General features: G+C 43.8%; 2 protein-coding genes across 2 annotated transcripts in view; both read left to right on the top strand.

Annotated features, from left to right (window-relative positions):
- The window catches only part of LOC145348897 (T-cell leukemia homeobox protein 1-like), a 69,105-nt gene extending 58,044 nt beyond the window's left edge, over nucleotides 1-11,061 (top strand). The window contains exon 3 of the mRNA XM_080196953.1: nucleotides 10,677-11,061. Within this exon, the coding sequence (XP_080053079.1) occupies nucleotides 10,677-10,896 (220 nt within the window). The 3' untranslated portion in view covers nucleotides 10,897-11,061. The remainder of the gene's footprint in view (nucleotides 1-10,676) is intronic.
- Nucleotides 11,062-33,992: 22,931 nt separating this feature from the next.
- LOC145345594 (nucleophosmin-like) lies at nucleotides 33,993-130,140 on the top strand. The gene is made up of 10 exons (XM_080193459.1): nucleotides 33,993-34,071; nucleotides 36,694-36,776; nucleotides 45,430-45,549; nucleotides 57,989-58,082; nucleotides 61,603-61,724; nucleotides 67,563-67,720; nucleotides 69,626-69,719; nucleotides 120,789-120,899; nucleotides 121,358-121,432; nucleotides 123,026-130,140. Exons 1-10 carry the CDS (start codon nucleotides 34,014-34,016, stop codon nucleotides 123,074-123,076), a joined length of 966 nt encoding a protein of 321 aa, XP_080049585.1. The 5' UTR covers nucleotides 33,993-34,013; the 3' UTR covers nucleotides 123,077-130,140.
- Nucleotides 130,141-144,179: the final 14,039 nt, after the last annotated feature.

The raw sequence follows: 144,179 nt of genomic DNA, 5'->3' as shown, positions 1-144,179 counted from the left end.
TGAATTGAAGTTGGTGACTGCATTGTCAGTTAAAGTATGGAGCATATTTTCAGTCACTTTAGCCTCCCTGCATTAGTTGTTTTATACCGTAGCTTTGCAGGACGGTATTTGTGTGATGTTTGCTATTCAGCACTGCCTTCATCAGTCTAATTGCCTGTCATCAACATAAGAATCTGATGCTACCCCCGAGGAAGTAACAATTACCAAGATTTGTTTGGTAAATTGCAGGTCGCTTTGCCGCAAGTCAGCTGAGCAGCCAATGTGTTCAAACACGCTACACTTGAGCGAAGTATGAATAGGATAATTTCAGAAGAATGTAAGAACAAATGAAAGACAGCGATCATTTGCAAATTGCTCCCTCACTCAGTCTATTTAGATACACGTTTGTCAGTTTAATCTATAAGTGAATACTGTTTCATCTTTTACTTTTGACTTTTGGCTTCTTGGAGCAGTGGGTAGTAAGGGCGTGGAATGCCCTGCCTGCAGCAGTTGTGGACTCACCAACTTTAAGGACATTCAAATGGTCAGTGGATAGGCATATGGATAATATTGGAATAGTTTAGGTTAGAGGGTCATTAGATTGGTTCCACTGGTCGGTGCAACATCGAGCGCCGAAGGGCCTGTACTGCGCTGTAATGTTCTATATTCTATGGAAGGCACAATGGGTCGAGGCATTGAAAATTATCAGGCATTTTGACGAGGAGAAAAGGTTTCCAGTAGGGTCGTTAACCAAAGCATCCACTTATAATGTCTGGCAAACAAACCAGAGAGGAGATGGGGAGAATTTATTTTAGCACAGATGAGGTGAGTCCAGAACTAGGGGTCGTAGTTTGAGGATGAGGGTTAAACTTTTTGGAACTGAAGTGAGGAGAAATTTCTTCACCCAGAGGGTGGTGAATGTGTGGGATTCACTACCCCAGAGAGTAGTTGAGACCAAAACGTCATGTGATTTCAAGAAGAAATTAGCTATAGCTCTTGGGGCTAAAGGGATCAAGGGATATGGGAGGGAAGGGGGGATCAGGATATTGAATTTGGCGATCAGCCATGATCATAATGAACGGTGGAGCAAGCTCGAAGGGCCGAGTGGCCTACTCTTGCTTCCAGTTTCTATGTTTCCACTTGACCTCAGCTACTTCCTGTGGTAGTGAATCCCACACATTCACCACCCTCTGGGTGAAGAAATTTCTCCTCACCTCAGTGCTAAAAGGTTTAACTCTTATCCTCGAACTACGACCCCCTAGTTCTGGCCTCCTCCCTCATCCGGAACATTCTTTCTTAATCTACCCTGTCTAACCCTGTTAGAATTTTATCAGTTTCTATGAGATCGATCCCCTCTCACTCTTCTAATCTCCAGTGAATGTAATCCTACCCTATTTAGTAGGGGCCATTTTCCTACATCACCGCTCTCATTTGCGAGTGCAGCGTGGTGGGAGAACCTCGCATCTGACTCTTCTATCCTGCCACGCACGCATCTCCCAATGCCGGATTTCCAGCGCCATCTGATTCGTGCCGGAAGCTGGCGGCAACGCCAGGTAAGTACTTTACATCTTATTGAAATGTTATTGTAATGTAACTGGCGGGTCTGGGGCTGAATTCTCAGGCCCGCCAGCATCTTTCACCCCATCAGGGGTATTTCACTCCAGCGGGGTTCACTTTTGAGGAGTTAACGGCTAGCTGGAGTGAAGGGAGAGGGCAATCGGGCCCCCCCCCCCCCCGCCCCGCCCTGCTGGTGGAGGGAGGAGGCATCTTGGCACCGCCCGCTGGGCATCGGGAAGTGCCAAGTGTCTGGGGTCTATCGGGGGTGGAGCCTGGTGGGGGCAGGGCTTAGGGCCAATCAGTGGCAGTGGGGTGGGTGGTGGGGGGGGGGGGGGAGGGGTGCGGTGGTCCCGCTGTCACTCTGCATGGGTGTTGTGGGACATCTTGCTCTGCATTGGAGGGAGGTCAGCAATTGGAGCTGGGGGGGGTGGGGTCGGGACTGCCGGGGGAGGGGTGAAACTGTTTTTGTTGGGGGTGGGGTGCTGGAGTTCGGGGCTGTCTGGGTTGAGGGGAGGGGGTTGAGGCTGGCCCGGGAATAATTGGGGAGGCCTGTGATCAGGCCATGGGGTGATTGGGGGGGTGGCAGCACTGCAGGGGCCCTGGGCTGGCTAGCGATTCAACTAGCCAGCAAACAGAGAGGCTGGCAGTTCAGGGGCACTGCGCGTGCCCAGAGGCCCGCTGGTTTCAGCCCTCTGGGCGGGAATCGGCCTCTCCCCCTGAGATCTAATGATAATAACGCAGGTGACCTCTGCATTGCACAGAGCGAGGGAGGATTCGAGTGCAAACTCCCACTGAAAAAAACAGCATGAATTATTCCTGCTTTCCCACGAAATGGACACTTAGAACTTCTTTGGGAGAATTCTGCCCAGTGTCTCCTCATATCTGCCATCCCAGGAATCAGCCTGGTGAACGGTTGCCGCACTCTGCCTATAGCAAGGACATCCTTCCTCAGATGAGGACATCAAAACTGCATACAGTACTCCAGGTGTGGCCTCACTAATGCCCTTTACAATTGCAGCAAAACACCCCTATTCCTCAATACTTAAATCCTCTCGATATGAAGACCAACATACCATTTGCCCTCTTTACTGCCTGCTATTCCTGCACGCTTATTTTCAGCGACTGGTGTATGAGGGCTCCAAGGTCTGGTTGGGTATCCACCTCTCTCAATTTACACTCATTCAAGTGATAATCTGTCTTCTTATTATTGCTGCCAAAGTGGATAATCTCACTTTTATCCACATTACACTGCATCTGTCATGCATATGCCCACACACTCTGCCTGTCCAAATCACATTGAAGCATCCCTGCATCCTCTTTATAGCTCACCCTCCCGCCCAACCTTGTATCATCTGCAAATTTGGAGACAATACATTCAGTTCTCTCTTCCAAATCATGAATATGTAATGTAATATGTAATTCTCTCAGGTGGTAGTGAGTCCTTTGAAACTCCCTTTCTCAAAAGGCAGCAGAAACAGAGGGCAAGATTTAATCTGCCCCCAAACCCGCAGCATCCCTCACCCACCCCATGATGCACGTTCCATTGATAGAGGTGCTCACCATTGGCTGCTGGCGGAATCTTCTTGTTCCGCTGAGGATTATGGCATTTTGCAGGACTCATCCTGCTTATGGGTAGATGTGAGATTATCCAGTTCGGTAGCAAAAATGGGAAGGCAGATTGCTATTTGAATGGCCACAAATTCGGAGAGGGGAATGTGCAGTGAGACCTGCCCTCGTACACCAGTCACTGAAAGTGAACAAGCAGGTGTAGTAGGCAGTAAAGAAGGCAAATTGTATGTTGTCCTTCATAGAGAGAAGATTCGAGTGCAGAAGCAGGGATGTCTTGCTGCAGTTCTATTGGGTCTTGGTGAGGCCACAACTGAAATATTGTGTTCAGTTTTGGCCTCCTTATCTAAGGAAGGCTGTCCTTGCTCTAGGGGGTGTGCAGAGAAGATTTACTGGACTCATTACTGGGACTGAATTATGATGAGAGATTGAATTGATTTGGATTATATTTGCTTCTGTTTAGAAGATTGAGGAGAGAATCTCATTGAAACTTGCCAAATACTAACAAGATGAGACAGGGTAGATGCAAGAGGATTGGCGGCACGGTGGCACAGTGGTTAGCACTGCTGCCTCACAGGGCCAGCGACCTGGGTAACTTGAACTGGCACATGCCTCTCAGCTGGTTGATATTGTGCGTCTGTGATTGACGGTGAACTTGATCGGCCGAACATCGATTCACCCTTTCATGATTTGAAAAAATGGCTGAAGGCACTGGATACTGCAAAGGTCCTGACAATAATCCAGCAATAGTCCTGAAGACTTGTACTCCAGGACTTGCTGTGCCCCTAGCCAAGCTGTTCCAGTATAGCTATAACACTGGCATCTACCCAGCAATGTGGAAAGTTGCCCTAGTATGAACGGTTCGCAAGAAACAGGACAAATTCAACCCAGCTAGTTACTGCCCCATCAGTCGACTCTTGATCATCAGCAAAGTAATGGAAGGGTCATCAACATTGCTATTAAGCGGCACTTAGCAAAAACTTGACCAGTGGCGCCCAGTGTGGGTTCCACCAGGATCACACAGTTCCTGACCTCATTACAGCCTTGGTTCAAACATGGACGAAAGAGCTGAATTCTAGAGATTAGGTGAGAGTGGCAGCCTTTGACATCGAGGTCATGTTCGACTAGAGTGTGGCATCAGAGAGCCCTGGGAAAACTGGAGACCATGGGAACTGAGGAGACTGGTTGAAGTCATACCTGGCACAAAGGAAGATAGTTGTGGTGGTTGGAGGCCAATCATCTCAGCTCCATGATATCACTGCAGGAGTCCCTCAGGATAGTGTCTTAGGCCCAGCCATCTTCAGCTGCTCCATCAATGACCTTCCTTCCATCATAAGGTCAGAAGTGGGGATGTTCGCTGATGATTACACAATGTTCAGCACCATTCGCCACTCCTCAGATACTGAAGGAGTCCATGTTCAAATGCAGCAAAACCTGGACAATATCCAAGCTTCAACTAAAAGTGGAAAGTAACATTCACACCACACAAGTGCCAGGCAGTGACCACTTCCAACAGAATCTAACCATTGCCCCTTGACATTCAATACCATTACCATTATTGAATCTCCCCACTATCAGCATCCTGGTGGTTACCATTGACCAGAAACTAGCCAGATCAATACTCTGGCTTCAAGAGCAGGTGAGAGGCTGGAAATCCTGTAACAAGTAACTCACCTTCTGACCCCGCAAAGCCTGTCACCATTGACAAGGCACAAGTCAGGAGTGTGATGGGATACTCTCCCTTTGACTGGATGGGTGCAGCTCCAACAACACTCAAGAAGCTTAACACCATCCAGGACAGTGCAGCCCACTTGATTGGCACCACATCCACTCTCTGCACCACTGTAGCCATTGTGTGCTATGTGCAAATTGGCTGCTACACTCATTAAAATCCAATAGTGCCCATACAGTCACAGTCATAGAGGTTTACAGCATGGAAACAGACCCTTCGGCCCAACTTGTCCATGCTGCCCCTTTTTTTAACCACTAAGCTAGTCCCAGTTGCCCGTGTTTGGCCCATATCCATAGAACCATAGAACATTACAGCCCAGAAACAGGCCTTTTGGCCCCTCTTGGCTGTGCTGAATCATTTTTCTGCCTAGTCCAACTGACCTGCACCTGGACCAATAGAATCCCTCTATTAAATCTTACCCGTGTAACTGTCTAAGTGCTTTTTAAAAGACAAAATTGTACTCGCCTCTACTACTACCTCTTGCAGCTTGTTCCAGACACTCACCACCCTCTGTGTGAAAAAATTGCCCCTCTGGACCCTGTTGTATTTTCCCCCCTCACCTTAAACCTATGCCTTCTAGTCTTAGACTCTCCTTTCTTTGGGAAAAGATGTTGACTATCTACCTTATCTGTGCCCCTCATTATTTTGTAGATCTCTATAAAATCACCCCTAAAACTCCTGCGCTCCAGGGAAAAAAGTCCCAGTCTATCCAGCCTCTCCTTATAACTCAAACCATCAAGTCCTGGTGGCATCCTTGTAAATTTTTTCACACCCTTTCTAATTTAATATCCTTTCTATAATAGGGTGACCAGAACTGTACACAGTATTCCAAGTTTAATGTCTTGTACAACTTAGACAAGATGTCCCAACTCCTGCAATACAGGAAGTCCTTAGGCATCTACCAAATTCATAACTATTCCATTGAGAGGGACATAGGTAGCAGATACCTGGGAACAGATACCTTCAATGTTGTTGAGTCAAAATACTGGAACTGTCTTCCTACACCACATGGACTGTAGTGGTTCTTCTCAAGGGCAGTTAGGAATGGGCAATAAATGCTGGCCGAGCCAGCAACGCCCACGTCCTTTGAATGAATTTTCAAAAAAACATAATTTTTAAACGTCTCACTCAGTTTAACCAAAGCACATTGGCTTCTAGTCCTGCAAAGCAGTCCTGTCTGGACTCCCTCCGTCCTGCATCTTCCATCTCTGCTAACCCTTAGCTCTCAACTCAACCCTTCCTCTTCCAGTTCTGGTTTCCTCTACAGACACTAATGGGTGAAATTTCCCATTCCGTCCGCCATGGGAATTGAATTTTTCACTATAGGAGTATGCAAGCATGTTTGGTCATGTTACTGGGTTAGCAATCCTGAACATGGACTAATGCTGTACGTAATATAAGTTCAAATCCCACCTTAGCCTATATGAATCTAAACTCACAACTGGGCGTTCTTTTAAATGCCCATCAGATTCACAAATGTCCTTTAGGGATGGAAAGTTTCTGTCGTCACCTGGCCTACACCTAGGTGTAACTCCGGATCCAGGGCAATGGGTTTGATTCTTAACTAGCAAGCCCAAGAAAGCAGCTCACCTCGACCCACTCAAGGGCAGTTACAGATAAAAGGGCCATGACTTTACCAGCAGCACATAGACTGGGAATTTCTGGCCCTGCCAGTGGGGGAACCATGGCTTTTGGGATGGGAAGGTTTGGAGAGCGGCCAAAAGACTGACTCTTGCTGCCACCCACTTCGATACACTCTGTTAACAGGGTTGGAAAATTTCCCTATAGAGTAAAATACACAGGTACTCAGGAACAGGAGGAAAGACCTGCACAGTGGTTAACATTGCTGCCTCACAGCGCCAGGGACCCAGGTTCAATTCCTGGCTTGGGTCACTGTCTGTGCGGAGTTTGCACATTCTCCCCATGTCTGCATGGGTTTCCTCCAGGTGCTCCCGTTTCCTTTTATATGTCCAAAGACGTACAGGTTAAGTGGATTGGCCACGCTAAATTCTCCCTCACTGTACCCAAACCAACGCTGAGTGCGGTGACTAAGATGTTTGCATGGTAACTTCATTGCAGTGTTAATGTAAGCCTACTTGTGACTAATAAATAAACTTTACTTCCACTTAGCGCAGTCTCAGGATGTCTCAAGGATGTTACAGCTACTTTTATACCATGGCCAATATCATAACAAAGGAAGTGCGGTAGCCAATTTACATACAGCAAGCTCTCAAAAATTAAACATGTGGAGACATGGCAGCACAGAGGTTAGAACCGCTGCCTCACAACGCCAGGGATCCGGGTTCAATTCCAGACTTGGGTCACGGTCTGCGCGGAGTCTGCACGCTCTTCCCGTGTCTGCGTGGGTTTCCTCCGGTTGCTCCAGTTTCCTCCCATACTCCAAAGATGTGCGGCTGGGGTTGATTTGCCATGGCAAATTGTCAGGGGGATGAGCAGGGTAAGTATGTGGGATTATGGGCATAGGGACTGGGTGAGATGGTTGTCAGTGCACCCAGATGGCCTCTTCCTGCGCCGTAGGGATTCTAAACAGAAACACAGAACGCTATAATGCAGAAGAGGCCTTTGGGCCATCAAGTCTGCACCGACACGTGAAAGGCCCTGACCTGCCTGCCTAATCCCACTTGCCAGCACTTGGCCCATAGCCTTGAATGTCATGGCACGATGAGTACTCATCCAGGCACTTTGTAAAGGATGTGAAGCAACCCGCCTCCCAGGCGATGCATTCCAGACTGTTACCACTCCCTGAGTAAAAATGTTTTTCCTCAAATTCCCCCCCCTAAACTTCCCACCCCTCGCTTTTAACTTGAGTCCCCTCGTAACTGAGCCTAAGTAGGCTGTTGCGGAATGGATGTGAGTTGAACAGGATGTTAGTTCTCTCACTGACACTGACCTCATTGTACAAATGGACTATAGAACCAAAGAGGCAGGCACAGCCTTGGTTTAAACAGCATCTGAAAGGCAGCATCTTTACTATTACTGTAAAGGCCCTGAGGTTCATGAGAATGATTCCGGGAATGAAAAGCTTGATGCATGAGAAGCGTTTGAGGACTCTGGGTTTGTACGCGATGGAGTTTAGAAGGATGAGGGGAATCTCACTGAAACTTACAAAGTACTTAAAGGCCTGGATAGAGTGGACATGGGAATAATGTTTCCATTATTAGGAGAGCCTAGGATCTGAAGGCACAGCCCCAGAATAAAGGGACGAACCTTAAGAACCAAGATGCTATACTGGGGCTGTCTGCCTGGATTGCAGATCTAGACTGGGTCTTGAATCCACAGCCTTCATGTTGAGAGGGCGGAGAGTTTCAACTGAACTGTGACAGCCCTCCAAAGCCTGCTACGCCATTGAATTCAGTCACGACTGATCTGTTTATTAATGCCGTCTACCCAGCTTAGTTCTGTCCTCTTACCATCTTCACCAAACAGAAATTTTATCTCTTACGAATGAGAAAGTTTCTGCCTCAGCCACAGTGATGATGCATGCATCCCCACAATACACACACTCACAACTGAAACATGTGAAACATATAAAAGGATAAACTCGTTTGAACGTAATGCCACTATTACTGTAAAGGCCCTGAGGTCCATGAGAATGATTCCGGGAATGAAAAGCTTGATGTATGAGGAGCGTTTGAGGACTCTGGGTTTGTACTCGATGGAGTTTAGAAGGATGAGGGGAATCTCACTGAAACTTACACAATACTGATAGAAGGATGAGGAGGATCTCATTGAAACTTACATAGATTGGACATGGGAATAATGTTTCCATTATTAGGAGAGCCTAGGATCTGAAGGCACAGCCCCAGAATAAAGGGACGAACTTTAAGAACCAAGATGAGGAGGGATTTCTTCAGCCAGAGGATGGTGAATCTGTGGAATTCATTGCCACAGAGGACTGTGGAGACCAGGTCATTGAGTGCATTTAAAACAGATAGATATGTTCTTGATTGGTAAGGAGATCAGAGGTTACAGCAGAAAGGCGGGAGAATAAGGTCGAAAAACTGATCGGCCAAGATCGAGTGGCGGAGCAGACCTGATGGGCCGAATGGTCTAATTCTGCTCTTAAGTTTTGTTTTATTCATTTGTGGGACATGGACATCGCTGGCTGGCCAGCATTTATTGCCCATCCCTAGTTGCTGTTGAGAAGGTGAGCTGCCTCTTGAATCGCTGCAGTCCATGTTCTGTGGGTTGACCCACAATGACATTAGGGAGGGGATCCTTTCCCTTCCTTGACCTTTCTGTCTCCATATCTGGCAATAGACTATCTACCAACATCCATTCCAAACCCACTGACTCCCACAGTTATCTGGACTACAGCTCTTCAAACCCCACATCCTATAAAGACTCCATCCCTTATACTGGAGTTCTATATTGGAACTGTAAACAAATGCGTATGTCTTGCATTTTCCATCTCTTTCTCTCAGCTCCTTCGCCTCCAATGCATTTGTTCCGATGATGCTTTGTTCCAAAGTGGTGTTTCGAATGTGCTCCTTCTTTCTCAACTGTGGATTCCCATCTACAGTTGCCGACAGGGCCCTCAACATTGTGCAGTCCATCTCCCGCGCCACCACCCTCACTCCCTCCCCCCGCTCCCAGAACAAGGATAGAGACCCCTTGTTCCCACATTTCATCCCTCCAGCCTTTGCACGCAAAGCATAATCCTCTGTCATTTTCGCCAACTCCAGCACAATGCCACCATCAAACACATCTTCCCTTCACTCTCTCTGTCTGCATTCCACAGAGACCACTCCCTCCAGGATAACCTAGTCCACTCCTCCATTATACCCAACACGTCTCCCGTCACTCATGGCATTTTCCTGTGCAATTGCAGAAGGTGCAACGCCCGTCCCTTTATCTCTTCTATGCTCACCTCTGCAAGGTCCAAAACATATATTATAGTTTAAGCAGCGTTTCACTTGTACCTCTTTCACTCTGGGCTATTGCATTCACTGCTCCCAATGTGGTCTCCTCTATGTGGGAGAGACCAAGTGTAGACTGGGTGATTGCTTTGCTGAGCACCTTCGGTCTGTGCACAATCAGGACGCTGACCTTCCCATTTCTTGCCACTTTAACATACGATCCTGCTCCCATGACCACACGTCTATCCTTGTCCTGCCGCAATGTTCCAGTGAAGCTCAACGCAGACCGGAGGAACAGCATCTCATCTTCCAGCTAGTCACGTTACAGCCCTCCAGTCTCAACATCGAATCCAACAACTTCAGATGATTTGCTCTACCCCATCTCAATCCTTTTGTTTTCATACTATTTAATTTAATTTTTTTACTGTTCTCTACCTTTTATTTCTTTATCGTCTTTCTTCATTTTTCTTCCCACTCTTTGCCCCGACTTCATCTCCCTTCCCTTACCGTTTCTCCCCCTTTAATTCCCCTTTCTTAATTTTATCTCTGTCCCATCCATTTCCACCCCCGCCGCCAACACCGTCATCTGTCAGAGCTGACCTTTCATTTTACTTTCTCTGCCGTTTGGCCGTTCACGCCTTTTTTTTCCCCTCCGTGGACTGCCACGAGCAGCCTTTCCCCTTTGTTTCTGTGGCTACGACCCATCTTCCGTTTCCTCTCCCTGCAGTATAAATATCTCCCGCTTTCCGGGCCCTTTTAGCTTTGACGTCTGGACTCGAAACGTCAGCTCTTTTTTCTCCCCTTCCAGATGCTGCCAGACCCGCTGAGGTTTCCCAGCGTTTCGGTTTCAGATCCGCCGCAATCCGCCTCCGTTGGCTTTCTGTCGGTCGCGGCGGGAAGGGAACGAGCGAGTACTGCCCCGCTAATCCGCAGTTTTGTCTTGTGATTGTCTTTCAAACCAGGCGGCAGACGGCTGAGGAACGGGAAGCCGAGCGGCAGCAGGCGAACCGGCTGATGATCCAGCTCCAGCAGGAGGCCTTCCAGAAGTCACTGACGCAGCCCCTTCAGCAGGACCCCTTGTGCCTGCACAATGCCTCACTTTACGCCTTGCAGAACCTTCAGCCGTGGGCCGACGACAGCAGCAAAATCACCTCGGTGACCTCAGTGGCCTCGGTGGTCTGAGCAACCGTTAAATGAACAATTGTTTTCGGGTTTTTTTTTCTTCCCCCCTTTTAATTTTCCCGCACCGGCGTAGACGCTGAAAGCCCCCGGTACCAAATAGCGCTGCGTGTTACTGTATATTACTGGCTGGAATCTTTACTTTTTAAAAGAAGTGTAAAATATAAGGTCGTCTCTCCACAAGGAGTTAAAAAAAAAAATCTTGCTAGTGGGTTATTGCAATGCAAAAAAAAAAATTCAAAAAGCTCAATAAATCAAGCTTTTATTTGCGCTGTTTTAAAAATGAGTTTGCCTCAATCGAGTGGAAAAAGCGGGTTGCTTTTAAATAATAGAGAAACTGAAAATGCCCCGAGGCACTAGGCTGGGGAGGGAACAAGTGCCGAGTCTTAACCAGGTGGTTCCATTGTGCAAATTCAGTCAATGATAACAGGGAAATAGGTCTACGAACAAACTTCACTCAAATCGTTAATACATGCTAAGCTCTCCAGTCCAGAATTCTTCTTTATTCATTCGTGGGACATGGGCATTGCTGGCTAGCCAACTCTCATTGCCCATCCATTTGGGCAGCGCGGTGGCACACTGGTTAGCACTGCTGCCTCACAGCACAGCACGTTCGATTCCAGCCTCTGGTCATTGCCTGTGCGGAGTTTGCACGTTCTCCCCATGTCTGCGTGGGTTTCCTCTGTGTGCTCCAGTTTCCTCCCACAATCCAAAGATTAGGTGGATTAGACGTGGTAAATTGACCCTAGTATCAGGAGGAATAGCAGGGTAAACACATGGGGTTTTGGAGATTGGGCCTGGGTGGGATTGCGGTTGGTGCAGACTCAATGAGCCAAATGACCTCTTTCTGCTCTGTAGGGATTTTATGATCCCATAATGCCTATTTTCCCTTGAGAAGGTGGTGGTGAGCTGCCTTCTTGAAGCACTGATAAACTGAGAGGCCATTTCAGAGGGCAGTTGAGAGTCAACCACATTGCTGTGGCTCTGGAGTCACATGTAAGCCAGACCAGGTAAGGACGGTGGTGGATTTTGGGTTTTTCTAACAATTGACAATGGTTTCATGGTCATCAGTAGATTCCTAATTCCAGATATCTTTTATTGAATTGAAATTTCACCATCTGCCATGATGGGATTCAAACCTGAGCCCCCAGAACATTAACTGAGTTTCTGGATTAATAGTCTAACAATAATACCACTAAGCTATTGTCTCCCCTAAATGCTTGTGACTATGTCATTTCTTGATTTGGGAAGTTTTGGGATTATAGAACAATGTTAGAATGCCTAGCCATAAAGTTGTGAACTGGAAAATAGCATGTATATGTATATTTTTATAGAAATGGTGGTGAAATGACATGCACTGTGATACTAGATGCAGCTACTACTAAGCATTTCATAAGTTTTCATTGGAACCAAATTTGGACCCAAAGTATACATCCCAGGACCTCAGCGTCAGTTCTGCTTTCATTATCATTTTGTGTTCATCCTCCAAAACCTACTGGTGTTGGTGGCAATCTTCTTTCATGTGATGTGGGCATCGCTGGCAAGAAATACTCCTGTTTCCCCCTCCCCCTGCTTTGAGCACTTAGTTTTGTTTTGGGAGAATCCTGGTCTTTATGTTTGAGACTTGAGTCAGAATGTGCCCTGGAGCAGAAATCAATCAGTGGATATCATATAAATTTTTTAAAAAGTTGTAACAAAGAACAAGGGAAGCGAAGAGTAAAACTACTTGGAAGGGAGAGATTGTTCTTCTCCTTGTAGTATTGAATAAGGGAGGCCTAACCAAGTTAATATATGTTTTAAGAAGTGTTAAGAGGGATGAACTGTTTCCACTGGGAAAATGGGTCAGTAATGAGAGACCACTGACTTAAATTAATTGACAAGAGGAGGTGACATGAGATGAGGAAATCCTTTCACACTGATCTAAAATGCATTAAAGTTTATTTATTTGCCATAAGCAGGCTTCCACAGGCTTACAAAGATATTTTGCATTGAAACTCTCTTCAAACATTTAATGAGAGTCAAGATCCAAGAAATAAAGTAATTGCTTCCATCTGAGCAGCTTTGCATTGTTGCAGTGCTTGTTGTGAAGCCATGATGTATTTATTATTAGTGTCTTACAGTAGGCTTACATTAATATTTCAATGAAGCTACTGTGAAAATCCCCTAGTCGCCACACTGCGGCACCTGTTCAGATACATAAGAACATAAGAACCTAAGAAATAGGAGCAGGAGTAGGCCATCTAGCCCTTCAAGCCTGCCCCGCCATTCAATAAGATCATGGCTGATCTGTCGTGGCTCAGTTCCACATTCCCGCCCTCTCCCCATAACCCTTAATCCCCTCTCTTATCAAAAACCCATCAACCCGCGTCTTAAAAATATTTAGCGAGGTAGCCTCCACCACTTCAACGGGCAGAGAATTCCAGAGATTCACCACCCTTTGAGTGAAGAAGTTCCTCCTCAACTCCGTTCTAAACCGCCCCCCCTTTATCTTGAGGCTGTGCCCCCTAGTCCTACTATCCTTTCTGAGCGGGAAGAGTCTCTCCACCTCTATCCTATCCATCCCATTCATCATCTTATACGTCTCAATGAGATCTCCCCTCATTCTTCTAAACTCTAATGAGTACAAGCCTAATTTATTCAGCCTCTCCTCATAGCTCAACCCCCTCAACTCCGGCATCAGCCTAGTAAACCTCCTCTGCACTCCCTCCAAGGCCAAGATATCCTTGCGTAAGTACGGCGCCCAAAACTGCACACAGTACTCCAGCTGCGGCCTCACCAGTGCCCTATACAGCCGCAGCAAGACCTCCCTACTTTTATATTCAATCCCCCTCGCTATGAAGGCCAGCATCCCATTCGCCTTCCTGACCACCTGCTGCACCTGCAAGCTGGGTTTTTGCGACTCATGCACAAGGACCCCAAGGTCCCTCTGCACCGTCGCCTGCTGCAGATTTTCGCCACGTAAGTAATAACCCTTCCTACCATTATTCCTACCAAAGTGGACCACCTCGCACTTGCCAACATTAAATTCCATTTGCCATTTCCTGGCCCATTCGCCCAGCCTATCTAGATCCTTCTGCAGACTCTCCCCACCCTCCGCACAATTTGCCGTTCCACCAATCTTGGTGTCATCAGCAAATTTCGACACCCTACACTCGGTTCCCTCCTCCAGATCATCTATATAAATGGTAAAAAGCTGAGGCCCCAGCACCGACCCCTGGGGCACTCCACTAGTCACCATCTGCCAATCCGAATAGCACCCATTGACCCCCACTCTCTGCCTCCTATTTGACAACCAATCCTCTATCCACGCTAACACCCTACCTCCAACTCCATGTCCCCTGACCTTCTGCAATAACCTCTTGTGAGGTACCTTGTCAAACGCCTTCTGAAAATCAAGGAAGGCCACATCCACCGGCTCTCCTCTATCCACCGCCCTCGACACATCCTCATAGAACTCCAGTAAATTTGTCAGACACGACTTCCCTTTAACGAAACACTGAGAGAGAATTTAGCATGGCCAATCCACCTAAGCTGCACATCTTTGGTGTGTGGGAGGAAACCGGAGCACCCAGAGGAAACTCATACAAACACAGGGAGAACATGCAAACAGCGACCCAAACTGGGAATCGAACCCAGATCCCTAGCGCTGTGAGGCAGCAGCGCGAACCACTGTGCCATCATGCCGCCTAAACTGAAAGGGTGTAAAAGCAGATTAAATAAGAACAATTAAAAGAGGATTAGACATTTGTATACGGGGGAGAAGGTGGTGTCATTGTAATGTTACTGAACTAGCAAGTCAGGTTCGTGTCCAATGGACATGTTTCCTAATCCCCTCATGGTCCATGTAATTCATTAAAGTGATAGAAAATTTGGAATTGAAAGTTTTCTGGGTAATGGTGACCATGAAACTGTCCTCGATTGTAACAAGAGCCCATCTCGTTCACTCATGTACTTTAGGGAAGGAAATCTGACGTCCTTACCCGGAGTAGCCCATGAATGACTCTGCAACCAATGTGATTGATTCTCTTCTGTTCTCAAAAGAGCAATTTGGGACGGGCAAAATAAAATTCTGGCCTTGTCAGCCGGGGCCACATTCCATAAATGAGAAAAGAAGCTAAATTTGCTGGATTATGGAGAAATGCTGAGATATGGGTCTAAATTAGACAGTACAGCATAAGCACAGAGGGATGAATGGCCTCCTTCCCTGCTGTACGATTCAGTGAAAAAGAGAATCGTTAAACAGAATTTATATATTTTGCATTGAAACTCACTTTAAACATTTATTTAGAGTTGAAATCCAAGAAATAAAATAATTGCTCCCATCGGAGCAGCTTTGCTCATTGCAGTGTTTATTATGGAGCCATGATGTATTTATTATTATTTGTTTTTAGTGTCAGAAGTAGGCTTACATGAAGTTACTGTGAAAATCCCCTAGTCGCCACATTCTGGCACCTGTTCGGGTGCACTGAGGAAGAATTTAGCGTGGTCAGTGCACCTAACCATCACGTCATTCAGACTGTGGGAGGAAACCAGAGCACGCAGAGGAAAGAGTGTGCAAACTTCACACTGTCACAGAATCATAGCATCTCTACAGTGCAGAAAGAGGCCATTTGGCCCATTGAGCCTGCACCAACCCAGGCCCTATCCCTGTAACCCTATGTGACATACCTTGCTGCTTCCTGACACTAAGGGGCAATTTCCATATCCAATCAACCTAACCTGCACATCTTTGGACTGTGGGAGGAAACCGGATCACACGGAGGAAACCCATGCAGACACAGGGAGAATGTGCAAACTCCACACAGACAGGGACCTGAGGCCAGAATTGAACTCAGGTCCCTGGTGCTGTGAGGTAGCAGTACTAACCACTGTGCCACTATGTCCCCCCCCCACCACCAACCGGACAGAGTATCTTACTCAGGCCCTCTCGCCTGTACTATCCCCATAACCACACACATTTACCATGGCTAATCCATCTAACCAACTCATCTTGGGATACCAAGAGACAAGCATGGTCAATCACCTAACCTGCACACCTTTGGACTGTGGGAGGAAACCGGAGCACCCAGAGGAAACCCACGCCGACACGGGGAGAATGTGCAAACTCCACACAGACAGTGATCCAAGGTCAGAATTGAACTTGAGTCCCTGGGGCTGTGAGGCAGCAGTGCTAACCACTCTGCCACCATAATGAACCATAATATTGAGGATGGTGACCAAAGATATTCCTCAGTACACCTGCTCACAGAGAGCACTGGAAGATCTAAATTAAAGGTCCTTCCCAAAATGCAGCTGGGAGCATCAGAACTGCATTCCAGTCGCTGAACGCTCATTGGAATTTGGGTCCAATGAGAAAATGTTATATTACACTTCTGTATGATGCCAGGGAGTGAAAAAGATTTTGTGCTGAAAATCCATATAATGCTATACTATATGAAGAAGAATGGGCACACTGTGCAGTTACAGGTATGGTGACGTAGAATCCCTACATTGCAAAAGAAGGCTGTTGGGCCCATACTGACAACAATTCCTTCCAGGCCCTATCCCTTAACCCCATGCATTTACTCTGCTAATTCCCCTGACACTAAGGGACAATTTAGCGTAGTCAATCAGCCTAACCTGCACATGTTTGGACCGTGGAAGGAAACCGGAACACCCGGACGAAACCCACACAGACACGGGGGAAATATGCACAATCCACAGTCACCCAAGGCTGAGAATTGAACCCAAGACCCTGGCACTATGAGTCAGCAGTGTTAACCACTGTGCTCTCAGGCTGATCCTACTGATAATGATGAGAGCTGGATTACAAATCAGAAAATGTGAATTAATTCCAGCCAACTGGGTAAACATTAAATTGACAAAATTAGCATCAGTAATGATGACCATGATTAAATTGTTATAAACTCACAACTGATTCATTAGCCATGTTAAATTCTCCCTCAGTGCGCCCAAACAGGTGCTGAAGTGCGGCATCTAGAGGATTTTCATAATAACTTCATTGCAGTGTTAATGTAAGCCGACTTGTGACACTAATAAATAAATAAATTTCAACTTAAATTTTAAAAGCTACCTTTTTTAATATGCAAGGCCCTGTTCTTTCTAGAAAAATCAGGTACTCACATTGCGCCTATTTCAGCTAAGCAAAATAAGTAATAGGCATTCATTCCTTCAGGAAGGAAACCAGTGAGATTACTCTGTTCGGCCTGTATGTGACTCCAGACCCACATCAAGGTGGTTGCCTCTTAACTGCCCTGGGAAATGGCCTACCCCGCCACTAAGGAAGTGGACGACCAGACTCTCAAGGGCAATTGAGGATGGGTAACAAATGTTGGCTTTACTAGTGACCTGAGAATGAATAGGTATTTGAAAATTAACTGGAGGAAAGTGAGGCCACTGGCGTCATGCAGAAGGGAAGTCAATTAGAGTGGTATGCGAGAAAAGTGATGGGGGGTCTTTTGCTCCTTGGAAATGCATATAAGAGGCCGAGTGAAGAGGTTTAGTCCACTGTGGCTCTATGAAATGGAAGTGGATGAGAGAGGGTTCGGTGCATTAGAGCTCCATTAGGTGCATTAGCAATGAGGGACAGTGGGAAGTGGTTTGCTCTGTGCAAAACCTATTCTTGGACAGGGATTTGGAGCTCTTCAAATTAAAGTTTATTTATTAGTCACAAGTTAGGCTTACATCAACATTACAATGAAATTACTGTGAAAATCTCCTAGACGTCACACTCCAAAGCCTGTTTGGGTCAATGCACCTAACCAGCACATCTTTCAGAATGTGGGCGGAAACAGGATCACCCGGAGGAAACCCACACAGACATGGGAAGAACAAGCAGGCTCCACGCAGACAGTGAACCCAAGCCAGGAATGGAACACGGTTCTCTGGCGCTGTAAGGCAGCAGTGCTAACTACTGTGCCACCGTGAAATGAGAGGTGGCACAGTACTTCACTCACATCCAGAATATCTCTGAAATAGTCCTGCAGCTACTTGTCAATGAAACAAATATTTAAGAATGCGTCTAGCACATCAATACAGGAGCTCTGAGGGATCCAGTGGGGGGTTAAAAAAGGATGAGTGCTATTATGATACAGGTCTGTTGAGGACATCAAAGAACAGTATGCAGCTGGGAGGAAATGCAGGCTGGAGGGTTACAGCTGGAAAGAGGCAGGTTATTGAGAAGATGCTGGCGAACCGTGAACTATTTGCAACTGAACAAACAAAGCAGGTAGCTGGACTGTGAGAAAATGTTATTGAAATTCCTTAAACATCCGATCATCACAGGGGCATCTGAGGTAAGCAGGAAAACATGGATAAGGGAATGTTGAGAAGACAATTAAAGAGGCAGTCTCATTTTACAAATGCATTGGCAAAGCAAAAAGTAAGTGCATTGTGAATGTGCTTCAAAGTGAGTTTGGGGGTCACAGTCTGAGGATACAGGGTAGACTGTTTGGGACAGTGATGAGGAGAAATTTCTTCACCCAGAGAGTGGTCAGCCTGTGGAATTCCCAACCACACAAAGTAGCTCAGGCCAAAACAACGTGGTGGGAATTTTCCGACGGTTCACACACCAACGGGATTTTCTCATCCTGCCACAGCGTACGGAGATTGGGCTTGAGCGAGACCATGGTGTGAATAGCTGGTAAGATTGTGCCTTGTATGTTTTCAAGGAGCAGTTAGGTATAGCACTTGAGGCGAAGGGGATCAAAGGATATGGGGGGGAAGACAGGAACAGGCTATTGAGCCAGGATCATGATGATTTTTTATTTGATTTGATTTATTATGTTCACATGTATTAAAGTACAGTGAAAAGTATTGTTTCTTGCACACAATACAGACAAAATATATCATTCTGAGGAATGTAGAGGAACAGAGAAACCTTGGGGTTCATATCCACAGATCTCTGAAAGTTGCCACTCAAATGGATAGAGCCATGAAGCAGGCCTAAAGTGCGTTTGCGTTTAATAACAGGGGATTTGAGTTTAAGAGCCGTGGGGTTACGCTGCAACTGTACAGGGCCTTGGTGAGACTGCATTTGGAATACTGTTTGCAGCTCTGGTCACCTCACTATAAGAAGGATGTGGAAGCATTGGAGAGAGTGCAGAGGAGATTTACCAGGATGCTGCCTGGTTTGGAGGGTAGGTCTTATGAGGAAAGGCTGAGGAAGCTGGGGCTTTTCTGTTTAGAGCAGAGGAGCATGAAAGGTGACTCAGTAGAGGTTTATTAAGATGATGAGGGGGATAGTTAGAGTAGACATTCAGAGGCTATTTCCTCGGGTGGATGTAGCTGTTACTAGGGGGCATAACTATAAGGTTCATGGTGGGAGGTATAGGAGGGATGTCTGAGGTAGGTTCTTTACTCAGAGAGTGGTTGGGGTGTGGAATGCACTGCCTGCTGTGTTAGTGGAATCAGACACTTTAGAAACTTTGAAGTGGTTATTGGATAGGCACATGGAGCACACCAGAATGATAGGGAGTGGGATAGCTTGATCTTAGTTTCAGACAATAACGGCCACAATAACAAGGCTGAAGGACCTGTACTGTGCTGTACTGTTCTACATTCTATGTTCTATCATTCATAGAGAAGGAAACAAAAGAGTGCAGAGTATAGTGCTACAGTCATAGCTAGGGTGTAGAGAAATATCAACTTAATGAAAGGTAAGTCCATTCAAAAGTCTGACAGCAGCAGGGAAGAAGCTGTTCTTGAGTCGGTTGGTACGTGACCTCAGACTTTTGTATCTTTTTTCTAAAGGAAGAAGGTGGAAGAGAGAATGTCCGTGTGCGTGGGGTCCTTAATTATTTTGGTTGCTTTGCTGAGGCAGCGGGAAGTGTAGATAGAGTCAATGGATGGGAGGCTGGTTTGAGTGATGGGTTACATTCATGACATTTTGTAATTCGTTGAGGTCTTGGGCAGAGAAGGAGCCATACCAAGCTGTGATACAACCAGAAAGAATGCTCTCAATGGTGCATCTGTAAAAGTTGGTGAGAGTTGTAGCTGACAATCTTAGCCTTCTGAGAAGTAGAAGCGTTGGTGGGCTTTCTTAACTATAGTGTCAGCTTCGGGGGAACCAGGACAGGTTATTGATGATCTGGATGCCTAAAAACTTAAAGCTCTTGACCCTTTCTACTTCATCCCCATTGATGTAGACAGAGGCATGTTCTCCTTTACACTTCCTGAAGTCGATGACAATCTCCTTCATTTTATTGACATTGAGGGAGGGGCTATTGTTGCTGCACCAGTTCACCAGGTTCTCTATCTCATTTGTGTACAATGTCTCGTCATTGTTTGAGATCCGACCCATTACGCTGGTGCCCAATCTCAAATCAGAAATATCAAACATGAATGCAGAGCAGGCCCTTCGAATGGCCACCTCCTTATACATTTATAAGTTCATAAGACAGAGGAGCAGAATTGGGCCATCGAGTCTGCTCCACCATTTGATCATGGTTGATATGCTCCTCATCCCCATTTTCCTGCCCTCTCCCCATAGTTCTCCAACTCATTACCAATTAAAAATCTGTCTAACTCCTCCTTAAATTTACTCACTGTCCTAGCATCCATCGCTCTTTGGGGTGGCGAATTCCACAGATTCACAACCCTTTGGCAGAAGTAGTTTCTCCTCAACTCTGTTTTAAATTTGCTACCCCTTCGCCTCAGACTATGACCTCTCGTCCTAGAATGCCTCACAAGAAGAAGCATCCACTCCACGTCTACTTTATCCAGACCTTTTATCGTCTTGTATACCTCTCCTAAATACCTGTTCCTATTTTCTCTGTTTCGAAACTAATGTATATTGTCAGGTTGCTGCTATTACAAGATCTGAACTTGCCCACATCCCAATGCCCACACAACATCCAACGCAGCCACTGAATAATGATCAGAAGCAAATGCTACCATCAAAGCTGAGGATGGCACACCCATTGATGCGGACATCTCTCAAATGAATTTGAAAAGCTTTGCAGCCTCTGGTTGGTTTTCTTCAATTTCTCTTTACTCGCCTTCTCAAAACCTTGCATAATTTTTTATTCTTCAATTAAATATCTTTTTATCTTCTCCGCTCTAAGAAGAACAATCCCAGCCTCTCATACGGACTCAAAACTCTGGAATCCACATATCTTCATAGAATAGAATCCCTACTGTGCAGAAGGAGGCCGTTCGGCCCATCAAGTCTGTACTGACCACAATTCCACCCGGGCTCCATTCCCATAGCCCCATACATGTACCCTGCTCATCCCCTGACACTTAAGGTCAATTTAGCACGGCCAATCAACCTAACCCAGATTGTGGGAGGAAATTGGAGCACCCGAGGAAACCCACGCAGACTCGGGGAGAACATGCAAACTCCGCACAGACAGTGACCCGAGGCTGGAATTGAACCCAGGTCCCTGACACTGTGAGGCAGCAGTGCTAACCACTGTGCCACCGTGCTGCTTTTATCATTACCACAGATTCCACATGACTGCAGTCCCTCGTGCCTGGTGCCATTCTAGTGAATGTTCATTTCACCCTGTGTTAAGGGGATTAGGTTGATTGGCCACACTACATTGCCCCTTAGTGTCAAAGGATTAGCCGGATAAGTGTATTACAGGGTGATGGGGATAGTGCCTGGGTGGGTTGTTGTCAGTGCAGGCTTGATGGGCCAAATGGCCTCTTTCTGCACTTTAGGGATTCTATGATTCTATGACATTCAGATCCTTGTCCAAGGGCCAAAATTAGTCACAATACTCAGTCTGACGACTACCTCTGGTTATCACACCACCTCATGAGATACTGAGTACCCAGTGTTTTTCAGGTCTTTCTGCTGTTGCATAAGATGAAGGTGCACGGTGTTACAGGTAACGTATTAGCATGGATTAACTAACAGAAAGAGTGGGGATAAATGGGTGTTTTTCTGGTTGGCAATCAGTGACTGGTGGTGTGCTTCAGGGAGCAGTATTGGGAATGCGATTGTTTACAATTTACACAGATGATTTGGAGTTGGGGACCAAGTGTAGTGTGTCAAAATTCACGGATGACACTAAGATGGGTGGCAGAGCAAAGTGTGCAGAGGATGCTGAAAGTCTGCAAAGGAATATAGATAGTCTAAGTGAGTGGGCGAGGGTCTGGCAGATGGAGTGCAATGTTGGTAAATTGAGGTCATCCATTTTGGTAGGAATAACATCAAAATGGACTATTATTTAAATGGTAAAAAATTGCATCTTGCTGCTGTGCAGAGGGATCTGGGTGTCCTTGTGCAGGAATCTCAAGGAGTTGGTTTGCAGGTGCAGCAGGTAATTAAGAAAGCAAATGGAATTTTGTCCTTCATTGCTAGAGGGATGGAGTTTAAAATCAGCGAGGTCATCTTGCAACTGTATAAGGTGCTGGTGAGGCCACACCTGGAGTATTGTGGACAGTTTTGGTCTCCTTACTTGAGAAAGGATATACTGGCACTGGAGGGGGGCAGAGGAGATTCACTGGGTTGATTCCGGAGTTGAGATGATTGGCTTATGAGGAGAGACTGAGTAGACTGGGGCTATATTCACTGGAATTAGAACATAGAACATAGAACATTACAGCGCAGTACAGGCCCTTCGGCCCTCGATGTTGCACCGACCACTGGAACCAATCTAATGACCCTCTAACCTAAACTGTTCCAGTGTTATCCATTTGCCTATCCACTGACCATTTGAACACCCTTAAAGTTGGTGAGTCCACAACTGCTGCAGGCAGGGCATTCCGTGCCCTTACTACCCTCTGAGTAAAGAACCTACCTCTGACATCCGTCCTATAATTACCATCCCTCAATCTAAAGCTATGTCCCCTCGTGTTAGCCATCACCATCCGAGGAAAAAGGCTCTCACTGTCCACCCTATCTAAGCCCCTGATCATCTTGTATGCCTCAATTAGGTCGCCTCGTAACCTTCTTCTCTCCAATGAAAATAACCTCAAGTCCCTCAGCCTTTCCTCGTAAGACCTTCCCACCATACCAGGCAACATCCTGGTAAACCTCCTCTGCACCCTTTCCAATGCCTCCACATCTTTCTTATAATGCAGCGACCAGAACTGTACGCAAGACTCCAAGTGCGGCCGCACCAGAGTTTTGTACAATTGCAACATGACCTCACGGCTCCGAAATTCAATCCCTCTACCAATAAAAGCTAACACACCGTACGCCTTCTTAACAACCTTATCAACCTGGGTGCCAACTTTCAGGAATTCAAAAGAACGAGGGGAGAACTTATAGAAACATATAAGATTATGAAGGGATAAATAAGATAGGAGCAGGAAAGTTGTTTCCACTGGCAGGTGAAACTAGGACTAGGGGGCATGGCCTTAAAATAAGGAGAAGCAGATTTAGGACTCAGTTGAGGAGGAACTTCTTCTTACAAAGCGTTGTGAATCTGTGAAATTCTCTGCTCAGTAATGTTGTTGAGACTACCTCATTGAATGCTTTTAAGGCAAGGATAGATAAATTTTTGAACAGTAAAGGAATTAAGGGCTATAGTGAGCGGGTGGGTAACTGGACCTGAGTCCACGAGAAGATCAGCTATGATCTTATTGAATGGCAGAGCAGGCTTGAGGGGCCAGATGGCCTACTCCCGTTCTTAGTTCTTATGTTCTAGAGGAATCAACACTGTAAAAAGTGCCAGGTATTGGCATAGGTTCCCAATCCATTTACCAATCCACCAAACTGAAGTAATTTATCTATTCTAGAACAAAGATCTTGCACTTAACTTAAAGCAAGTTCAACTGGGCCATAGAAATGACCAAAAAAAAACCTTGAGGAAGAACAATCATTGTTAACTCATGGAAGAGACTGCCACCTTGTGTGAGATTGGAGCATTCACAGGTATGAGAAGATCTGAAATAGAACATTGAAATAGAACATAGAACATTACAGCGCAATACAGGACCTTCAGTCCACGATGTTGCGCCGACTTGTGAAACCAATCTAAAGCCCATCTAACCTACACTATCCCAATATCATCCATATGTTTATCCAATGACTATTTAAATGCCCTTAATATTGGCAAATGCACATCGACATTTAGAATCATTGAATCCCTACAGTGCAGAAGGAGGCCATTCATGTCTCCAGTGGGAGCTGGAGACATTGTGGATCATCCGCGAGTCAGAGAGTATTGTGGATAGCACGCATAGAGAGATGGTCACACTGCAAGCTCAGACTCTGCAGGCAAGAAGGGAATGGGTGATAAGGAAAGAATATAGAAAAAGAGATAATCAGCCATGGATATCTAAGGAAATAAAGGAGGGTATCAAATTGAAAGAAAATGCATACAATGTGGCGAAGATTAGTGGGAACCTAAACGATTGGGAAATGTTTAAAGGTCAGCAGAAAGCCAGAAAAAAAGCTATAAAGAAAAGTAAGCTGGATTATGAGAGTAGACTAGCTCAGAATTTAAAAACAGCAAAAGTTTCTACAAATATGTAAAACAAAAAAGAGTGGCTAAAGTAAACATTAGTCCTTTAGAGGATGAGAAGGGGGATGTAATAACTGGAAATGAGAAAATGGCTAAGGCATTGAACAGGTATTTTGTGTGGGTCTTCACAGTGGAAAACACAAATAACATGCCAAAGATTGATGACAGGAAATCTGTGGCAGGTGAGAACCTAGAAATTCTCATTATCACGAAAGAGGTAGCATTGAGCAAGCTAATGGGGGCTAAAGGTAGACAAACCTCCTGGTCCTGATGGAATGCATCCCAGAGCACTAAAAGAGATGGCGAGGGAAACAACAAATGCACCGGTGATAATTTACCAAAATTCGCTGGACTTTGGAGCGGTTCCCGCAGATTGGAAAACAGTAAATGTGACACCACTGTTTAAAAAAACAGGTAGACAAAAGGTGGATAACTATAGGCTGGTTAGCTTAACTTCTGTAGTAGGGAAAATGCTTGAATCTATCGTCAAGGAAAAAAATAGCAAAACATCTGGGTATAAATTGTCCCATTGGTAAGACGCAGCAAGGGTTCATGAAGGGCAGGTCACGTTTGACTAATTTGGCAGAATTCTTTGAGAATGTTACATGGGCAGTGGACAATGGTGAACCAGTGGATGTGATGTATCTGGATTTGCAGAAGGCATTTGACAAGGTGCCGCACCAAAGACTGCTATATAAGGTAAAGGTGTACGGTGTTATGGGTAATGTGTTAGCATGGATAGAGAATTGGTTAACTAACAGAAAGCAAAGAGTAAAATAAGGGGAAGCAGATTTAGGACTGAGTTGAGGAGGAACTTCTTCACACAAAGGGTTGTGAATCTGTGGAATTCCCTGCCCAGTGAAGCAGTTGAAGCTACCTCATTGAATGTTCTTAAGGCAAAGATAGATAAATTTTTGAATTGTAAAGGAAATAAGGGTTCTGGTGAGCAGATGGGTAAGTGGAGCTGAGTCCATGAAAAGATCAGCCATGATCTTATTGAATGGTGGAACAGGTTCAAGGGGCCAGATGGCCTACTCCTAGTTCTTATGTTCTTACATCATTGAGACTACACCAAGCTTTCAGAAGGGCATCTTACCCAGGCCCAACCCCCAAGCGCTGTAACCCCACACATTTATCATGGCTCATCCACCTAACCTACACATCTTTGGATACTAAGGTGCAATTTAGCATCGCCAATCCATCTAACCAGCACATATTTGACCATGGGAGGAAACCAGAGCACCTGGAAGAAATCATGCAGACGCGGGGAGAATGTGCAAATTCCACACAGACAGTCACCCAAAACTAGAATTAAGCTATAATTCTCAGATAACCGGCTATGACTAGTGGGGTACCACGAGTAGCAGTTCCTTGACCCCCACCTATTCCCAATGGATACTCCCTTCCTTACAGCACTGTGGGTGCATCTACATCACTGCAGCAGTTCAAGAAGGCAGGTCAGCAACACCTTCTCAATGCTGAATAAATAAGATGGGGAAAAATGTAACATTTCCAAGTTTGCTGAGGTGAAAAACTAGGTGAGGTGAGACTTTGTGAAGAGGATTAATGCTGTGTGAATAGGCAAGAACATGGAATAAAATGTGGAGAAATGCAAATTTATTTACTTTGGTAGAAAAAAACAGAATTGTGGATTATTTTTCAAATGATAAGAAATGTTGATGTCCAAAGGGAGCTGGCTGTTGTTCGAGAGTCACTGAAAGCTTTTATGTAGGTGGACCAAGCAATTAGGGAAGAAAAGGGGCGGCACAGTGGTTAGCACTGCTGCCTCACAGTGCCAGGGACCCGCATTCCATTCCCAGTGTGGGTCACTGTCTGTGCGGAGTTTGCCTGTTCTCCCCGTGTCTGCGTGGGTTTCATCAGGGTGCTCCTGTTTCCTCCCACATTCTGAAAAATATGCCGATTACGTGCGTTGACCCGAACAGGCGCTGACTTTGGTGACTAGGGGAATTTTGCAGCAACTTCATTGCAGCGTTCATGTATGCATTACTTGTGACTAATTGACTGACTTTACTTTAAAAATCGTATTAATTAATGCACAAGGATTTGAGTACGGACTTTAGGGTGTCCTCCTGCAATTGTATAGGGCCTTGGTGACACCTCGAGTATTCGTACTCCTTCCCCAAGGAAGGATATGACTGCCATGGAGGGAGTGCATTGAAGGTTCAGCGGATTGATTTCTAGATGGTCTTGTCTTACGTGGAGAGATTGAGAAGACTGAACATCCAGAATGAGAGGTGATCTCTTTGAAACATAAAAAATTCTCACTGGACTCAACAAGGTAGATGCAAATAGGATTTCTTCCCTGGCTGGGGAGCCCAGAACCAGGGGAAACAGTCCCAGAATAAAAGGACTGAGGCGAGAAGGAATCTCTTCAATCAGAGGGTGGTGAACTTTTGGGAATTCTGTACTGCAGAGGGCTGTGGAAGCTCAATCATTGAGCACATTCAAGACCACAGTTGTTACATTTCTAGACTCATCAAGGAATATGGGGATAGCACATGAAATGGTGTTGAGGTAGGAGATCAGCCATGATCCAATTCAATGACGGAGCAGGCATGAGATGAGGGATGGTCCAACCTTGCTCCTCCTTCCTACATTTCTAAGATCTATTACCTAAAAGTTGCTGTTGTGGGGTCATGAATTGATGCTGATGACTAATACAAGAACAACATGTCATGGCTGGAAAGGATTAGTTGACTTATATGCCAAGAATATGAAATAGTATGATTTCTGGGACCAAAAAAATGGGGTTGTCATATATAGTAAGAAGTCTCACAACACCGGATTAAAGTCCAACAGGTTTATTTGGTAGCAAAAGCCACTAGTTTTCAGAGCGCTGCTCCTTTGTCAGGTGAGTGAGTCTCATATGCCAGATTGATGTATATGCTGCGATGTACAGTACCTGAAAGGGTGACTGCAGCAAATTCCATCATAAGATTCAAAGAGGAATTGGATACCACAGAATTGCACAGCAAGGAAAGAGGACTTGTTGTTTCTGATCCTGTTGTCTCAAACAGTCACCCAGTTATCCTGACTACCCTGCTCTTTCCCCATTACCTTGCAAGCACTCAGCCAGCTCCATTTGAAAGTTATTATCGAATCTGTTTCTACCATCCTTTCAGGCAGTGCATTCTGGATTGTAACAACTCTGCATTAAAAAAATTTCTGCCCTCTGGTAATTTTCCGAACTACCTTAAATATGTCATCAGGCCAATGGCCAATACTTGTGTATTTGCGTAAAAGTTGATCTCACGTAAAAGTTGATTCCATGTCTTTTGGCCTAGAAATTGTAATTTTTCTTATTCCTTGTGTAAAGGCTGACCCGGGATTTTCAAGGATTGAACCACTTTGTGGTTATTAGTTACTTACCTGTAATTAGGAGCGGCACAGTGGTTCAGTGCTTATTTGGTTTGATTTGATTTATTATTATCACACGTATCAGCTTGCAGTAAGAAGTATTGTTTCTTGCGTGCTATACAGACAAAGCATACCGTTCATAGAGAAGGAAAAAGAGAGGGCAGAATGTAGTGTTACAAGGGTGTAGAGAAAGATCAACTGAATGCAGAGTAGGTCCAGGGTAGCTACATTCATCACTGCTGCCTCACAGCGCCAGGGACCTGGTTTTAATCCCGGCCTTGGATGACTGCCTATGAGGAGTTTGCAGGTGCTGCCTGGATCTGCCGGGTGCTCCGGTTTCTTCCCACAGTCCAAAGATGTGTAGGTTAGATCGATTGGCCATGCTAAATTGCTCCTTAATGTCAGGGGGATTAGCATGTCTCTATCCTGCCAATCCCCCTAACCTACACATCTTCGAACAGTAAGGGGCAATTTAGCGTGGCCAATCCACCTAACCTGCACACCTTTGCACTGTGGGAGAAATCCCACACAGACACAGGGAGAATGTGCAGACTCCACACAGACTGTCCCTTGAAGCTGGAATTGAATCCAAGTCCCTGGCGCTGTGAGGCAGCAGTGCTAACCGCTGTGCCATGGTGCACTTGTGGAATAATGATGCCTAAATATACCAGTACTATCAATGATGATGAAGATGAGGTCATGATATACAATCAGGCTATTGGGATGAATAATTCAGTGATTCAGATTGTGTTCAGAGTGACATTAAAGAATTTCAATGTTAAATGTTGCAGTTAATTTATGATACATATTTGTATTGCATTGCATTCAATATACATCATTTACAATGTTATAAAATAGATAAATAACAAAGAATTAATATGCTCCACTACTCACATTTCTATTCCCTGTCTACAATAATGTTCCAGTGAAGCCCAATGCAATCTGGAGAAACAATTACCCAACTCCGACTCAGCACTTAATAGCGATCTGGTCTCAACATTAAATCCAACAACTTCAGACCATCAACTCTATCCTCTATTTTGACCTTTTGCCTCCAAGTGCCGGACTACGGGTGGGACTTTCCTGCCGCGCTCGCCCCAGAACTGGAAGATCCCGCCTGAGGTCAACAGACCTTTGCATGGTCCATGTCCCGCCTGCTATGAACCCTTTGCCAGTTGGGCTAGGCAAATTCTGTCCTGTATTTTGTTCTGATATGTTTGTTTTCAGATAGTGCTGACCCTTATTCTACCATTAACACATTCTGCTACTTTGCTTTCAGACAGCCCTAACCTTTATTTTACTATTAACATTGCTTTGAGCAATGTTTTGTGCCTTTCATACAATTGTTATGATTCCCTTTGCCTTTTGTTCCATGACATCTCTGAAATCTAATCTCCTCTGCTCTCCAATTATCCTTGACCATCTATTTTGCTCCACCTGCCACTTACCACCTTTTTCAACAGCATAAAACCCGTCACCTTCTATCTCTCTTCAGTTCTAAAGAAGAATCATGCTGAACTCAAAACGTTAACTCTGTTTCTCTCTCCACAGAGGCTGCCTCATCTTGTTGAGTTTTTCCAGCACTTTCTGTTTGAATTCCTTGGTGTTGTTGGTTTTCCTTATTTCATTGCAACGGTCTTTTTTTGGGCCAAAATGATGTATGCATGTCAATCCTTCAAAAATGGGAGTGGAAACAATAAAATAAAAGCAAAATGCTGCTGATTGGAAATAAAACCAATGATTTAATCCAGTGTGACTCCTCTTCAAAACCTTGGAAACTGTGGCTGAGGTTACACATCAACTGATTCAAGAACTGCTTCTTTCCTGCTGCCATCAAACTTTTAACTGGATTTACCTTATATTAAGTTGATCTGATCTTTCTCCACACCCTAGCTATTACTATAACATTACAATCTGCATCCTCTCCTTTCCTTCTCTATGAACATTGTTCTTTGTCTGTATTGCATGCAAGAAGCAATACTTTTCACTGTATATTACCACGTGATAATAATAAATCATAATCAGTAATGGTGACCATGAAATTATCATTAATGGTCATAAAAGTAGGATATGGAAGCTATTGAAAGGGTGCAGAGGAGATCTACAAGAATGTTGCCTGGATTGGGTGGCATGCCTTACGAGGATAGGTCTTTTCTCCCTGGAGAGATGAAGGATGAGAGGCGACCTGATAGAGGTTTATAAAATGTTGACAGGTATAGATAGGGTGGATTCTCGGAGGTTATTTCCCAGGGCTGAAATGGTCGCTACGAGAGGGCACAGGTTTAAGGTGCTGGGGAGTAGGTACAGAGGAGATGTCAGGGGTAAGTTTTTCACTCAGAGGGTGGTGAGTGGGTGGAATCGGCTGCCATCGGTGGTGGTGGAGGCAAACTCGTTGAGGTCTTTTAAGAGACTTCAAGATGAGTACGTGGGATTTAATGGGATTGAGGGTTATAGATGGGCCTGGTAGGTATGGATGTGATCAGCATAACTTGTGGGCCAAAGGGCCTGTTTGTGCTGTAGTGTTCTATGTTCTAAAAGCCCACCTGGTCAATAACCTTGTTTCGGGAAGCATACGACCATAAGACCATAAGACAAAGGAGCAGAATTAGGCCACTCAGCCCATCGAGTCTGCTCCGCCATTCAATCATGGCTGATACTTTTCTCATCCTTATTCTCCTGCCTTTTCCCCATAACCCCTGATCCCCTTATTAATGAAGAATCTATCTATCTCTGTCTTAAAGACACTCAATGACCTGGCCTCCAGCCTTCTGCAGCAAAGAGTTCCACAGATTCACCACTCCCTGGCAGAAGAAATTCCTCCTCATCTCTATTTTAAAGGATTGTCCCTTTAGCCTGAGGTTGTGCCCTCTGGTTCTAGTTTTTCCTTCTAGTGGAAGCATCCTCTCCATGTCCAATCTATCCAGGCCTCGCAGTATCTTGTAAGTTTCAATAAGATTCCCTCCCTCCCCATCCTTCTAAACTACAACAAGTACAGACCCAGAGTCCTCAACCGTTCCTCATACGACAAGCTCTTCATTCCAGGGATCATTCTTGTGAACCTCCTCTGGACCCTTTCCAAGGCCAGCACATCCTTCCTTAAACGTGGGGCCCAAAACTGCTCACAATACTCTGGCCTGACATCAGCAAGCATCATTGCAGGAAGGACAGGAAAATTTGGAGAGCGTGACTGGTAAATCCCTGCCAGAGTTACTGGGTTGGTGAAAACCTTTCGATTTCAATGGAGTAACCTAGGTTGAGGTGGTGAAGCCAGACTTCCTTTCCTTCATGGGATGTAGGCATACCTATCCCTGATTGACTGATTTGATTTGATTTATTATTGTCACATGTATTGGTATACAGTGAAAAGTATTGTTCCTTGTGCGCTATACAGACAAAGCATACCATTCATAGAGTACATAGGGGAAGATATGGGGCCCAAACCTACTCACAATACTCCAAATACGTCCTGACCTGATCTGGCCTATGCGTGACCCCAGATCTACAGCAATGTGATTGACTCATGACTGGTCTAGCAAGTCACTCAGCTGAAGGGAAATTAAGGATGGGAACAAATGTTGGCCTTGCAACGTTACATATTGGAATAAACTTAAAAAAAGAAAGAATGTGCAGGCTTACAGGGAGACGGTGAATTGCTAATCTGGGAAACTGGCATGGATGCAATGGGCCAAGTGGCTTTCTTCTGTGCTATAACAATTCTATGATTCCTCAGGTATTGCCTCACCTACTGTGCATTTCCAACATTTTCTGATTTGGTTTCAGATTTCCAGAATCCCCATCACTTTACTTATATTTTCAACTGTTAAATTTTGTCTGATAATGTGTCTATGCAACAGCTTGAGATATGAGCACTGTTGCGTTTTTTTTAATTCCTTTTTTGATGAGTTGTGGGGTATTGCTGGCAAGGCCAACATTTATACTCAACTCAAGAACAGTTTCCTTCCTGCTGGACCTGTAGGAATGGACTTATCTTGCACCAAGCTGATCTTTCTCTACACCTTAGCTATGATTGTAACACTACATTCTGCACTCTCTCCTTTCCTTCTCTATGTACGGTATGCTTTGTATGGTGTGCAAGAAACAATGCTTTTCACTGTATACTAATAAATGTGACAAGAATACATCAAATCAAAACAAATCAGAATCAAAGCCAACTTCCCTTTAACTTAGTGGCTTGCTGGGCCAATTTAAGAGGACACTGTTGCTGGAATCACATGTAGGCCAGACCAGCGAAGGATGGCAGATTTCCTCCCCGAAATACTATTAACAAACCAAGTGGGTTTTGAACAATAATCGATAATAGCTGTCACAGATTCACAGAGTTGTTACAGTGCAGGAGGCCATTCGGCCCATTGTGTCTGCGCCGCTCTCCGAATGAGCAACCAACCCAGCCCCATTCTTCTGCTTTTACACTGTAATCCTGTATGTTCTTCCTTTTCAGATAACAGCCTAATTGTGTTTTGAATGCTTCAGTTGAACATGCCTGCACCACATTCACAAGTAGTGCATTCCTGACTTTAACCACCATCTGTGTTAAAAAAAATTCAAGTCACCGTTGTATCATGTTGCCATGAGACAAGTTTTCAATCCATATTTTATTAATTTGAATTAAATTCCACCAGCCTCCATGGTGGGATTTGGTCCCCTGTTCCAAGAGCATTAGACTCTCCCAAGAAGAATCATATTGGACCATATTAGCCCCTTAATACACTCCTTAAATACCAATGAATGTATGGCCAAATTCCCCTCCAACTTGATTTTCAAGTTTGCTGATGACACCACCACAGTGAGTCGGATCTCAAACGATGACGAGATGGAGCACAGGAAAGAGATAGAGAATCTGGTGAACTGGTCCAACGACATTAACCTCTCCCTCAATGTCAACAAAACAAAGGAGATAGTCATCGACTTCAGGAAACATAGTGGAGAACATGTCCTTGTCTATATCAAGGGGATGAAGTAGAAATGGTTGAGAGTTTCTCAGTGTCGAGATCACCAATAACCTGTCCTGGTTCCTCCATGCCAAAGTTATAGTTAAGAAAGCCCACCAACACACTACCTTCTCAGTTGGCTGAGGAAATTTAGCATGTTCATTACAACTCTTACTAACTTTTACAGATGCACCATAGCAAGCATCCTTTCTGGTTGTACCAGAGCTTTCGTATGGCTCCTCCCCTGGCTTTCACACAACCCAAACATACTCTCTTGCACCTTCTCCTGTCGGGAAAATGATACAAAAGTCTAAAGTCATGTACCAACTGACTCAAAAACAGCTTTTTCCTTACTGCCATCAGACTTTTGAATGGACTTACCTTTTATTAAGTTGACCTTTCTCTACACTTTAGCTATAATTGTAATACTACATTTAGTACCCTCTCCTTTCCTTCTCCCCTATGTACTGCATGAATGACATGCTTTGTCTGCAGAGTACACAAGAAACAGTACTTCTCACTGTAACCCAATAATAAATCAAACCAAATCAAATGGACTCAAAAGGTTAACTCCACTTTTCTCTCCATGGGTGCTATTGGCCCTGTTGGGTTTTTCCAGCACTTTCTGGATAAAGAGTCCAGAGATAGGCGGCACGCCGGTACAATGGTTCGCACTGTTGTCTCACAGCTCCAGAGACCTGGGTTGGATTCCCAGCTTGGGTCGCTGTCTGAACGGAGCTTGCACGTTCTCCCCGTGTCTGCGTGGGTTACCTCCGGGTGGTCTGGTTTCCTCCCACACTCCAAAGATGTGCGGGTTAGGTGCATTGGCCATGCTAAATTGCCCCTTAGTGTCCCAGGGTGTGTGGGTTGGAAGGATTAGAGAGGTAAACATGTGTGGCTACGGGGATAGGACCTCAGTGGGATTGTTGTTGGTGCAGACTCAATGGGCTGAATAGCCTCCTTCTGTGCTATAATGATGATTCTATGATCTATGATTCCAGAGCAGCACGACACAATGCTCCCTACTGCATAACTCAAAGCAACGCTGCTTCTTGAGCGTTTGCACGACCTGTCAATCAATTGTATGATTGACAGGTGGATGTCGCGCACTGATTGGATATGCCTCCCGTCAATCACATGATTCCGCCGCTCGGGCCGGCGCCGCCCGCCCCTGACGCCAGATGAAGCTCGCCTATTGGTCAGTGCTGCTGTCACTCAGATGCGTGCCCCCCGCCTCCAGCGCCCAGTCTCGCCGCCCATTGGCGGAGCTGCGGTGGCGGCGTCCGATTGGCCGGTCGGGTGGAGTGGCGAGGGGATGATTGGCTGGGGCGGCTGTCAGTCATCGCTGGGTGGTGGCGGAGCGCGGGCGCTGATGGAGGAGCGCAAGGTGTCGGTGTCGGAGCTGCTCAACTCGAGCGTCTACCTGTTCGGTAAGAGGAGGAGGAGTGGAGCAGGGGCTTGGCATCGTGGCTTCTCCCCCCTGGCAACCCCACCAAGACCCCCCCCACACACACACACACAGGTCAACGGGGCGAACCTCCTCCAGGGTCAACAACCCAGCAACCCCCCCCCCCCCATCCCAGGCCAAACCTCCTCCAGGGTCAACAACCCAGCCCCCCAACCAGGCCAACCACCCCCCCCACCCCCACCCCTGCCTCCCATAGGTCAACAGCCCAAACCCCCACCCCACCACTAGGCCAAACCTCCTCCAGGGTCAACAGTCCAGCACCCCCCCCCCCCCAGGCCAAACCTCCTCCAGAGTCAACAACCCAACTCCCTAACAACCCCCCAACCAGGCCAACCGCCCCCCCCCCATAGGTCAACAGCCCAAACCCCCTACCCCACCACCAGGCCAAACCTCCCCCAGGGTTCAACAACTCACCTTCCCTCCCCAGGCCAACAGACCAAACATCCCTCACCCCCATAAGCCAACAGGCCAACACCCGTTTCCCCCCACTCCCACCCCCACCCCTTACAGGTCAGATTTCTCCCCTGGTAGATCAATAGCCAAACCCCCAACTCCACCATCAGGTCAATTACACCTATCCCCTTTTGTAGATCAGCAGCCCATTCCCCCACCACCCCACCCCAGTCAACAGCCAAACCACCTCCCCCCCCCCCCCCCTCCTCCTCCTTCCCTGGGTCAATAGGCCAAACACTACCCCCACTTCCCCCCTCCCACCCTCTTGAGGTGAACAGCTCAACCCCTGTCTTCTGCCCCCCACCCCCCAGGTCAACAGACCAAACCTCCCCCTACCCCATCACATCACTGCTCAATGATCTGTATATTTTTCAATGGTAGCACAGTGCACAGTGGCTAGCACAGCTGCCTCATAGCATCAGTGGCCCTGGTTTGATTCCCAGCTTGGGACACTGACTGTGTGGAGTCTGCATGTTCTCCCCATGTCTGTGTGGGTTTCCTCCCACAGTCAGACAGATGTGCTAGTTAGGTGCATTGACTCGAACAGGTGTTCGTCAGGGTGTGGCAACTAGGTGAACTTCACAGTAACTTCATTGCAGTGTTAATGTGAGTCTTATGTAAGTACTAACAAGTAATAAATAAATAACCATTTTACAATGTGACTCATTTTAGATGGCCTGTAAACATCTACAAATGAAATCGTTCCTACTTGGCTTTATCCAAAATGAGCTAAGATCATTTCCCATTACTGTACTAATAACATTCTAATTAACACAGCTTCACCATTTCTTTTTACTAGCTTCCAAGCTTTTCAAATACCTTTTAATAGTCATGTCCAGACTTGGTCACCTTGTAACTATGTGTCTGTGACTTCTATGAGGCCATGTATATTTTACCTCTCTCTAAGCCACTACTCTATTTTGTGATGAATGCTGTTCATGTTCAGATACCAAGTCTTTTACATTTGTCTTTGCAATCTTCGGCCTTATCTGTTGATGCGTTCTTAAGTTTTATCAATGTCTCATCCAGCCAGGCTCTAGTTATTTTTACAAAAAAATCGGTAACCTTCTCCATTACCTCAGTCGTTCCCTTTAATTTACCACATCTTCTCTCACCTGATCTCTTCCTCCTCCTGACATTGAGTGTAGAGCAGGAAGCATCTGCTGCAACCTTAGTTATACAACTTGCAAGAACACTTGGTGCCAGCACAGTTCAGATGAACACTGTGCCACTTTGCCAGTTGAAAAAGTATGGCATGTGACATATTTTATTTTATATTGCATTACTGGCAGATTGGTGACAGTACAATATTAAGTCTCAGGACACACTCTGTCATACTGCTTTGAATCTTCCCATGCCCCTCAAATTGTTTCACACAGACTGAGGACTCCCAGCCAGACTTCCACCAGAATAGCATATCTGGGGGCTCCTTGTCCCTTAAATCACATAGTCCCATCAGTCCTGTTTCCTTTCTTTGGAACAACAGAGCCAGAATTGACAAGCATCCTGCTCAGATGTTAACACAAACAAGGATCACCCTGCTGTTCTTCGCAGTGGCTGCTTTCTGCTCCACGTGTTAGTGCCTCTGTCTTTCTCGGTCTTACAAAGCAACTGCCTCAGGTGTGAGCCCTGGTACTTGATTTTAAGTAGACTTTGGTTACGGATCACATGGGCTGCTTTTATGTCTTCCTTGTCAGCATTGGCTCAGTTATAGCTTGACTGTAAAGTGACTCACTTGTCCTCGCTCATAAAAGTTCCCATGGCACTATTTTTAAAAAAAGTAGGAAGTTTCTCCCCGCTCACCTCGTCAACATTTACCTCTCATCCACCATCATCATACTGCTTTTTGTGAAATTGGCTGCTACCTTTCCCACCTTGCCTTGGTGACTACACTTCAGAAATCCTTCATTGGCTAGAAAGTGGATTATACTGGGGTTATGACAGGCACAATAGAAAGACATATTTATTTTTGTGAAACATTTACACAAGCAGCATGTAAATACTTAGCCTGAGAGTTAAACATGTCCATCTGTGTTCCCAAACCCCCTCAAAGTTTTGGAATCAGCAAAAACGTTTTGCATGTATTTTGGAAGTGAGTTATCAAATTTAATTTTCCTGTTTGATTGTTCAGGATGTGTGTTGCAAGAAGGAAAGAAGGAGTACAAGTTCCAGCTACATGATGATAAGATGGTGCACCAACTTATCCTGAGGACGGTGAGTAGAAACGTCAAAGATAGGAGGAGGCCATTTGGCCCTTCGAGTCTGCTCCACCATTCATTATGGTCATGGCTGATCTTTCCAACTCAATAGCTTAATCCTGCTTTCTCCCTGTAACCTTTGATCTCATTCGCCCCAAGTGCTATACTTAGCCATCTCTTGAATACATTCACTGTTTTGGCATCAACTACTTCCTGTCGCAAAGATTTCTACAGGCTCACCACTCTTTGGCTGAAGAAGTGTCTCCTCATCTCCGTCCTAAATGGTCTACCCCGAATCCTCAGACTGTGACCCCCGGTTCTGGACGCACCCACCATCGGGAACATAAGAACATAAGAAATAGGAGCAGGAGTAGGCCAACTAGCCCTTCGAGCCTGCCCCGCCATTCAATAAGATCATGGCTGATCTGTCATGGCTCAGTTCCACATTCCCGCCCTCTCCCCATAACCCTTAATCCCCTCTCTCATCAAAAACCCATCAACCCGCGTCTTAAAAATATTTAGCGAGGCAGCCTCCACCACTTCAACGGGCAGAGAATTCCAGAGATTCACCACCCTTTGAGTGAAGAAGTTCCTCCTCAACTCCGTTCTAAACCGCCCCCCCCCTTTATCTTGAGGCTATGCCCCCTAGTCCTACTATCCTTTCTGAGCGGGAAGAGTCTCTCCACCTCTATCCTATCCATCCCATTCATCATCTTATACGTCTCAATGAGATCTCCCCTCATTCTTCTAAACTCTAACGAGTACAAGCCTAATCTATTCAGCCTCTCCTCATAGCTCAACCCCCTCAACTCTGGCATCAGCCTAGTAAACCTCTTCTGCACTCCCTCCAAGGCTAAAATATCCTTGCGTAAGTACGGCGCCCAAAACTGCACACAGTACTCCAGCTGCGGCCTCACCAATGCCCTATACAGCCGCAGCAAGACTTCCCTACTTTTATATTCAATCCCCCTCGCGATGAAGGCCAGCATCCCATTCGCCTTCTTGACCACCTGCTGCACCTGCAAGCTGGGTTTTTGCGACTCATGCACAAGGACCCCGAGGTCCCTCTGCACCGTTGCCTGCTGCAGTTTTTCTCCACGTAAGTAATAATCCTTCCTACCATTACTCCTTCCACAGTGGACCACCTCGCACTTGCCAACATTAAATTCCATTTGCCATTTCCTGGCCCATTCGCCCAGCCTATCTAGATCCTTCTGTAGACTCTCCCCACCCTCTGCACAATTTGCCTTTCCACCAATTTTGGTGTCATCAGCAAATTTCGACACCATACGCTCTGTTCCCTCCTCCAGATCGTCTATATAAATGGTAAATAGCTGAGGCCCCAGCACTGACCCCTGGGGCACTCCACTAGTCACCATCCGCCAATCCAAATAGCACCTATTGACCCCCACTCTCTGCCCCCTATTTGACAACCAGTCCTCTATCCACGCTAACACGCTAACACCCTACCCCCAACTCCATGCCCCCTGACCTGTAATAACTTCTTGTGAGGTACCTTGTCAAATGCCTTCTGAAAATCCAGAAAGACCACATCCACCGGCTCTCCTCTATCCACCGCCCTAGACACATCCTCATAGACACATCCTCCCTGCATCTACCTTGTCTAGTCCTGTGAGAATTTTATAAGTCTGATAGAGATCCCTCCTCATTCATCTGAACTCCAGCGGAAACAATCCTAACCTAGCCAGTCTCTCAACAATGCAGGGCACCGTCTCCGTAGTCAGTATCCTGTAGTGTTGTGTATAGTCTATCCCTGTACAAACTCCTGCGGTGGGTGCTCTTAAAACCCTGTCATGGCGGGGGAACTCTTTAAAACCCTGTCATGCTGGTAGACATATGCTGCGACTTTCACTGCAATGGGACACTGATAACAATTCTGTGATGCAGTGCGTAGAATTTGAATCTGGTGTTGTCTGACCGCTGTGCTTGAACCTTGCATTCATGCCATGTCATTCCAAAATATATGCAGCTGGGACTAGGCTGTTGCTTGCCCTCACTTTGTCTAGTTGTTTGCTGTTGCTCTTTTTCTCTCTGCTGCTATTCTGCAGGCCACTAGGTTTCTCTGCTGCTGCTCTAGGCACATTTTGTCTTCCACCAAGAATATTGCACAGGAACCGTTCAAATTGCTTAATTAGAGACTTCAGGTCTCTTTTTTTGCACTTTGTTATCTTTTAGCCAGAGGCTGTTTGTGCCATTTTTCTGGCTAGACGTTAACAGCTATTGATATTCTGACTCACCATTTCTCACTTTGAGACCTTAAATTTGCAGCAGACTCTTTAATTTTATATGATTTTAAAGATGCCTTTGGATAATGAAGGGAAATGTGTGTAAATCGTGCACTTCAAAGATGATATAAACACCATTACAGAAAATAAAGCACTGCTCTCATTCACCTTTTAGAGTTTGTTTTTAACTTTTAACTGTTTCTCAAAAGCTTGCCACATATTTTGTTTGTAAAGATAAGTTTTATAACAATTGCATTTCCTGTTGAAAATGACACGAGATGTTTTGTTGGAGAGAGAAGAAGCAGTTGAGCCAGAGGAGGTGATATTAGATCAGGTGACTTCATAGAATCCCTACAGCGCAGAAGGAGGCCATTCAGCCCACCGAGCCTGCACCGACCATGATCCCATCCAGCTGTTATCCCTGTAGCCCCACGTATTTAATCCTGCTACTTCACCTGACACAAAGGGCAAGTTAGTATGACCAATCCACCTAAGCCGCACATCTTTGGACTGTGGAAAGAAACCAGAGCACCTGGAGGAAACCCACGCAGACACGGAGAATGTGCAAAGTCCACACAGACAGACGCTGGTGCTCTGTCAGGGTTAAGTTTTGGGAAAGAGTCTTGGAGGAGGAGGGAATGGGGTTTGGTGGAGGTTGTGATATGCAGAATAAAATTTTAGACAAGCTTCAGTTTATCGAGCAATAATATTAATGGTAATGTTATTGATCATGTTTAGTTTTTTTCTATTTCACAGTTTTGCTTTGTAGTTTATTCTTAGCCATGTGCTATGGTTTTGATATGGCAAATCCTCAGCTCCTTTCCCTTCTGTAACAGAATGAAAATGTAGGGAATTCCTCCTTTTGTTATGTCTGCAATCATTATTGAAAAGTCTAACAAGGATCAATAGACTAGCTAACAGCAGAGCCAAAATGAGCAACAAACAGAAGTGGAGCAATGAGCAATATAGTGGCTTCAACATATTATGGATGCATTGAAGGCCTTGACTGCTACTGTATTTGTGTGAAGAAGCTGGATCACAGTGGCATGAGGGATTAAAAAGGAACTTTGTTAACTTCTAACCCAGACATTGGTGAAAATGTACAATTCAGTACCTTCTGAAGTATTTGAAGCAATTGGTCTGAATGCATTTGAGTGAAAAGAATGGAAGGATTTGCCAGTGGGGTTAGATGAAGTAGGAAGAGATGAGGCAGATATGGAGCGTCAGCGCTGGCATCTGCTGGGCTAAGTAATCTATTTTGTGCTGGAATTCTGTGCAAGAGGATTGCAATTCTGTCAAAACCAGATATTCTGACAGATCAGTGACCCGAGCAGAATAGCTAGTGTTGAAGGACGGTCCTTTTCAGTTATTGGTAGTGAGGTTATAGGTGTATGGTCACACTACGTCCACAGTACAACTTGTTCTTGAGGGAGGAGAAGCACTCCAGGCTTGAAATACTGAACCTCTCCATTTGAGAGTCATAGTCAGCTGAAGACCTTCCAGATTAGAGAATTCCACATTCAAGAAGCTGATTGCCTCTCTGACTAGGGTCTGCTAAATAATGATCAGAGTCCATTTCGTGGAGTTATTGGAAATTGTATTGCTGCTTTATTGTCTGAAATATGTGGCTACACTGAAGCTGGGAAGTGTCTGCCACTGGTGTCCAATAAATAAAGGATGATACGTTGCATTTTTGGACAGTCATTTTAAAAAAAAAAGTTTGAAGTTTGTTTATTTATTAGTCACAAGTAGTCTTACTTTAACATTGCAATGAAGTTACTGTGAAAATCCTCTTGTTGCCACACTCCAGCACCTGTTTGGATACACTGAGGGAAAATTTGGCATGACCGATTCAAGAAACCTGTACATCTTTGGACTGTGGGAAGAAACTGGAGCACCCAAAGGAAACCCATGCCAGACCCAAGCTTGGAATTGAACCCAAGTCCCTGGTGCTGTGAGGCAGCAGTGCTAACCACTGTGCCACCCTATCAATCATGGTGTTCATTAGGAAATCATTAGTTGCTATTAGATATAATCCTGGTCAGCTAGATGACACAAGTGAGGTGCTATTCCAATCACTTGAAATAAGGAAGGGCGGCACAGTGGTTAGCACAGCTGCCTTACAACATTAAGGCCCTGGGTGCAAATCCTGGCTTGGGTCTGTCTATGTGGAGTTTGCACATTCTACCCGAGTCTGCATGGGTTTCCTCCGGGTGCTCCAGTTTCCTCCCACAGTCCAAAAATGTGTGGGTTAGGTGGATAGCTCATGGTAAATTGTCCCTTTGTGTCAGGGGCAAATGCGTGGGGTTATAGGGATAGGACCTAGGTGGAGTTGTGGTCGGTGCAGACTTGATAGTCATTGGAGGATTCTATGAACCTAGACTTCTCTCCTATCCCAGTGAAAGTGCCATAGTCTCAGCTGTTTACAATCTAGAATGATGACTTGGACAAAGAGTTTGCTGATGATACAAAAGGTGAAAATGTAAGTTGAGGAGGACATGGAAGTATGAAACTTAAAAATCTAGTTCCGAGAGACTTTGGTATGCTCATTAAAGGAACTCAAGTTAGCATGCAGGTACATCAAGCAATTAGGGAGGTAAATGGCATGTCGGCCTTTATGGCACAGGGATTGGAATACAGGAATTCCACCCCCAACCAGGGGGAACATCCTTCCTGCCAAGCCCTGTAAGAATTTTTTTACGCTTCCATGAGATCGCTTCCAATTTTTCTAAGTCTAAACTGTGGGTCACAATCTCTCGAGGGATTTTGGGGTCGCAAATTCCCAGAGTGTATTGATAGCTGTGGAGTGAAAACTCTGCCTATAACTGGTTTCGAGATCCCATGATGCACACAGCCAACCTTCCCCACCCAGTCTCACGGTTTGTTAGAAGGGAGTTACCAAGTTTCCCAACAGGCACCCACAGCGGCATTGATGGGACAGTACGTTGGGGAGAGAGGATATGCTACAGGGTTAAGAGTTATTTTGGTGATTACCAGCAACTTGCAGTTCACACTGGAGGAATTGTTTAACAGAGCTTCGAGATCCAGCAGTGAGGTTTACTAGACTGGTACCAAGAACAGGCGAGTTTACATCAACGGGAATGAAGTGGAAATGGTTGACTTCAACAGTTGATACGTGATCTCAGACTTTGTAGCTTTTTTCTGACAGAAGAAAATGTGTGGGGTGCGCGGAGTCCTTGTTTCTGCTGGCTGCTTTTCAGGGATAGTGTCAAGTGAGCCAACGGACAAGAGCCCTGTTTGCTTGATGGATGGGTTCAAGTTTCTAGGTGGCCTGATCACCAACAACCTGGAGCATGGTGACTAGGAGATTTTCACATTAACTTCAGTGCAGTGTTAATGTAAGCCTAATTGCGACAATAATAAACTTAAAAACACTCAGAACCCAGATGGGGCACATCTGGACCCCTGGCTGCAGGTTGCCCACCACTGCTCTGAAGTTATATTTCTTGTATCTAAAGTGCAGACCTTCCATACACCTGTGAACTCTACTTTTGCTCATTCACTTACAGACTGGAACCCTGTCGATATTTTTATTCTCCCTTCCTTGCCTGAAGAGGAATGACTACTTGAAAGAGGCTTAGCCTAGTGGACCATCTCCCTGTGCTGCCATGTCCAACTTGGCCTAGTTTGTGGCATTTTTCTCTTGCATGTGTTAGAAGACTGTGAGCTCCAGCTGCTGTACATTTGGCAGACTGTTAATGACAAGAGAGTTGCATTATCAAGAGCTACCTGTCTCAAAACCCTGTGTTTGTAAGTATGAAGTTAGAAGTATAACATCAACTCCAGGAGGTGCAATGGAAATGGTCAAGAGCTTCAAGTGTCCAGATCACCAACAACTTGTCCTGTTCACACACGGGGCAAGGTAGGTGTAGGAAAATGCTTTAAAATGGCGGCGTGGGCTCGTTGGGCCGAAGGGCCTGTTTCCTGTGCCGGGTTGTTCTTTGTTCCCTCCACGCCAGTGCAATATTTCAGAAAGCCCACCAACGCCTCTACTAAGGAAGGAGGCTAATGAAATTTAGCATGTCCGTTACAACTCTCACCAAGTTTTACAGATGCACCGTAGAAAGCATTTTTCTGGTTGTATCACTGGTATGACTCCTGTTCTGCCTAAGACTGTAAGAAACTACAAAGTGTCATGAATGTAGCCCAGTCCATCATGCAAACCAACCTCCATCCATTGACTCCATTGATACTGTCCCGAAAAAGCAGCCAGCAGAGACAAGGACCCCGCACACCCCAGGCATATTTTCTTCCGTCAGGAAAAAGGTACAAAAGTCTGAGATCACATACCAACCACTCAAGAACAGCTTCTTCCCTGCTGCCATCAGACTTTTGAATGGACCTACCTCCCATTAAGTTGATCTTTCTCCACACCCTAGCTATGACTGTAATGCTACGTTCTGCATTCTCTCCTTTTCTTCTCTATGAACAGTATACTTTGTCTGTAAAGTGTGCAAGAAACAATACTTTTCACTGTAAACTAATACATGTGACAAATTGAATCAAAGATGATTGCAGGAAATTAATTTTACCTGCACAAATCAAAATGGCAACAATGTTTGCAACAGTCCCCTTCTCAAACAACATTGAGGCAATTGCAGCTGATCAGAAATCCATCCTGAAATACATTATCTTTTTATGATGTTCTTTTGTTTTAAGATTGGATCACACCAGGAAATGTTTGGGAAGCACTGATCTGAAGTGCTGCTTCCAGTGCAGTACAGACAGAATTGTATTGTCAGAGTATCTGCTCGGGTGGATGTAACAGATTCATTGATTTTCCAGTAAACTTCCTGCCTTTACTCCCTTGACCAACGCCAGCAAAAATCTTGGGCTGCACAGTGGTTAGCACTGTTGCCTCATTGCACCGGGAAGCCGGAGTTCAGTTCTGGCCTCTGGTGATTGCCTGTGTGGCGTTTGCACGTTCTCCCTGTGTCTGCGTGGGTTTCCTCCAGGTGTTCCAGTTTCCTCTCACTCCGAAGGTATGCGGGTTAGGTGGATTGGCCATGTTAAATTGCCCCTGAGTGTCTGGGGGATTAGCAGAGCAAAATGGTGGACTGTACCTGGTTTTTGACTTCTGTTTGATCAACATCTGTTGTGGCTGTAGAGAGACCAATTTGTGCATCGCAGCCCTTTCTGCAGCTGGCACTGATAAATGGCATTGGTGTTTTTTTTCCTTCCAGCAGGTTGGCTTTTATTTTACTGATGTCATAACTAAATGACACCACTAGATGGTGTCTTGTACAGCAAGTTTGGGCAGTTTAAATAATGAAATAAATCTACTCGATCGTCTGTTTTGATCTTGTGCCTGGAATATTTCTTTTGTCTCCAAAGGTGAACTTGAAAGAAATTAGCTGGCAGACCTCATTTGAAATATCTTTATTGCTTGTCAGTGAAACGTCAGTGTCATAAAGTCAGAGGTTTACGTCATGGAAACAGGCCCTTCGACCCAACTGTGGCACTTTTTTTAAACCCCTGAGCTAGTCCCAGTTGCCTGCATTTGGCCTATATCCCTCTATACCCACCTTGCCCATGTAACTGTCTAAATATTGGGTGGCAGGGTAGTACAGTGGTTTGCACTGCTGCTTCACAGCTCCAGGGTCCTGGGTTCGATTCCCAGCTCGGGTCACTGTCTGTGTGGAGTTTGCACATTCTCCTCGTGTCTGTGTGGGTTTCCTCTGGGTACTCCGGTTTCCTCCCACAGTCCTAAGATGTGTGGGTTAGGTTGATTGGCCATGCTAAATTATCCCTTAGTATCTAGGGATGTGTAGGTTAGAGGGATTAGTGGGTATAATATGTAGGGATATGAGGATAGGGCCTGGGTGGGATTGTGTTCAGTGCAGACTTGATGGGCCGAAGGGCCTCTTTCTGCACTGTAGGGTTCTATGATTCTATGATGATTCTGTGAAATGCTTTTTAAAAGACAAAATTGTACCCGCTCTACTACCACCTCTGGTAGCTTGTTCCAGACATTCACCACGTTCTGTGTGAAAAAAATTGCCCCTCTAGACCCTTTTATATCTCTCCCCTCTCACCTTAAACCTATGCCCTCTAGTTTTAGACTCCTCTATCTTTGGGAAAAGGTATTGACTATCTAGCTGATGTGTGCCTTTCATTATTTTACAGGCTTCTATAAGCCTCCTACGCTCCAGAGAAAAAAACAGCCCCAGTCTACCTAGCCTCTCCTCATAATTCAATCCATTAAGCCCTGGTAGCATCCTAGTTCATCTTTTCTGCACTCTTTCTAGCTTAGTAATATCCTTTCTATAATAAGGTGATCAGAACTGTACACAGTATTCCAAGTGTGGCCTTACCAATGTCTTGTACAACTTCAACACGATGTCCCAACTCCTGTATTCAGTGTTCTGACCAATGAAACCTCGGTTTGTTTTCTGGTGGCAGGTATGTGTGGGTCCCGAAACGAAGGATGAGCTGCACGTCATTGAGTTGGAGGCGATGAACCCGAATGGGAAAATGATCAGGGTCCCTTTGACATCTCTGAAACCATCCATTCTAACGACAGTAAGTGCCTTCATATACGCTCAGGCAATTGCATTGAATACAGATGGGGTGTTTGCAAAGGCAAACAAATTTGAGTAGAGGGAAAGTTTGTCCGTCCTCTGACATTTGTTCAACAGTAACTAATTACAGTGAAACAGCACGCCAACAGTTAGGTTTGCTGCCACAGGAACCCATTTGCTATCTGTGGGAGTGAATAGGTTGAGGCAGAGAGTGGGAGTCAATGGGTGCTATTCGGATTGGCGGTTGGTGACTAGTGGAGTGCCCCAGGGGTGGGTGCTGGGGCCTCAGCTATTTACCATTTATATAGATGATCTGGAGGAGGGAACCGAGTGTATGGTGTCGAAATTTGCTGATGACACCAAGATTGGTGGAACGGCAAATTGTGCGGAGAGTCTGCAGAAGGATCTAGATAGGCTGGGCGAATGGGCCAGGAACTGGCAAATGGAATTTAATGTTGGCAAGTGTGAAGTTGTTCACTTTGATAGGAAGGACTATTACTTACATGGCGAAAAACTGCAGCATGTGACGGTGCAGAGGGACCTCAGGGTCCTTGTGCATGAGTCGCAAAAACCCAGCCTGCAGGTGCAGCAGGTGGTCAGGAAGGCGAATGGGATGCTGGCCTTCATAGCGAGGGGGATTGAATATAAAAGTAGGGAGGTCTTGTTGCAACTGCACAGGGCACTGGTGAGGCTGCAGCTGGAGTACTGTGTGCAGTTTTGGTCGCTGCACTTACGCAAGGATATTTTGGCCTTGGAGGGAGTGCAGAGGAGGTGTACTAGGCTGATACCGGAGTTGAGGGGGTTGAACTATGAGGAGACGCTGAATAAACTAGGTTTGTACTCGTTAGAGTTTAGAAGAATGAGGGGAGATCTCATTGAGACATATAAGATGATGAATGGGATGGATAGGATAGAGGTGGAGAGGCTCTTCCTGCTCAGAAAGGACAGTAGGACTAGGGGGCACAGCCTCAAGATAAAGGGGGGGGCGGTTTAGAACAGAGTTGAGGAGGAACTTCTTCACTCAAAGGGTGGTGAATCTCTGGAATTCTCTGCCCGTTGAAGTGGTGGAGGCTACCTTGCTAAATATTTTTAAGACGCGGGTTGTTAGGTTTTTGATGGGCAAGGGGATTAAGGGTTATGGGGCGAGGGCGGGAATGTGGAACTGAGCCACGACAGATCAGCCATGATCTTATTGAATGGCGGGGCAGGCTCGAGGGGCTGGATGGCCTACTCCTGCTCCTATTTCTTATGTTCTTATGTAGGTTAAATGTAACTAAAGCATACTGTTCACTTGGCTCAGTCATCGCACCTTTGCCTCTGAACCAGATGGTAATGGATTCAAATTCTACACGATCTATGATACAGACTGACATTTCAGTGCTTCCTATCGGGAGTACTGCATCATTGGGCAGAATTGTCTGGTTGCTCAGATAGCAAGATCTTTGGTGAACAAGGCTGGGAAAGTTTTTGTGCTTTTCAGGCCAACTATTAGTTCCAATTAACTAGTTATTCATTCTTTTATTGCTTGTGGGGCTTTACTGCATGAAAGCTGACCAGGTTTTCTTTATTAAAAGTACTTAGTGACACAGTGGTTATCACTGCTGCCTCACAGTGCCAGGGACCCAGGTTTAGTTCCAGCCTGGGGTCACTGTCTGTGTAGAATTTGCATGTTCTCCCAGTGCCTGCATGGGTTTCTTCAGGGTGCTCTGGTTTCCTCTTACAGTCCAAAGATATGCGAATTAAGTTAATTGGCTATGCTAAATTAACCTAGTGACTGGGGGATTAGCACGGTAAATGTGTGGGATGACAGGAATAGGGCCTGTGTGGGATGACAGGAATAGGGCCTGTGTGGGATGACAGGAATAGGGCCTGTGTGGGATTGTGGTTGGCGCAGACTTGATGGGCCAAACAGCTTCCTCCTGCACTGTAGGGATTCTATGTGACTTCTGTGTGCTGCCTCATAGCACCAGGGACCCGGGTTCAATTCCCGGCTTGGGTCACTGTTTGTGCGGAGTCTGCGTGGTCTTCCCATGTGTGTGGGGGTTTCCTCTGGGTGCTCTGGTTTCCTCCCACAGTCCAAAAGGCATGCTGCTTAGGTGCATTGACCTCTGTGTACCCAAAACAGGTGAGACAGTGTGGCAATTAGGGGATTTTCACAGTAACTTCATTGCTGTGTAAATGTAAGCATATTTGTGACACTTGCAATGAATTGGAGTTGCCAGAATGGGGGTGGGGGGAGGGATGGAGCATTGTCATTGGACAAGTGACCCAGAAGCCCAGGTTGCTGCCCTGGGGCCACAGGTTTAAATCCCACCACAGCAGCTGGTGGAATTTAAATTTGATTAAGAAACCTAGAATTGAAAGCTATCTTCAATAATTGTGACCATGAAACCATTGTTGTAAAAATCCACTTGGTTCACCAGTATTAAAAAACCTGCCGTGCTTACCTGGTTTGTTCGATATGTAACTACCCACAGCAATGTGGTTGATTCTGAAATGGCCTAGCAAGCCACTCTGTTTGATTTGATTTATTATTGTCACATGTATTAACATACAGTGAAAAGTTTTGTTTCTTGCATGCTATACAGACAAGCATATAGTTCATAGAGAAGAAAACACGAGAGTGCAGAATGTAGTGTTACAGTCATACTAGGGTGTAGAGAAAGAACAGCTTAGTGGAAGGTAGGTCCATTCAAAAGTCTGACAGCCACAGGGAAGAAGCTGTTCTTGAGTTGTTTGATACATGATTTCAGACTTTTGTACCTTTTTCCGGAAGGAAGAAGGTGGAAGAGAGAATGGTTGGGGTGCATGGGGTCCTTAATTATGCTGGCTGCTTTGTCGACACAGGAAGTGTAGATAGAGACAGTGGATGGGAGGCTGGTTTGCGTGATGGGATTAGGCTACATTCATGACCTTTTGTAGCTGTATCAACTCATTACAGAAAAGTTAATGTTTTTTATGTACTCGTGGGACATGAGCATCGCTGGCTGGCCAGCATTAATTACCTATCCCTGTTTGACCTTGAAGGTGATGGTGAGTGATGTCTTGAACCGCTGCAGTCCATGGGCTGTGGGTTGATCCACAATACCATTACAACATACAATATAACAGCGCAGTACAGGCCCTTCGGCCCTCGATGTTGCGCTGACCAGTGGAACGAATCTAATGACCCTCTAACCTAAACTATTCCAAAGTTATCCAAATGCCTATCCACTGACTATTTGAACGCTCTTAAAGTTGGCGAGTCCACAACTGCTGCAGGCAGGGCATTCCATGCCCTTACTACTCTCTGAGTAAAGAACCTGCCTCTGATATCTGTCCTATAATTATCACCCCTCAATTTAAAGCTATGTTCCCTCATGTTAGCCATCATCATCCGAGGAAAAAGGCTCTCACTGTCTACCCTATCTAACCCTCTGATCATCTCGTATGCCTCAATTAGGTCACCTCTTAACCTTCTTCTCTCTAACGAAAACAACCTCAAGTCCCTCAGCCTTTCCTCATAAGACCTTCCCACCGTACCAGGCAACATCCTGGCAAACCTCCTCTGCACCCTTTCCAATGCTTCCACATCTTTCTTATAATGCGGCAACCAGAACTGTACGCAATACTCCAAGTGCGGCCTCACCAGAGTTTTGTACAGTTGCAACATGATCTCACGGCTCCAAAATTCAATCGCTGTACCAATAAAAGCTCACACCATATACCTTCTTAACAACCTTATCAACCTGGGTGCCAACTTTCAGGGATCTATGCACATGTACACCGAGATCTCTCTGCTCGTCGACACTACCAAGAGTCATTCCATTAGCCCTATATTCTGTAATCCTGTTACTCTTTCCGAAGTGAATCACCTCACACTTTAGGGAATTAGGGAGGGAATTCCAGGATTTTGACCCAGCGATTGGGAAAGAACGGCATATATTTCCAAGTCAGGATGGAACTTGCAGTTCCCCTCCATGCAGATACATGGGTGTTCCCATGTATCTGATTGGAGAGGAACTGCCCTGTATCTGTTGCCCTTAAAATAAAGTAAAAGTAAAGTTTATTAGTCACAAGGTTTACATTAACAGTGCAATGAAGTTATTGTGAAATTTCCCTCATTACCACAGTCTGGCATCTTTCAGATCAAAGTACCTAACCAGAATGTGGGAGGAAACCAGAGCACCTGGAGGAAATCCACGCTGACACAGGGAGAAGGTGCAGACTTCACACAGAAAGTGACCTAAGCTGGGAATCAAATACAGATCCCTGATGATGTGAAGCAGCAGTGCTAACCACTGTGCTACAGTGCTGCCCTCAGTTATATCAAATCGTTACAGAAAAGTTAATTTTTTTAATGCATACATGGCACATGGGTGTCACTTGCTGGCTAGTGTTTATTGCCCATCCCTAGTTGCCCTTGAGAAGTTGTTGGTGAGCTTGTCCTTGTGGTCATGGGTTTGTAAGGTGAATATAGAATTAAACTAGACTGGGCTGATTTAAACATAGGCACCAGAAACAACAATGATACACAGCACCATCGACCCTGTAAAGTGTTCCTTATTGACATCAGAGAACTTGTGGGGCGGGACGTGAATGTGTGTGGAAGTAGTGCCAATGTTGTTTGTCCTTTGTTGGAGCTGCACTCATCCAGGCAGGTGGTGAGTATTCCATCATCGGGGAGTCAGTTAGCTCAGTTGGCTGGATGGCAGATTCGCAGTACGGGTTTAACTCCCCTACTGGCTGAGGTTATTCATGAAGGTCTACCTTCTCAACCTTGCCTCTCACCTGAGGTGTGGTAATCCCCGGGTTAAAATCACCACCTGTCAGTGCTCCCTTTTGATGGGAAGGGCAGACTATGGTCATCTAGGACTATGGTGATTTTAGATTTACTTATTCCAACGTACTCCTGACTTATGTCTTTATAGATAGTGGACAGCTTTGGGAAGTCAGAAGGTGAATTCCTCAACATTCCTGCCTCCGACCTTCACTTGTTATATTTATATGGCAAGTCCAGTTCAGTTACTTGTCAATGGTAACCCACAAGATGTTGTTAGTGGATGTTGTGGGGTTCTCTGGTGACTAGGTATCACCAAAAACTTCAGCCAATACAAAGACTCACGAAAGCCAATGTCCCGATTAAAGATGTATTTTTATTCACCAATGGTCAGTGGGAGAATGAGCATTGGGCAATTCAACAAAACAAAGGAGATTGTCATCGATTTCAAGAAGCGCGAAGGAGGACATGCTCCTGTCCACATCAACGGGAGCAAAGTAGAAAGTGTTGTGAGCTTCAGGTTTTTAGGTGTCCGGATCACTAACAACTTGTCGTGGTTCCCCCCCATGCCGACACCATAGTTCAAAAAGCCCACCAACATTTTCAGAAATTTGGCACGTCCACTATGACACCCACCAGCTTTTACAGATGACTATAGAAAGCATTCTTTCTGGTTGTATCGCAGCTTGGTATGGCTCCTGCTCTGTCCAAGACTGCAAGAGACTTGAAAAGGTCGTGAATATAACCCAATCCATCACGTAAACCAGCCTCCCATCCGTTGACTCTGTCTACACTTCCCACTGCTTAATTAAGCAGCCAGCGTAATTAAGGACCCCACTTCTCTCTTCCATCTTCTTCCGTTGGGGAAAAAGATACAAAAATCTGAGGTCATGTACCAACCAACTCGAGAACAATTTCTTCCCTGCCACCATCAGACTTCTGAATGGACTTGCGTTGCATTAAATTGATCTTTCTCTACACCCTAGCTATGACTGTAACACTACATTGTGCATTCCCTTGTTTCTTTCTCTATGAACATGCTTTGTCTCTATAGTGCGCAACTGTTAGTACATGTGACAATAATAAATCAAATCAATGCCTCTCTACAAGAAAAGGCATTGGGCATTCAAACACCGCTCTGCGGTTACTATGTAAGAGTCAATTATACATTTCTCAAGTTTATGTTTCCCGCCTTCTGTTAGTTATGAGGCTGAAAAGCTCATTTCCAGTGAATCTAGTCTGTAAAAGATAGACTGTGGCCCATTTTACTTCCATTTCCTTCGATTTTTCACTTTCATCAAACTGCTATTCAGTATACACGAAGGAGAAATGATATTGTCGTTATTGTCATACACCCTATTTGGGACATGGCTTTCCACAGCAGAGTAACTTTCAGCATCATCTTCATCCCATATTAATTGAGAAGTTATAATTATAATAATGTATAGTCATCTTGGATTTCAAAAGAGAAAATCTTGATTAATTAACCTCATTGAATGCTATTTTTATTCTTCCATGGCATGTGAACTTCGCTGTCAAGGCTAGCATTTTTATTGTCCATCCCTAATTGCCGTCAAGGCAGTGGTGAGCCACCACCTTGAACTGCCAAACAGGCAGGTAACAGAGTAAACAGTGCAGTCGCTGGATTTCAGAAAGCTTTAATAAGGATCCCCATAATAGACTACTGAATAAAGTCAGATAATGTGGAGTCAGGGGGCAAGTGATGGAATGGATTGCTTAATTGGCTTGAAGAAAAAAAGCAGTGTTAGTGTAAAACTGCATCCCAAGCATTATTTTTTCTGCTGTGATCCTGTTTCCAGGCTTCACACTTTGTGTAATCCCAGAGTAAAAATTGACTGAAGAAGGTAGAAGAGTTGTTGAGTGGGGTAGGGTTTCATCACCAGGGATACAGGCACAAAAAAGTAACTAAGTCGTCTTCCATTTTATAATTTCATGAGTTGATAAGATATAGGAGCAGAATTAAGTCTGTTGAGTCCAGTCTGCCATTCGATCATGGCTGATATGCCCCTTGTCCTCATTTTCCTGCCTTCTTTCCATAACCTTTCAACCCATTACCAATTAAAAATCTAACTCCTCAAATTTACCCAATGTCCCAGCATCCACCGCACTTTGGGGTAGCACATTCCACAGATTCACAACCCTTCGGGAGAAGTAGTTTCTCCTCAGTTGTTTTAAATTTGCTATCCCTTATCCTAAGACTATGACCTCTCTCCCTAGAATGCTTCATAAGAGGATGCGTCTGCCCCATATCTACCTTTCCATACCTTTTATCATCTTGTATACCTCAATTCGATCTCTCTTCGTTCTTCTAAATTCGAGAGAATATAGGCCTCAACTGTTCAGTCTCTTTTCAGCAACAAACCCTTATCCCTGGAATCAATCTAGTGAACCTCCTCTGAACTGCCTCCAACGTCATTACATCTTTCCTCGTATGGGGACCAAAACTATGCGCAATACTCCAGGTGCAGCCTCACCAGTGCTTTGTATGCACGCTCTGGTGTTGACAATTGGGCCTTGGAGCTCAGTGGATTACACCATGTCCAAAGGCAAAAATAAGGGCACATATTTAAAAGAGCCTTGTAGCTCATCCCGGGACTGTCCTATCTGTATCTCTGCCCGGTGGGGGTGTGGCACAATCCACAGTTTGCAAACCCCTGGAATATTATTCAGGATGGCAGAACATAGAACACTACAGCACAAACAGGCCCTTCGGCCCACAAGTTGCGCCGATCACATCAACACCTATCTATAACCCCCAATCCCATAAAACCCCATATACTCATCCAGAAGTCTTTTAAAAGACCCCAGCGAGTTCGCCTCCACCACCACTGACGGCAGCCGATTCCATTCACTCACCACCCTCTGAGTGAAAAACTTACCCCTAACATCACTTCTGTACTTTCCTCCCCGCACCTTAAACCTGTGTCCTCTCGTAGTGACCATTTCAACCCGGAGAAATAGCCTCTGAGAATCCACCCTATCTATTCCTCTCAACATTTTATAAACCTCTATCAGGTCGCCTCTCAACCTACGTCTCTCCAGGGAAAAGAGACCCAGTTCCCTCAACCTAACTTCATAAGGCATGCCTCCCAGTCCAGGCAACATCCTTGTAAATCTCCTCTGTACCCTTTCAATAGCTTCTACGTCTTTCCTATAGTGAGGCGACCAGAACTGCGCACAGTACTCCAAATGAGGCCTGACAAGGGTCTTATAAAGTTGCAGCATTACCTCCCGACTCCTAAACTCAATCCCTCGATTTATGAAGGCCAGTACACCATACGCCTTCTTGACTACCTCTTCCACCTGCGAGGCCGATTTAAGAGTCCTGTGGACCCAGACCCCAAGATCCTTCTGCTCCTCAACACTACCAAGACTCCTGCCCTTGATAGTGTACTCGCTCATCCCGTTGGTTCTGCCAAAATGGACGACTACGCATTTATCCGCGTTGAAGTCCATCTGCCACTTCTCCGCCCAGTCCTGCATCCTATTTATGTCCTGCTGCAACTTTTGCCATCCTTCCAGACCATCCACAACACCACCGACCTTCGTGTCATCAGCGAACTTACTTACCCATCCTTCCACTTCCTCATCCAGGTCATTTATGAAAATGACAAACAGCAAGGGTCCTAGAATAGATCCCTGGGGCACTCCACTGGTGACTGACCTCCATTCAGAAGAAGACCCATCCACAACCACTCTCTGCCTTCTGCAGGCAAGCCAGTTCTTGATCCACAAGGCCAAAGGCCCTCGGATCCCATGCCCTCTCACCTTCTCAAGAAGTCTTGCATGGGGGACCTTATCAAACGCCTTGCTGAAGTCCATGTACACCACGTCCACGGCACTTCCTTCGTCAATGTGTTCAGTCACATTATCGAAGAACTCAACTAGGCTCGTAAGGCACGACCTGCCCTTGACAAATCCATGCTGACTATTCCTGATCATGTCAAACCTCTCCAAATGGTCGTAAATCTTGTCCCTCAGAAGCCTTTCCATCAGCTTACCAACCACTGAGGTCAGACTCACCAGTCGGTAATTTCCCGGGCTATCTCTGTTCCCTTTCTTGAAAATAGGGACTACATCCGCAATCCTCCAATCTTCTGGAACCTCTCCCGTCTCCATTGACGACGCAAAGATCATCGCCAGGGGCTCTGCAATCACTTCCCTCGCCTCCCACAGTATCCTGGGGTATATCCCATCTGGTCCCGGCGACTTATCAATCTTGATAGAATTCAAAAGTTCTAACACATCCTCCACCTTAATATCCACAAACTCAATCTTTTCCATCTGCTGCAAATCCGTGGCAAAATCTCCCAGATCAGCTTCCACCGTGAATACTGAGGCAAAGTACTCATTAAGCACCTCTGCCATTTCTTCTGGTTCCACACAGACCTTACCCCCTTCACCTTTTATAGGTCCTATCCCTTCTCTTCTCATCCTTTTACCTTTCACATATTTATAAAAGGCCTTGGGATTCTCCTTAATCTTACCCGCCAAGGTCTTCTCATGACCCCTTCTGGCTCTCCTAATTTCCCTTTTAAGCTCCTTTCTACAGTCCTTATACTCCTCAAGATCCTTAACCTCTCCGAGTTCCCTGAACCTTTTGTACACCTTCCCTTTCCTCCTGACTAGGTTCAACACAGCCTTCGTGCACCACGGTTCCCTCGACCTACCAAAACCCCCTTGTCTCATCGGAACGTTGTCACGCATATTAAAAATTAAGTTTGACAGAAATTATGCTGCATATCCAATGTAACCATATGTATATAACAACTCTGGATTTGTCCCCACACTTCAGCTCACATACTAACTGCTAATCTTGATATAGTTGAGATCAGTTAACTTGACGCAAGTTCAAATTTCAAGATCAAATTCGGGAAATTAAGTTTGACAGAGATCAGTTCTGTTCACAACTTACATTAATGGGAACACAATTTCTAAATCTGCAGATGACATCAAATTGGTGTGGGTTGTACAGAGGTGGTCACGGAAGGGTTTAGCTAATATTGAGAGTACTGCAACAAATTACATGTGAACATCAATAAATTTTCAGAATGGACAAATAATTGGCTAATGAAGTTCAACACACAGATGTGCAGCAGTAGATTTTAGTAGGAAAAATAGGAATGTGACTTATTGTTGGGAATGTGCAAGCCTAGATAGGGCTGAGAAACAAAGGCATGTTGGAGCATAAGTGCATCACAAAGTTCCAATCGCAGGTAACCAAAGCCTTTGAAAAAGCACAGTAAGAAGCCCCACAACACCAGGTTAAAGTCCAAAAGGTCATGATTACGAATAAGTCTGTTGGACTTTAACCTGGTGTCATGAAACTTCTTACTTTGCCCACCACAGTCCAATGCCGGCATCTTCACATGACAGCTACCATTGATATCTTATAAAAGCAAGCCAAATATTAAACTTTAGGTCGAGCGGATTAGAATTGTAAAATAGGTTCAGCATAACCTGCCTATGTCAAATCTTGGTTATTTCATACTTAGTTCCGTGCATAATTCTGGTTGCCGTATTATAAAAAGAGTATCGAGGCACTGAGAGAGTGCAGAGATTTACAATAATGTTACCAGAAATTCTATGCATATCTATAAAGGCTAAATCCGTTCCCTTTTGAGAAAGGAATGATCTAATAGAGGACTTTAAAATGATGAAAGCATTTGATTGAGTGGATCTGGGGAGAATATTTCCTCTTGTGCAGAATGAGAAAACTGGAAGCCATCCATTTTAGATAGTCACCAAGAAATCCAATTGGGAATTTAGCAGTAACGGTGATGAGAATGTGGAACAAGCTACAACAGGAAATGGTTGAAATGAATAATGTAAATGCATTTAAAAGGAATTTAGATAAGTATATGAGGGAGAAAATAACAGAGAGGATTATGCTGGATTTAATGGAGGAAAGATGGGAGGAGTCTTGAGCATAATTTGACTGACCAAATGACCTGTTTCTGTGCTGCATATCCCATGTAACCATATGTATATAACAACTCTGGATTTGTCCCCACACTTCAGCTCACATACTAACTGCTAATCTTGATATAGCTGAGATCAGTTAACTTGACGCAAGTTCAAATTTCAAGATCAAATTCGGGAACCTCCTGCTTTGTAGTCTGCAGGGGAAGTTATGTTGGCTTGTGATGAGCAATAATACTTGAATGCATATTATAAGCATGCACTTGCGCTAATTGCTGTTGATACGGTTACTCTTCGAGGTAATGCATCAGTGTGAATTTAGCGGTAAGCCTGAAGGGGATGTGCAATGGTGGTACATTGTGTTTCAACTGGTTGCTCATTTACCCAAAATGCTGATCACCCTGTTTGGGATCTTGATCAATTGGGCCAGTGGGCTGACAAATGGTAGATGAAGTTTGATTTAGATCAATGCGAGGTGATACATTTTGGTAGATCGAGCCAGGGCAGGACCTACTCAGTTAGCGGTAGGGCATTGGGGAGAGTTATAGAAAAAAGAGATCTAGGGGGTACAGGTTCATAGCTTCTTGAAAGTGGAGTCACAGATGGACAGGGTGGTGAAGAAGGCATTTGGCATGTTTGGTTTCATTGGTCAGAACATTGAATACAGAAGTTGGGATGTCTTGTTGAAGTAAAGCAACACTTGGAATACTGTGTATAGTTCTGTTCACCACATTATAGAAAGGATATTATTAAAGGATATTATTATCCGGAGTTGAGGGGGTTGAACTATGAGGAGAGGCTGAATAAACTAGGCTTGTACTCGTTAGAGTTTAGAAGAATGAGGGGAGATCTCATTGAGACATATAAGATGATGAATGGGATGGATAGGATAGAGGTGGAGAGGCTCTTCCCGCTCAGAAAGGACAGTAGGACTCGAGGGCACAGCCTCAAGATAAAGGGGGGACAGTTTAGAATGGAGTTGAGGAGGACCTTCTTCACTCAAAGGGTGGTGAATCTCTGGAATTCTCTGCCTGTTGAAGTGGTGGAGGCTGCCTCGCTAAGTATATTTAAGACGTGGGTTGATAGGTTTTTGATAGGCAAGGGGATTAAGGGTTATGGGGAGAGGGTGGGAAAGTGGAACTGAGCCACGACAGATCAGCCGTGATCTTATTGAATGGCGGGGCAGGCTCGAAGGGCTAGATGGCCTACTCCTGCTCCTATTTCTTATGCTCTTAACTAGAAAGAGTGCAGAAAAGATTTACTAGGATGCTACCAGGACTGGGTTGTTTGAGTTATAAGGAGAGGCCGGATAAACTGGGACTTTTTTTTCTGGAGTGTAGGAGGCTTCCAGGCAATCTTATACTGGTCTATAAAATAATGAGGGGCATGAATCAGCTGGACAGTCAATATCTTTTCCAAAGGCAGGGGAGTCTAAAACTAGAGGCCATAGGTTTAAAGTGAGAGGGAAGTGATACATAAGGGTCCAGAGGGGCAATTTTTCCACAGAGTGGTGAGTGCCTGGAACAAGCTGCCAGAGGTGGTAGTAGAGGCGGGTACAGTTTTGACTTCTAAAAAAACATTTAGACAGTTATGTGTGTAAGATGGGTATAGAGGCATATGGGCCAAATGCAGGCAATTGGGACTAGCTTGGGTGTTGAAAAAAAGGATGGCATGGACAGGTTGGGCTGAAGGGCCTGTTTCCATGCTGTAAACCTCTCTGACTTGTCTTATATTCCAGACTGTTCTGGGAGGATTTGAGGTGACTCCTCCGGTCTGTTTACGTCTGAAGACTGGCTCTGGTCCTATCTACATCAGCGGAGAGCACGTTGTTGGTGAGTTTCCACATTGGGCAGCTTTGAAAACCATCGTAAACTTCTGTAAGATTGAACAATCTTTAATAATCTTTGAGCTTTGTCTCTGCATAGTAGATGCTGAATGAGCTGAGCATTTTTGAAATCTGCATGTCTTATATATTGAATGTTTGTTTGGACTAAGCATGAGATTATGGTCCTCAAATGAAATAAAATGCTTAATTTATTTTGTGTCTGCTGGCTATCCTGATTGCTGTTTCAATAACTTGATGAAATGGTGGAGTTTTCTCACTTGAGCAGTGGATTAGCAGTTAACCTGTTACCCATGGAACATACTTAAGATTTCAGCACAGATTGATTTAGGATGAAAGTCTTGTCGTTCGACCTCCAGGCTCAAAGAGACGCTGTAGGACCAGGACCCTTCACTTCAAGGCCCCTGTACACAAGGAGAACTTCACAAAACTGAGACCTTGGGAGGAAATCTTGCCTCAAATATTGATAATATCAGGAATAATCTTGGTAAGTGTGTCTGCATGTTTTTATATCTATCGTATAAAGTATTTGAGTATGTAACTTCATGATGGTACAGGAAAGCTTTGTACAACCAAAGCCTATCCATTTATCTGTTAGTCTGAATGTCAGTCAAGCACACATGCCTTTATAATGCAAGTTCATGGTGTAATTGTGGACTTTCATTTTCTGGCTACAGATTGGCCTGGATGTGATGCAAACACGTCTTGAGGAACAGTTGGCCCCCGTGCATCTGCCATACCTAGCACCATTGCTGGAGGAACTTGCACCAGTCTGATTTACTTCAACACAAGCACTTAAAGTTATGAGGATGAGCACAATGGAGAAACTGGTGTGATTCAGCATCTTTAACAATCTGAAGGGCCCTTGCACAGGTGAAGATGAACTGGTTTGCGGAGAAGGATTTTGAACCATTGGTGGGATCTCAATTCAAGCTTTAGAAAACTTCATTGCATCCAAGTATAAGTAAACTGCACAGTAAGGTGCTTGCTGAAGAATGCAAGAACTGCTGGATATTGTAGGAGATGGAGCTGCAGAATCAAACCTATCAGGATCTTGTTCTGTTTCCACAACTGAGACTGGGGCCCATAACGGTCTTGGGTTTTGTGTGTTGGGTATTTTTTCAGGTTTTTCTCAGAGTTGTACTTCAAACGACAACAGAGAAAGCCTGAGAGCAATATAACTACTCTGGTATCATCTCCAAGCCATGTATTTATTTGGCTGAGCAGAAGAAAAGACAAGTACCCCAGAATCTATTATACAACCATTGTGGAGATGAAGTCTGTTTTCTGCTATATCACTTAATTACAAGGAACATAAAAAGAATCAATTGAACACTAACTCAGCGAGTGCATTGACTTTGAAGCAGAGGTATGAAGTATGTCACAATATTTGTAAATAAACATAATTGCACTAAATATTCGGATGGTTTCATTATTCTATAGAAATAAAAACAGAAAATCCGCAGACGAAGAGTCATCCTGACTTGTATGCGCAGAAAACATGAATTTTTGAGGTAATTTTCTATTCCACTGTCTCAATAGATAAAGGTGCCGTATGTATTAAAACAGACTAAAATAATTTATGTAATCCATTTGAATGCAATAGCATTAAGCCGTATCCTGATGGATGTGGGAGCATTTCCTGCATCAGGATGAGGTGTTTGGCAAATTTGAGGATTCAGTGCAGTACAGTCAGGTCCTGTCTTTTACCTGAACTGGCCCAGGACAAGAGTGCTGAAGTTCTCCGGAATGCATGTGCAGAATCCAAAATCCTAGGAGTGTCTCAAAGAGATGAGCTGGTTGTATGTTAAGTAGTAGGGAACAATTCTTTCTTGTTAAAAGTTTTTGGATGACGAGAAAAGGAGAGCTCTTTAATAGGGAAAAATAATTTAAAAGGTTAATTGTAAAGATAAAAGCAAAATACTGCAGACGACGGGATTTGAAATAAAAACAGAAAATCCGCAGACGAAGAGTCATCCTGACTTGAAACGTTGGCTCTATTCTCTCCCCACAGATATTGTCGGACGTGCTGAGATTCTCCAGCATTTTCTGATGGGGAGAATTATTGCCTGGAATGCTCTGCCTGGGGAGGTGGTGGGAGTGGGTACGATAGTGGCATTTAAGGGGCAACTAGATGAATACATGAATAGAATGGGAATGGAAGGATATGGACTCCATTAGTGCATATGGTTTTAGTTTAGGTAGGCATCATGATCAGCACAGGTTTGGAGGGCCAAAGGGCCTGGTCCTGTGTTGTACTTTGTTCTTTGTTCTTTTAGTTGTAAAGGTGCTTTTTGACGGAAGAGAATTTTGCATTGACGTACGTGTGTGTGTGTGTGTGTGTGGGGCAGGGAAGAGAAGAAATCAAAATCACTTCCAGCTGCAGAGACACATTGTGAAGTACCTGTACAGTCAATTGTAATGTAAATGAAATTTGGCAGCCCGAATGCACACGCTAAGATCTCACTTGGCGTCTTATTAATGGCTGTTGGTTGTAAGAATAACGGACAAGACTTTGTGTAATGCCCATTTGGCTTTACGATGACCTGGGTATACTTACGTGGATTTTTTTTGTTGTATGTATTGGCTTCTCAGTTTTACGTTGCCTTTTTCGATATAATCCTAGCCTTTGACCACAACCTTGCTGCTGCCAATCTTTAATTTCCTTCAGCACTTATGTCAAATGTTATGTGTTGCTGATCTACGAAGTGCCTTGGGTTACTTTACACTGAAGGTGCCAGATATAGATGCACATGATTGCGAGACTACTTTTAATATCCTAGCTTGTACCCGGTAATGGGTCTTGAGAATACGACCTTTGATCTCATGATTGTTACCAACTGAACCAAACTAGCAGATGCAACTAATATACTTAAGTGCAATGGCATTTTAAAATGCAGGAATATGGGTAGCAAACACAATGTTACATAAAGGTTGTTACAGTACCGTAAGTATATATTATGTTTCTGCTTAAAATGAACCTTCTTGCCTTGAAGATGCATTGTCTGTGCAGTAGACCATATAGGGTAGGCTATGGCCTAGTGGTATTATGCTAGACTACTAATCCAGAAACTCAACTAATGTTCTGGGGGACCTGAGTTCAGATCCCACCATGGTAAATGGTGGAATTTGAATTCAATAAAAAATCTGGAATTAAGAATCTACTGATGAAGATGAAGCCATTGCCAATTGTAGGAAAGACCCATCTGGTTCACTTTAGGGGAGGAAATCTACCATCCTTGCCTGGTCTGACCTGCATGTGATTCCAGAGACACAGCAATGGGTTGACACTTAACAGCTCTCTGAAGTGGCCCGGCAAGCCACCCAGTTCAAGGGCAACCAGGGATGGGCAATAAATGCTGGCCAGCCGACAGGGCTCATGTCCCATGAATGAATAAAAAAATATATAGACCATAGATGTTTTGAGTAGTATTCTCCAAGGTCAGTGTATTTGCGCGTGTGTTGTGCAGAAGCTTATGAATTACATTTGTATATTTTAACATTTGCAGGTTCACCCGACTCTGACTCTGATTCTGAGTCTGAATCTGAAGACAATCAGCAGGTAAAATCTCCTGTGAAGAAGCAACCTGCTGTGCTTGCGTCATCTCCCACCATTCTGCACCCTGCAAAGGTATGGAGCAGAGGAGCATTTAACAATATGTTTGGAGCCTCGTCTGGTGATGCAGTGGTAAATTTTCAGCAACTTCATTGCAGTGTTAACGTAAGCTGACTTGTGACTAATAATTAAAAATAATAAAAAGCAAACCTCTAGGTGCAAGATCTGAACTTGTCAGTGATTTATAAATGCAGTCTCAAGACCTACAAACCTTAATACAGTGTTGGTTACTGAGAGGCTACTATCTATGTAGGATGTGTACACCATGACAAGAAGATGAGTGGAAAAGCAAATTGCATGGAAGGCGCGGAAAGTCTGCAGAGAGATCTGGATAGGCTGAGTGAATGGGCGAGGACCTGGCAAATTGAGTATAATGTTAGCAAATGTGAGGTTATCCACTTTGGTAGGAGGGATTATTATTTAAAGGGCGAAAAGCTGCAGCATGCTACGGTGCAGATGACCTGGGGGTCCTTGTGCACGAATCACAAAAACCCAGTCTGCAGGTGCAGCAGGTGATCAAGAAGGCGAATGGAATGTTGGCCTTTATCGCGGGGGGGGGGGGGGGGGTAGAATATAAAAGCAGGGAGGTCTTGCTGCAACTGTACAGGGTACTAGTGAGGCCACAGCTGGAGTAGTGTGTGCAGTTTTGTTCGCCGCATTTGCGAAAGGATATTTTGGCCTTGGAGGGAGTGCAGAGAAGGTTCACTAGGCTGATACTGGAGATGAGGGGGCTAGCCTATGAGGAGAGATTGAATAGACTGGGTGTGTACTCGTTGGAGTTTAGAAGGCTGAGGGGGGATCTTATAGAGACATATAAGATAATGAAGGGGCTAGATAGGGTAGAGGTAGAGAGATTCTTCCTGCTTAGAAAGGATAGCAGAACTAGAGGGCACAGCCTCAAAATAAGGGGGGGGACAGTTTAGATCAGAGTTGAGGAGGAACTTCTTCACTCAAAGGGTGGTGAATCTCTGGAATTCTCTGCCCATTGAAGTGGTGGAGGCTACCTTGCTGAATATATTTAAGTCACGGATAGATAGGTTTCTGATAGACAAGGGAATTAAGAGTTATGGGGAGAAAGCAGGAAAGTGGAACTGATCCACTTAAGATCAGCCATGATCTCATTGAATGGTGGGGCAGGTCGAAGGGCTAGATGGCCTACTCCTGCTCCTATTTCTTATGAGCAATGGCATTGGTTTTTGGTTAAATTCCAGGATGTTTCATGGGTTTTAAATGATGTTTCATAGAATTATCCAGCACTGGACGATGCCATATGGCCCGTTATATCTGTGCTGGCTTTGGAAAGAGTTGTCATGATTAGTTTCTTATTCAATAAACCCATAAGTATTTTTGCTTCAAGTATTTGGTGCACTCAGATCATAACAGACTGGAAGAAAAAAGAGGAACAATCCTTTTCTTCTTCCCCTTCTGGTTTTTTTTTTGCTGATTATCTTAAATGTGTGCTTGAATGGTGGCCATTACCATTAGCCTTCCAATTCTTCTGTCCAGTACTGGCACGTTGTGGCTCTAGTATCTAAACGTACAGGCTTATACAGACACCAATGTAACTTCACCATGCCCTGTGATAAATATAACTGATGAAATAAGCCAAATCATGGGAATTGCACCACCTATAAATTCCCCACCCAGTCTCAAATCATCCTAACTTGAATATAAATAAATTGCTGTCCCTTCAAGGTTGTTCAGTCAATATCTTGTAATTCCTTACCAAATGCCATTGAGAGATAACCAGTATCATGGGATAGGTGATGAGTACAAGATTGTATCTAACAGGCATAGTTAGAGAAATGACTAACAGTTACCTCTCCATTTGCTGTCGGCCCGATCATCCCTTCACATTATATAGAATTCGATTGAATTGTGCAGCACAGATGCATGCCATTTGCCCCAAAATTGGCTTGATCATAGGAGACAGAGGGTGGTTTTACAAACTGAGGCCTGTGGCCAGCGGCATGCTTCAGTGATCGGTTCAGAGTCCACTGTTTGTCATTTATATCAATGATTTGGGTGAAAACTTAGGAGGCATGGTTAATAAGTTTGCGGATGACACCAGGATTGGTGGCACAGTGGACAGTGAAGAAGGTTATTTCAGATTGCAACGGGATTTTGATCAATTGGGCCAATGGGCAGAAGAATGGCAGATGGAGTTTAATTTGGATAAATGCGAGGTGATGCACTTTGAACCAAGGCAGGACCTATTCAGTTAATGGTAGGGCATTAGGGAAGTTAGAGAGCAAAGAGATCTAGAGTACAGGTTCATAACTCCTTGAAAGTGGAGTCACAGGTGGACAGTAGTGAAGGGTTGGTTTCATTGATCAGAACATTAAATACAGGAGTTAGGAAACCTTGTTGAAGCTGTACAAGGCATTGTTAAGGCCACACTTGGAATACTGTGTACAATTCTGGTCACCCCATCATAGAAAGATATTATTGAACTAGAGAGAGTGCTGAAAAGGTTTACTAGGATGCTACCTGAACTTGATGGACTGAGTTATAAGGAGAGGCTGGATAGACTGCGACTTTTTTTTCTTGGTGTATAGGAGGCTTAGGGGTGATCTTATAGAGGTCTATAAAATAATGAGGGGCATAGGTAAGGTAGATAGAAATCATCCTTTCCCAAAGGTAGGGGAGTCTAAAACTAGAGGGCAAAGGTTTAAGGTGAGAGGGGAGAGATACAAAAGGGTTCAGAGGGGCAATTTTTTCACAGAGGGTGGTGAATGCCTGGAACAAGCTGTCAGAGGTAGTAGTAGAGGTGGGTACAATTTTGTCTTATTAAAAAGCACTTAGTCCATTATGTGGGTAAGATTTAATAGAGGGATGTGAGCCAAACGTGGGCAATTGGGATTAGCTTGATGGTAAAATCTGGGTGGCATGGGCAAATTGGACCGAAGGTCCTGTTTCCATGCTGTAAACCTCAGTAACTCTAATAGGTCCATTTGGATGCTTATGTTCCATAAGTGAACTCTCATCCATCTTAAATTTGTACCGCATTCTAATTTCTATCTCTCCTCATACCCCATGTAAGCTACTGTTCTCCATGAGATAACCAAGTTTCCTCCTCTGGTTACTGTGTTAGCTGATGTTGGTGTTGACTCTGTTTCTCTCCATGCACTGCTACTCTCCTTCAAATCTGCAGTTGTCACTTTACTGGTCAAAAAATGAATTAACCCTTGACTCCTCCCTCCATGCAATCTGCCTTGTTTCCAATCTCCCTTTCTTCTCCAAAGTCATTTAATTTCTCTGGAGGCCAATATTTGAACCACTCCATTCACATTTTTGGCCCTGTCATTGTGCTGGAATTAATCCACTGCGATTACAGGTAAACTGTCCTCCCACATCCTTCTTGACCTGATTTCCACCTTGAATGTGGTGGACTATACCGTCCTGTGCCCTCTGCTGCTGTCCTGCAGGATAGGACTGGTTGGTTCCAGTGCCATTTCTCTAATCGCAATGAGAGAACCACCTGCAGTAGCTTCACTTCCCGCGCCTGAAGCATTACCTCTGGTTTCCCCCTAAGATCTAACCGTGGCCCCCTCAAGTTCATCATGGTGACATCATCTGAAAACACAGTATAGTTTCTACATGCAAGCTGACAACATCCAACTTCATCACTATCCCTTTCAATTCATCCACCCTTGAGAACATAAATTTCCTCCGATGGAATATGAAGAAGACTGAAGTCATTGTTTTTAGTTCCTTTGACAAACTCTGTTCCCTACCCACCAACTTCATCCTTTCCTGATTGAGGCTGAGCCTAATTGTTTGCAGCCTAGGTGTCATCACTGACCCATGGATAAGCTTCTGACTGCACATGGGCCTCATCACTAAGACTGTCTATTTTCACCTCCATAATAACCCAGATTTCTTCCCTGTTTCAGCTCATCTGTTGCTGAATGAATGAGGAATGTTGCAAGATAACTTACAATGAACTCTATTAATTATAATGGACTCTATTGCTATTTACAGTGGACTCTTGTTGTACAGGGATTTCTGTTGTATTATTAATTCTTTGTGTATTAATTTGTTGGTTTATTACTTCCTCATTTATGAATGATTTATTCCTCTGTTGTCTCAGGACTACTTCATGCACTCCTGGCTGACCCCTCACATTTTATCCTCCATAAAATTGAGGTAATCTGCAACTACTGCTTTTATCCTAACTCTCATAAGTCACATTCACCCATCACCACTGTGTTCTCTGACCCTCTCCTAGGCCTCAAGCCTCACTGCCATTTTAATTTCCAGCTGTGCTGTCCTTGGATTTCTGCACACCTCTACTTCTGGCCTCCTGAGCAACCTCTGATTTAATCCGTCCATAATTGGTGGCTGTGATTTCTACTGCCTGGTTCCTAAATTCTAGCATTCACTCAGTAAACCTTCCCTGCCTCTCTTCTCTTTTGCTAAAACTTTTGGTCACCTTCCCTAATATCCCAACAGGCCCTTTGGCCCTCCAAGCCTGCACCGACTGTGTTGCCCGACTGAAGTAAAACCCCTTACCCTTCCAGGAACCATATACCTCCATTCCCATCCTATTCATGTATTTGTCCAGACGTCCTTTAAAAATAACTATTATATCTGCTTCTGCTACCTCCCCCGCCAGTGAGCTCCAGGCACCACCACCCTCGGTGTAAAAAAAAGTTGTCTCATACATCTCCTCTAAACCTTGCCCCTCCCATCTTAAACCTATGCTCTCTAGTAATTAACTCTTTCACCCTGGGAAAAAGCTTCTGACTATCCACTCTGTCCATACCCCTTATAATCTTGTATATTTCTATCAGGTTGCCCCTCAAACTCCATAGAAATTGTTTTATTATGTTAAAGGTGCTATATGTTGTACATTACTGTGCCTCTTCCCACCTTGATTTGGGGAAGTGGTGGCGCAGAGGTATTTTCATGGGATGAATAACCTGGAGTTGCGAGGCAAGATCTGGGATACAGGTTTGAATCCCACTGTGGCAGATGGTAAAATCTGGAAGTAAAAGTCTAATGACCATGAAATCATTCTCGATTGTCACAAAGACCCCTCTGGTTCACTAACATCCTTTTAGGAATGGAAATCTGCTGTCCTTGCCTGTCTGGCCTACATGTGACCCAAAGCAGTATGGTTGATTTTCAAGTAACCATATAAGCATACCTTCTATTCCTTCTCCCTTCGTGGAACTATCTAGTTTCCCTTTAAATGCATCTATAATATTCGTTTCAACTACTCCAAGGTTACTTATCACACACCGGGTAAAGGCATTTGTCCCAAGCTCTTAATGGATTTATTCATCAGTGCCTTATGTTATTGGTCCCCTTCAACTGCACCATCCAAACACTCTACCACCTAGAAGGACAAGGGCAGCAGACACATGGGAATACCACCATCTGCAAGTTCCCTCCAAGCCACACACTGTCCTGACTTGGAAATGTATCCCGGTTCCTTCACTGTTAGTGGATCAATATGCTGGTACTGCCTTCCTAACAGTGGGCCGTTCAAGAAGGCAGCTCACCACCACATTCTCGAGGGCAATTAAGCATGGGCAAATTAAAAATACTGACCTTGCCAGGGACACCCATTTCCTGTGAAAGAATAAACGTGGCAACAATTCTGTCTGTACTATCGAAATCCTTCATAATACTAAAGATTTCTATTAGGTGACTTTTAAATCTTTTTTGAGAGAAAATAACCCGACTGTTCAGTCTACCAAAATTAATTCTGTTTCTGAATCTGCTGTGGACCCTGACTTCCTCTCGAATTCTTCTCACCCAAAACCCAGATATTTTCCATTTAATACTTTATCTCATTCTTGAAGCTGCTGCCAGCTCTGGCTGTCATCTCTTCTGTGTTTGTAGAAAAAGGCAAAGTTAGAAGAGTTAACAAAAGACAAGATGAGCAATAAAAGTAAAACTGATGAAGACGATGATGATGATGAAGAAGATGATGACGCAGATGATGAGGATGAAGATGATGATGAAGATGATGATGACGACGACGATGATGATGATGACGAGTAAGTTGTTCACCCCTTCCTCCTCTGCTAACGAAACTGAACTGATGTGGCTCATTTTAAGTGAGCAGCAGTTCAAACTCTAGTCTATAATATTGTTATTGTGGGGAGACTAGTACATTTTTTATCAAGAGGACAATTGTTCTGAGGTGTATAGTCTTGCAGCGTTCTGTTGTTGACCATTGCATTGGTTGGCACATGTAGACACATAGTCAACATTCAGTGGCCAGTTTCAGCACTATCTGCTAATGAGTTTGAATAGGTTGTTTACAGATTGAATAGATACCACAGGAGTGTTGTGAGCCAGAATCTCATTGATTTGTTTTCCAGTTCTGAACATACGAGTTTACTAAATTGACACAGGCCAGCTGATCTGGGCACAGAATTCTTAAAGAACTCTGACCAGCAGCCTATTCATAATTAGACTGCATTGAATTCTCAGGGTAAAGAAATTGACTTGTTTCTAATGGGGATTTGACCAACTCCTATTTTATGCAACATAGAAACATGAGCAGATTTGCAGATTCCTTCTGAACCCCAAGACTGGAAGTAGCTCCTTTTAATTATTATTTTGAACGTGGCGTGATACATCTGACAGTCTTATCCTTCTGGGTATTTGTTCTGTGCTTGGAAACTGCAAGGAGCAAAGAAACATAAGGCATGGTTTTATTTCAGATGGATACAAATTAATGTCTGAGTGGTGTTTAATTATTAAATGGCAGTCACTTTTGATTTGAGGTATTATTGTCACGTATTAATATGAAGTAAAAAGTATTGCTCTTGCACACTATACGGACAAAGCATACCATTCATAGAGAAGGAAAGGAGAGATTACAGAATATAGTGTTACAGTCGTAGCTAGGGTGTAGACAAAGATCAAGTTAGTGCGTGGTAGGTCCATTCAAAAGTTCTGATGGCAGCAGAGAATAAGCAGTTCTTGAGTCGGTTGATGCATGACCTCAGACTTTTGTATTGTTTTCCTGACAGAAGAAAATGCAAGAGAGAATGTACGAGGTGCTTGGGATCCTTAATTATGTTGGCTGCTTTGCCAAGGCAGCGGGAAGCGTAGACAGAGTCAGTGGATGGGAGGCTGGTTTGCTTGATGGACTAGGCTACTATTGAGAAAACTATTAATAGTTATTGAGTAAAATAGGCGAAGAGTACTATCACAAGTGGATTAATCAAGAGGTGAGGAATTCCACACTAAAAACACAAAATGCTGGTTAAAAACTGAGCAACATCTGCAGAGGGAGTGTGTTAACGTTTTGAGTCCGTATGACTCTCAAGTTCTGACAGTCTTAAGGACTCGCAACGTTAATTCTATCTCTATCTCTCCACAGATGCTGCTAGACCTGCTGAGCTTTTTCAGCATTTACTGGTTATATTTCAGACCTCTCAGTTCTATGTTATCAATTCAGTATTTTTGCCTTTATTTGCGGAATTCCACAGTTTTGAGATTTTGAAAGGGAATGACGTAGAGTCAGGAGATAATATCAAGAATTTTGGGGTTGCATTTTGTTGGACCAAGAGTACTGGATGTTTTCAACAGTGAGAGGGTAAGAAGGAACATTAGAGAAATTACATGAGATTTGCTAAAACAAACATCGTGTAAAGCTGCAAAACAAAAAGTAAAGTTCTGTGGGTGATGCAAATCTGAAATGAAAATGGAAAGTGCTGGAAACATTCGGCAGATCAGGCGGCTTCTGTGGAGAGAGAAACCATGTAATATTTCAGTTCTGAGGATTTTCATCGGCCTGAAACATTTCTCTTCACTTCGATGCTGCCTGATCATCTGTGTTTCTCCAGCACTACTTTTGTTCATAATCCTATGTCAGCAGTACTGGAGCTTCTAAATGCAAGATGTATTGTTTACTGAACTTTGCCTAAATTTTACATGTTGTGTTCCAGGGAAGAGGAAGATGATGACGACGACGAAGATGATGATGATGATGAGGATGAGGAAGATGAGATTACAAAGATTCCCGTGAAAACATCAGTTAAAGTGAGTTAAAATCACTCTTTACGTGGTCTGTTTAATATAGATAATTGCTGCTGCTTCTGCCATCAAAGGAAAGGTTGAGGAAAAAGAAAGATTGAGGATTTCAGTGATTGAAGAACAGTTTTTGCCAACTTCCTGTGCTGCTCCTAATTATGGAATGCCAGGGCAGCACACAGCACCGGGGACCCGGGTTCGATTTCCAGCTTGGGTCACTCTGCAGATTTTGCATGCTCTCCCGTGTCTGCATGGGTCTCCTCTGGGCTAAAAAGGTGCCGCACTCAAATGCAGCCAAACTATTGATAATTGATGATGTGGCTGGACTTGAGTGTGGCAGAGGACAATTTTTTCCAGTTGGTGCAGAATATACCATTTTTGGATCCGATTTTTTTTTTAAAAGACTTATGGGATGTAGGCGCTGTTGACTGGGCCAGCATTTATTGCCCATCCCTAGTTGCTGCTTTCATGAACCGCTGCAGCCCCTGAGGCAGTGTAACTCCCACAGTTATTTTCTACAATTTCTCAGGCTTGTGAAGGGGCTTGACAGAATTGATCCAGGCGCATTACGTTCACTGTGGTTGTAGAGTCTAGACACAAGGAGGCACAATCATTTTTTAAGAAAATGTAAAGTTTAACATTTATTTATTAGTGTCACAAGTAGGCTTACATTAACACTGCAGTGAAGTTGCTGTGAGAATCCCCTAGTCACCACAGTCCACCGCCTATTTCAAGGGTACACTAAGGGAGAATTTAGCATAACCAGCATGTCTTTCGGACTGTGGGAGGAAACCGGAGCACCTGGAGGAAACCCAAATAGACATGGGGAGAATGTACAAACTCCGCACAGATAAGTGACCCAAGCCAGAATCAAACTAGCGCCCCTGGTACTGAGAGGCAGCAGTGCTAACCACTGTGCCACTCAACATGTAGGTTGTTCCTTAAGTGTGTGTTTAGGAAGAAAATAAGTAAGATTTGCAAACTTAGCCAGTCATTTTATCTGTAACTTCAACCACAAGAAACAACTAATTTGATATCATTGGGCTTAACACTTGATTTTCAGTATAGTGTTTTGCACCATGCTGCCACTAGGTGGGGAGGTATGACTCTGAAACCACCAGTTGCATGTCTGACTGGAGATCTAGAAGTGTGTGTGACATCAGGAAGTTTCTGTAAAGCCTTTTTTTTGGGGGGGGATCTGAATTGGAATTGGTCAATCTGCTTGAATGTGTTTGAATTTTTTAGTCTGGGCCACTTAGAAATTTGTATAAACTTGCGTTTTTTCTCCCTTTCTACCCACGGGCAGCAAGGTGGCACAGCAGTTAACACTGCTACCTCACAGCGCCAGGGACCTGGATTCAATTCCCGGCTTGGGTTACTGCCTGTGTGGAGTTTGTGCATTTTCCCCGTCACTGCATGGGCCTCCTCTGGGCGCTCCGGTTTCCTCCCACGCGCCGAAAACTCTGGTCAGGTGGATTGGCCATGCTAAATTCTCCCTCACCAATCAGTGTGGCAACTAGGGGATTTTCACAGTAACTTCATTGCAGTGTTAACGTAAGCCTATTTGTGACTAATAAATAAATAAACTTTCCCTCCCTTTCTCTTCCATTCCCTGATTATTTTAATAACTTTATAGGTCAGATTATTATTAAGATGGATACTTTGGAGGTCCCAAGGGCCTGTTCCTTTGCTGTTCTGTTCATTGTTATGCAACAGCCCTAAAATTGTACGTACTTAGCACCCGAAAATATATTTTGCTGTCCTTGTACATTGTTTGCCTGTAATGGCTCGGTGGCAGGCACTCTGATTCAGAAATCTGTAGGTTTAAGCCCCACTGCAGAGGCATTATTCACGTTGACTCTATGTTGTAGCACTGAGCGAATACAGAGCTAAAAGTCTGACAACACCAGGTTTAAGTCCAGCCGATTTAAATAAATCGGTTGGACTTAAACCTGGTGTTGTCAGACTTTTTACTGTGTTTACCCCAGTCCAATGCCGGCATATCCACATCACGAATGCAGAGCTGTCAGAGGTTCTGCTTTTCAAGTGAGGTGTTACACTGAAGTTCCTTGTGCCTTTCCAGATGGCCATCAGATCCATTTCGAAATAGAGCAAGAGTTCTTCCCCTGTGCTCTGGCTGATTACTTATCCTATCACACAACTGTCTGAGGGGCTATGTTGGGCACAGGATGGCCCACGTCTCCTACAGCAGAATGGTGACTGGTAGTGCTAGGTTGGTTCTAAAACTGATTGGAATGCCCTCAGATTGTGAAAGACACTATATGAATGCAAGTCTTATTTTTCTTTTGATTGGGAGATAGTCGGAAATCATGTTCTAACCACTTGCTGTTTAATTTGCATTCCTTCAGTGGGGAAAAGTAACTACTTGAGCTAGCTGATTTTTGTTTTCCGCTGTACTGTAGTGTATTACACAAGTGTCTACGTTGTGTCCACCTTACTTTTTCGAATCCCTCCCCCTCCATCCCACCATCCGTTCCTTCCTGTGGGGAATTAGCTAGCCTCTACTGTGTGTAGCCACTTATCAGTTGGCCTGATTGCTACTGTCTTTTCAATGTCAATATGTCATAGGGATACAATAGATGTACTGGCACTGCCGCTGCCTTATGACCACAAAGGGCCAGTCTGGTGTTTCTGGTATTGCGAGCATTGAACTTCAATGCATGACGATTTTTCAACTCTGAGAGAGGCACATTTTGTCATGCGCGCACCTCTTGGGAAGCAATGTGATAATCCGTTGTTGGAGGATGTGTAGAAGGGAAAGGTGGGAAATTCGCTGCAGAAGGATTTGAGCACATGCAGATCTCTGGACGAAGAGCAGGGAGAGAAACCTCAGCTGATGGTGCGTTCTGAAGTTATTGCGAGGGGAATTGAATACCAAAGTAGAGAAGTTAGACTTTTGTATGCAGGGTATTGCACAAACTACACCTGGAGTGCTGTGCACAGTATTGGTCTCCTTATTTAAGGAAGGTAAATAAATGCATTGGAAACAATTCAGAGAGAAGGTTTGCCAGATTAATACCCGGAAGGGGTGGATTGATCTACGAAAAAAGGTGGACATGCTAGGCTTGTTTCTACTGGAGTTCCGAAAAGTCAGAGGCAACTTGATTGAAACGTGTAGGATAGTGAGGGGTTTTACAGAATAGATGTGGAAAGGATGTTTCCTCTTCTGGGAGAATCTAAAAATAAGAGGTTGCCCATTTAAGACAGATGAGAATTTTTTTTTCTCCAATGGCCGTGTATCTTTGGAACTCTTTTTTTTTCCTCAAATGGTGATGGAAGCACAGTCCTCGAATATTCTGAAGCAGAGCCGGATTGATTCTTGAAAAGGGGGTGAAAGGTTATCTGGGCTCGATGGGATTGTGGAGTGTGGCATGGGGGAGGAGGGGGACAACCCGGAGAATAACCAAATTGGAAAGAATCAGAGACGGCAAATAAACGAAGGTGCATCAAATAGTGATTCAAGAAATGCCAAATGGTAATATTATTATTCACATTGTTTAATTTTATTTTCTTTTTGAGATAGGCAAGGAGCTTCATTATCTTAAATTAAGAAACTTATAGGTTGTGACAAATGTATGATGGAACAGTCTGGCTAGAACCAATTTAATTCCATAGGGTCTTTTGTTTCCTTTTAGACTCATGTTCTTGCATAAAGCTTTGGTGTTATATGTAAGAGGAAGCAAAGATGTAGTGAGAATGGGAGCTTGGCAGAGTAGAGGTCCTGGTCTCAGCGGCCCAAAGATACTTTGCAAACAAATAATTATTTTTGAAATGTGATCAGTGTTGCAGTGTTAGAGACACGATTGTTAAACATGATGGATAGGAAGGTCTCCGAAGCAGCAATGGAATAATTGACTCATGACCTTGTTTTTAATTGTTGGTTGAGGGACAGCAGGAGAGCTCCCCTCTCCTGGAATGATGCTGTGGAATCTTTAATGCCTAAGGTGGCAGATGGGGCCTGAGCTCAACATCTTATCTGAAAAGCAGAACTTCTGGCATGTGGCAGTACTGCATTTGAGTGTTGGCGTGGGTTATGTTTTTGAGTCTCTGGAAGGGAGGAACGCAAGACCTTGTGACTCAGACTAGAGGTGCTACCTGTGAATCAAGCCTGGCACCTGAATTAGAGTGAGAGGGAGTGGCGTCAGTCTCAACCAAGTGTGACGGAAGCGTATGTGGGTTGAAACACTTGGTGCCGAGGATCAACAGGACAGGAAAGCTCAGATGAGCACCCAACGTTACTGTGTCAGTAAGAGAGGTGCGAAAAGCTTATTGCTCATCTCTCTTAAGCTTTGCCATTCTTCTGAAGCTTCACAGTGACCCTGGTTCTCAGGCTGAAACATGACTCCAGAAACATCCAGGGCGATTATATAATGAATAAGCGTAGCGCTTATGTTTGCAGCTTCTGTTTCCCTCCCTTATCCCTCCACTCGCCCAAAAGATGGAATCCCGCACACAAACAAATAAGAGGGGTCGCAGGGAGCGCTTTGATCTAAGGTTGGCTCTGCTGTAACACAGAGCACCTTTTTTTTTCTCTCTTTCTTTCTGCTACATTCGTGCGTTAATCTCTTGAGTTGAAAATAAAAAGCCCAGGTGCACAGAGAGGCCAACAAAAGCACCAGTTGGAAGTGAATGTAGCCATGTCATCAGCTGGGGAGAAGGAAAAGAAAACATCCTTTGTTCAGATGGACCTTTTTTTTTCTTGGCATGGAGAACTACTGAGGAATTACTGACTGAAAGCAAAGGAGAGATTACAAAGCTGGGCCCATATGATTAAATTCAAAACCACATATTTCAACAGGTTGAGAGCTTGTCTCAAGTTAAATGATTGAAACATACAATTTAGACTCAGCAGGACATGCTATTAGCTTTTTTTCTTCACATACTCTAATAGCTGTTCCTTGCGCTCTATCTTTTACTTCAGACATTTTTTTAAAATTAAACTGATAATAATTTAACTTCAGTTTACTCTCAGCTTTGTTATTTTTGAATGCATAAAGAGAGCATTAATTTGCTTTTATATAATGCCTTTCACCTCCTCATAATGTCCCAGACGCTTGCAGCCAGTGAAGTACTTTAGAAGCGTAGCCACTGTTGTAATATAGGAAATGAGTTAGCCAATTTACACACAGCAAGCTCTCTCAAATAGCAATGCGATGATGGAGAACTCCCCATCACTTTTTCAAATAATGTCGTAAGATCCTCTTAAATTCATGTGAGAGGGTAAATAGCCTTATTTCTTTTATGAGAGAACTGATTTCCTGTACTAGGAGAACGTGCCTAGATGTTGTGATCATTAATAAACTTATCAGTTAAAAATATTTGATTTGTCGTGGTGTGAGTGAGAGGGGCTGGCAGGCTCTTTAACAAAACGTGCCTCCCTCTAAGGTTTGCAGGGCAGTGGTGTAGTGGTATTGTCATTGGACTACTAACCCATAATGTTCAGGGGAACCAGGTTCAAATCCCACCATGGCAAGTAGTGGAATTTGAATTCAATACAAAAATCTGAACTATCACGGGTGACCATTAACCCATTGTCGGTTGTCGTAAAAGCTCATCTGATTGACTAATGTCCTTTAGGGAAGTAAATCTGTCATTCTTACTTAGTCTGACCTATGTGACTCCAGATCCGCAGTAAAGTGGTTGACTCCTAAATGGCCTCAGGCAGGCCATAAATGTTGGCCCAGCCAGCAATTCCCACGTCCCACAAACAAATATAAAAAAATTTTGAATCTTATGCAGTTAGATTCAAGAGTTGCGAAGCTCTGCATCTGGTTTCAAGATTCTGAAGCATTCTGATTCTTGACCTTCGAACTAGGGACGGGTTCATTTTTGGCTCACTTTCTTCCCTTTTCTGTTGGTTATTTCTGCCATCTTCTCAAAGCACTGACTGATTCATGGTGTGACTGATGCCAACCAACCTTGAATGGTTCGGCCAAGTACCTGTTGCTAGCTATTCAAAAGAAAGAGTGATGGAGTTTGGCCATCTTGTGTTCTGGTCGACATCGACCTTATTACAGTGAGCTTGAACAGTGGCCGTTGATGCATTGTTCCACTTTGGATAGCATCACACCCAACTTAATGTTTTACAAAGGTGTATTTTGTAGATGGGCTCACTGGGCAGCAAGCAGAGGATGGAATCCGAGCACCCAGCTATCCTGAAAATGCTGCAGCTGTCCAATTGCTAGCTGACTGATAAAACTTAGCCTCTGAAATGCACAATTTAGTACCACACCAGGCAATGCATTTGTTAATAATTGCCGTTTTTTAATTCATTCTGGTAGGACCAGCATTTACTTTACATTCTTAATTGCCCTTGAAGGATGTTGGTGAGATGCCGCCTTGAATTGCTGCTGTCCGTAGGGTGTAAGTACACCCATAATGCTGATAGGAAGGTAATTCCAAAATTTCAGTCCACCAACAGTGATATAGTTTCAAGTCAGGATGGTGTGTCGTTTCAGAGGGGAATTTGCAGGTGGTAGTTTACCATGCATCAGCTGCCCTGGTCCTTCTAGATATAAAGATAATGGATTTAGAAGATGCTGCTGAAGAAGTCTTGCTGAGTCACTATAGTATATCTTGATTTTATTTATTATTGTCGCACGTATAAAGGAATAGTATTTTTTCTTCTGCGACACAGACAAACCATAGCGTTCATAGAGAAGGAAGGGAGCGTGCAGAATGTAGTGTTACAGTCTTAGCTGGGGTGTAGAGAAAGGTAAACTTAGTGTGAGGTAGGTCCATTCAAAAGTCTGACAGCAGCAGGGAAGAAGCTGTTCTTGAATTGGTTGGATCATGACCTCAGACTTCTGTATCTTTTTCCCAACGGAAGAAAGTGCAAGAGATTATGTCCGGGGTACATGGGGCCCTTTAATATGCTGGCTGCTTTACCAAGGCAGTGGGAAGTGTAGACAGAGTCAGTGGATGGGAGACTGATTTGAAAGATGGATTGGGCTACATTACCTTTTGTAATTTCTTGCAATCTTTGGATGAGTGAAGTTCCTTGCGGTCTTGTGCAGAGCAGGAGCCATATCAAGCTGTGATACAAACAAAGAATAGTGCATTTGTAAAAGTTGGTGAGAGTCGTAGCTGACGTGCCAAAATTCCTTAGTCTTCTGAGAAAGCAGAGGCATCGATGAGCTTTCTTAACTATAGTGTCAGCATAGGGGACCCGACAGGTTGTTGGTGAGCTAGATACTAAAAACTTGAAGCTCTTGACCATTCCTACTACTTCTGCATTGTTGTAGACAGGGGGCATGTTCTCCACTACACTTCCTGAAGTTGATGAAAATCTCCTTCGTTTTGTTGACATTGAGAGAGAGAGCGATTATTTTTGCCACACCAGTTCACCAGATTCTCTATCTTGTGGATGATACACATTGCTGCCATTGTGGGCTGGCATTGAAAATAGTGAATGGGATACAGATCAATCCTCCTTCCTGGTCCTGGATGGTGTCAATCTTCTTGAATCCACAAGTTAAGGGAATTGAATATGTATTCAAAAAATAACATTTTGAAGGGCAGGGATATGGGCTGGGGAATGAGATGAAGTGGATTTCTTTTTGAGATGGTACAGACGTTATGGATTGAATGATTGTGAGCTCCTCATAATTCTGATTCCAAAGCAGCTGCTGTAATTTTTTTTTAATATGCCCACTCAGTTTTGAAATATGTGAATTTTGAAAACAGTGACAACATTTCAAAATATTTTATTGCAGTAAAGTGATTTGGGATTTCCTGAGATATGAAGGATTCTAGATGTTGCTGTTAATGCAATTGTAGATTCTGCCCTTAGAAATAAGGGCTTTATCCTTTTAGTTCATTTACGCAGTTTGGATATCTCTAACATTATTGTCCATCCCAATTTTTAAAAAAATTCTTTCACTGCATGTGTTTTGCTGGCTACATCAGCATTTATTGCTCATCTGAAATTGCCTCTTAGAAGACTGTTCATAGTGCTGTCAGGGAGGGAGTTCCAGGATTTTGACCCAGCGACAATGGAGGAACAGCAATATATTTTCAAGTGAGGATAGTGTGCTGCTTAGAGGGGAACCTTCCAATGGTGGTGTTCCCATGCATCTGCTCCCTTTGCCCTTTGGAGTGGTAAGAGGCTGCAAGTTTAGAAGGTGTTAGTTGCTGCAATGCATCTTGTAGGTAATTCACATTGCTACCTCTGTAATAGAGTGACTGAATGTTTTAAAGTGACAGTAGGGGTGTTCATCAAGCTTGGATTGTAGTCGGCTTCTCGATGTTAGAGCCACACTTATTCAGGAAGAGAATTTTCCATCACACCCCTGATTTCTGCCTTGTCAATGGTGGGCAGACTTTAAGAAGGTGATCTATAAGACTAAAAAAGGAGTGCTATTAAGTTTCCCCTGAATAATCAAGCTTGGCTGAGCTCAGCTCCAACAAAATTCAAGAAGCTTGAACTAAGCAGCAAGTTTGATTGGCACCCCATCCAATTAATTGCTGTAATGGTGGGATTATTGTATAAGGAGAAATTGAGGAGTCTGGGCCTGTATTCCCCAGACGTTTGGAGAATAAGGACAATCTCATAGAAACTTACAAAATATCTGTAGCATATGGATATAATGTTTGTGAGTTTAAAACCAGGATAAAGGGTAAGCCATTTAAGACTGCGATGAGTTTTTTTCATTTGGAGGATGAAACATAGAAGATAGGAGCAGGAGGAGGCAATTTGGCCCTTTGAGCCTGCTCCACCATTCATTGCGATCATGGCTGATCATCCGACTCAGTAGTCTCATCCTGCTTTTTCCTCATAACCTTTGATCTCGTTTGCCCCAAGTGCAGTATCCAGCCGCCTCTTCAATACATAAAATGTTTTGACATCAATTACTCCCTGTGGTAATGAATTCCACAGGCTCACCACTCTTTTTGGGTGAAGAAATGTCTCCTCACCTCCATCCTAAATAGATGATGAATCTTTGGCATTCACAGGGCTTTAGAAACTCTTATCATTGAGCATGTTCAAACAGAAGTTGATAGATTTCTAGTCTAATGACGTCTAGATATGCACAGTGTGTGGGTAAGTGACTGAGGTAGCTGATCAGTCATGATTTAATTGAATGGTGGAGCCAGCTTGAAGGACTAAATGGCCTACTTCTTTCTGTTCCTATATTCCAATGTTTCATCTGCTATGTTAAATATTAATTCCCTCCACTGCTGATGTTGAAAAGGTGATAATCTGCCTATTGAACGCTTGTGGACCGCATGAAGTTACACCCACAGTGCTATTGGATAGGGAGTTTCAGGATTTTGATTGGTTGATGTATTTCTAAGTCAGGTTGTTGTGCAACTTGGAAAGGGACTCGCAGATTGGGGTGTTTCTATGCTGTTGTTGTCCTTCTAGGTGACAGAAGCATTGGATTTGGAAGGCGGTGCCAGAGGAACCTTAGTAAGTTGCCGCAATGAATGCTGTCGATTGTAAATCCTGCAGTTATGGTGCACCAACATGCACAAGTAGCAGCAGCAATGTGATATTATGGTAATAATGGTGATGAGTGAGTGCTTTAACATTCAAGTATTGAAAGTGTTAGAAAAGATCAGAAAGAAGGAGAAGGAAGATGGATGCCAGTACTAATTAAGGATGGCATTAAAGTGTAGGAAAGAGGGGAATCCTTGAGGGGGTAAGGGAAAAATCTACTTGGTCACAATTGGGAAGCAAAAAAAGTTACAATCGAATGATTGATTAGTAATATATGGGCCTCCAAATAGCAAGAGAGAGAAATAGAGCAAATTTGCAGAGAAATCAGATGTGCCAAAATCTAGTGATGATATTACGATAAGAGAGAAGGCGATGGCCTCAGTGGTATTGTCCCGAGACTATTAATCAGAATCTCAACTAATGTTCAAGAGACTCGGGTTTGAATCCTGCCATAGCAGATAATAGAATTTGAATTTAATTATTAAAAATCTGGAATTAGTGATCTACTGGTGACCATGAAACTATTGTCAATTGTGGGACGAAACCATGACCTTTCAGGAAGGAAAATTGCTGTCCTTACCTGGTCTGGCCCACATAGGACTCCAGAGCCACAGCAATGTGGTTGACTCTCAACTGCCCTCAAATAGCAGCTAGGAATGTGTAATATTTGCTGGTCAGCCAGCTATGAACATGTCCCATAAATATATAAAAAAGAAATATTGACTAATAATCTAAGTATTAAGTGGGGTAATGTTAAAGGGTGAACGGTGGAAGGAGTATCTAAAATGTGTTCAGGAGACCTTTCTTGATGACTGCCATCTTGGTGCAACTAGAAAAGAGGCATTGTTGGACCTGGTGCTGGGGCATGAGGTGGACCAAGGGCCTGTGAGGGAGCACTTACATAAGATTGATCATTGTATCGTAGCGTAAGTTTTATATTAGTAATGGAGAACAGCAAAGAACAATCCAATATAGAATTTCTAAATTGGAAGAACTGGATAATTTCAACAGAATGAGTAGGGATCTAGTCAAGATAAAATGGAAGCAGAGACTGACAAGAAAAGATGTAACAGAACAGTAGATGAACTTCAAGGAAAAGATGCTTAAGGTACATTCTGCAAAGGTGAAAGATATTGGAGCCAAAAACACGGTTCCTTGGAAGTAAGGGAAATTATGATGAAACAAAAAAAGAGGGTGTGATGCATTTCAGGTGAATTCTTCGAGAGCCGTTTCTTCTCACAGTAGGTTGTGAGAAGAAATGAAGAGGAAAATAACACTTTCAAAGAGAGAATATGAGAATAAAATGGCAGTCAGCATAAAAGGAACTAAAATTCTTCCACCGGCATGTCAACAGTAAGCAGGTAACGTTCGAGACAGAGGGCAGAGCAAAACTAAAATAGTTCTTTGTATCGGTATTTACAAAGGAAGAAGAATCTGACACAATATTGGTTGAAGCAGAGATTGTAAAGTTGATGGGGTAAATGTTGAGAAGTGAGAGGTACTGGAAAGGCTGGCAATGATTCAAGTGGATAACCTGGTCCGGATGGTTTGCATCCCAGGTTATGGAGCTAATGGAAGGGTTTGCCATAATCTCCCAACCATTCCTAGATATGGGTGGAGGTGCCAAAGAATTGGAGAGTGGCAATGTGGCATCCTCACAACTACAGGTTAGTAATTTTAGCATCAGTGGTGGTTAGGTTTTTGGAAATATTAACCGGGGGGAAATTGACACCCACTTGGAGAGATTTCAGTTAGCTAATTAATTGAGATGGCGTAGATTTTAAAAAGTAGATCATGCTGGTCTAATCTAATTTCATTCTTAGGTGAAAACAGAAGGTTGATGAAGGGAATGCAATAACTCTGGTTTGCATAGAATTTAAGATTGCTTTTGACAAATGTCACATAAAAACTGGTTGATAAAATTGAGGCTTATGGCATAGGAGGACCAGAGTTAATTTGGATAAAAAATTGGCTTAAGGACAGAAAATCATGAGCTATGGTAAACGGCTATTTTTCAGACTGGCAGATGGTAGAAGGTTCCTCAAAGTCATTGCTTGGACCACTGGCTTGCAATATATAAATAGGTTGGATATTGAAATAGAGTGAAATTTCAAAATTTGCTATTGATGCCTAGTTTGGAGAGTGGCAAAAAGTGAAGATAATACTAATCAACTGCAACGAGACATAAATGGGCTTATAAAATAGACAAGTGGCAGTTGGAATTTAATACTGAGGAGTGTGAGGTGACATACTTTGGCAGAAGGAATAGACATAACGGCACAGTTCTGAAAAAGAATATGCTGGGAAAGAAGGACCTGGGGGTACATGTGAAGGCCATTGGACAAAATGAATAATGATTAGAAAAGTATATGGGATTCTTGGCTTCATAAACAGAATTACTGAATACAAAAGCAGCGAAGTTGTGCTGAATCTTTATAAGGCTCTGGTTAGGCCACAGTGGTTAGCACTGCTGCTTCACAGCGCCAGGGACCCAGGTTTGACTCCCAGCTTGGGTCACTGTCTGTGCAGATTGAACATTCGCCAGTGACTGTGTGGGTTTCCTCTGGGTGCTCTGGTTTCCTCCCATAGTCCGAAAGATGAGCTGTTTAGGTGCATTGGCCATTCTAAATTCTCTGTGTACCTGAACATTGAGTGCGATGATGAGGGGATTTTCACAGTAACTTCATTGCAGTGTTAACGTAAACCTATTTATAACACTAATAAATAAACCTTAAACGTTATAAACTAAAGGATTGATTAAATTCTGGTCACTGCACTTCAGGAAGGATGTGAGGGACCTTTAGAGGGTGCAGAGGATTTACCAGAACGGTTCTGGAGTTGGAGGATTTTTGATACCAGGTTAGGTTGGAAAGGCTGGGTTATTCTCCTTGGAGCAGAGGGGATTTATAGGGGTGTGCAAAATTAATGATAGGATTGGATAAGGTAGACCAAGAAAAGCTGTCCCCATCAGCTGATGATACAAAGACTAGGGCACACCGATTTAAGATTTTTGGCTAAAGGTGCAGGGAAATTCTTCTACGCATCAGTTAATACTGACTTGGAACCAGTCAATGAGGACAATGGAAGAAGATACTGTCAGTGATTTTTGCATGGAAATTGGATGGTACTTGAAGGAAGTAAATTTGCAGAGCGCGACGATAGAGTAGAAGAATGGGACTGCCTGGATTGCTTTACAGAGAGCTTGCTTAAACTCGACGGGGCAAAAGGCCTCTGCTGTGTTGTGAACGACCATGTGATTCTATGATTTTTACCTTCCAAAGTGGATGTGCTTTGCTTTTTCCAGAATTCTTAGCAAGTTGAGCTAACTAGATTGTTTCTGTGTGCCGTCTGGAAATGAGCAGCCCAGGGTATTCTTTATTCCACATGTCTACTTTCCCACAAAAGCAACATAGCATGGATTCCATCATTTACTCCCTTTAGCAAGGGTCTGCCGATACCCCAGATCGGACAAGACTCCAGGGTCTGCACATTACTGCTATTTGAGCCTACCCTCCTGTTCTGCACAGGCAGCCTTGTTGCATCAGTTCCAGCACCAAAACAATTCTCCCTCGGTTTTCCATTAGCCAAGTAGTATGTGATGTGGGATATACACCAACAAATTATTCAAAGTCTTGGAATATTTAGTCTCAACAGCTGAAAGATTGATTTAATCTAAAAAGAAAGTGGATTTCCAGAGATGCATGAAGCTATTAGATTTCAGCAAAAGAGTTAGCGCTGGACAAAAAACAATGTACATATCATCACAAAAGTCACGATTTTCATTCAGGAGATCCTGATCATTTTACTGTCAGTGTCTAGGTGTTTAACATAAAACATCTTCAATGTGGCATGTTTTGAGTTTAAATTTAACTTAATTTGAATTTTACAACAGCACAAAAATTACTCGTCTTTTTCTTGCTCCATGCACAACCCACCTCATTTCCTGACGCAGGCTAAGGGTCTAAGCTCATTAGGTAGGATAGAATAGGTTGAACAGAGTAGGAGAGAAGTGACAGTATGTCAAGCAGCTGCCCTTGTGGATACCGAGGTTGCATTCTGGAGAAGAGTCTGGCTGCAGCAGGGAGGAAAAACTAGGATGGTAAGGCATGCCATTGTTTAGTCCTGGGGAATACAGTTCCCAAATTTTGACACTCCAGTGAGTTAAAATCTCAGCTGTTGGAGTAGAGCAGGAGATGTGCTCATCATGATTTCCAATTGATGAATGAAGGGAGAATCAAAGCAAGCCAAGAAACAAAAGCACAAGTGGTGATTGAAAGTACAATAAAAATTAGACCGAGTCATACAGCACAGAAAAGACCCATCACCGTCAATAACTAAAGTCACACTAATCCCATTTTCCAGCTCTTGTCCCAAATCCTTGAATGTTATTAACACCTTAAGTAAGGATAACAGCTGCTTCCTATCCACGCTGTTCATACCCCATGTAATTTTATACATCTCCCCTTAGCCTTCCCTGCTCCTGCAAACATCATGATCTCAGGATATCCCAAAGTGGGCAAAATTAATGCATTGGCTTTGTAGTGTAGTCATTATTCTGTAGACAAATGCATAGTGGTTAGCACTGCTGCTTTAACGCCAGGGACTGGGTTCGATTCTCGGCTTGGGTAACTGTCTGTGTAGAGTCTGCATGTTCTCCCTGTGTCTGCGTGGGTTTCCTCTGGGTGCTGTGGTTTCCTCCCGCAGTCCGATAGATGTATTGGTTAGATGCATTGGCCATTCTAAATTCTCCCTCTGGTGAAGTGAAGAGGCGCCTGAGTGTGGTGACTAGTGGATTTTCGCAGTAACTTCATTGCAGTGATAATGTAAGCCTACTTGTAACACTAACAAAATAAATTTTAAATTTGACAGCCAATTTGTACATTGCGGGACCCTGCAGATAAATGATCAGTTTACCTGCTTTAATAATGTTCATTGAAGGATCAATGATGCTCAGGATACGTTAAAACTTCCTCTTATGGATTCAAACAAACATTGCCTTGGTTTAATGTTTCGCCTGTGGAAATGGCATCTCCAAATCTACAGCTCCTTCAGTATTGCACTGTATTTTCAGCTGAGATTAATAAGCCTTACTTGTGATTAATAAATAAACTTAATCTTTTAGATTTGATTTATTGGTATACAATGAAAAGTGTTGTTTCTTGCGCACTATACAAAGCATACCATACATAGGCTGGCAAGAAGAGAGTGCAGAGTGTTGTGTTACAGTCTAGTGTGTAGAGAAGGATCAACTTAATGCTAAATAGAGGCATTCAAAAATCTGATTGCAGCGGAGAAGAAACTATTTTTGAGTCAGTTGGTTGTGATCTCAGACTTCTATATCTTTTTCCCAATGGAAGAGAGTACGTCTGGGATGTGTGGGGTCCTTAATTATGGTGGTTGCTTTTCCGAGCTGGTGGGAAGTGTAGATAGAGTCAATAGATGGGAGGCTGGTTTGACTGATGGATTGGACTTTGTTCACAACCCTGTGTACTTTCTTGCAGTCTTGGGCAGAGCAGGAGCCATTACTAAGCTGTGATAAACCAGAAAAATGTTTTCTGTGGTGCATCTGTAAAAGTTGGTGAGAGTCATAGTGAACATGCCAAATTTCCTTAGTCTCATGAGGTTTTGAGGTTGAGCTAAGCTGACAACTTAGGGATAACTATAATGTGAGGATTGCAAAAGAGAGGCAGGCGGAGGAGGATCTGTACTTTGATTTCTGTATCTGAGACACTGGTATCCATTTGGAAACCTGTGGAGCACAATGCACAAAAAAATCATCAGTCTGAAATTTACAGTATATTTATTATCACTATTGTTGTAAGAACATAAACATCAAAGCTGAGGAGTGACTATTTAACCCCATCAAACTAATACTTATAGTAATTGTTCCATTGAAACCCACCACTCCAGGGCAACAAAACTCACCACTGCTACTCTGAGAGAGCACTGTGAGACCTTGTCTTTATCTGGGCAGCGCAATGACACAGTGGTTAACACTGCTGCCTCACAGCACCGTGGACCTGGTTCAATTCCTGGCTTGGATCACTGTGTGGAGTCTGCACATTCATCTCATGTTTGTGTGTGTGTTTCCTCCAGATGGTCCAGTTTGCTCCCACAGTCCAAAGATTTGTGGGTTAAATGGATTGGCCATGCTAAATTGACTCTTGGTGTCAGAGGGACTAACTAGGGTAAATCTATGGAGCTAAGGTCTGGGTGGGATTGTGGTCAGTGCAAACTCAGTGGGCCGAATGGCCATCTTCTGTCCTATAGGATTCTATGATTCTAAACAGGCAGATGAGTACCTTAATGTGAAGCCTCTTAATATGGCATCTGTCCGTACTTTAAGCCTCATGAATGCATTGTCATTGCAATGCCAGGTGGCAAACTGTTGCAAGCATTCATCTCTCTTGAGTTTCAACAAAACCTGAAGCTGATGGCCTAGCGACTTGATGCATTGTCCAGCGTAATGCTAAAGAAGGCCTTGGTTTCAGATCACAGTTTCTGTTAGCTAAGGTGGTAGGGGCCTTGGATTAGAATGGGGAAAAAAATCAACTGGAGTTCCCAATCCTGAACACTGCTGAATAACTCCTGCCATAAATGTGGGCATTGTATAAAGACACGGTGAGATGTGTAGCAATAATAAATTCAAACTCTCAGGCTTGCAAGTGACGAATGGCTAGTTAGATGCAATGCTGCAGGCGTGTCCCAGCAAAGAGTCAGCACGTTGAAAGGAGGAGCAAAAGGAAGAATATCATCAGACGTTCTCCATGCCTTCACCCTTCCCTATCTCTCTAACCTTCGGCAACCCCCAAGCTCATTCAATTTTGACTCTTCTACATCCCCGATTTTTTTTTCTTTCCTCCTTTGCACTAATGGAGGAGCATTCAGCTGTCTTGCTCCTAAGCTCTGGATTTCCCTCCTTAAATCTCTCTGCCTTGCTACCTTTCTCTTGTCCTTTAAGACTCTACTTAAACCTACCTCTTTGATCAGGGCTGTTTTCTTTTGTGGATTGGTGTCAAACTTTAACACTCCTTTGAAGTGCTTTGGGATGTGTGATTATATTTGTTCCGCTATTTGTGGAGAATTCTTAAAAATGAGGTTAGAAATCTGCACACATTTTAGACTATAGTTTCTGTCTCGGTCCTCTCTGTCAAACTCTTTAATTTTGTTAAGAAAAACAACTGCAGTGTAAAAATGTACAGTATACTATCTGATATCCGATCCACCTCATGGCTACTTTGACAAATCCATTCTATTCAATGCAGATTATAGCCCAAGTAAATGAGAGAGGAGGGTTTATAAACACATTTTTATGCTTCGTGAAAGTATTTCAAAAATATCTAGTTATAAAGTTAATCCCCACACAAGTGTTTGCAGTAATCCACCTTTCTACCACCCCTCCCCCACAAATGCCAAAAAAGGTGTTTTGATCTTTTTATTTTAATCTTCTTTCTTTTCAAATCAAATCTTTCTAAAGGAGATACCAGCAAAGGTCAAAGCTGAGCCTAAGCTTGATTCGAAACAGAATAGTACACCTGGGCAGGCAGGCACACCCACTGTCAAGGCACAGCGCTAGGTAAATGCAGTAGAATTCCTTCATTTTCATCCCTTTTTTCTCATGTTTTATATGTTCTTGTCACTCCTCATAATCACCCGTGATGAACTTCTTGAGGAACTCTCATTAAGATGGGTATAAACCAAAGTAAAGTTTATTTATTAGTCACAAATAGGCTTACATTCACACTGTAATTAAGTTGCTATGAAAATCCCCTAGTTGCCACACTCCGAACCCTGTTCGGGTACACTGAGGGAGAATTTAGCATGGCCAACGTATCAAAGCAGCACGTCTTTCGGACTGAGAATAAACCGGAGCACCCACGGGAAACCCACGCAGACACAGGGAGAATGTGCACACTCCTCACGGACTGTGACCTAAGCCAGCAATTGAACCCAGGTCCCTGGTGCTGCAAAGCAGCAGTGCTAACCACTGTGCCATCCTGCTGCCTCAAAAGCCTTCGTGCTTTTCTGCAATCTTGTCGTTAACCCTCATATTTTGATTTGATTTATTATTGTCGCATGTATTGGGAAAGAGTGAAAACTATTCTAAGTAGTGTAGCATACACAAACAGACACAAGTGCCAGAATTCCACCGCCCTGCCCACCACATAATGGAAGCGGGCAAGGGGCGGGCAATAGATTTTCCAGCCTTGGGTCAAGCAAGATTATAAAATCCCATCCAAAATATCTCAGGGGAAATTAAAGAAATATTTATGTTTGCTCATTCCTCATTTTCTTCTCCCTGTCCTCTCTTTCCACTTCCCTCTGTCAATTCCTGACTTTTGTTGAGAGTACAGTTCCACAAGCACTGTCAAGTCTTTGGCAAATTAGTGAATGCCGAATCTTTATAAGCAAGCTTGAAACCATAGTGATGTTGAGTAATTGTTTTGTTTTGAGGTTACCCTTTGTTATCTTACTCAAGCAAACATTGTTCACTGGTGGGCTTTGACGGTAAAATGTTCAGTGTGTTTCAATATCAACAAAATGAAGGAGATTGTCATCGACTTCAGAAAGCGTAAAGGAGAACATGCGCCTATCTGCATCAACGGGGGCGAAGTAGTAGAAAGAGTTGAGAGCTTCAAATTTTTAAATATCCAGATCATCAAAAAACCTGACCTCGTCCTCCCATGCTGACACTATAGTTAAGAAAGCCCACCAATGCCTCGGGTTTCTCAAAAGAATAAGAAAATTTGGCATGTCAGCTACGACTGTCACCAACATTTACAGATGCACTATGGAAAGCATTCTTTTTGGTTGTACCACAGCTTGGTATGGCTCCTGCTCTGCCCAACATCACAAGGAACTACAAAAGGTCGTGAATGTAGCCCAACCCATCACCCAGACGCACACACCCCATACGTTTTCTCTTCCACCTTCTATCAGGAAAAAGATACAAAAGTCTGAGGTCACGTACCAACGGACTCAAGAACAGCTTCTTCCCTGCTGCCATCAGACTTTTGAATGGACTTGCCTTGCATTAAGTTGCTCTTTCTGTACACCCTAGCTATAACTGTAGCACTGCACTTTATCATTTCCTTCTCTATAGACATTATGCTTTGACTGTATAGTGCGCAAGAAACAATACACTATGTTCATACATGTGACAATAAATAAAATCAAAAAAAAATCCCCATCCCCCACCCAAGCCCCGTGACCTCTTCCAGATCCCTCCCCCCTTCTCGGAATTCTGAATGTCACTTCAAATGAGGGAGGTAGCCCAACATTAAGATTGCTGTTGAAGTGAGATCAGCAGCTTGTATGTGCATCAGGCTTGAGGAGCAATTTTCATCGTTCCTAAGGCTTTTCAGTTCAGGTGCTTGCTGGTCGCACAGTGGGTACTATCTAATTTCTAGGCCCAAGTGCCAGTCGGACATTTTGCACTTTGCGAATGTCACAGCTGAACCTGATTCTGTTCTCACCAAACAACAATGTTCGCATTACCCAGCAGTAAAGTCGGGGTGACCAAGAATAGGTAACTTGGCTGATTTTTACTCTGGACTGCTTGATTTTAACTGCAGTCAATCCACAATGTCAATTTAAGTCCAAGATTGTGTTTATATTTGAATGCTGAAACTTGAAGGAACTCTCACCAGAGTTCCTGTTATCCAGACTGACACTACAGTGCAGTGCTGAGGTGGTGCTGCACTATCCAAGATGCTGCCTTGAAGATGAAGTACAAAATTATGGCCCTGTCTGCCCCTCGGGTATTCAGAAAAGACCTCGTGCCACTCTCTTAAAGAAGACGAGGCGAGTTTCCCCAGATGTCCTGGCCAACGTTTGTACTTCAACCAGCACCACTAAAACAGGTCGTGACTGTTGTTTGTGGGACCTCGCTGTGATCAAATTGGCTGCTGAGTTTAGTATACCGCAGCAGCACCACCAGGGCTTGGTTGCATAAGTGAAGACTGGCACACCCATACTTGACTGAAGGAGAGGTGCACTATCAGAAGTGCAGAATTTCAGATGAGTTGTTAAAGCAAGGCCCCATCTGCTTGGTCAGTGTTTCGCACTATTTGAAAGAAGAGCCGGGGTGTTATCACCGATATCCTGGTTACCCGTCGATCAAAGTCTGCTGGTTGTTTCCAAAAAAAAGTGTTATATAACTGCAAGCCTTTCTTCTCCGCTAAATAACTAACACATTTTGGAATGTCCAGCGGTCACGAAAAGGTGCCACTTAGATGCAAGTGTGTGTGTGTTTTTATAATGTTTAAGATAGCACTGATATCTGGTGCTGTAACTTTAAAATAAGGCACTGGCTCGTGCGATGTGTCATCGAGTAACAACTAAATACGTTACAGGGTTGTGATTGCCATCCGGCGTTTAATCCTGTTTGAAAAGTGTTTTTTTTGTGTCTGTGGAGGAGTTGTGGGAAGCTGGCTGCAGGCGAAACCATGTGTTGATTGCTCCGAAGTGTCTCTAAGCTGCCTGAAAGCCACAGAAAGAAAAGAATGATTACCATGACTTGGAAGGACGGTGTTATAGTGAAAACCTGTTTTATTTAAAAATGGCAGGTGGGAACATTTTAAATTCATGCTCGTGTTATTTTGCATTTTTTTTAAGGTGACTTTAAGAAAGAAAGGCTTCTCTTTAGACAGTGTCTTTCACAACCTCAGCATTGCAAAACTCTTCGTGGCCAATTATATAGTTTTTCGAAGCATAATCACTGATGCAATGTAGGAGACACAGGAGACAATAATTTGTAAACAGCAAGACCCCATAAACTAATGAAGTAATCACCAAATTATCTTTACTGGTGATACCAGTTGAGATAAGCATTGACCAGGCATAGGGTACATCCCTGCTCTTCAGATAGCCATGATGTGGAGAATTTTTGCAGATAATGGCCAGATAGCGCCAGAGATCTTTGGAGTTCACGTCAGAGGGTTTAATGTCTCATTCGAAAGACATCACCTCCAACATTACAGCACTCCTTCAGTGCTGCATTGGCAGAGTCAACTTGAATGCATGGCCTTCTGACTCAGCTGAGCTTGTTGGCCAGTGAGCCACAGCTGATGCTCTTGAATGGATCTTGGTGCTCGCCACCAATAAAGGTAACCAAGCTTTAACTTTTCAAAACTTAGATCCAAGAAATTCAAGCATGAAGGAAAAAAACAATAAAACCTGGAACTGACTGATACTGGCCTTAACTGGAGTTCCATTTTAAGGCATATGAGACCACTAGCAGTCACATAGAACATAGAACATTACAGCGCAGAACAGGCCCTTCGGCCCACGATGTTGCGCCGACCAGTTACAAAAACAATGACCCACTAGCCTATACCAATCCCATTTCGTCCATAAACCTATCCAGAGATCTCTTAAACGCCCCCAAACTAGACGCATTTACAACTGCAGCAGGCAGGGCATTCCAATCCCTCACCACCCGCTGGGTAAAGAACCTACCCCTGACATCCGTCCTGTAGCTACCCCCCCTTAATTTAAAGCCATGCCCCCTCGTGCTAGCTTTCTCCATCCGAGGAAAAAGGCTATCACTATCCACCCTATCTAAACCTCTAATCATCTTATATGTTTCAGTAAGATCCCCTCTTAGCCGCCTTCTTTCCAACGAAAACAACCCTAGATCCCTCAGTCTCTCCTCATAGGACCTCCCCACCATACCAGGCAACATCCTAGTAAACCTCCTCTGCACCCTCTCCAACGCCTCCACATCCTTCTTGTAATGCGGGGACCAGAACTGCACACAGTACTCCAAGTGCGGCCGCACTAGAGTAGTGTACAGTTGCAACATTACACTGCGACTCCTAAATTCAATCCCCCTACCAATAAACGCCAAGACACCGTACGCCTTCTTGACAACCTTATCTACTTGATTCCCAACTTTCAGGGATCTATGTACACACACACCTAGATCCCTCTGTTCATCCACACTATTCAAGGTCCTCCCGTTAGCCCTATACTCGACACATCTGTTGCTCCTACCAAAGTGAATTACCTCACACTTATCCGCATTAAATTCCATCCGCCACCTCTCGGCCCAGCTCTGCAACCTATCTAAGTCTCCCTGCAGACTATGACACCCTTCCTCACAATCTACCACACCTCCAACTTTGGTGTCATCAGCAAATTTACTAATCCACCCAACTATACCCTCATCCAGATCATTAATAAAAATTACAAACAACAGTGGCCCCAAAACAGATCCCTGAGGCACACCACTCGTAACTGCACTCCATGATGAATATTTACCATCCACCACCACCCTCTGTCTCCTATCTGATAGCCAATTCCTGATCCAACTTCCTAGATTACCCACAATCCCATACATCTGCATTTTCTGCAGAAGCCTACCATGGTGAACCTTATCGAACGCCTTACTAAAATCCATGTATACCACGTCAACTGCCTTACCCCCATCCACCTCTTTGGTCACCTTCTCAAAAAACTCAATAAGGTTAGTAAGGCATGACCTACCCGCTACAAAACCATGCTGACTATTTCTAATCAATTCATTACACTCCAAATAACTATAAATCCTATCCCTAATAATTTTTTCTAAAACCTTGCCCACAACAGAAGTAAGACTCACCGGTCTATAATTCCCGGCAAAGTCTCTGTTCCCCTTCTTAAACAATGGGACAACATTCGCTATCCTCCAATCCTCCGGGACTACACCAGAGACCAATGACGACCTGAAGATCTGAGCCAGAGGCTCTGCAATCACCTCTCTAGCCTCCCAGAGAATCCTAGGGTAGATCCCATCCGGACCAGGGGACTTATCTATTTTCAGCCCCTCAAGAATTTCCAGCACATCCTCTTTATCAACCGTAATACTGTCTATTTTACACGCCTGCAACCCAATGTCCTCCTCAGCTATATTCATGTCCCCCTGCGTGAACACCGAAGAGAAATATTGGTTCAATACTTCTCCAATCTCCTCCGGTTCCACACACAACTTCCCCCTGCTGTCCGTAACTGGCCCTAATCTTGCCCTGACCAACCTTCTGTTCTTGACATACCTATAGAACGCCTTAGGATTCTCCTTAATCCTATCAGCCAAAGTCTTCTCATGTCCTCTTTTAGCCCTTCTCAACTCACTCTTCAACTCCCTCCTAGCCAATCTAAAGCTTTCTAGTGCACTATCTGAGCCCTCCAATCTCATCCGAACATAAGCCTCCTTTTTCTTTTTAACCATCGACTCAACTCTTTTAGTGCACCACGGTTCCCTAGATCTACCAAATCCACCATGCCTGACAGGGACATACCTATCAAGGACTCGCAGTAGCTGCTCCTTGAAAAAACTCCACATTTCAGACGTTCCCAGTCCCTGTAATCCCCTAATCCAATCCATGCTTCCTAATTCACTCCTGATAGCCTCATAATCGCCCTTACCCCAGCTAAAATTGCTGACCCGAGGTTCATGCCTATCTCTTCCCATCACTAAGGTGAACGTAACCGAATTGTGGTCACTATCACCAAAATGCACACCAACTTCCAAGTCTAGCACCTGGTCTGGCTCATTTCCCAGCACCAAATCCAATATAGCCTCACCTCTAGTTGGCCTGTCTACATACTGAGACAAAAAACCTTCCTGCACGCTTTGTACAAACACTGACCCCTCTAGCGAGCTAGAACTATAGCAACTCCAATCAATATTCGTAAAGTTAAAGTCCCCCATAACAATTACCCTATTACTTTCACTCCTAACCAGGATTGTCTCCGCAATCCTTTCCTCAACCTCTCTAGAACTTTTAGGAGGTCTATAAAAGACTCCCAACAGGGTGACCTCTCCTCTCCTATTTCTAATCTCCGCCCATACTACCTCAACTGACAAGTCCTCATCAAACTTTCTCTCCGACACTGTGATACAGTCCTTGACTAGCAATGCTACCCCACCCCCCCTTCTACCTTCTTCTCTACTCCGACTAAAGCATTTGTACCCCGGAACCTGCAACATCCATTCCTGACCCTGCTCTATCCATGTTTTACTTCCAAGTTTTACTGAATTTTTTTTTCCCTTCTGTGTTGTGTAGCAAATAAGAAATAAAGGTGCAACTATGGCAGTGGTTTGAGGGGGCTAGCTCTTTTATTTGTGGAACACGGGCAGATCACATTTATTGCCCGTCCCCTAGTTGCCCTTGAACTGAGTGGAATACGAGGCCATTTCAGAGGGCACTTAAGAGTCACATGTAGGTCAGACCACATATAAGGATGGCAGATCTCCTCCCCTAAAGGACATCAGTGAACCAGATGGGTTTTTCTGACAATTGACAATGGCTTCATGGTTATCAGTGGATTCTTAATTTCTGATTTTTTTTTTAAATTGAATTCAAATTCCACTATCTGCCATAGCGGGATTTGAACCTGGGTCCCCAGAATATTAGCTGAGTTTCTGGATTAATAGTCTAGTGATAATGCCACTAGGCCATCACCTTCCCTGAGGCACAATCTCAGTTTACTGGTTAGAAGAAATATTGTGACAGCAAAGAAGTAATTGCTGGTTAATATTATACCAGTTGATCTCAGTTAGGACAGCATAGCAGAATGGATTGTTTGGGTGCCAGTTTTATGTAATAATTATAATAAGGTGTTCAGCTATTGATTGTGAATAGTTTGGAAAGATGGGTTTTTTGTAACATTCTGAAAAGATATTAAGACATTGTCCCCAGTTCTCCTCTTAGACAGTCGGGGTGTTGCAAACCAGGAAGTCGCACTTTCAGTTTTGGCCTGAGTTGGTCTATCTGTCCTCACGTTGTTCAGTTAAGACATAGAAAACTAAAAAAAGTGATGGAAATACTGTGAACCAGGCAGCACCTGTGGAGAAAGGACAATGGAATTGGCCCCAACTCAACTGGGACTGGGGAATGAGATTAAAAACTGACTCCCTCTTGCTCCTGATTACAATCTCGTGATTTGTGTCCCTGCCTGTGTGGTTTTCAGTCTGTGTTGGTCAGGTTCAGATGTGACAACTTCCACGGTCAAATAATCTCAGCATTGACTGCACAGCTTCAAATGAAGGAGCATCCCACTCAGGCAGGTTACTAGACAACTACAATGTTAATTCTAAACCAAGTCTCCTTCCGCTCTTTGAGAGATTGGGGATGGAGGGAACTTGTGTGGGATGGGTTGAGAGTAAGCAATGTATATAAGAACATAAGAAATAGAGCAGGAGTAGGCCATCCAGCCCTTCGAGCCTGCCCCGCCATTCAATAAGATCATGGCTGATCTGTCGCTGCTCAGTTCCACTTTCCCGCCCTCTCACCATAACCCTTAATCCCCTCTCCTATCAAAAACCCATCAACCCGCGTCTTAAAAATATTTAGCGAGGCAGCCTCCACCACTTCAACGGGCAGAGAATTCCAGAGATTCACCACCCTTTGAGTGAAGAAGTTCCTCCTCAACTCCGTTCTAAACCGCCCCCCTTTTATCTTGAGGCTGTACCCCCTAGTACTACTGTATATATATATTGTATATATATATACTGTATATGTGTGTGTATATATATATATATATATATATATATTCACAGCATTTGACAAAATTAATGCAAGAATTATTAGTGTCAGTTTCTATATTCCTAATGAATTAGTTCCCAACCAGTGATCTGAACTGTGACAAGGAAGTATACCATCCTTGCCCAGCCTGATCTACAGGTGACTCCAGACCCATAGTAATATGGTTGACTTGAGGCTGCCCTCAGAAATGGCCTAGCAAACACTCTGCTGTGTTCAAGAAGGCAGCTTGCTACACCTTGGCAATAAGGGATGGGCAATTAACATTGGCTTTGTCAGTGACACCCACAGTCTGTTTAAAAACTACCTTGTGACTGAAAAGATTCTTCATGTTTGTTTGGAGAAGCCTGGCTGGCTGTGACGAGGCACTTGCCATGCAGTAAGTTAAAGTCAGTGTGTTTCTTTGATCCTTATTAACCTTTTGACAAACATTACTAGGTCTCTGTGACTTGTGCAGAATTTGATGTGTGGTTCGGGTTGTGGTGACCTGTAATTACTCAGTTCATTCATACATGGCTCTCGCTTACTAAGATGGAGCAGATCACCGTGGTTAGGGTCTGCTGTAGAATGCATTCCATTCTTCAGATTCATCTAGTCGTGGGTCTCCCCTTCCCCAAAAAAGAAACAAACAAAAAAAAGCTTGACTTTCACAAAAAAGCTTTGAACAGTGTCTCTTCCCCCAACCCCCCCATCCTTTTCATATCGTAGAAACCTTATAGCGCTGAAGGGAGGCCATTAAGCCCATCATATGTATGATATCTCTTGAAAGAGCAATCGAACTACAATCCCACATCTTTGCCTTCTGGTCAGCTTGTGTGGGTGCCACATTTAAGAACCATTGCTAAATTGACCCTATTGTCAAGGGGATTAGCAGGATAAATGTGTGGGGAATAGGGCCTGGTGGGCTGTGGTCAATACAGACTCGATGGGCCAAATGGCAGCCTCCTTTTACTGTAGGGATTTTATGAGTTTACTTTTAATTTTTTTTTATGGAAAAGTTTAAGTTTATTGAATATGTCACAACTAGGCTTACATTGCAATGAAGTTACTGTGAAAATGCCCTAGTCACCACACTCTGGCGTCTGTTTGGATACACTGAGGGAGAATGCAGCATGGCCAGTGCACCTAACCAGCACATCTTTTGGACGGTGGGACGAAACCGGAGCACCCAGAGGAAACCCACGCAGACACTGGGAGAGTGCGCGGACTCCGCACAGTCAGTGACCCATAAGACATAGGAGTTAGGCCACTCGGTCCATTGAGTCTGCTTCGCTATTCAATCATGGCTGATATTTTTCTCATTCCCATTCTCCTGTCTTTTCCCCATACCCCGCCGATCCCCTTATTAATTGAGAACCTATCCATCTCTGTCTTAAAAACATTCAATGACCTGGCTTCCACGTCCTTCTGCGGCAAAGAGTTCCACAGATTAACCACTCTCTGGCTGAAGAAATTCCTCCTTATCTCTGTTTTAAAGGAACATCCCTTTAGCCTGAGGTTATGCCCTCTGAACATAAGAACATAAGAAATAGGAACAGGAGTAGGCCATCTAGCCCTTCGAGCCTGCCCCGCCATTCAGTAAGATCATGGCTGATCTGTCGTGTCTCAGTTCCACATTCCCGCCCTCTCCCCATAACCCTTAATCCCCTTGCCTATCAAAAACCTATCAACTCACGTCTTAAATATATTTAGCGAGGCAGCCTCCACCACTTCAAAGGGCAGAGAATTCCAGAGATTCACCACTCTTTGAGTGAAGAAGTTCCTCCTCAACTCTGTTCTAAACTGCCCCCCCGCTTTATCTTGAGGCTGTGCCCTCTAGTCCTACTGTCCTTTCTGAGCAGGAAGAGCCTCTCCACCTCTATCCTATCCATCCCATTCATTATCTTATATGTCTCAATGAGATCTCCCCTCATTCTTCTAAACTCTAACGAATACAAGCCTAGTTTATTCAGCCTCTCCTCATAGTTCAACCCCCTCAACTCCGGTATCAGCCTAATGAACCTCCTCTGCACTCCCTCCAAGGCCAAAATACCCTTGCGTAAGTGCGGCGACCAAAACTGCACACAGTACTCCAGCTGCAGCCTCACCAGTGCCCCGTACAGTTGCAGCAAGATCTCCCTACTTTTATATTCAATCCCCCTCCCATTTGCCTTCCTGACCACCTGCTGCACCTGCAGGCTGGATTTTTGCGACTCATGCACAAGGACCCCGAGGTCCCTCTGCACTGTCGCATGCTGCAGTTTTTCACCATGTAAGTAATAGTCCTTCCTACTATTACTCTGGTTCGAGTTTTTCCTGCTAGTGGAAACATCCTCTCAACGTCCACTCTGTCCAGGCTTCGCAATATCCTGTAAGTTTCAGTAAGATCCCCCCTCATCCTTCTAAACTCCAACAAGTACAGATCCAGAGTCCTCAACCATTCCTCATACAACAAGCCCTTCATTCCAGAGATCATTTTTGTGAACCTCCCCTGGACCGTTTCCAAGGCAGCATATTACATGTGGGGTCCAAAACTGGTAACATACTCCAAATGGGGTCTAACCAGAGCTATGTAGAGCCTCAGAAGTACATCCCTGCTCTTGTATTCTAAGCCGGGAATCAAATCCTTTCGCCATCCTTTCAGATAAAGCTTCCAGATTCTGAGCATTTTCTGTTTCTCAAGTCGAGTTGTAATTGATGGCCCTGTGGTTGAAACCTGCAGTGAGTTAAAAAACCAAATCTAAACATAACGTAGCTGACATCAGCTACTTGAGTGGGTGCCGCATTTAAGAAGCATTGTTTTTTTTAATATACAACCCTGTGGAAAAGGAGACAAAGCCTGTGCTTTACAGTACTTTAGCATTTCTTTGTGAAGTCTGCATTTTAATTGAGGGTAGAAAAGATGCTTCCTGGCTGCTGAATCATACTAAACAGATAGTCTCTGCTTGCTTGTGCAGTTGAGGTGCAACCGTTCATCTTTCAATGAATGAACTGATGAATAGTGTTATCAGTTAGTATTTTCAATCCAGCTCATTAACGGTTAATTGTGCAAAGGCTTAAAGCCATAAGGATAGTTTTAAATCCACCAGGATGATGCCAGGGTTTGAAAACTAGTTGAGAAGTGATCTATGGCACCATAGGACTTAGGACTACTTCCAAAACTGAGTGTGCTCATGCCCAGGATATATTTGTTAAAGTTTCTCCTCATTACCAATGTCAAAAACTGATTATATATTTATATCACATTCCTGTGTTTTGGTACTTGCTGTGCACATAGCATAGCTGTTGCTTTTGCCAACATTGCAAAAGAAAATACTTCATTTACTTTGAGGTAGTTTGGAATGTCCTGAAGTTTCTTTTTATTGTTTCATGGGACGTGGACATCACTGGCAAGGAAGCCAGCATTTATTGCCTATCCCTAATTGCTCTTTACCTGTGTGGCCATTTTAGAGAACATTCGTATTGCTGTGGACCTGGAATCACGTGTAGGCCAGACCAAGTAGTGTAGGTAAAAGGTGAAGTCGCCATAGTCCCAGATGACCAAAGGCTGCTGTCCTCTTTAAGGGGGAGAGCTGACTGGTGGTGATTTAACCTGAGAGTCACTATACTGCAAGGGAGGGCAAAGTTCATGAATAACCTCAGCTGGTACAGGAATTGAATCCACGCTGTTAGCATCACTCTGCTTCACCTAACTAGCCTTTCAGCCAGTTGAACTAACCGACTCCCCAACTACCATGTAAGGACGGCAGATTTCATTCCCTAAAGGACATTAGTGAAGCAGATGGGTTTTTAGATGGTTGCCCTTGGTCATCATTACTGAGATCAGCTTGTTGGTTTTGGCCTCCGTTTTTGTGTGACATCAATAACAGAACTGAGTGCTGAAATGCTTTGGTGATTTTATGCATTGGTCCATGGTCTTGACAGTAATAGAAGGTAAACAGAGGGAAAACTCATGTTTCTACTCGCTTGATGTCTAATAATTTCACCTATGTGACATGGTCTGCATGCCATTACAAATTATAAAAAGTGATATAAGTACATGGTGCCTTGTCACAAAAAATAGAGATGTTTTTGGTCTTTGGCCACTCATTTTCTGACCATTTTGTCTTGGGCCACTCTCGATGTATTGCACGTGTTAAATATGTCATGACATTGAAGAAGAGTAATTGGTTTTCCCAATGCTCTGCCCAACATTCTTGCCTCTGCCTCAACAAATGAACTGATCATTTACTTCAGTGCTGTTCATGGGATCTTGTCATGTGCAAGGTGATTTGTTGTACTGGCATACATAGTGGTTGAAAAAAGATAATTCCATCGTGAAGCGCTTTAGGATTTTTCTGAGGAGAGAGAGATAAGGTAGCATATAAAGGAAAGTGAGTCCGTTTTCTGGAAACCACTTTCAAATACTATCAAATAAACTTGTTGGACTTGAACCTGGTGTTGTGAGACTTCTTACTGCGTTTACCCCAGTCCAACGCCGACATCTCTACATCATAACCACTTTGAGCCCAGGAGTGGATTATGCTCCATCCAGCAATCTCTAACCCCAGAGATCAGACTGTCTGGAAGAGTGCAAGTGATTGCAGCTCACTAAACTTGACGGCCTACTGGGTCTCATTTATTCAGGTAGAACTGTGTTATTCACCAGCTTGAGGAGAGGTCGGGGCTGTAATTATACCTGAATTTTCAGAAGACACTTGGAAAGGTTCCTGCCTGAGGCATCTAAACAAGGTAAAGGTGCAAGGAATTAATGACAGATTAGCCAGCTGTGTTAAAAATGGGCTTGGTCGCAGATATCAGAAGGATATGATAGGCATGTTAAACTTTACGTTGAAGAGCAATGATGAGTGAAAGTTCACGGGCACCTCTATGGGGATCTTTTTTTCTTTACTCCTGTCTCCTAAATGATACAAAATGAGGGCACATAGCTTGTTTAATCAGCTGAACCCCAGCAGGTTCAGTGTGCTCAGTTGGTTCATCTTCACAATCACAGGGAGGGAGTAACAATTCACCTGGCCACTGAACAAAGGAAGATGGAAACATCGGCCAACGTTGCTTTTTTGGGTCTGCAGCATGGTGGCAAAGTGGTTTGCACTGCTGCCTCTCAGTGCCAGGGGCCTGGGTTTGATTTCCGGCTTGGGTCACCAAGCGACTGGGGGATTTTCACATTAACTTCAGTACAATGTGAATGTAAGCCTACTTGTGACTAATAAATAAACTTTTAAAAAAGCCGTTGTGCAAGGGAAGAGTGAGGAGAGAATCGGGCTTGAACTTGCTCCATTACTATTTAAAAGCTTGAAGTTTATTTATTCATGTCATAAATAGGCTTACATTAACACTACAGTGAAGTTGCTGTGAAAATCCCCAGTCTCCGGTGCCCACTTGGGTGCATTAGCGTGGCCAATGCACCTAAGCAGCACGTCTTACAGACTTGGGGAGGAAACCAGAGCACCTGGAGGAAACCCATGCAGATTTGGAGAGAACGTGCAGACTCCGCACAGACAGTGACCCAAGCCGGGAATCAAACCCAGGTCCCTGGCGCTGTGAGGCATCAGTGCTAACCACCCTGTTGCCCTACTGGGTTGAATATTGCTGATTTTTCTGGTCCTTGAGTTAAGGGGGCTCTCTCTGCCCTTGCAACCAGTTTTAAACAGTGCAAGACAGTCTATACCTGACACGCTTCCTGACTCCTTTCCCAGACGTGGTTGAACTGAAATACAAAACCGATCGACAGTTTCCTCCCTTTTTCATCTTGCATTCCTCATGGTTATTTTATCTGCTTTCCTTCAGCATCCCTAATCTCACCTGGATGCTGAAACATCTTCTAAATCCCCCGATTAGTGCCTGATCTTCCCAAAGTGAGTGTGGACACTAGAATTCCAGTAAAGGGTGATGATGGGAATTTTAGTAAAGGGTGATGATTGGGGTACAAATGTTTTGTATCTTGACCACTTTAAACTGTGGTAAAACAGGTATTAAAAGAAAATGTGCCCAAGCTTGTACTTGATAGATTTTGTCCTTTCAAACCTGGGCTGGAAAATCTGTAGTTTCATAATGCCAAGATGCAAGGTGGTAATTGCAGGTCACTCACTGGCGATTTGAATTAAATACAGGCATCACACAAGAAGTTAAATCGTACTGGTACAAGCGTGATCTCCTGTTAACCATTTGCTACGTAATCCTGACCAAGGATTCAAGTTGCATTTATGGATTCATTACATATAGTTAAAGTTCAAGTAATATTTTAAAATTATTTGAAAAATAAATTAGATGGGCATTTGAGGGGGATTAGACTTCTCGGGCTTTGGGAAGGCGATGGAGCGAAGGAATGGTACTTAATTTCATAGAATCCCTACAGTGCAGGAGGAGGCTGTTCGGCCCACTGAATAAGTACTGACTGTCTTACTGACTATATCTCACCCAAGCCCTCTTTCCCTCCCCTTTCCCTGTAAGCCAGCACATTTACCATGCCTAATCCACCTAAGTTGCACTTCTTTTGGACTGTGGGGAGGGAAACCAGGGTACCCGGGGAAAACCCACAGACACAGGGAGAATATGTCGACTCTGCACAGACAGTGACCCAAGGCTGCAATCAAACCCAGGTCTCTGATGCTGTAAGGCAGAGGTGCTAACCACTGTGCCACCAGGACTGAATAGATTGCTCTGAGATCTGACATAGACTGGCCTCCTGTACCGTATTGACCATGACTCCACTTAAGCAATTTGTAGGAGCTTCCGGTATTCAAATTGGCTAACACTTATCCTATGTTACATGACTAACTACACTTTAGAAAGTACTTAATTGACTGTGTAAAGTGCTTTGGGATGTTGTGAATTCATGAAAAGTGCTGTATAATTGCAGATACAAGTTATTTCCGTAAATCTTTGAAAGCGAAGAACATTATCATCTGTTTACAGTATGTTGCTGGAGCAGATTGGTTGTTGAATATGTTTCCTGCACTCCAAAAGAAACAAAGAATTTTGGAGAGAGTTCACCTACAGCTTATGTATAAATATAAGTACCTTTACCTTTAATTCACGTGACAAGTTGTTTTTTGAACAAAGATTCTGCTTTGTCCAACAATCGACAGCTTTTAAATGGAAGATTTTTTTCAAAGCTGTTCTTAGAGTAGCAGAATGTTTTGCTGCCCACAAGCTGTCCTGTCATTATCTAAAAGTATACCCCCCGTAATCAGCAAACATCTGCTTCCGCCTGCAAATCACAAGCGCCTTCTCTGTCTGCAGTTCCGTCCTTAGAAACCCATCCTTCGCAGGTTCACCCTACTCTGTCTCCAAATTCCCACAACATATCCCCCCCCCCCCACCCCATTCCCTATGCCAAGTTCCTACTCAAAGCATGATTCCATACCACGTTTGAAGAACACCTGAATTTATAGAAAATAGTTCCTTTGAAATGGCAAATGTGCAATGTTGTGAATTTGTCTAATTAACCAGAAAAATTACTGATCATTGCTATGTGATGCAGATGAAAGACTTCCTGATTTTTGCTTTAGTTGCTGCAGAATTTGGCAAAAAAAAAATTTCTCTGCTTCCTGTCACCAAGTTTGCTTTATGTATTGTACCTAATGTGTGTGAGAGATAAATACACATGATCTAGTATCTTCCATAGCTGTAAGACATAGAACATAGAACATTACAGCGCAGAACAGGCCCTTCGGCCCACGATGTTGCGCCGACCAGTTACAAAAACTATGACCCACTAGCCTATACCAATCCCTTTTCGTCCATAAACCTATCCAGAGATCTCTTAAACGCCCCCAAACTAGACGCATTTACAACTTCAGCAGGCAGGGCATTCCAATCCCTCACCACCCGCTGGGTAAAGAACCTACCCCTGACATCCGTCCTGTAGCTACCCCCCCTTAATTGCAAAATTGCAAAATACTTCACAATGAATGGAGCACTTTAAAATATAGTCACTGTTGTAAGCAAAATGGAGACATGCTATATAAAGTGTGTCATTTCCTTCTTTGCAGCCACAGGCCCTAGAATCGTCATTTGCTCATCCTCCATGCGTAGTGTTGAGGAGATGACAATTGAGGCATTGCCGCATTAATGGATAAGGATCCTAATAAGTGCGTAGATACAAGAGCAAATCGTTCAGTGCCTTGGCCCCTTCTTACCTTTCAATTGGACCATGGCTGATCTGAATCTCAAACTCCATTTACCTTCCACTCTGACGAAGGGTCATCTAGACTTGAAACGTTGGCTGTATTCTCTCTCCACAGATGTTGTCAGACCTGCTGAGATTTTCCTACATTTTCTGTTTTGTTTCAGATTCCGGCATCTGCAGTATTTTTCTTTTATCTCCATCTAACTCCCCTGGCTTCAAAGCACTTAGTGTCCTTTCCTAAACAAGAAACCATTGGAATAAAAACCAAAAATGCTGGAAACACAAACAAATCCGGCAACATCTGTAAAGAGACGGAGTTAATGTTTCATAGAATGGTTACAGCACAAGGGATATGATTTATTATTGTCATGTATTGGAATACAGTGAAAAGTACTGAGTGATGTGTGTACCATATGGCAAAAAATACCATTCATAGAGTATATAGAGGAGAAGGAAAGGAGAGGATGCAAAGTATAGTGTTAGTGTTGCAGTTACAGATAGGATGTAGAGAAATATATGGTAGTTTTAATCAAAAGTCTGGTGGTAGCAGAGAAGAAGCTGTTTTTGAGTCGGTTGGTACGTGATCTTTTCCCCGACGAAGAAGGTAGAAGAGAGTATGTCCGGGGTGCGTGGGTCCTTGATAATGATGGCTATTTTCCCAAGGCAGTGGGAACTGTAGACAGAGTCAGTGGATGGGAGATTGGTTTGCATGATGGACTGGACTAAGTTCACGACCCTTTGTTGCTTCTTGCAGTCTTGGTCAGAGTTGGAGCCATACCAAGCTGCGATATAACCAGATAGGATGCTTTTTATGGTGCATCTGTAAAAGCTGGTGAGAGTCATAGCAGGCGTGCCAAATTTCCTTAGCCCCCTGAGAAAGTAGAGGTGTTAGAGGGCATTCTTAACTATGGTATCGCCAAGGGGGGACTGTACAGGTTGTTGGTGATCTGGATACCTAAAAACATGAAGCACTTGACATCTCCATTTCATCACTGTTAATATAGAAAGGAGCATCACCTCTACTATGCCACTCAATACTTCATGTTCTTGCCAGCTCTCTGCAAGAGGAACTCAGTTAATCCCATTATCCCACCCTTTACTCATAGCCCTATATTTTTTTTCCCCTTCGCATACTTATCCAATTCCCTTTTGAAAGCCACTTTCCTTTGTCACACTCAGCCAGTTTGTTCCAGGCCCTAACCAGGAAAATTCACTCTTGCCAATGATCGTGCTATCAACCTCCTCCCGATTACCAGTAATTTGATTGCATAAGGAAACAAGTTGTGTGTGACTGTTCAGAAAAATTCATTGACCTCAGTGTGGAAAATTTCAATAAGAACATAAGAAATAGGAGCAGGAGTAGGCCATCTAACCCTTCGAGTCTGCCCCGCCATTCAATAAGATCATGGCTGATCTGTCATGGCTCAGTTCCATATTCCCGCCCTCTCTCCATAACCCTTAATCCCCTCTCTCATCAAAAACCCATCAACCCGCGTCTTAAAAATATTCAGCAAGGCAGCCTCCACCACCTCAACGGGCAGAGAATTCCAGAGATTCACCACCCTTTGAGTGAAGAAGTTCCTCCTCAACTCTGTTCTAAACCGCCCCCCCTTTATCTTGAGGCTATGCCCCCTAGTCCTATTATCCTTTCTGAGCGGGAAGAGTCTCTCCACCTCTATCCTATCCATCCCATTCATCATCTTATACGTCTCAATGAGATCTCCCCTCATTCTTCTAAACTCTAACGAGTACAAGCCTAATCTATTCAGCCTCCCTTCATAGCTCAACCCCTTCAACTCCGGCATCAGCCTAGTAAACCTCCTCTGCACTCCCTCCAAGGCTAAAATATCCTTGCGTAAGTACGGCACCCAAAACTGCACACAGTACTCCAGCTGCGGCCTCACCAATGCCCTATACAGCCGCAGCAAGACCTCCCTACTTTTATATTCAATCCCCCTCGCGATGAAGGCCAGCATCCCATTAGCCTTCCTGACCACCTGCTGCACCTGCAAGCTGGGTTTTTGCGACTCATGCACAAGGACCCCGAGGTCCCCTCTGCACCGTCGCCTGCTGCAGTTTTTCTCCACGTAAGTAATAATCCTTCCTACCATTATTCCTACCAAAGTGGACCACCTCGCACTTACCAACATTAAATTCCCTGAGTCTCAGCAGCCTCTCGGAAGAGAATTCCTGACTTCCTCTAACCTACTTGTGAAGAAGTGCTTTCTGACATCACCCTGCTGAAGGGGCTATCTAGAAGATCACGATCTTCTTCTGCCTTCATCTTTGGCTGTATTTCCCTGTTATGGTCTTACTTCAAGATGTTTATTTTTCCCCTGTTGTCAATAATATATCCAAGAATGGCATCAGTAGTTTTCAATATAAGAACATAAGAAACAGGAGCAGGAGTAGGCCATCCAGCCCTTCGAGCCTGCCCCGCCATTCAGTAAGATCATGGCTGATCTGTCGTGGCTCAGTTCCACTTTCCCGCCCTCTCCCCATAACCCTTATCCTCTTTGCAGGACATGTTTGATTTCCCTTGCCAGAAATATCCATAGATTTCTTTTTTTAAAAAGCTTCCTTTTTAATCTTCAATATCACCGGCACACTCAATCTAGTGCTAATTGAAATGAGATTTTTTTGGATGCTCTACTTTAGCTGTGGAAACTGTTTCTCTCACTCTTTCCTTTTAAGCCATCATCTTCCATCATCTATTTTTACAATACAGACTTGCTCCAAATTCAAGATTGAGTTGTGAATGGTTTCTCATGAACCTTGACACAAGATTTCCAAGAATGATACCAGAATTGAGAGGCTGCAATGACCAGGAGAAATTGAATAGGTTGAGACATTTTCTTTAGAAAAGACTTTGCGGAGACTTGAGTAGTCTTTAAAATAATGAATGGTTGGGCAGGATAGATGCTGAGAGGAGGCTTTGCATGTGTGCAGCAGACTCCAAAACTAGGGACCATAAATACCAAGATATTAACTGATAAATCTAGCAGATAAACAAGAAGAAGTATCTTTATTCGGTGATTAAAATGTGGATTTGATTTGATTTATTGTCACATGTATTACAGTACAGTAAAAAGTATTGGTTCTTGTGCACTATACAGACAAAGCTTACTGTTCATAGAGAAGGAAACGAGAGAGTGCAGAATGTAGTGTATAATTATAGCTAGGGTCTAGAGAAAGAGCAACTTAATGCAAGGTAGGTCCATTCAAAAATCTGATTTGCAGGTGGGAAGAAGCTGTGCTTGAGTCGGTTCGTATATGACCTCAGACTATTGTATCTTCTTCCCGACGGAAGAAGGTGGAAGAGAATGTCCGGGGTAGGTGGGATCCTTAATTATGCTGGCTGCTTTTCTAAGACAGCAGCAAGTGTAGAAAGAATCAGTGGATGGGAGGCTGGTTTGGTGATGAATTGGGCTACATTCAAGACCTTTTATAGTTTCTTGCAGTCTTGGGTAGAGCAGGAACCATACCAAGTTGATGTACCAAATGTGGAACTACTGCCATAGGAAAACGTTGGAGCATATAGCTTATATGCTTTCAAAAAGAAACCGGGCGAGTCTGAGAGAAAAGTGAATTGAAAGATATGCTGAAAGACTGAGATTTAAAAAAAAAATTCAAAGGATGTGGGCTTCACTGGCTGGCCAGCATTTATTGTACACCCCTAATTGCCCTTGAGAAAGTGGTGATGAACTGCCACTTTGAACTGCTGCAGTCCAAGTGGTGAAGATCCTCTTCAGGCAACAATATTGCTATGGATCAAGGATCATTCATGTGGTATGCCCAAGATGACTATGGACACAGAAGCTGCACAGTTCCATCCTTGGAGTTCAGAACCTGTCGGGCAATAGGTGATATTCATTGGACGGAGTCAATTCCTAGAAACAAGTTCTGTGATGCAACTCCAAATTTGGACCCAGAGTCTTTGTCAGAGTTTAGTTGCACATTCTCCACAAGACTATTATCCAATAACGTTTGAGATTTGTTTTTAAAAGATTGGTGTTCCTGATAAAAAAATAATAGCATGAATTTTTTTTATTATTTTAGAAAGTAACCTGATCACCATTGAAAACTTTCAAAATTGTGCAGCCTAAATGCAGTCAGCTTCAAGCAAGAAGTGATATTGAGCGTTGAAGAGTACAGATCCTTGTGTTGCTAGCTGCAGCTGATCTTGTGATACTGGATGCAAGATTCCTTTAGGCAGTGCAGTTAGCATTTGTACTTGTGATGACTTTTGTTAGCCAAAAACTGAGGCTGTTGACACCTTCAGAAGGTGTTTTAAATGACATAACAGAGCAAATTATATAGCTGCATTCTATCTCACATTGCGTGTAGCCACTTCCTTCGCAGAATCTTCTCTTTGATGGAGTGCAAACCAGAGGAGACTGGCTACAAGAAGAGACCTCCGAGCATCTAAAGCAGTGGTTCCCAACAAGTGTGCCACAGCACGAAGATTCAAAACTCGTAGTTAAATTAAAACTAATTTAGCTCTGTGACTGGCATCTCCAAGACACTGAAGAGTATCCCGCGAGTACATCAGCTGAGAAAGAGCCACACATCCATGGTTTAGATTTTTTTATGTTGGTCAGGCCCGTGCACATGACCAACGGGACTTGGAACTTTCACAAAAACTGAAAACTCAAAGGGCATGAAACCTCAGGAGAAACGAGAGAGAGAGAGAGGCGGGGAGAGGTTATAAAAAAATCTGTGAGAAGTTCAAAGTGAAGTCCTAGTAATGGAAGAAAGCAGAGAAAATAGGAAGCGTGCCTCAAAATCCTGTCTGTAGTATAGGGTGTGGCACCGTAGCACAGTGGTTAGCGCTGCTGCTTTGCAGCACCAGGGTCCTGGGTTCGATTCTGGCTTGGGTCACTGTCTGTGTGGAGTCTGCATGTTCTCCCCATGTCTGTGTGGGTTTCCTCTGGGTACTCCGGTTCCTTCCCACAGTCTAAAAGATGTGCTGGTTAGGTGCATTAACCTGAACCAAAGGCGCCGGAGTGTGGTGACTCGGGGAATTTCATAGTAACTTCATTGCAGTGTTAATGTAAGCCTTACTTGTGATGAATAAATAAACTTTACTATAAAAGTTTGGGAACCGTTGACATAAAGGTGCTGATTGACAGCATTGTCATAAGCTTTTCTTTGTTCACGATACAAATTGCAACAATTAATTGAGAAATTGGGCAGTCTGCATCACAATGCAGATTCATAAACAAGGTGGAATGTAATCTTAATCTTCTGCATTTCAGTGGCAAACAAAGGTGGAATTGAGATCAACACAATCTCTCAATTTTGTCTGCTTCACACCTACTTGAGATGCATAATGTTTACAGCATCCTCTGCCGGGATAACACTGAGCCACTAATCAAATCTCTTGACAAACGAGGTTAAACAGAAATAGATCTAAATCCACCCTTTCAGAACAAAAGACCTGGATGCTGTGAAGGCAGTCACGTTTAAAACATGAAGTGATCAGTGTGCCTCATCATCACATCTTTCCAAATTTCACTGCACAATCAGTTAATTACGTTTTGTAAATGTAGGCAAACAGTGAAAGCCAGATGTGCACAGTAAGAGCCCACAAACACCAAAGTAGATACCGTAGCTAAATTTGCACTAAAGTAGGTGGGATAGTAAGTTGCGATAATGAAATAAGAAATTTGTGAAAGGATCTGGATAGATTAAGTGAATGGGCCAAAATTTGGCAGATGAAGTTTAACGTGGATAAATGTGAGGTTATCCATTTTGGTAGGAAAAATTATTTGGTAGGCAAATTACTTTCTAAATGGAGAGACGCTTTGGAGTGCTTCAGTGCAGAGGGATTGGGGTGTCCTTGTGCATGAATCACAGAAAACTAGTCTGCAGATACAGCAGAGAGTAAGGAAGATAAATGGAATCTTGGCATTGACTGCTCCAGGAGTAGAATATAAAAGTTGTGAAGTGTTGCTGATGCCGTTCAAAGTATTAGAATATTGTATACAGTTTTGGTCCCCTTGAAGAGAAATGTGGTTGCAATGGAGGCAATTCAGAGAAGATTCACTAGATTGAATCCAGAGTCGAGGGGTTTGATTTACAAGAAAATGGGCAGTTTAGGCCTAACCTCTGGAGATCTAATTGAGGTATACAGGATGGGGAGGGGGGGATTGACAAAGTAGAGGATGTTTCCTCTTGTGGGACAAGCTAGGACAAGAGGTTGTGGCTTTAGAATAAGGAGTAGCAGATTTAAAAGAGATGAGGAGAAATTACTTATCTCAAAGGGTGGAGAGTCTGTGGAATTCACTACTCCAAAGCATGGTGAATGCTGGGACTTTCAGTAAATTTAAGGAAAAGGTGGACAGATTTTTAATTAATGAGGGTTTGACGGGCTGTGGTGTACAGATAAGTTGAGTCTGAGGTGAGACCGGTCATGATCGTATTAAATGGCAGAACAGGCTCGAGGGGCTGACTTGCCTGCACCTAGTCCTTGTGTATCAGTGAGATAGATGAGCAGATTTTTGTTTTGTGTAATTAAGGCTATTGCCTAGGGCATCAGAAATAATCCTTTACACTCAATTAACACACCATCACCATATTGGCTAAGAAAGTGTGCTAGTTGGATTGAAGCCTTGAATGCACAATCCCCTAACCCTGACTGGAGATGTGGATACCAAGATCGGTGAAAAGGTTTAGATGATCCCAGCCTATAAGGGGTTTAGAAAGTACTGAAGATTAGGTATGCTAAAACTTTTCTAGTTTATAAAGTGGCAAGTATCAGAAATCCTCAAAAATGTAATGCTCATAAGTGTTGCCTGAAAGATATGCCACTAAACCCTATTCAGAAATTCTTTTAACTGGATCACGATCACTATTATGATTAATGTGGAATTTATTTTCTCAAGTATTCTTTCAGCCAGCTTTATTTCTCCTGATATCCTGAAGGCATCAATTTCTTCAATATTTTAAAAGCTTTTCTTGGGATATAGGTGATACTCACCAGACCCAAATTATTGCTCGTGTCTAGTTGATTGGTAACATTCTGGGTCCTTCGGAGTCTGTCTTGTGACATTTGATTGGCATTGCATCTAAGTGATCAGGTATAGTGGCCCCTAAAATCCTATTAGTGAATAGCTTCTCAAGAACATATGCAGTGCATACTCGGTTGGGAGGTCTAGCAAGATCAAAATGTGGGCGAGATGGTGGCACAGTGGTTAGCACTGCTGCTTCACAGTGCCTGAGACCTGGGTTCGATTCCCGGCTTGGGTCGCTGTCCGTGGGGCGTCTGGACGTTCTCCCCATATCTTGGTAGATTTCCTCTGAGTACTTCGGCTTTCTACCGCATTCTAAAAGATGTGCTGGTTAGATGTATTGGCCATGCTAAATTCTCCCTCAGTGTACCCGAACAGGCACCGGAATATGGTGACCAGGGGATTTTCACAGTAAACTCATTGCAGCTTTAATGTAAGCCTACTTCTAACACTAATAATATAAACAAATTTAAGATAAAAGCAAAATATTACAGTTACTGGAATCTGAAACAAAAACAGAAAATGCTGGAAAATCTCAACAGGTCTGACAGCATCTGTGGAGAGAGAATAGAGCCAATGTTTCGAGTCTGGATGACCCTTCTTTAGAGCAGAAGTACTAGTTGGAATTCTCATTCCTCCCTCAGTCCCCCCCCCCCCCCCCCCCCGCCCCCATTTTATGCAATGTAACTGATATCAGCAACCAAGCTAAATGAAACCAAATGTAGGCAAAATAAACCCAAATATGAAGGACTATGCTGTAAAACCTCACTGCTCCACAGGATAAGGCAGCAAAATCTTGAAAAAGCAAGAATTTTTAAAATTTTCAATGGTGGCTATTGTGTCTACTGTAGGCCAGTCTTTATGGACCTCCCCAACCTGGGTGGTAATGTCACGACAATGAGTGCAACCACAAATGCAACCTTGCACTGACTGTACAAGTACAGCATTCTGAGCAATGTGATTTTGGTCTCGTACGTGCACAGTTGCCCCGCTGTTGCCAAGTTCTCCCCATTGCCAATTTGGTGCATTCAACAGCAACAGGTTACAGAACTGTTTCAAACACATGAAGTTTATTGAAGGCCATCTATTCATGCATTCCATCTTCCACTTAGCTGCAGTATCTGTCATCTCCTTTGCTGGCCTTGGCATATTCCCAGTTATTTATTTATAGAACTTTTTTTTATTGCAGCTAAAACAGATTAGCAGCAAAGAAGACGTCATGTTTTTTACAATACACGCAAGTTTGTGTTATAGTTTTTAAATCCCTTGTTAAGTCAGCTATTTTGTTTCTCGCAGTAGAGAAATATTTCATGGCAAGCAGGGGTGTATTCGCTGAACAAGAATCAACTGTATTGAATTACTACTTACATGGGCTTACATCACAGTATTTAGCCTTTTACCACATGAAATGAATTCCAACCTCTCGCATCATGTAATTAAGTTTGGCATGATTATGCGAGACAAATTGCGGAATAATGCTTCTTTAGTTCCCAAACCACAGTGTTCAGATGTCTCTTACCTTAATAACTATGTACTAATCAGAGCGTGACTGCCTGGTTAGTCTTGCTACAGGGGGGGCGGAAGATTGCCTTTCAGAGCCACTGTAATAGTATGTGGCATTTCAGAAACTGTGGCCAAGCCAGCACACAATCGCAATATATAATAGGCCAGCCATATTACAGTGCAAAATTTTCTGCAGCTCAAGTTTGGAGTGTGCCATTGTGCCTGTGTACAAACAAAAAAGATAGTCAATATTTTTTTCCTTTTTTTCTTCTCTTTACTGGCCTGTGTGCTGGACTGGGCTATGTTCACAACCCTTTATAGTTTTGTCCAGTCTTGGTCAGAGCAGGAGCCATGCTTTCTATGGTGCACCTGTAAAAATTGGTGAGAGTCGGCATGGACATGCCGAATTTCCTTAGCCTTCTTAGAAAGTAGAGGCATTGGTGGGCTTTCTTAACTATAGCATCTGTATGAAGGGACAGATTACTGTGATCCGAACACCTAGAGACTTGAAACTCTTGACCATCTCCACTTCATCACAGTTGATGTAGGCAGGGGTGTGTCCTCCACTACTTTTCCTGAAGTCAATGACTATCTCCTTTATTTTACTGATAGTAAGGGAGAGATTATTATCATCAGGGTGGTGAGGGACTGGAATGCCCTGCCTGCTGCAGTTGTAAATGCGCCTAGTTTGGGGGCGTTTAAGAGATTGGTGGATAGGTTTATGGACGAAAAGGGATTGGTTTAGATTAGTGGGTCAATGTTTTTTTTAGAAATAAGACTGGTCGGCGCGACATTGTGGGCCGAAGGGCCTGTTCCGCGCTGTTATGTTCTATGTTCTATCTCTCCATTTCACCTGATTCTCGATCTTTTTCCTGTACTCCGTCTTGTCATTTTGAGATTTGAGCCACTACAGGCAACTAAAAGTGCAATCACCAACGAAGGAGCAATTCAAAACAGGCCAGACTAGAGGAGTGCAGATATCTTGGAGTGTTGTGGGGCTGGAAGGTATTAGAGATTGAGAGGGGTGAGGCTGGGGAGGGGTTTGAAATATGAATTTGAAAATCAAGATGTTGCATTTCGGGGGGAAAATGTCGTTCAGTGAGATAATAAGGTTTAGGATTTGTTGAGAGTTAAGACGTGTGCAGCAGAGTTTTAGACAACTTCAAGTTTATGAATGGAGGGATGTGGGAGAGCACCAGGAATGCACAGGATTAGTTGAGTCCAGAGATAACAGAGGCAGAAATGTGGATTTAGCAGCAGGTAAACTGAGATGGGTGAAATCAGGTGATGTCATGGAGGTGGAAGTAGATGGTTTTAGTGATGGCTCAACTATAAGGTCAGAAGTTCATTTCTAGATCATGTGCCAAGAAGGTTGAGAGCAGTCTGGTTTAATCTCAAACTCTTAACTGGGAGGGGATTGAGTCAATAGCCAGAGAATGGAGGTTGGAGCGGGGGCCGAAAAGGATGGCTTCAGTCTTCCCAGTATTTAATTGGAGGAAATTTCTGTTCATCTAGTGCTGGATGCCTGATAAGCAGTCTGATGATGTGGAGGAGAAATGAGAAGTAAAGCTGGATGAGATCAGCCTCAATTTGAAAACTAACATGGTGCCTTCAGATGTTGCTGAGGAGCAGAATGCAGATAGAAATATAGCAAATGGGAGCAGCAGCAGGCCACTCAGCCCATCAAACTTGCTCCGCCATTCAAACAGATCATGACTGATTTTGAATTATGCCCACTATTTCCATAGATTTTGTCATTACATTCCAGAATCTTAATTGATTTCTTCTTGACTATGCTCATTGACCTAACCTCCACAACTCTGTGTGATAGGGATGAGAAAGAGGGTCCAAGGATTGATCCTTGGGGGAGCACTAGAGGTATACTGGTGAGGAACTAGGAAGAGAAAGCATTGTATGTGATTCTCTGGCTAAAATTAGATAAATAAAATTGGAATCAGGTGAGAGCAGACCCATCCAGCTGGATGACAATGGAGAGGGATCAGAGAATCATACAAACTCTCCAGTGCAAAAGAGACCATTTGGCTCATCGAGTTTGCACCGATATCAATCCCACCTTGACCCTAGCCCTGTAACCCCCATGTATTTACCTCACTAATCCCTCTAACCTACGCATCCTGGGACACTAAGGAGCAATTTAGCATGGCCAGTGCACCTTACCTGTACAACTTCAGACTGAGAGGAAACACATGCAGACATGGGAAGAATGTGCAAACTCCACACACTCAGTGAACCAAGGCTGGAATTGAACCCAGGTCCCTAGAGCTGTGAGGCTGCAGTGCTAACCACTGTACTACCGTGCTGTCCCACTGATTGTGTGGTGGCACCGATGGTGTGGTCAACAGTATCAAAGGCTGCACAACAACTGGAGAAGAATAAGGAGGCAAAGGTTTTTTCACTTGTATAGGGATATAATGAAAAGCTCAAAAAGCATCTGAGTTATCAAAAAAAAGTTCCCTTAAGTACTCTTCAGTAATTCACTCAGGCCCAAATAGTGAATGCCAATGGACTCGAGGTGCCATGGCATGTATATACTCTCAGCACTTTGAGAATTGTCACCATGCCTGGGCAAAGCAGATGTTCTAAAGGACACTAATTGGGGTATAGTGGCATTGGGGTTTTGTAACTGAGCTCATAGTTCAGGGGAGTAAAAGCAAAATACTGCATGATGCAGGAAATCTGAAATAAAAACGGTGTTGTAAATACTCAGCAGGTCTGACAGCAGCTGTGGAGAGAGAAACAGCGTTAACGTTTCGAGTTACGTGCTTCTTTGGAACTTTGGACTCATAACATTAACTCTGTTTCTCTCTCCACAGATGCCAACAGATCTGCGTGTTTCCAGCACTTCCTGCTTTAATTTTGGTAATTCAGGGCCTGGGCATTTAGGTTTAAAATCCCACTGCACAGTAGCTGACAAATTTAACTTCACTTGATTAAATAAGTCTGCTATTAAAAAGCTGGCATTGGTAATGGTGATCCTGTAACATCCAGATTGTCATAAAAAGCTGATCTGCTTTATCTTTGGGGAAAGATGTTTGTTGTCTTTACCAAGCCTGGCCACAGCAATGTGGTTGACTCCTAATTGCCCTCTGAAATCGTCTAGCAAGCTTTTCTGTTATATTCAAGGCATCTCACACCTTTTCAAAGGTAATCAGTGCTGGCCTTGCCAGTCACACTCCCATCCCATGAATGATTTTTTTTAAATCTGACCAAGTTAGTTAATTTTCTTTGCTCTTTGCCCTGCCTCCTCTTTCATGTATTTTTTTTACCCTCACTGTCTAGAGCTTCTGTTAACTTGCATTTTGCTTTGGAATCTGGCACAAGTCAGATGTGTTTCCCAATGTGAATTGGCAAGCACAACAACCCTGCTGTGAGCATCTTCCCTGCCCTAAGTTTGAGTAATATGTTTGGCTTTTAGATGACACAGCTGTGAGTTGGCAATTCTAAGATTGACTGGAATTTTGAGTTGTTTGTACGCTGAACCTGAGAGCCTCCCCCTTTGCTAAATACGTCGCTTTTTTAAACATTTTACACGATACTGGCTGTAATCTGAGCAGGCATCGAGTTGAATGGTTTCGTTAAAGTAGTAGTCATGATGTGGAGATGCCGGCGGTGGACTGAGGTAAACACAGTAAGAAGTCCGGCAACACCAGGTTCAAGTCCAACCAATTTATTTGATAGTAGACTGACAAGCTTTCGGGGTTTGCCCTTCAATTCACCTGACGTTGGGCAAACCCTGAAAGCTTGTAAGTCTACTGTCAAATAAATTGGTTGGACTTGAACCTGGTGTTGCCAGACTTCTTACTTTGTTAAAATAGCCATGGCCCAAAAGCACCCACTTTTTAGTTTGGAGTTTCTCTTCAGCCTTGTGAAGAGCAGTGTCGCTCTACTTTTGAAGCCACTTTCAGAAAGAGTTCACTCTTCATCCTTCCCGTGGCCTAACCCTCAAGATGATGCATCATGAATATAGAAGCCTTTCAAAGATAAAAGGTAGGTCCCGTATCTAAACATACCATCGGTTTGGATCTCCCCCACAAAAAACAACAATCGGGATTGTGGCCTGGCAACAAGGTTTCCAGCAGTATTGGCTAATAGATGCCTTTTCTCTTCCTCCACCACCACCACCACCCCGGCACACACATGACTGTGCAGCCACACAGCCCTCCCATGTATCTCTCGCAGTCGGTGCGGGGCAGTGGCAGTAGAGGAAATCCGTGCATAACAGCCAGGATCCTGGGATAGCAGCCCGCAGACTTTTAACCAAAAAGCCTTGACCTTCCACAGATCATCTGCCACGTGGTGGAATCCCGAAGAGACAAAGGCAGGGGAGTGTTGCGAGGAGCTTGAAACCCTATGGAAAAGCAAAAAAAAACTATTTCTGTTGGTCATGTAGCGGTCCATGTCGCAGTTCTTTGAAGAATCAAAATCTACCGTTCTGGCCATAAGCCAGCTTCCAAGGGATTTGAATGTGGTTTCTGTATCCTATAATAACATTGCCTTTGATCTGACTGATGTAAGAAGACATTGATGTGATGCATTCATTTACAACTGGAATTTTTTTTGTTGTTCATTCTCAAGGCTCTCCATTACTCTAGTTTTTTTTTGAAAGGGAAAGCATCATTAATTCACTCGTTCAGGTGAGTGATGACCATATTAGGGAATGGAATGCCTTTTGTCTCCTTGCATCCAGTGATGAGAGTTTTTGTTGGGTCAGGTATAACACAGGCCACAATGAATTGTAGACTTGCTTCTAAAACTCCAAAAGTAATAAATGTGTTTCTTTCAATAAATTATTATGGAGAAACTCAGATGAAGGGCTCGAGGGCAGTAGTGCAAGGCTTGAAAAGAGCAGCACAGAGTATGTCAGAGTTTATTGATACCAAGTTTGAGATCTGGTGTAGATTGTACCAGGAAGGCAGGAGGTAAGCACCAAAATCTTGAGATACTTAAAAAAAAAAGTAGAAGGAATTTTGAATTTTTTTATTTCAACTCTTGAGAGTCACTGGAAAGGAAGAATTATGAACTTCATTGTCTTTGGAACTTAAGAGAGTAAGGGGTGAAGGAGGAATGACTAAGGTAGAATTAATAAAATAGAAAGCAATTGATGCTATACAAAGACCACTTCTAATACGTGCCCTAAACTACATGCTTCTGGGACTTGCCTGACATGAACAGCAACAAATAGAATATCTTGAATACCTTGATCCATGCTGTGCATCTTTGGCTGTTTACAGCATCTTGTATTTAAGTGCCTTTAGCAATGAAACAGGGATGCCGTGGTGACATAGTGGTTAGCACTCCTGCGCTTCAACGTCAGGGACCCGGTTCGAGTCCCGCTTGGGTCACTGTCTGTACGTTCTCCCCGTGTGTGGTTTTCCTCCCACAGCCCGAAAAGACGTGATGGTAGAGTGCACTGGCCATGCTAAATTCTCCCTCTGTACCTGAACAAATGCCATTAGTGTGGCGATTAGTTGATTTTCACAATAACTTCATTGCAGTGATACTAATGAATATACTTAAACTTCAACATCACAAGCTGCTTCACAAGAGCATAGTAAAACAAATTAAGACACCAAATCGCAAGAGGTGATATTAGATAAAGTGACCAAAAGCTTGGTCAGTGAGAGAATGTCTAAAAGGAGGTAAGTAAGAGAGGTGTCAGGAGGGAATTCCATTGCTCAATGCCAAGAGAACTAAAGGCCCCATCAATGATGGAGTGATTACTATTAGGAATTCACAGGGAGTCAGAATTAGAAGATTGCAGATATCTCAAGAGGATTGTGTTGTTGGAGGAGACCACATGGATAGGGAGGAGGGAAGCTATGAAAGGACTTGGGAGAAAATGAAGGATGTGAATTTCAAAATCAGGACATTGCATGACCGGGAGCCAGTGTAAGTCGTTGAACCCAGGGGTGATGGGGGAATAGGATTTATCTAATTCCCATGAGAAAAAGTCTCCATCACTCTGTGCATTCTAGACCCTAACCCTTTGCTGTATTTAAAAAACTTTTCCTTGTATTGTCCTTGATTTAAGGCGAATGACAAAATATTGAGCATCCTCTCGTTCTCGACCCTTCTACCAAAGGAAACGCTTTCTCTCTCTACTTACTCCTTCAGGTGTTTCATGATTTTGAACACCTCTATCAAATATCCTCTCTTCCTTCTCAAATTGAAATACCTCATCCCTGAGACCATTCTCATGAACCTGTTCCAGCTTTTATTTCTTATGGTCATTCAAGATGTCCCGAATCACCGCTGTATGATTCTGAGAAATATAAGAAGACAGCTTTCCTCAAAATTGTCTTGATAATCAAGACAGTCTTTTTGAGGGTTGCAAAAAAATGTGGAGGAGCTTTAAATAGGCTGTGAAGACAAATAGAGGAATTATTGCTGCTGTTGTGGGGACTGGGTTTCTTATCTCACTACAGGAGACATAAGAGGGCTAGAGGACAGCCAACCATAGAATCCTACAGTGCAGAAGCAGGCCATTCAGCTGATCGAGTCTGCACTAAACATAATCCAGGCTCTAACCCCATGTATTTACCCTAGCTAGTCTCCTTGACACTAGGGGGCAAATTAGCATGGCCAGTCCACCTAACCTGCACATCTTTGGGCTGTGGTATCATTATTCAAAAAGGGAGGAAGGGATAAAGCAGAAAACTGCAGGCCACTCGGTCTAACTTCAGTAGTGGGAAACTAGTGGAAGCAACTCTGAGAAATCAAATTAATCTGCACTAGGAGAGGTAGGGATTAATCTCGAACAGTCAGGGTGGTTTTATTATGGGGAGGTCACGTCTGGGCAACATGATTGTATTTTTCGAAGAGGTGATCAGGTATGTAAGTGAGGGTAATGCATTTGATGTAGTCTACTTGGACTTCAACAATGATTTTGACAAGGTCCCATATGGGAGACTGATAGTGAAGCCCATGGGATCCAAGGAAATGTGGCAAACTGGATTCAGAATTGGCTGAGACAGGAAGCAGAGAACGATGGTTGAGGGGTGTTTTTCGAACTGGAAGACAGTATCCAGTGGAGTCCCACAGGGGTCAGTGTTGGAACCCTGGCTGTATGTGGTTTATATAAATTATTTAGACTTGAATGTAGAAGGTTTGATCGATAAGGTCATAGGTAATATAAAAATTGGTACGGTTGTAAATTATGAAGAGGATTCCCTGAGATTACAAGAAGATATAAATGGGCTGGTCAGTAGCAAATGGAATTTAATCTGGATAACTGTGAGGAGATGCACCTAGGCAGGACAAACAAAACAGAATACATGAGGGGAGGCAAGACCCTGGGGGAAGCACTGAGGATCAGAGAAAGACAAAGAAAATTACAGCACAGGAACAGGCCCTTTGGCCATCCAAGCCTGCACCGACCATGCTGCCTGACTGAACTAAAACCCCCTACCCTTCCAGGCACTATATCTCTCCTTTCCCATCCTATTCATATATTTATCAAGACGCCTCTTAAAAGCCACTATCATATCTGTTTCCACTACCTCCACCAGCAGCGAGTTTCAGGCACCCACCACTTTCTGTGTAAAGGAAAAAAAAATTGCCTCGTACATTTCTTTGCCCTTCACACCTTAAATCTATGCCCCCTAGTAATTGACTCTTCCACCCAGGGAAAAAGCTGCTTACTATCCACTCTGTCCATGCCCCTCATAATCTTGTAGACTTCTATCAGGTTGCCCCTCAACCTCCATCGTTCCAGTGAGAACAAGTTTCTCCAACCTGTCCTCATAACTAATGCCAGACACCTTCTCCAAAGCCGCCACGTCCGTCTGGTAGTGACCACAATTGGAACATTATATTCCAAGTGAGGCCTAACTAAGATTCTGTAAAGCTACAACATGATTGGCCAATTTTTAAACTCAGTGTGCTGGCCAGTGAAGGCAAGTATGCCTTCTTGACCGCCTTCTCCACCGGCGTTGCCACTTTTAGTGAGCTATGTACCTGTACGCCCAGATCCCTCTGCCTATCAATACTCTTAAGAGACCTTGGTGTGCATGTACACTGGTCCCTTAAGGTAACAGGACAAGTGGATAAATTGGTTAAGAAGGCATATGGTATATCTACCTTTATTAGTCGAGGCATAGTGTTTTTAGAACAGGTAGTTATGCTGAAACTATATAAAACATTGATTAAACCACAGCTAGGAAATAGTGTGCAATTCTAGAATCAGCATTATAGGAGGGATATGATCGCACAGGAAAGGGTGCAGAGGATTCACCAGAATGTTGCCTGAGCTGTAGAGTTTTAGCTATGAAGAAAGATTGGATATAGTGGGGCTGTTTTCCTTGGAACAGAGGAGATTGAGGTGGGGGGTGTGCTTGAGATGTATAAAATTATGAGGGTCATAGATAGACAGGAAGAAACTTTTCCCCTTGGTGGAGGGATCAATTACCAGGGGTGTAGATTTAAGTAAAGGAGCAAGAGATATCGAGGGGATGAAAGGAAAAACACTTCACCCAAAAGGTGGTGGGAGTCTGGAACTCGCTGCCTGAAACATTTAAGAAATATTTAGGTTTGCACTTGTGATGCAGAGGTCCTTGGTGTCCTTGTGCATCAGTCACTGAAAGTAAGCATGCAAGTACAGCAGGTAGTGAAGGAGGCAAATGGTAATGTTGGCCTTTGCAGCACGAGGACTTGAGTATAGAGATGTTTTACTGCAATTGTAGAGAGTGTTGGTAAGGCCACACCTGGAGTATTGTGTATTGTTCTGGTGCCCTTATCTGAGGGAGAATATCTTTGCTATGGAGGCAGTACAGTGAAGCTTTACCAGGCTGATTCCTCAGATGGCAGGTCTGTTGTATGAGGAGAAATTAAGTTGTTTAGGATTGTATTCATTAGAGTTTAGAAGAGTGAGAGGGAATTGCAAGGAAATGTAAGAAAAAATTCTAAGAGTTAAATGGTAGAATCAGAAAGAATGTTCCCAATGCTGGAAGAGTTCAGACCTAGGGGTCATAGTTTGAGGAGAAATTTCTTCACCCAGAGTGTGGTGATTGTGTGGAATTCACTACCACAGAATGTAGTTGAGATCAGAATGTTGTATGATTTCAAGAAGGAATTAGATATAGCTCTTGGGGCTAAAGCGATTAAGGATATGGGGAAAGGGGAATCAGCATATTGATTTTGATGATCACAATGAATGGCGTGCGCATGGGATGCTAAGGATTAGAATAATTGGGTGGTTTGTCTTTGATTGTTGCATAAGCGATCGATCAAAGGATCTTCTTTTGTGCTGTAGACCTCTATGACTGTATTGCTCAGTTGTGATTTCGGTTTTATTGTCGCCGGTTACAAATTTGGCACGTTCTGGCTGATGCATTTAGAAAAGCAGATAGCAAAAAGAACAAAGTGAAATACAGTAATGCATGGTAGCTTATCTGTAACCATGTGAAGTAAAGCAATGCAACTTACCTCTTCCTTTGGCAGACGCCAGATAAAAATGGAAAGCAAGATGACAGATCAATGGTACCGAAACCCATCAAGGTAGCACCCACCGTAGATGAAATAAAAGCCAGGCTGAAGACCATGGTTGAAAAGGTAACCAGTTGTTTTATTCAAATGTGTTATTTGTATTGCGGAAATCAGTAACCTTCATATAAAAGCAAATACTCTTGATGTTGGAAAGCTGGAGTGAAAACAGAAGTTGGTGGAAAACCCCGAAGTGTTAACTCTTTTCTCTCTCCACTGATGTTGTTAGATCTGCTATTATTTTCCATAATGCTCGTGTCTCATGTTGGACAGCATTTCTCTTCGCATTTTCTCTGCACTTCCTTCCTCAGGTTCACTTTGATGCTGTCCCCACGATGCATGCACACTGTCTCACATTCACTGTACCATCCCTCCCAGAGTGTCCTGCCCGTACATGCACTACGCAACTTTCTCCTTTTCTTGTTAAGTACATATTGTCGGATTATACTTTAATACAAATCTCATGTCATTCAGCAAAATGTAAAGAAAACTTGGCCACACTGAGCTGGTGTATTCTTACTTCCTAGGGGCAGCCGCTACCCAAGACAGAACAGAAGTTTCAGAACTTTATAAAAAGCACATTACGATTTGATGATGTAAAAGTGAGTATCTGAAGCATTCGAATGAAAGTTTGAGTCCCAAATCGTAACCATGGATTCCTATGTATTAGCTAATCATGGTAAGGGTACAGAGTGGAGGGGAAGCAAACATGGCCTCAGCAAGGGGAAAGTCAGCCCACGTCCACACTCCTAAACCATAATGAGGAGGCAATGGCCGAGTGGTGTTATCGCTAGTCTATTAATCCAGAACGTCAGCTAATGTCCTTGGGACCCAGGTTCAAACCCCACCATGGCAAATGGTGGAATTTAAATTCATTTAAAAAAAATCTGGAATTAAGAATCTACTGATGACCATGAAACCATTGTTGATTGTTGGAAAAGCCCATCTGGTTCACTAATATCCTTTCGAGAAGGAAATTTGCCATCCTTACCAGTCTGGCCTATTTGAGACTCCAGAGCCACAGTAATGTGGTTGGCTCGCAATTTCCCTTGGGCAACAAAGGATGGGCAAGAAATGTTGGCCAGTTAGTGACACCCATGTCCCATGAACAAATAAAAAAAGCAATTTGATTATACTGCCTCCTCTCATTAGGCTAGAGAGCCTAATAATGCCCATTGTTTTGTCTAACGCAAAGAATGGACGTGAGCAAGGTCCCAGATTGGTGCTGGTGTTTTTATTTCCAGTAGCAATCAGTTCCTTAAGGTGGAATGGGGAGACAATTTTGCCCATCGATGAAATACCTCCTGTAGGTAAATAACTTACCTTATCATTAGATATCACCCATTGAGTGTCCCCAGTCCCATCATTAACGGGTACTGACCCGTAGAGATCCCCCTGTCCCATTACTGACCCATAGTTCCCCCCGTCCCATCACTGACAGGTGCTGACCTAGAGAGTTCCCCTGTCCCATCACTGACAGATGTTAGTGGAAGGGACCATTTCCCAATTGATTCACCTCTCAGTCTTTCATCACACCACCACCACCACCACATCCCCCCACCCCGCAAAAGAACTGTATCGCCTTATCCTACAGTGAAGCAGTGATCATGTGCTCAAACATGGGCACCACTCACTCATCTCTGCATGCTTGGAACAAATACATTTCTCCAGTCTATTCTCCTCCCTCAAGTACCCTGGTGATGAGAAAGCAACCTTGTTTTTTCTGCAACACAGCTAAGCAGAATTCAAGATGCACCTCCACAGTACGGTGTACAGTTTAAGCACAAGTTACACTGTAGGCTCCTCTATAGCTCAGCATTCGATTTGCTCTCTATTTCCTGTGCACTGATTGGACATGTTAACATCTTAATCTCTGAGCTCCGCTCTTAGTGACACTAGTTCAGAATCATAGAATCTCAACAGTGCAGAGGAAGGCCATTGAGTTTGCACCAACTCTCGAACAGAGCATCTGACCTCTGCCCTCACGCACACCTTATCCCTGTAACCCCTCACATTTACATGGCTGATCCATCTAACCTACACATCTTGGGGACGCTGTGGGCAGATTTTTACCGTGGCCAAACTCCGTCTAGAAACAGGCTGCGTTTGCTGTCACGTGCTGTACTTCACACCAGTGAATGCGGAAGATGATGTAGCACGCGTTTCTACTTTAACATCGTTCTCTTTGCTTGCAGATGGTTGGAGAACTGTGGGTCTGGGGACAGGCGTTGAAGCAAACCAAATGAAGGGCACCTGGGAGCTGCCAATGGGTTTTTCTAATGGATCTTTTGGAGCAGTCGGTGGAATTTCTTTTCCCTAAAAGTTGTTTATCTTCTTGTCAGGTCTTCTGAACGCATTTTGTTTCGAGTTGACAGTCTGAAATGTTTTTCGCTTTAAGAAGGTGGATGACAGCATAGTATGAGGTTGGGTAGATAGCGAGCCTGCACGCAATCCTTTTCTAAAAAAAAAAATTGCCTTGATCACATCCATTCATAACGACTTGAAACCCAACAACACTGGAAAGATACAGCAGGTGTGTAGTGTGCGTAATATGGTAATATAACATTTCAGTCATTTGGAGAAGAATCTAATCCCAAAGCATTGACCTCCTTTTTCTCTCCTGTGAATGCTGACATGCCTACTGTGTATTTTCAGCACTGTCATTACGGATGTACAGTATTTGGGAGTTTTCTTTCTTTTTAATCTCATTGGTTATGTAATGCAGCGGCCAATAAAATCCACAGAACCAAAGATAAAGGTCCAAGTAACTTTTTTTTAAAAATTAATGTCTTCAGAACGGGGCAGCACGGTAGCACAGTGGTTTGCACTGCTGCTTCACAGCTCCAGGGACCTGTGTTCAATTCCCGGCTCGGGTCACTGTCCGAATGTGCCATTCTCCTTGTGTCTGCGTGGGTTTCCTCCAGGTGCTCCGGTTTCCTCCCACAGTCCACAGATGTACGGGTTAGGTTGATTGGCCATACTAAAATTGTCCCTTAGTGTCCTGAGATGCTTAGGTTAGAGGGATTAGTGGGTAAAACATGTATGGATTTGGATGTAGGGCCTGAGTGGGATTGTGGTCGGTGCAGATTCGATGGGCTGAAGGGCCTCTTTCTGCACTGTAGGGTTCTATGATTCTGAGAACTCCACCAGCCCTTATGATGATGGGGAGGAAGTCTTTATAATTTTATATATAACTGTTACCCCAATTCTTTTAGATGGCCCAGAGTGGCGCAGAGGGTTGAGCCCCAGATTTGTGAAACTGGTCTGTTGGTTTGGTCGATCTGTGCTGGATTGCAACAAATGGCCTTCACTGTGGGGTCAGGGGAGGACCCGTGTTCCTGCTGTTAACTGGCTACCCTTAAAAGATGTGGATGAGATTTTTACAGTGGATTTTTAGCCATCTCGGAACAGTTGGAACTTTCTCCCCAAAAAACAAAGTAGCTTGTAGGATCTCCTGTCAAATATATTTTATCCTTGAGAAAACGCCAGTGTTTCTGCTTCAGGAAGATAGTAGGTGGATGGGAAGCCGATGCACTCCTTTCTGAACATAGCTTTCATAGAGGTCACGAATAGCACTATATTATTGCAAGCCACCCTGGTTAGCACTGCTGCCTCAATGCCAGGGGCCTGTGTTCGATTCCAGCATCAGGTCACTGTCTATTTGGAGTCTGCATATTCTCCCCATGTCTGTGTGGGTTTTCTCCAGTTTAGAACATAGAACACTACAGCACAAACAGGCCCTTCGGCCCACGAGTTGCGCCGATCACATCAACACCTATCTATAACCCCCAATCCCATAAAACCCCATATACTCATCCAGAAGTCTTTTAAAAGACCCCAGCGAGTTCGCCTCCACCACCACTGACGGCAGCCGATTCCATTCACTCACCACCCTCTGAGTGAAAAACTTACCCCTAACATCCTCCCACAGTCCACAGATGTACGGGTTAGGTTGATTGGCCATACTAATATTGCCCCTTAGTGTCCTGAGATGCTTAGGTTAGAGGGATTAGCGGGCAAAAAAAAGTACGGATATGGGTGTAGGGTCTGGATGGGATTGTTGTTGGTGCAGACTCAATGGGCCGAATGGTCCCCTATTGATTGAGGATTGGGTCTGCGTCACCTTTGATACTTCCTGCGATGGGTGGAAACAAAAGTCATAATCAGTCAAAGGCCTGGCGTCTGGGATATTCTCCTCTGTGTTTTGAATTGTACCACTTTAAATGTCATTGAGAGTTTTCATCCTTTTCTTTCATTCTCATCCCCTTCTCCCTGAAGATAATAAAGGATACTGTTCCTAGAGACTGAAAACCCTTCAGTGATTGTTCCAAATGGATGTTCATTTCTACATCTGGATGGTATCATTGATAGGCTGTTCAACTGTAGGGGGCATCGTACGGGGAACTCAAATTTCCCCTATCCTAACCTGAGCTTTGCACATGGACACTTTTTTTTGGCATGGACTATCACATAATTGTCAGACACAGAAGTCTGCACCTTAAAATAGGGGCTGTAGTGCTCCTATTATGCAGCTGATATCAGCTGACTTGGCAGTGACCATTGCATTGAACCCTGGACCATCCTGGTGTTTACAACTGAGCAACTCCATACCAAGTGAAGCAGTTTTTTGATTCAGCTATAAGTATTTTTCTTTCAAAGTAACCTTGAGGATAGGGTAATGTTGAGGATACCGTTCCTTTAATAGTTGGAGACAGCCTGTGTGGCATCTTAATGCCAGGACAAAGAGTAGTTAAGCTTGTCTGATTACTGTGCTTTTGCATGGTAAATCCTCTTACTTTATTGAGAATAATTACTTCGAATTAGCATTTCTTTTTAAAAAGCGAAGACGACGATCAAATTACCAGGCAGCCTCTCGAAAGATTTTGATAGGGAAGAACATTAGAGTGAGGAATGTGTCCAGAAAAAATCATTAGGTTTCAAAGCCAACAGTGTAGCGTAAATAAGTGAGAATCGAGGCCATTGGGTTTCAGAAACAAGTGGGGGGTGGGGTCGCAGTCTATCTCTGCCCTTTCGATTGACCTCTCCCCCAATTCTGACAGGTCTGCTGCACGTTTCTAATGTTCTCAGTTTTTTTTTGTTTAATTTCAAGCTCGCCGCTTTTCTTCTTTCTACGTCACTGCTGTGCTATCTTTGCCATACAAAATTTTTGTCTGCCAGTCGTTGTGCTTAAGTGAATTGCAGGTAATAGCAATGGTGTGACGAGCAACGGCATCCCACAATGCAGTTATGTTGCTGCCCCCTCAGGTAGAAATAGAGCGATCCCGTGGCACTGTTTAGAGAACAGCAGGAGAACCCTGGCCAATATCTGTTCCTGAACCAGTATTGCTGAAGCAGGTTACCTGGTCATTTATCTTACTGCAGTTTGCTGGGTCAGGGCTGTGAGAAATTTAACCTCTGTATTTGTTTACACCACTAAAATAATCAAACTTCGAGTCTATGATTGGTTATACAGCAATTTAGGATATAGCGAAAGGCACTTTTATTAAGTTGGTTCTTTTCAGAGAGGTAGAGAATAATGATGTTGATAATAGAGAGTTCAAGGGAAGGGAAATCCGGATCTCCAATCCATCTGCCCACCATCTTCACATTGGAATAATCAACCCCAATCCCATTTTCCTGTTCTCCCTCCAATCCTTTAATAATTCTCTTCAGTCACCTATTTTCGATAGATACCTGTGTTAATGCACTTCTATTTTCCCTTTGCATAGAAAGCATATCTTGCAGCTGCTCCCTTTATGATGTGTATAGTAACAGAACCAAGAAATAATTCAGTAGATGCAGCAAGTTACTGTCTTCTCACTATAGAGTAATGGAGTGAAAGACTCTTTTTGGTGTTGGTTAGAAGATCTCCACCTGAAGTCTCAGCTGTATTCTAGTGAACTGCACACTCCCAACATAGAATGCAAATAGTTGGCCATTTTTGGTGCGTTTTGTTGAAGAGCTCAGGCTGTATATGGTGTGAGAATTATTTATATTTTTTCTTTGCTGTTGTTAACTCTGACGCATTTTCTTCCCCTCTCTCTTTGAACATATTGGCCGACCTTTAGGGGCTTTGTTTCTGCAGGCACCCTTTGCCTCTTAATATCTCATCCAAATCGCCACTCATCATGTCTGAGCTTAGATATTTGAGTGCTGGCGGTCATAATTTGGTCATGAGGGCATAATAGCATTGCAGCCAAGCCTAGTAGATCACACGAGCTTCCCTGCCTACAATCCAGCGGAAAGAAGGATTTCCTTCTCCAGCAGCCTCATCCTAATGCAAGGACATGTGTGCCAGAGAGCTGCTCCTCTGATATTTAAATCTGATCAGTAGGAACTGGAGTGTAGGAATGGAAGTAGCGCATTCATCCACTTGATCTGTTCTACCATTGTATTAGATGGATCTATAAAGTTAAAATCGAACCACTGGTGAAATATCCCTCCGTTTTTCTCATAGAATCACAAGACCATTCATCCCAGCATTTCTATGCCAGCACCTTGAAAAAGCTATCAAATTAATTTCAATTTTTTTTCACACAAAAAGTATTCACAGGCTATTAATATGCAAAGAAGAAGTGAGATAACTGACTGTAAAAGACCAAATTAGCTAGTTGGTGAAAAGACATTAAAGTGGACTCCAGAAAAATCTATAATTAAGGGGCATGAAGTGAAAATGTTTACAACCACTTTGACTTGTCCCAATTCTAATACTTTCCTGTTTGAGTTATTCCCAAATTATTGCTCTTCTCTTTAGGGCTATGGAAGGAGTTAACATAAGAACATAAGAAATAGGAGCAGGAGTAGGCCATCCAGCCCTTCAAGCCTGCCCCGCCATTCAATAAGATCATGGCTGATCTGTCGTGTCTCAGTTCCACATTCCCGCCCTCTCCCCATAACCCTTAATCCCCTCGCTTATCAAAAACCCATCAACCCGCGTCTTAAAAATATTTAGCGAGGCAGCCTCCACCACCTCAACGGGCAGAGAATTCCAGAGATTCACCACCCTTTGAGTGAAGAAGTTCCTCCTCAACTCTGTTCTAAACCACCCCCCCTTTATCTTGAGGCTGTGCCCCTTAGTCCTACTGTCCTTTCTGAGCGGAAAGAGCCTCTCCACCTCTATCCTATCCATCCCATTCATCATCTTATACATCTCAATGAGATCTCCCCTCATTCTTCTAAACTCTAACGAGTACAAGCCTAGTTTATTCAGCCTCTCCTCATAGCTCAACTCCGGCATCAGCCTAGTAAACCTCCTCTGCACTCCCTCCAAGGCCAAAATATCCTTGCGTAAGTACGGCGACCAAAACTGCACACAGTACTCCAGCTGCGGCCTCACCAATGCCCTATACAGCCGCAGCAAGACCTCTCTACTTTTATATTCAATCCCCCTCGCTATGAAGGCCAGCATCCCATTAGTCTTCCTGACCACCTGCTGCACCTGCAGGCTGGGATTTTGCGACTCATGCACAAGGACCCCGAGGTCCCTCTGCATCGTCGCCTGCTGCAGTTTTTCGCCCCGTAAGTAATAGTCCTTCCTACCATTATTCCTACCAAAGTGGACCATCTCGCACTTGCCAACATTAAATCCCATTTGCCATTTCCTGGCCCATTCGCCCAGCCTATCTAGATCCTTCTGCAGACTCTCCACACCCTCCGCGCAATTTGCCGTTCCACCAATCTTGGTGTCATCAGCAAATTTCGACACCATACATTGTCCATGGCTTATTACCTCTCCTCCTATGGTCCTTTTTAACCATCGGAATAAATTTCTGCTGAGCACCAAGAAAGACGTCCTTAAAGATCCTTCACTGCTCCTCAGCAGACCTACCTTCCAACACGCTCCCCCAGTCAACATTCGCCAATTCCTCTCTCATCCTACCGTACTCCCCTCTGTTCAAACAAAGGACGTGTGTCCAGGAACCCACTTTCTCCTCCTCCATCTGCACCAGAAACTCCCACCATACAATGATCACTCTCTGCAAGAGGATCCTTCACCGCAAGGTCCCTAATTCTACCCGCTTCATTACAGTTACTGTGTATTTTGTGATTTTTTTTAGGCTTTCATTTATATGTCTGTTCACTGACAATTACTTGTCTATAATTTAAATACCTTCAATGCCAAGCATAACATGAGTGATTAAAAGGGGGTAAAAAGGTAGGTCACAGCTGGAAATCTGAAATCAAGACCAGAACAGAAGATTGGCTCAGTTTGTCAGTAAGAGAAGGAAAACTAAAAAGTTGAAAACGTGCAGTAGGTCAAATCCATATCTTTGAAGGGAAAGAACAGACCGTCTAAAATTTGGATGTGTACCCTTCGTAGCATGAAAATGAATTATTAACAGTTAAGGTAGAACCTTCCTCCAGACTCCTGTGCTGAAGGTTGTGGAGATGCCTTCAACTGTAGAGTAGAACAACCATGGCATATAATGTTGGCATTATCCCGATGGTGTCATTTTGTGCCTCTGTCAGTGCAGTTTCCGGGATCTCCTCAAAGCCACATCTAACCTCCAGCGGTGACTTGACATGAATTTTTTTCTCCTTCAATTTATTTAAAGACATGGAAATAGTCAGGAATTGGGTCTAACTAGAGTCAGCTCAGGTGCAATGGGCCAAATGGCCTCACTCTGTGCTCCAGTTATTCCAAGGTTCTGAGAGTCAAGTATTGTGAGTACCTGTACAAGGATGATGGTGAGTCTGAATTTAAAGCTAAGTTGAACATGAGCCTGTTCCACATTCGAGGTGGGTTACAATGAGCCACTCATCAGATGGCCAGCTGTAAAGCCAATGGCCAGAATTATATACCGGCAGAGCTACTTAAGATGGGAAGAGAATGAGTAGTAGATAGGATGTACCGAATATTTGTGGCACGGTAACGCGTAACAAAGAACAAAGAACAACCCAGCACGGGAAACAGGCCCTTCGGCCCAACGAGCCCGCGCCACCGCATCACCCAACACCTATTCTACCCTGCATGTCTACGAATGGAACCCTACTCAGTCAGATTCAGGGAAGAAATAGTGTCAATTTGGTAAAAACCGATTAGCCTAAGAGCCTTGAGAGTACCTGTTAAATGGAGACATTCAGCCCTCCATATAATGTTTATGTTGAAACAAATATTACACTACTGTTTGTGACTGGAGAACCAACAACAGAACCAAAAGAATGTGGTTCTCTGATAGTGCTGGCTGTCACGGCTGTGAATGATTTTACCCTTATGCACTGCTCCATGTCTGATTGCAAGGTACCTTTGTAAATAGGATAATAAGTTTTATTCCTCTGTGGTTCAATGAATAAAGAACAAACTTGCTTACTTAGAATGTGTTCATTTCTGTTTATGCAGTCACACATCAGCCTAAAATATGTTCAGAGTAGAATGAATATTGTAGAGTTATCTATGCAATTTTAACTCCTTTGGAACATTTTTCTGATGTGGAGATACCGGCCTTGGACTGGGGTAAACACAGTAAGAAGTCTCACAACATCAGGTTACAGTCTAACAGGTTTATTTGGTAGCAGATGCCACTGTTGGACTTGAACATTCTTCTCACAGGGGCCTATTTCTGTGCTTGTGCCTGAGAGTCAGTTTTGCCTAAGGCCACATTATGTATCGAACTCTGCCTCTTTTTCCCTCTGTCACGGCCTTGGGACCAAATCTTGTCAATCACAGGTAGCCTTCATAGGATTTCCATCAGCAGTGTGCCCAGGGAATGTAAAACCAGTTGATTTCTGTTCCCCCAGAGATTGTTCTATGAATTCAGCAGTTTTTAACTTTGAGTTCAACGGGGCTTAATGAGTAATGTCATTAAAGCTGGAAGTCACCCAGTGAATGAACTTTTAGAACACTTCATCAAGTCTCAATAGAGAAGTGAATGAGGTGTGAAACTCCATCTTGGCTTCTGTTGTACTATAGGTACTCTATTGAACAAGGTGCAAAGTGTGGTGTCTGGTTTCTTATGCACTGTATAATGTCAGCTGTTCTTTTTTTTGCTACATGATAGTGTGAATATTGAGTACCTTTACAAGGACGATAGACTGAATTTAAGGCCAAGTTGAACATAATTCACCTCAAGCTGAGGTACAACGAGCCACTCATCAGATGGCCAGCTGTAAAGCCATAGGCCAGGGTTATATATCAGCAGAGCTACTTAAGATTGAAAGAGAGTGGGTAGTGGGCAGGATGTACCGAATGTTTGTAGCCTGGTGAAAGCTAGACAATTTGTTGGGGAAGTGGACTGATTATACCTTCACTGTTCTTCCAAAGAAAGGTAAGTTGAAACCACGCACAAATTAAGGAACAATTACTTTGTTCTTCCAGGCTTGTAAAGTATTGTTCTGCTTCATCCTGGAACAGATCCAAAACAAAGATGAGGATGAAGTTGCTGATGCGCAAGCTGGCTTTCAATGTGGAGGTGGAAACCAAAGTTTTCACGTCATTGATCTTAGAACATAAGTGGTTAGCACTGCTTCCTCTCAGCGCCAGGGATCCGGGTTCGACTCCCAGCTCAGGTCACTGTGACGTTTGCACTTTCTCCCCATGTCCATGTGGGTTTTAACTGGGTGCTCCAGTTTCCTCCCACAGTCCAAAAGATGTGCTGGTAGGCGTATACACCGATGACTGTGTGGCCAAATTCCCCTCCAACTCGGCTTTCAAGTTTGCTGACAACACCACCACAGTGGGTGGGATCTCAAACAATGAAGAGACAGGGTACGGGAGTGAGATAGAGAATCTCGAGAACTGGTGTGGAGATAATAATCTCTTTCTTAATGTCAACAAAATGAAAGAGATTGTCATTGACTTCAGGAAACATAGAGGATAACATGCCCCTGCCAACATCAATGGGGATGAAGTAGAAAGCATTGAGAGCTTCAAGTTTTTAAGTATCCAGATCACCAACAATCTGTCCTGGTCCCTCCATGTTGACACTATATTAAGAAAGCCCACCAATGTCTCTACTTTCTCAGAAGACTAAGGAAATTTGGCATGTCAGCTATGACTTTCACTTACTTTTACAGACATATTGAAAGCATTCTTTCTGGCTGTATCACAGCTTGGTATAGCTCCTGCTTAGCCCACAATTGCAAGAAGCAACAAAAGGCTGTGAATGTAGTCCAATTCATTACGCAAACCAGCCGTCCACCCATTGACTCTGTCTACACTTCCTGCTGCCTTGGCAAAGCAACCAGCATAATTAAGGACCAAACTCCCCTTGGATATTTTCTCTCCCACCTTCCGTCAGGAAAAAGATACTAAGGTCAGGTCTGATACCAACCAACACAGGAACAGCTTCTTCTCTGCTGCTGTCAGACTTGAATGGACTTACTTTGCATTAAGTTGATCTTTACACCCTAGCTATGACTGTAACAGTACATTCTGCACTCTCGTTTCTTTCTTTATGAATGGTATGTTTTGTCTGTATAGTATGTAAGAAACAATACATTATACTAATACATCTGACAGTAATCAAATCAAGTGGTTGTGTACATTGCCATGCTAAATTCTCCCTCATTGTACTGAACAGGTGCCAGAGTGTGGCCACTCAGGGAATTTCCATTGCAGTGTTAATGTGAGCCTACTTGTCACACTAGTAAATAAACATTAAAAAGAACTAAAAGCAAAATGCTGCAAATAGAACAAAAAACAGTGCAGCACAGGAACAGGCCTCCATGCCTATTATGATCGTGATGCCCTAACTAAATTTAAAAAAATCTTCTGCCCTTATTCGGTCTGTGTCCCTCTCTTTCATCCCCATTCATGTATGCAGCCAGATGCCCCTTAAATGTTGCTAATGTGCCTGCTTCCACCATCTCCCCGGCTATCCGTTCCAGGCACCCACCACTCTCTGCATGGAAAAACTTACCCCGCACGTCTCCCTTGTGACTGATAAATAAACTTTAAACTTAAAGAAAAACTTTAATCACCTCAATGAGGTGCATATCTTGGAATATGAGCTCTCTGATTGAGATAATGATTGCCTGCCCAATCAGGATCCTCATCTGTGTGTGTATATATATCGAGAGAGAGAGAGAGAGAGTGTCAGGGCTATTGACACTCAGATTCTGACTTTGTAATAATCCCTCTGAGGGGTGGAATTGATTTTGTAAATAAAGGGAATCTGGTGGAGGGACTGATAGCCTCTATAAGGAGTTATTTCATCAGGAGTGACAAGTAGGCCAGTCCAGCAAATTTCTTTTTCCTAAAAGGGAGGAACAACAATCATAAATCAAATCAAAAATCAATGATAGTTTCATGGTCATCATTTCTGAAGTAGTTTTCGATTCCACATTCATTTATTGAATTTGCTACAGTGGTATTTGGATCCATGCTCCCAGATCTTTATCTGTTTGATTATTAGCTTCGCTATATTACCATTTTGCCACCATCTCTTACATGTGGTCCAGCCATATTCAGCTGATTGCAGAGAGCAGAATCTGTCCTAGCTTGTAACCTGCCTCCTTAACTAAGTCTTTGATCACAAGAAACTACAAAAGGTGGTGAATGTAGCCCAATCCATCACGCAAACCAGCCTCCCATCCATTGACTCTGTCTATTTCCGCTGTCTCGGCAAAGAAGCCAGCATAATTAAGAACCACAAGCACCCCGGGCATTCTCTCTTTCACCTTCTTCCATCAGGAAAAAGATACAAAAGTCTGAGGTCCGTACCAACCGACTCAAGAACAGCTTCTTCCCTGCTGCTGTCAGACTTTTGAATGGATTTACCTCCCATTAAGTTGCTCTTTCCCTACACCCTAGCAGTGTCTGGTATACTACCTTCTGCTTTCTCTTCTTTCCTTTTCCATGAACGGTATGCTTTGTCTGTATAGCACAAGAAACAATACTTTTCACTGCGTACTAATATGTGACAAGAATAAATCAAATCAAAACAAATCATCATCTCTCCCAGTATTTCCTTATATAGTTTTGTGTCAAATTTTACCTGAAAGGTAAACATCCTGTTGAATCCCTGTACACATTGTATGTTGTCTTGCTTAACAAACTTTTAAAAGGCTGTTTATTGTCACAAGTAAGGCTTACATTAATATTGCAATAAAGATACTGTGGAATTCCCCTAGTCGCTGCAGTCTGGTGTTTATTCGGGTCAGAGAGCCTAACCAGCGCGTCTTTCAAAATGTGGGAGAAAACTGGAGCACCCGAAGGAAACCCACACAGATATGGGGAGAACATGCAAACCCCACACAGACAGTGACCCAATTCGAGAATCGAACCTGGACCCTTGGTGCTGTGAGGCAGCAGTTCTAACTGCTGTGCCGCTCCTGCTGCTTTTAATTGCTGTGCAGGCCCATTGCACATCGCTGTAAATAACATTGCCCACCGGTCATTTTTATTTAGCTCATTGTCTACAGCCTTCATGCACTGTGCTTGTTTCAAAAGCAGATTAGCAATGTCATTCTCAGCCCTTTCCAAATGTTAATCTTAATACTTTTTCTCAAACAACATGAGAGATGTCAGTGGTTTGGAGTTCTTTTTAAATGTTAATCTGTTAAACCAACCTATTTAATCTAAATAGTTATATATTCGAAAGACTATCCAGTGTTAAATAGCCTGCAATAAACTCTCTTTCATTGTGCTAAATGTTTAGTACAAATCTAAAGTATGCTCCAAGATTTTTTGGATGCCTGTTGTTTGTCCTGTAAATAACATCCCCCCCCCGCCCCTTCAGATCACTTTTATTCAGTTAATTGTTTCCATTCTTCATGCACAGTGCTTGTTTTAAAAGCAGATTAACAGTGCCATTCTCAGCCCTTTCCAAATGTTAATCTTAATATTTCATAGAATCCCTACAGTGCAGAAGGAGGCCATTGAGCCCGAGTCTGTATTGACCTCATGGGTACAGGATGTTGCCTGGTCTGGAGAGTATTATCTATCTGGAGAGGTTAGATAAACTCGGTTTGTTCTCACTGGAACGATGGAGGTTGAGGGGCAACCTGATGGAAGTTTACAAGATTATGAGTGACATGGGCAGAGTGGATAGTCAGTCAGATGCTCTTTCCTAGGGTAGAAAAGTCAAGTACTAGGGGACGTAGGTTTCAGGTGAGTGGGGAAAAGTTTAAGGAGCAATGCGAGGCAAGTTTTTTACACAGAGGGTGCTGAATGTCTGGAACGTGCTGCCAGGGGGATGGTGGTGGAAGCAGGTATAATAGTGGCATTTAAGGGGCATCTAGACAAATACGTGAGAAGAATGAGAATGGAAGGATTCAGACTCCGTAAGTGTATACAATTTTAGTTTAGGCAGGCATCATGATCAGCTCAAGCTTGGAGGGCCGTAGGGCCTATTGCTTTGCTGTAATGTCGTTTGTTCTTTAGTTTAAATACCCACTCCCTCCACCATTGGCATGCCATATGCCCTCATCTACAGGAAGCACAGCAACAGCTCACCAAGGCTGCCATGGCAGTACTTTCCAAAACTGCAACCACGTTTACAACATTCTTGCTGTAAAAGAACCTTTAGGGACGAGTGACTATAATACGGGAGGAACTTACTTTATGGTTAGAAATGAGGAAGTTCAACCTGAAGCCAGGGTGTGAAGTTTGAAGAAAAGGACATTATTGAGGAATGAGGGGCAAATTTGCTGAGGTGTGTTGGGAAAATACATTAAAAAGGTATGATGGAACAGAGGCAATGAGTAGTCATCAAACAATTATTACATAGTTTGCAGCAACTATACCTTCCTTCAAGGCATCAAAACACAAGAAAAGTCAATCAACTGCAGTCAAAAAAGGAAATTAAGGATTGTATAAGCTTAAAAAGAAAATGCCGATAAAGTTGCGGGAAATTGTAAGTAACCTGATGATTGCAGTGGAGATGCCAGTGTTAGACTGGGGTGGGCACAGTAAAAAGTCTCACAACACCAGGTTAAAGTCCAACAGGTTTATTTGGAATAATGAGCTTTCAGAGCGCTGCTCCTTCATCAGATGAGTGGAGATAGGTTCACAAGCATGGCATATATAGGCAAAGATACAATTGCAAGATAATTACAGACTGGAATGTGAAGAATTGGTTGGATTGCGAGTCTTTACAGTAATCAAGTTTTTACAGGGACAAACAATGTGTTGGAGAGAGGGTGGCCTTCATAGCGAGGGGGATTGAATATAAAAGTAGGGAGGTCTTGCTGCAGCTGTATAGGGCATTGGTGAGGCCGCAGCTGGAGTACTGTGTGCAGTTTTGGGCGCCGCACCTGCGCAAGGATATTTTGGCCTTGGAGGGAGTGCAGAGGAGGTTTACTAGGCTGATACCGGAGTTGAAGGGGTTGAGCTATGAGGAGAGGCTGAATAAACTAGGCTTGTACTCGTTAGAGTTTAGAAGAATGAGGGGAGATCTCATTGAGACGTATAAGATGATGAATGGGATGGATAGGATAGAGGTGGAGAGACTCTTCCCGCTCAAAAAAGACAGTAGGACTAGGGGGCACAGCCTCAAGATAAAGGGGGGGCAGTTCAGAACGGAGTTGAGGAGGAACTTCTTCACTCAAAGGGTGGTGAATCTCTGGAATTCTCTGCCCGTTGAAGTGGTGGAGGCTGCCTCGCTAAATATTTTTAAGAAGCGGGTTGATGGGTTTTTGATAAGAGAGGGGATTAAGGGTTATGGGGAGAGGGCGGGAAAGTGGAACTGAGCCACGACAGATCAGCCATGATCTTATTGAATGGCGGGGCAGGCTCGAAGGGCCAGATGGCCTACTCCTGCTCCTATTTCTTATGTTCTTATGTTCTTATAATCACAGGTTAAAGAGGTGTGCATTGTCTCAAGCCAGGACAGTTAGTAGGATTTTGCAAGCCCAGGCCAAATGGTGGGGTCACAATTAGTGTGACATGAACCCAAGATTGTGGTTGAGGCCGTCTTCATGCATGTGGAACTTGGCTATCAGTTTCTGCTTGGCAAAAGAGCACCAAGAAACTGATAAAGGAAGAGAAAATCAAAAATTAATGCAAACTACTAGTGGAGTGCCTCAGGGGTCGGTTCTGGGGCCTCAGCTATTTACCATTTATATAGATGATCTGGAGGAGGGAAACGAGTGTAGGGTGTCGAAATTTGCTGATGACACCAAGATTGGAGGAAAGGCAAATTGTGCGGAGGGTGTGGAGAGTCTACAGAAGGATCTAGATAGGCTGGACGAATGGGCCAGGAAATGGCAAATGGAATTTAATGTTGGCAAGTGCGAGGTGGTCCACTTTGGTAGGAATAATGGTAGGAAGGATTATCACTTACGTGGCGAAAAACTGCAGCAGGCGACGGTGCAGAGGGACCTTGGGGTCCTTGTGCATGAGTCGCAAAAACCCAGCTTGCAGGTGCAGCAGGTGGTCAGGAAGGCAAATGGGATGCTGGCCTTCATAGCGAGGGGGATTGAATATAAAAGTAGGGAGGTCTTGCTGTGGCTGTATAGGGCATTGGTGAGGCCGCAGCTGGAGTACTGTGTGCCGTTTTGGGCGCCGTACTTATGCAAGGATATTTTGGCATTGGAGGGAGTGCAGAGGAGGTTTACTAGGCTGATGCCGGAGTTGAGGGGGTTGACCTATGAGGAGAGGCTGAATAAACTAGGCTTGTACTCGTTAGAGTTTAGAAGAATGAGGGGAGATCTCATTGAGACGTATAAGATGATGAATGGGATGGATAGGATAGAGGTGGAGAGGCTCTTCCCACTCAGAAAGGACAGTAGGACTAGGGGGCACAGCCTCAAGATAAAGGGGGGTGGGGCGGTTTAGAACAGAGTTGAGGAGGAACTTCTTCACTCAAAGGGTGGTGAATCTCTGGAATTCTCTGCCCGTTGAAGTGGTGGAGGCTACCTCGCTAAATATTTTTAAGACGCGGGTTGATGGGTTTTTGATAAGAGAGGGGATTAAGGGTTATGGGGAGAGGGCGGGAATGTGGAACTGAGACACGACAGATCAGCCATGATCTTATTGAATGGCGGGGCAGGCTCGAAGGGCTAGATGGCCTACTCCTGCTCCTATTTCTTATGTTCTTATGTTCTTAATACTTCTGTAGGTATGCAAAAAGGAAAAGCTTGTCTAAGACAAATGTGGGCCCATTACAGACAGATTCAGAGGAATTTATGATGGGGAATGGAGAAGTAGCAGAAGAGCAAAATGATTACTTTTGCTGGAATTTTTCAACTGTTCACGCCAGTGGGATCTTCCTGCCAAGCCAATGGCGCACCCCCGACTGCGGGTTTCCCCGTGGACAGGGGCATATTCAGACCCTGTTGACTGTGGCAGGGCCAGAAGATTTCACCATCGGTCAATGGTGGGCTGCCTCCACCACTGCAAATCGTACAGAGGTTTGCGTGGAATATCCTGTCCTTTGTGTCTGTCTTCCTGGAGGAAGATACCAGAAAACTTCCAGAATTAGAGATCCAAGGCGAATGTGAAATTGAAGGAAATAAGTATTAGTAAGAAGGTTTTATTGGAGACATTAATAGGACTGAAGGATGCTAAGTCCCTGGGACCTGGTATTTACATCGCAGAGTGTTGAAAGAACTATTGAGATAGTGGATGTGCCGGTGATCATCTTAAAATCTTAAAATCCTTACAATGCAGAGGAAGGCCGTTCGGCCCATCAACAACAATCCCACCCAAACCCTATCTCTGTAACCCCACATTTTTACCCTGCTAATTCCTCTAACACTAAGGGGAATTTAGCATGGCCAATCAACTTAACCCAGATATCTTTGGACTGTGGGAGGAAACTGGAGCACCCAGAGGAAACCCACAGACACAGAGCAAATGTGCAAACTCCACACAGTCATCTTCCAAATCTATAAATTCTGGAATGGTTCCTGCAAATTGGAAGGTAGCAAATATTGTCCAACTATTTAAAATGGAAGGGATACAGAAATTGGGGAACTGCAGACCTTTTAGCCTTACATCAGTAATAGTGAAAACACTGGACTATGTTACAAAGAATGTGGATAGGAGAACGAAATGTAATATTTCCAAGTTCATGGATGACAAAGCTAAGTGAGGATGTGTGGTTGTGAAGAAGATGCAAAGCCGCTTCAAGAGAATTTGGACAGGCTTAGTGAGTGGACAAACACATGGCAGATTGAATATAATGGGGAAAAGTGTGAGACTATCTACTTTGGTGGTAGGATCAGGTATGCAAGAGTATTTTTTTAAAGGGTAATTTATTAGTGTCACAAGTAGGCTTACATTATCACTGCAATGATGTTACCATGAAAATCCCCTAGCCACCACACTCGGTGCCTGTTTGCGTACACTGAGGGAATGAGATAGGAAATCTGGTGAACTGGTGCGACTACAATAATCTCTCCCTAAATATCAACAAAACGAAGGAGACAGTCATCAACTTCAGGAAATATAGTGGAGAACATGCCCCTGTCTACATCATTGGGGATGAAGTAGAAATGCTTGTTTTTGTTGTCCAGACCACCAACAACCTATCCTGGTGCCCCCCCCATGGTGCCACTATTGTTAAGAAAGCCCACCAATGCCTCTACTTTCTCAGAAGACTAAGGAAATTTGGCATGTCAGCTATGACATTTTACAGATACACCCATAGAAAGCATTGTATCACAGGTTGGTATGGCTCCTGCTCTGCCCAAGACCACAAGGAACTACGAAAGGTCGTGAATATTGTCCAATTCATTATGCAAACCAACTTCCTATGCATTGATTCTAACAACACTTCCCACTGCCTCGGAAAAGCAGCCAGCATGGAGGACCCCACGCACCCTGGACATTCTCTCTTCCACCTTTTCCTGTTGGGAAAAAGATAGAAAAGTCTGAGGTCACGTACCAACTGACTCAAGAACAGCTTCTTCCCTGCATTAAGTTGATCTTTCTCTATACTCCAGCTATGATGTAACATTACATTCTACACTCTCTCCTTTCCTCCTCTATGAACGGTATGCTCTGTCTGAATAGCGCACAAGAAACAATCCTTTTCACTGCATACTAATACCTGTGACAATAATAAATCAAATCAAAAATCAATAATAAATCAAATCAAACCAATGAATCGGGATAATGGCTGGGGAGCACTAACTGATCACAACCGTTTCATTGTTTCTTCCTGAAAGCCTCAAGCAAAATACATTCAACAGAATTAAAGCATGGACGATGTTGGAGAATTTTGAAGAGACTGCCATAAATTTATTCTTAGTACTGAGCATGCTTTATCATACCTCTGCCATTCAGCAGTATTGGTCACTAGGGGGCAGTAACGGCACACCCCACTGCCAGATTAACCAGTAAGAGAGATCAGTCTGAAAGGCGGAAGCTGCCAAATTCTGAATTTGAAGAGCATGTGTTCTCCAAGCAGGGTTGGGCTTGCACATTGGAAAATCTCAGGGGTACCTTCCTGAATCAATGATGAGTTGGTAACTGTGAAGAACGCTGTCAGAGTGTGATTATAAATTCAACTGGTTTTCCAATTTCCATTATTTTCTCTCTGTTGCAATAGCACCAACACTTGATTGTCTCCAAGGTGCTCTGGGATATCCTGTGGCCATCTTCTCTTTAGGGAAGGACACCTGACATCTCTATCTATCCTGGGGCCAATTTGTGACCTCAGTCCCAGATTAATACAGTTCCAGTAAAGCCTTTGACCAGGTATCTCATGGTAGACTGGTATGAAAGGTGAAGTCACATGGGTCACAAGGATCAAAGAAGAGCTGGCAAGATTGATACAGAACTGGCTTGGCCATAGAAGACTGAGGGTAGCAGTAGAGGGATGCTTTTCTGAATAGAAGCTGTGACTAGCGGTGTTCCACAGGGATCGGTTCTGGAACCTTTGTTGCTTGTGGTATATAGAAATGATTTGGAGGAAAATGTAGATGGTCTGATTAGTAAGTTCGCAGATGACAAAAATTGGTGGCGTTACGGATACTGAAGAGGATTGTCAGATGATACTGCAAGATATGGACTGGTTGGAGATTTGGGCGGAGAAATGGCACACTACCTTTCAGAAGTTTTGTCAAGGTTCTTATTGTTGCCCTCACTCAGCTCTGAAATAATTTTTTTAATTCTATCATGGGATGTGGGTGTTGCTGTTTAGGCCAACATTGAATCTTAAATTCCCTGGGGGCATTTAAGGGTCAACCACCTTACTGTGGTTGTCACTTAGGAGCGGTTGAAGATTCTGGGTCAATACTTGATGGATTTTAGAAGGATGAGGGGCAATCTAATTGAAATTTACAGAATACTGAGAGACTTAGATTGATTGGACATGGAGAGGATGTCTCCACTTGTGGGAGAGACTAGAACTTGAGGGCACGGCCTCAAAGTCAAGGGACACTCCTTTAAAACTGAGATGAGGAGCGATTTCTTCAGCCAGAGGGTGGTGAATCTGTGGAACCCATTGCCACAGAGGGCTGTGAAGGCCAGGTCATTGTGTTTTTAAGACAGGGATCGAAAGGTTCTTCAAGGTTTACAAAGAGAAAGCAGGAGCCATGATTAAAGGGCCAAATGGCCGAATTCTTCGCCTGTATCTTATATTCATGTGGTCTTATGGCTGTAGAGTCAGATGTAGGCCAGACCAGGTAAGGATGGCAGAATTTCCTTCCTGAAGGGTATTAGTGAACCTGAAGGTTTTTTACAAAATCCAACAATGGTTTCATGGTCATTATTAGACTTTTAATTCCAGATTTTTATTGAATTCAAATTCACCATCTGCATTAGAGGGATTTGAACCCAGGTCCCCAAAGCATTACTCTGGATTACTGGTCCAGTGACAATACTACTGCGCCACCATCTCTGCTTAACCCATTCTCCCCTGCCACAGAAGGAAATATTTGACCCTTTACTTTACACTGATATCTTTCTGAAAGCTATCAATTGTCAGGCCAGATCTTTGGTTAAACTTCTCAAATGCCTCCATGACATCATCAGCCTCCCAATGCATCATGGGTTGGAGCTGTCCGTTCATTCCTGTGGTGTTGACCATTTCATTTCTGCAGCATTCGCTAAGTTTCTTTCTCTCTCTGGCACTAACTCAGATTGATTTTTTTCAGCATTAAATCAATTTTAAACAGGTTGGTCTGCTTTCGAACTCCAAGTTGTTCCATTCCATCTCTGTGTCTGGAAACCTCACACCGATGTTTATCCCATGGAGCCTTAGCTCAGCGGCTGAACTCTTCATCCAAATGCAACAGCCTCACTCCAAAGACATGCTGACATTAGGGGAGTGGTATTATTGCTAGCCAATTAATCCAGAAGCTCAGCTAATGCTCCAGGGACCTGGGTTCAAATCCCGCCATGGCCTATGATGGAATTTGTATTCAAAAGAACAAAGAAAATTACAGAGAACAATAAAAGATATCTGGAATTAAGAATCTACTGATGACCATGAAACCATGGATGGAAAAACCCATCTGGTTCACCAATGTCCTTAAGGGAAGGAAATCTGCTGGCCTACGTGTGACTCCAAAGCCACATTGCTGTGGCAATAGTTGACCCTCAACTAGTGATGGGTAATAAACATTGGCCAGCCAGTGACGTCCATGTCTCATGAATTGAAAAAAACTTCAGTACTGGGAGACTGCTGCATTGTCGGAGGTGCCACCTTTTGGATGAGCCATCAAACTGAGACTTCTGGATATTGTTGGATATCTGGGGAGACAATGGTGTAGTGACAATAACACTGGCCTCGTAATCCAATGACCCAGGGTAATGCTCTGACCACCCAGGTTCACATCCCACCATGGTAAATGTTAAAATCTGAATTCAATAAAAATCTGGAATTGAAAGTCTGATGATGATCGTGAAATCAATTTAAATTGTTGTAAAACCCATCTCTTTAGGGAAGGAAATCTGCCATCAGAACACAACATTGGCTCTGAAACACCCTCTGAGTTTCCCTAGTGAGCTATTCAGGGCAATTAGGGATATGCAACAAATGCTGGCCCAGCCTGCGATGCCCATATCCCATGAACGAATTTAAGCAGAGGATGGATGTAAAAGATTTACTTAAGAATACTTCTCCCTGAATTCAGGAAAACAACTTTTAAATCTTTTTCCTGACAGAAGAAGGTGGAAGAGAGAATGTCCAGTGGGCGTGGAGTCCTTGATTACATTGGCTGTTTTTCCGAGGAAGTGGGAAGTACAGACGGAGTCAATGGATGAGAGGCTGGTTTGCGTGATGGATTGGGCTATGTTCATGACCCTTTGTAGTTTCTTGTGGTCTTGGTCAGAACAGGAGCCATACCAAGTTGTGATACAACTGGAAAGAATGCTTTCTGTGGTGCATCTGTTAAAACTGGTGAGAGTCATAGTGAACATGCCAAATTTCCTTAGCCTCTTGAGGAAGTAGAGGTGTTGGTGGCCTTTCTTAACTATAGCATCAGCATTGAGGGACTAGGACAGGTTATTGGTGATCTGGACACTTAGAAACTTGAAGCTCTCGACCATTTGTGTCGATCTGCCCTTACTCAGTCTGTATCCCTCTATTCCCTCCCTATCCATGTACCCATCCAGATGTCTCTTCAATGTTGCGAATGTGCCTGCTCCCACCACCTCCTCTGGCAGTGCGTCCCAGGCACCCACCATCTCTGTGTGAAAAAAGAAATATAACTTGAGGGTCAATGGGTGCTATTCGGATTGGCGGTTGGTGACTAGTGGAGTGCCCCAGGGGTCAGTGCTGGGGCCTCAGCTATTCACCATTTATATAGATGATCTGGAGGAGGGAACCGAGTGTATGGTGTCGAAATTTGCTGATGACACCAAGATTGGTGGAACGGCAAATTGCGCGGAGGGTGTGGAGAGTCTGCAGAAGGATCTAGATAGGCTGGGCGAATGGGCCAGGAACTGGCAAATGGAATTTAATGTTGGCAAGTGTGAGGTGGTCCACTTTGGTAGGAATAATGGTAGGAAGGACTATTACTTACGTGGTGAAAAACTGCAGCAGGCGACGGTGCAGAGGGACCTCGGGGTCCTTGTGCATGAGTCGCAAAAACCCAGCCTGCAGGTGCAGCAGGTGGTCAGGAAGGCTAATGGGATGCTGGCCTTTATAGCGAGGGGGATTGAATATAAAAGTAGGGAGGTCTTGCTGCAGCTGTATAGGGCACTGGTGAGGCCGCAGCTGGAGTACTGTGTGCAGTTTTGGTTGCCGCACTTACGCAAGGATATTTTGGCCTTGGAGGGAGTGCAGAGGAGGTTTACTAGGCTGATGCCGGAGTTGAGGGGGTTGAACTATGAGGAGAGGCTGAATAAGCTAGGCTTGTACTCGTTAGAGTTTAGAAGAATGAGGGGAGATCTCATTGAGACATATAAGATGATGAATGGGATGGATAGGATAGAGGTGGAGAGGCTCTTCCCGCTCAGAAAGGACAGTAGGACTAGGGGGCACAGCCTCAAGATAAAGGGGGGGTGGTTTAGAA

Source organism: Carcharhinus amblyrhynchos, chromosome 1, assembly GCF_965287045.1.
Source record: "Carcharhinus amblyrhynchos chromosome 1, sCarAmb.v2.hapA, whole genome shotgun sequence".
Taxonomy (NCBI): Eukaryota; Metazoa; Chordata; class Chondrichthyes; order Carcharhiniformes; family Carcharhinidae; genus Carcharhinus; species Carcharhinus amblyrhynchos.
Note: the sequence above shows the minus strand (reverse complement) of the source record. Positions and strands in the feature narration are given on the sequence as shown.

Bases quoted from the DNA above. Each gene is read 5' to 3' on its own strand.
- LOC145345594 (XM_080193459.1), top strand. From the start codon at position 34,014: ATGGAGGAGCGCAAGGTGTCGGTGTCGGAGCTGCTCAACTCGAGCGTC. The intron at 45,550-57,988 runs GTAAGTGCCTTC...CTTATATTCCAG, and splicing joins AACCATCCATTCTAACGACA to ACTGTTCTGGGAGGATTTGA. The intron at 61,725-67,562 runs GTATGGAGCAGA...CTGTGTTTGTAG, and splicing joins CCATTCTGCACCCTGCAAAG to AAAAAGGCAAAGTTAGAAGA.